The sequence below is a fragment of the Piliocolobus tephrosceles genome, chromosome 7 (assembly GCF_002776525.5).
Source record: "Piliocolobus tephrosceles isolate RC106 chromosome 7, ASM277652v3, whole genome shotgun sequence".
Taxonomy (NCBI): domain Eukaryota; kingdom Metazoa; phylum Chordata; class Mammalia; order Primates; family Cercopithecidae; genus Piliocolobus; species Piliocolobus tephrosceles.
In genome coordinates, this window is record NC_045440.1 from 14,320,560 (window position 1) to 14,464,738 (window position 144,179).

Here is a 144,179-nt window from a genome sequence, read left to right on the forward strand (position 1 = left end):
AGCTTAAGCCCTTCCAAGAGCTTACCAACCAGCCTGTCCTTATTCCATCCCTAATAACACAGCCCCCAGTGGAACAACTACAAAGGTATTCACAAGGCCTTACCTCTTGCAGTTGTTATAGATGTACTTATTCTTGTAGGTAGATTTTAAAAAGTTTGAAGAGGAAAAATTATGAAAATCAAGAGGGAGAAGTTGCTGGAAACAATGAGTTCCTCTTCAAAGGTTACACTTGTCCTGTTTTCAAAGCCTAACTTCCTTGCCTCCTTGCCCCTAGTTAGGATAAACAACCTTCCAGCCATTCCCAATCTGTAACCCACATCCATTAAACCACATCTGTTCCCAATCTGTAACCCACACCCATTCCCAATCTGTAACCCACATCCATTAAACCACATCTGTTCCCAATCTGTAACCCACACCCATTCCCAATCTGTAACCCACATCCATTCATAATCTGTAACAACTCACATCTGTTCCTTATTTGGTACCCTTAGTTCTGAGCCTGCTCTGTAGCGCCCATCCCTGTTCCATTTGAAGTAGTCAATCAGGAACAGCTTAGGTTGCATCGTCCGACCCCAGCCTATGGAGACTGGACACAGTTAGCAGGGACTAACTATGTTAGAGACAAAAATCCTTCCCTTTGTTCTGTGTGCTCTTGCCATTACTCCCTCCACGAGGCCCACCCTTCTATAGAAGTAAATTTGCCTTGCTGAGAAATCCTTTATTTGAGTGTTCGTTTTCTTTGCAACTCCAAGTTCTTATTTCCAACATTTCCCACTGCTTACTAGACCTTATTCTGGTAAAAAAATAAAAGCTACTTTTCAGGCCCTACTACCAGGCTTACTGATGTTCTTAACAGATGGAGCACATGAGAAACTAAAGTTTTCAGAGCACGTTCTTTGGGTATCAGACATCACCTTTTCTTTTGGCAGGATTAGACTCATGGGCTGTATGCCTCCCAGGATGCATTGCACCACTGACAGCTCTCTCCTTACCCACCATTTGCCTACTTGTTTTCTGGAAGCGCCAGTCTTCCTTATTGGGTGAAGTGCACCATTCAAACTGCCTCAAAAAGCACCATTCAGGAAATAGGGAATTTTTTGTAGTCTTTTGAAAGGTTCCCACCATGCTGCAGTTAAGTTTTAATACATGATTATGGATATTAACACATATTTGAGTCCATAAACAACATTGTTTTAAATATTTGAATATTAACATAGATATAAGGAATTATACTGTATGTATCATTTTGGAATTTGCTGTAGTCAGTGCATATTTTGTGAAATTTTTATATGAAGATCTGATTTATTCGTTGCATTTTTATATAGTATTCCATAGTAAAACTGAAACAAGTTGTATTTATCCATTTGCCACTGTAGGATAATTAGGATGTCATTACATTAAAAAAATGACAGTGCCAATGCAAACATGCTTGACAGGATGCCTTACATACATAAGGGGGATTTTTTAAAAAAAGTAGATTTCAGCCAAGCATGGTCGCTCATGCCTGTAATATGAGCACTTTGAGTGGCCATGTTGGGTGGACTGCTTGAGCCCAAGAGTTTGAGACCTACTTGGGTAACATTGTGAAACCCTGTCTCTACAAAAAAATACAAAAATTAGCCAGTGTGGTGGTGTGCATCTGTGGTCCCAGCTATTTAGGAGGCTTAAGTGGGAAGATTGCTTGAGCTTGAGAGGCAAGAGTTTGCAGTAAGCCATGATTGCACCACTGCACTCCAGTCTGGACCACAGAGTGAGACCCTGTCTCAAAAACATAGTAGATTTCAGAAAACAGATTTGCTGGGTTACAGGTTAAGCATATTGTGTAATGTCACTAGATACTAAAATTGTTCTCAAAAGACATGATGCCAGTCTATATTTCCACAAGCAATATGCAAGAGCTCCATACAAATACATAGTTTGTGTTTGTTTTATTTCCTTGCATAAATATGCAGTATCAATAGATTTATTAATTTTTGTTCATCTAATGAGTATAAAAGTGTAGGACAGTATCTCATTTTAATTAGTATTTTCCTAATTATTCACGAGACTAAGCAATTTATTATTTGTCTTTGGATATTTAGGTTTCTCCTTCTGAGAAAACTACTTTTAGAAATTTGTAGAAATTCTTTATGTATGCTGTATACTAATCATCTGATAGTGATAGTTATATACATTAATTTACTGATTTCTTTTTCTGATGATTTAATATAGGTGTATAGAAACAGAACTAACTTTTGCATAATTTTGTGCCCTGCAATTTTGCTGAACTTATTATCTCTAATAAGCCTTCTTGTGAATTCTTTGGGATTTTCTACATAATGTCATCTGAAAATAGAAACAGTTTTATTTCTTCCTTCCTTATTTGGATGCCTATTATTTCCTTTACTTATATAATGATTCTAGCTAGAACTTTCCACAAAATGCTGATTTATCATGGTGAAAGCCTTGTCTTGTTCCTGATCTTTGTAGGAGTAATTTAGTCTTTCATAATGGAATATTATATTAGTTATTTTGTTTCCATAAACGCCTATTATCACGTTAAGAAAGCTCCCTTTGATTTCTAGTTTTCTATTTTGTTGGATTCTCTCAAATGCTTTTCCTGTATTAATTGAAATGATCATGTGCCTTTTTTTGCCTTGGTTTTATTAATGTGGTATATTATATTGATTTTCTTATGTTGCACCACCTTTGCATTCTTGGCAATGTTGTATAATCTTTTTAATATTTTGTTGGATTCAGTTTTCTAGTATTTTGTTAATAATTTGTTTACATTTATATTCATAAAGGATATTGTTGCTGTTCTGTAATTTTCTTTTCTTGCAATGTCTTTATCTGGTTTTGACATCAGGGTAATTTTGGCCCCATATTTTCACTTAGGAAATGTTTCTCCTCTTCAGTTGTTTTTTGTGTGTTTCAAAAGACTTTGAGACTGGTGCAAATTCTTTAAAAGTTTCATAGAATTCACCAGTGAAACCATCTGGCTGTGGGCCTTGCTGGAAAGCTATTGATTACTAATTAAACCTCTTTAGTTGTTATAGGTCTGTTGAGATTTTCTATTTCATGTTGAGTTAATTTAGGTAATTGTATCTTTCTAGGAATTTGTCCCGTTAATTAATGTTATCTAATTTGTTCATCAAAATTTTTAAAATCCGTGTGATTTTTGCAGGGCAGTAGTAATGTCCCCACTGTCATTTCTGATTATTTTGTCTTCTCTCCTGTTTGATTTGTCAATCTACTAAAATTCTGTTAATTTTATTCATCTTTTCAAATAACCAGCTTTTGGTTTTGTTGATTCTCTTTATTGTATTCTTATTCTCTATTTTTATCATATCTGCTCTAATTCCTATTATTTCCTTACTTCCACTAGCTTTAGGTTTACCTTACTCTTCTTTTACTAGTTCTTCGTGTGTAAAGTTAGGTTTTCAATTTGAGGTCTATGTAGGGAAGACTCTCTTTAACTGCATTTCACCTCTACTGTCACTCCAAAACAACGATCACTGATACAGAAGAAGAATTATGTGACCAAGTATGTGGGGGGGCGGGGGGGGGTTCCCTATGCATTAAGCAGCAGCAGCAGACACCAGCTGAGGGCCTTCTAATTCAGTTCTGACACTATCTACCAGGTTGGAGGCTTAGTCACTAAGACTGCCCCCATACCCTCAAACACTAGTTGCAAGTTTCTGAACAAATGGCTTCACGTTGGGGTTCCCACATCTCCTTCTTAAAATTGGATTCATTTAATTTTCTGGAGTAGCTCACAGAACTCAGGGAAACACTTACATTTACCAGTTTCGTATAAATAACACTGCAAAGGATACAGATAAAAAGATGCATAGAGTTAAGTATGGGGGAAGGGGTGTGGAGCATGGGCTCTCCCTGGACATGCCACCCTTCAGGAACCTCTGCATGTTCAGCTATTTGGAAGCTCTGCAAATTCAGCCCTTTTGGGTTTTTATTAAAGCTTCATGATGTCAGCATTCCTTCCCCCAAAGTATAGGTCAGGACTCTTTCTGTTGGAAGGCCTGAAGACCCACAATCAGATAGGTGAGGGAAGACTAGAGTCCTGCCTTGGGGCAGGTGAAAAGAAGGTAGGAAAAGGTCAGCACCTCCCCCTGTGGCCTAACATACCCAACATTATAACAAAAGACTGCAACAAGGCCTAGGGAAGTTATAAACCAGGAGACTTGGGTGAAAATCAACACGTATATCATAACACCAAAAGATCATACTTCTTTTTAATGTACGTATTTACAGCTATAGATTTTCCTTTGAGTACAGCTTATACTGCATTCCCTAAGTGTTGGTGTATTATGTTTTAATTTTCATTCACCTCCTCCAAGTATTTTTAATTTCCCATGTGAGTTAATTTTTGACCCATTGGTTAAGAGTGTGTTAATTTCCACAAATTTATACATTTTCCAGTTTTCCTTGTATAATAATGCAATACTTATGATAATTTCTAGCTTTATTCTACTGTGCCTAGAAAAGATACTTGTACAATTTCAGTCTTTTAAGATTTATTGAGCTTTTTTGGTGGCCATTCAATCACAAATAGGTTGCATGCCAGATAACATTTCATGTGCATTTGAGAAGAATGTGCATTTTACCGCTGTTGGGTAAAATGTTATATGTGTGTGTGTGTGTGTATATGCTTGTTAGGTCTAGTTGTTGTATAGGGTGGTTCAAGTCCTCTATCTCCTTATTGACCTTCTTTCTAGAAGTGTTAAACATTATTGAAAGTATTGAAGTCTTCAACTGCTATTGAACTGTTTATTTCTCCCTTTGTTCTCTCAATGTTTGCTTCAGATATTTTGGGGCTCAGAGTTTTGGTGCATATATGTTTATAATTGTTATATCTTTTTGACGAATTTGTGTCTTCTCTCTTTTATCAATATATAATGTCCTTTAATTGATATATAATGGTCTTTTCATATTTAACAGTTTTTGACTTAAATTATATTTTATCTGATATTAAAAGAACAACATCATTTCTCTTCTGGTTACTATTGGCATGAAATACCTTTTTTCATCACTTCACTTTGAATGTGTTTGTGTCTTTGAATCTAAAGTGAGTCTCATGCAGACAACATATATTTATCATTTTTAAAAAAAATTCATTCTGCCAATTGCTGCCTTAGAGAACCTAATCCATTTGACTTTAATGTAATTCTGAGAACTAATTTTGACATTTTGACATTTTTCTATATGCTTCATACCTTTATGGTTCTCATTTCTTCCATTAATACCTTCTTTTGTATTTGGTTGACTTTTTTGTAGTAAACCATTTTGATTTTCCTCTTATTCCCTTTTGTGAATATATTTTTAGATGTTTTGTTAGTGACTACCATGGTGATTAACATCCTAAATTTATAACATCTATCTTAAATTGATGCCAACATGACTTCAATAACATTTAAAATCTCTGCTTCTAAGTACTCCATATTTCTCACACTTCATGTTGTTGTCCCAAATTACATGTTTATATGTGTATAATACCATAAACATATAGTTATTTTTAACACTTCCATCTTTTAAATCATGCAGGAAATTATAAAATGACATTATAAACATAAAATACAACAATACTAGCTTTTATATTTTCTCAGGTACTTACCATTACTGAGGATCTTTATTTCTTCATATGACTTTAACTTAATGTCTAGTGTTCTTCCATTTCAACCTGAAGGAGTCCCTTTAGCATATCTCAGAGGGCAGGACATAGTGGCAATAAACTTCCTCAGCTTTTGTTTATCTGGGAAAGTCTTAATTTCTCTCTCATTTTTGAAGGACAGTTTCACCAGACATGGTATTCTTGGCTAACAGATTTGGGGGGTTTGTTTCTTCTTTTTCTCTCAGTACTTTAAATATGTCATCCAAATGTCTTCTGGCCTTATAGTTTCTGTTGATGAGAAATCAGCTGTCAATCTTTTTGAAGGTCCATTGTATATGATAAGTTGTTTCTCCCTTGCTACTTTCAAGATTCTCTTTGTGTTTTTCTTTCGGCAGTTTGACCAGTTTGTCTTTATGTGGGTCTCTTGGTGTTGGACATTTTTGAGATTCTTGGACTTGTAGATTTATGTCCACCATCAAATTTGGGAAGTTTTATTTAGTATTTATTTACATATTCTTTCTTCTGCTTTCTCTCTGGGACTCTCATAGTGCATATTTTGGCCCACTTGATGGTGTCCCACATGTCCCTTAAGCTCTTTTTACTTTTCTTCATTATTTTTTTCTATCTGCTTCTCAGACTCAATTTAAATTGTCCTGTTTTCAGATGAACTGATTCTCTTGCTTGTTGAAATCTGCTGTTAAAGCCCTCTAATAACGTTTTCATTTTAGTAATTGTACTTTCAGGTGCCGTTTCTGTTTGGCTCTATTTTTTGTAATTTATGTCTCTTTATTGATATTCTAATATGGCTAAAACATTGTGTTTCTTATTTCATTTAATTGTCCATTACTTTTTAAAGCATATTTAAGACAATTGTTTTAATGTCTTTGTCAAGTAGGTACAACATCTGTACTTCCTCAGTGACCATTCTTTTAATTTCTTTTGCTTATTTTTGTTTTGTGACTATCCTAAATGATTTTTACCAAGACTGTGTTCTTTATTGTTGAGGATCACTGGACTCTGTGTTCCTTACTTTGTGTTAAGCTAGCATTTTTGAATGCCAAGCACTAAAAACAAAAATAAAAGACAAAATACAAAATCTGCAACCAACAAACACAACCAACAACAATCCATCTCCCTCAGTATTGCAGATTGTTTCTGAACCTAGGCACGCCTTCAACATTTAGCCAGATTTGCACTAAGCCTAGAGATCAGCCCAAGGTGAAACCTTAGGCTCTTTTCAAGGCATTTGTTTTGCCCTGGGCATGCAGGGGGCTTTCTAAATTTCCCTACATTCATTTTTTTAAAACACCCTAATTTCCCAAAGGAACTCTCTTCAGTTTTTGCTACCAGGCCTTACGCTCTCTATTTCATGTTTCAACTATAATGTGACCCACGCATTTGAGGGTTGTGACTTCAGCTTACAGTGTTTTTGAACAACAGTCACTGCTTTACCAACCTGAATTCAAAATTAAGTGAAACAGAGATGAATGCTTTGCATCAGTCCTTCAAGGAATGTCTTAGACAGATTAAAACAGACAAACATAACCATTTGTGAAGAAAGTCATCTCTGCTTACTGTGGAACTAGGGACCAAGGGCCCAAGCTACGAATGTAGACTGCCTACCACTGCCTCAAGACAAAAAAACATTGCTGCATCTAGGAGGAGGTAGGTGGAAGGCAGGTAAACCCGTCACAAACTTCATTGTTGTTTCAAAGTTGCCTTTTTCTTGACTCAACATTTGCTTAGTTGCTGTAAAATTTCGACTTTTTTCAGAGTCCTGACAAAGTTGATTCTAATAATTTCTATTTATTTTTTGATATTTCTCTAAAGCAATGAGTTCATGTACCTGCCAACTTCACTATTTTGTTAATATTGCTCTTTGTTTCTGTTTGTTTAAATAAATGTACTCAATAATAACATCTACATAAAATAAGTTTTTGTTAAGATATTGACATTTTAAAAATATAAATTCTAAGAGTTTTAAATATAAATTATTCTGCAAAGGAAAATAGCTGATAAATATCAGAAAGGAATACATATTTCACTATGTTATGTGACCAGAAGATTGGTGTGGTTAAAGAAAACAACATTTAAAAATCTATTACCTAACATTCAATAAAGAAAAAGTGCAAAGAAAATGCATAGTTGAAAAACAAATCAGGCTATATTATCATTATATGTGTGATTGAAAGCCAAAACCACATCTAGGGCCAAAGAGATGTTCCTAAAATTCCTGTATACTGTCTCAAAGAATTAAAAAAAACTCAACATAATTGTCTCCTAATTTTGCTTTTCTGAGGGAACATTATTAATTGTCTACCTGATAAACATTGACTTTTTCCTCCTCTCTGCCAGAATCTTGTTTTTATTTAGTTAACATGGGATCTTGAGCTTCACCAGCCTTGAGCTTCTCCAACTCTGGAGAGTAAATAATGCTTATCACTGTAACCCAAGGATGGTAAATTTATATGTCTTGACTGTGATTGCTTTGGGCATCCTGATCAAACAAATTACTGAGGGTAGAAATATTTCATTTTACCCGTAATATCAAATATTATTACAGTTGACCCTTAAACAATTTGAGTTTGAACTGTGCACTGTTCCACTTATATATGGGTCCTCCACCTCTACGACCCCTGAGAAAGCAAATCCAAATCCTGTCTTTCTCCTTCTCAGCCTATTCAATATGAAAACAACAATAAAGGATGAAGACATTTACGATGGTTCACTTCCACTTGATTAATAGTAAATACATTTCTCTTCCTCATGATTTTCTTAATATTTTCTTTTCTCTATTTTATTGTAATAACACAGTACATCATGCATATAAAATGCATTAACTGACTACATTATTAGTAATACAAAATGTGTTAATTGACTATTTATGTTATTGGTAAGGATTCTGGTCACCAGTGGGCTCTTAGTGGCTAACTTTTGGGGGAGTCAAAAGTTATATGTGAATTTTTCACTGTGTAGGGGGTCAGTGCTTCCAACCTCTGTGTGGTTCAAGGGTCAACTGTATATGATTTGTAATAGGCACATGCTTTAATGTAAAACGTTACTTGAGTACAAACTACGATAGTCTATACATTTTGAAAAAAATGGAAAGTTTGATTCAAAGCTATTTAGATAATTTAGGTGGAATATGTTTGGCCCTTAGATATCAATGGTTATTCTTCATTTTCTACATCCCTTTGCTCTTTCTTTTTTCTTCTTCTTTTATTTAAATATACATTTTGCATTTATTTTATTTTATTTTTTTTTTTTTTGAGACGGCGTCTCGCTTTGTCACCCAGTTTGGAGTGCAGTGGCTGGATCTCAGCTCACTGCAAGCTCCGCCTCCCGGGTTTATACCATTCTCCTGCCTCAGCCTCCCCAGTAGCTGGGACTACAGGCGCCCGCCACTGCGCCCGGCTAGTTTTTGTATTTTTTAGTAGAGACGGGGTTTCACCGGGTTAGCCAGGATGGTCTCGATCTCCTGACTTCATGATCCGCCCACCTAGGCCTCCCAAAGTGCTGGGATTACAGGCTTGAGCCACTGTGCCCGGCCACATTTTGCATTTAATGTGACGCTAGATGGCTCAACAAGTAGAATACATTCATTCTGGTCAGCTGAGCTATTTTTTCAAAAAAACCAAATAGCAAATTTCTGTTTTTTTAATGGAGTGAACGCAATTCAACATTCCAAAGTTAATTAAGTCCTCAATTTGTATTGGTGCTATTAGGTTCTTTTCTAGACTGGACTGAACTTCGTAGATTCTCTCAAATACAGAAAGGATTTTTAGATTAAAGATATAACTATGCATAAGTGGTAAATCAGTACACATATACCAGACAGCAATAAAGTATTAACAACCCATAGGCACTGATCTCAGACATCCCAAGCAGGCTAATAATGCAAATCGTTCTTTCGAAAACTATTGTATTTACCTTTTGAAGAAAATACCTAGATAGTGGAATTGAACACAAAGAATTAATAACTAGCTGAAAGTACAGCCAGGGTTTGAGACAGAAAGTGTGCATTCAGAATTCATTCTCTTAACCACAAAATTATGCTGCCAGAGAAAATCAGCAATGTTAAATAAGTAGAAGAATGTTACATGATAAAAGTGCATTTTCAGTAGGCTGTTTACAATAATTCCAATTCCACGGTAAGGTTTTTGCCTTTTTAAGTTGGAGGGTTGTGAATCTACCACTTGGTTACTATGTGTGGTGAGACTTCAGAATATGAAAGAGTGTTTAAGATTATGCTTTCATTTGCCACTATTAAAGAAAGAACGGTAGAGGAATTCCATAATAATACTAGTTTACAATTACATTTTTTTGTGAATTGGTCATAGGAAACTTGAAGAATTCTGTTATTTTCAGGGCTGAGGTTGAATTCTTTTGGGCTTTAATATCAACTATTGGTCTTTCTGCAGACAGTCACTTTCAGGGTAGAATTACTGTTTTCAGGGTAGCTTTTCACACTTTACACTGTGGCCCTGGGAATGGGTTGACTACCAACAAAAAGTTGCTAAGCTACTTTTGGGGGCATGCTCTGAGTTATTGTCCCTTTAGGACTAAAGAGGCCCTCTCCACCCCCGGTTGTAAATGTTGACTGACTTCATAAAAGACTCCAAAAAACTGAAATTTCTCTTTCTTCTGCACTCAAGATGTTTGCATTCTGTTTGTTAAAATCGAGTAATGAGCTTTACATTTTAAACACCTTGTCCTAGAATTGTAACAAGCTAATTATTTAATTTAAAACACATAACAAACTAAGCTTCCTGTTAACAAGTGGCATTTTTGATTCACCAATTATCTGGACAAATATTATGATGGTCAGTTTTCTCATATGTTCTGCTTTCAATTTACTTCATGATTCAATTAAACAGTTGTCAATGCATGACAAGAAAAATAAGCTCCCTAGTCCATCGTGGCCAAGACATATCATTAACATTGATATCTAATACACAAGTTATTGCACACTGAGATATCTTAATAGTTGGATAACATCCTTCTTTTAAAATAATATGTGTGGATTGGAGATTTTGCAGTCTAGGCACAAAAGATATCTTCTGAATCCTTCTATTATTCAGAAAGTAATTAAAATCAACTACATAGATTACAAAGACAAGAAGAGCAAAAAATTGTAATCTCCTGATGAACGTATTATGAATTGGAGTCAATTATTGTTATGCATTTCTATTACACTTGGCGTTTGTAATCTGGAAGCTATAAACTTCAATATGTTCAATTCAACATATAAGTCATTATATTAGAAAATTCCATTTAAAAACCTATTGAAGTTAAAATGGTTTAAATATAGATGTAAATGGTAAGTATGAAGGTTTTCAATATGTTAATCCTGTAATTTAAAAATATTATTTGGACAATATTCTTAATCTCTTAAATATTCATTAAATGGATTTTACAGGAAGAAGGTAATCATTTTTGAGCAGCGATTTCATAGTTGTGAATGAAAATATGATGTATTATAAAGTGCAAGTGACTCCAGCATCTTCAGAATGTGAACAGGCTCTTGTCCCCCATTGTCGAATTTTACATTCTTCAATAGATGATTCTCTCCCAAAACAATACACTTCATTCAGCCATATTGGACCAGTACCTGCAATAATGAGGTGCAACTGCATTAGTAAATTTAGAGTTTAGTGTTTCTGTTCGTGTGGGGCAAAGCCATTAATTCCTTCACTAATTAAACAAAAAAAATGTTTATTATTTTCTATATGCAAGTTCTGTGCTCTCTAGTAGGAATCAAACATGAATCTCCTGCTTCAGAACACTTTATACTGTTAACATGTAAACTACTAAAATGCAAAGTAACAAGAGCTATAACAAAGGTACCTACACAGTTCTATGAAAGTAGAGATTAAGATTTTTTTAAAGGATTTGACAAATTAGTTTTATTATTAACCTAAAAATAAAGAAGAAAGTTTCAGCCTTAATAATCATGGGTGTATGTAATAACCTGATGATCCAAGTGTATATGTATGTCAAAGGGTCTTGGGGATATATCTGCATGTAAGATAAACTGGAAAAAGGAAAACTTAATCACAGCATCTTCCTCCTTTTCTTATCTTCCCATGTATTTCAATTTATGTCTGCCTGGTTTATCAACTACATTATCTATTTTTAATTAAAGTAGAACTAATCTAATCAGCCAAGGGCCTACAAACCATCCTGTAAGGAAACCATGGATTAAGAATGTTACTAATTGCAAGCACAAACAAACAGCAAGAAAATGATAGAGCAAAGGTTTTCATGAGCTGATCAATTATGAGAGTGGTAATAGTAAGTTGGAGAGCCCAAGTATTTTGTGAGGTGTTTATAACAGTATTGAGCCTTTTTGACTTGAAATTTTAAGGCAGAAGAAGGAAAAGAGTAAAGGAATATGATCTCAAAATCAGAAACCTTGCCAGGGATACTTTTTAGTTTCCAAATTAATCTTACTAGGCATGCCATGTTCCCTTTTGTGTTTGTGATTGTATGTGTGAGCATGTTTGTATATGTATATGTGTTTGTATATCTGTGTTTCCTTTTAAGTATATAAAGCCTATAAAAACTTTTTGAAAGCCTCCAAGGGCTACTTAAAAATACACGCAAATACAAACAATTGCACAAATAGTAAGACTATTCCCATGTTAATACAGGAGGAAGCCAAAGTACTGAGACATTTGTAAATTGTATCTATTATATTTATTGTCATTTATAAATTGTATAAACAAACAGAAATTAAACTTTTGGTGAAAGCCATGGCTCGGTCATAATTTGGAGAGTGTGAGAATGGCTCCATGAATTCTGAACCTGGGCTACTGTGATGCTTTCGCATTATATTTTGTAGGTCTAGTCAGTGAATTTAGATTTCAGCAGTGCAGAATTTGTACAATCCAGGAAAAGGAAATTGAGAGTGGGAATTCTCCAAATGTCTACAACACCAGCAAGGTCATCCCAACATGAACAACAAAGGAAAGACATTATTTAGTTGATTAATGTGCTGACATGTAAGCACATGTTTTTAGAAACTACAGTAAGGGAATTCATGAATGTTAGAATACCAAGGTTGTGGTCATAATAATGAAAATTTAAGTCCACTCTTTAAAGAATTTTACGTGGCAGGAAACACTTACACATTTGATGTATTATTCCATGGAATCCTCAAATAAATTTCAAAAACTGAATGCCATTATTGTGTCATTTTACTGTTTAGGAAACTGAAAATCAGCGAGGATAAGGAACTGTGTGTGCTCAAAGTCACATAGCATTCTCACCCCGTGTCTACCCTGAGCCACTGCCTTTAATCAATGACTTACTGCAACCTCCTTCATTGTTAGACTTACTTATTTAGCAAATCTGCTTTCAGTGCCTACATGAGTGAACAAGACCAAATTCCATACTCTTGTGGACTGACTTCCTGGGAGGGCTTATCTTCTACGTAGATGAAGCAACTGAGATCACATATGCAATCATGCCAGAGCAAATACCGTATCTAGAGCCTCTGATTCTTATTCCGGTTATTTTTCCTCTGAGGACACATGGATATGACAAATGTGTTGTGGAATTTGGTATCTCTGTCTTTTGCTATGTGGAAAAGTTTCAGACACAGTGAAATTTTTTTAAGCGCTTGCGTATAAGGTAATATGCTAGGTCTTTTCACATACATTTCTAAATTTACTTTTTATAATAACCTTGTTAAATAATGGTAATTATCTCCATTTCATAAATGTCATAGGTACATAAACTGAGACTCAGAAAGGGTGTATGACTTTCTCAAAATTACAAAGAATAGATCCAGGCAACAGAACATCATGATACTTAAAGCATAGTGGTATTTATTGGTTACACAGATGTCTAGAGAGAATTATAGAAGTAATTTCCAAAGATTTGTTGTTTTATTTTTACATTAATATATTCAAGACTATTGAGCCCAGGGGAAAAATTTATTTACTACATCTTTTCCATCTCATTCCAAATTGTTTTCTGCATTAAAAAATTAATGCAGAGATAGTATAAAATTCATAAAATTTTATCCTTGTGTAAACCAATGAGATAAAAAACAAATTTGTTTTTATTTCTTTAGATAATAACTGTTACTCAAGGATTTTCATTGTTGGGGCTGTCATTGTTATTATTTTCTTTGTGCCTCTGAACTATTATTTCTAGTCAGTGGAAAGCTGTACAAAAAGTATGTGTGTTTCTTAGATAGGTTTTTAGTCTCTAATCCTCTTCCTCTCTCTCTTTCTCTCTCTCTCATCTTTCCACCTGTAAACCTAGCCATATATACATCTATGATTTCCTTTATAATTTGAGGGTTGTATGGATTGATATTGATTTTATATATATATCGTATATGATATTGATTTTATATATACATAAAAGATATATATATATCTTTTTTTTTTTTTTTTGAGACAGAGCTTCCCTCTGTCGCTCAGGCTGTAGAGCAATGGCGTGATCTTGGCTCACTGCAACCTCCGCCTCCTGGGTTCAAATGATTCTCCTGCCTCAGCCTCCTGAGTAGCTGGGATTACAGGTGTACACCACCACGCCCAGCTAATTCTTGTATTCTTAGTAGAGATGGGGTTTCACCATGTTAGCCAGGATGGTCTTGATCTCTTAACCTTGTGATCCACCCACCTCAGCCTCCCAACGTGCGGGGATTACAGGGGTGAGCCACTGCGCCTGGCCTCCTTTTAACCTCTTTATAAAAAATGAAAGATACTGATATTTATTTGGGGTATTTGGGTATCTTTAACCTTAGCAGCATTTCTATGAAAAATAAAAGATAATCAGTTTCATACATCACCCAGATATATTATAAATGATGAGATTTGAGATCAGCTGCTGAATAGATAAATGGGGTAGCAAATATCATTAATAGTTAAAAGTGTCTGAATGTGTATTTTCATTATATCTAGTCATGGCTGAGCGACATAAATTTCTATCACTTTTAAGCCTAGTTGGGAAGTGTTTTGTGAACACAAATCGTATTGTCAGTTACACATGTGAGGGATGTAGGATGCATTCTCCTTATGAGAGTCTAATGTCTGATGATCTGAGGTGGGGCTGCAGCCGTGATGCTAGACCTGGGGAGTGGCTGCCAATAAAGATTAACATTAGCAGAGAGGTGTGACGGCACAGAGACAATAATAAATCAATTGCTTGCAGACTCATATCAAAACCCTGTCAGTGAGTGGCAAGTGACAAGCTTCATCTGAGGGCAGGCTTTAGAGTGGAAAGTGAGTCAATATACTTCAATTGTACAGCTGCATTTGGTGCCTTTAAAAGTATGTTTGAGACAACTTCAAATCTCCATACCTTCTGGATTAAAGTTTCAAAGCAGAATATCCTGAAACTGCCACAAAAGCACTGAAAAGGCTCCTTCCATTTCCAACATCCTATCTTAGTGAAGCAGGGTTTTCTGCAGTGACAGCAACAAAAATGAGATTATGGAGTAGACTGGACATAAGCAACACACTTCGGGTGTCACTGTCTCCCATAAGCCCCAGATGGGACCGTCTAGTTGCAGGAAAGCAAGCTCAGAGCTCCCACTGATTCCATAGTGAGTGGTATAATCTACATCATAATGACTTGCCATAATCATTTCATTATATATTACAGTATAATAATCACAGAAATAATGTGCACAATTAATGTCATGTGCTTGAATCATCCCCAAACCTTCTCCCATCCCTGGTCCAGAGAAAAATTGTCTTCCATAAATCTGGTCCCTGGTGCCAAAATGGTTGGGAACCACTATCTTAAAGAAACAATGCTAAAGGCAGAGTTGTCAAATCCTGCGTAATGTAAGCATCAAAATAATTCATCCAGACTAGTGGTATTTTAGGGTACTTTTCTTTTTTATACTGAGCTTGTCTGCATTTATTATATTATCTAAATAACTGGCAATTTTTATACTTCATTTGTCAACAAAAGCACATCTTGAGAATCCAAAACATCCACATGCTTTTATTTCTAAAGCTGAAGAATCTTCAGTCATTTACCAGGTGACTAAGAACATGGATAATAATCGTTATGTCCTCTATTAGAACTCTGGGTGTCCCCTTCATAGATAGTAATAGTCACTGGAAATGTTTTATGTGATTGTGTATTTAAAATAAATGGTCTTTCATTCCGTGGATGTTAGTTATCATAGAAGTGGATTCTGTTTCCACAAAACAATTTGGAAACATGGGCTGGGTGTGGTGGCTCACACCTGTCATCCCAGCACTTTGGGAAGCCAAGGTGGGTAGACAGCTTGAGCCAAGGAGTTTGACACCAGCCTGGGCAACATGATGAAACCCCGTAGCTACCAAAAATATAAAAACTAGCCAGGCATGGTGGTGCATGCCGGCAGTCACAGTTTCTCAGGGGCCTGAGGAGGGAGAATCACTTGAACCCAGGAGGCCGAGGTTGCAGTGAGCCGAGACTGCGCCCTGCACTCCAGCCTGGGTGATAGAGGGAGACCTGTCTCCAAAACCAAAAAAACAAAAAACAAAACAAAAAAACAATGTGGAAACTCAGATTGGAAGCTCAGTCTTGTTGAATAACTGAGGGCATCATTCAATTCTCTAGGGATGAAGAGTTGAGGATTTTTTTTTTTTTTAATTTTTCCTCTTCTCTAAAACAACAAAATAGAAAGACAAAACAAAAGCGAATATCTAGCTGCTGACCTTGAAAATATCTTACTGTTTCACTTTTGGAGATAAATTTTATAGGTGCAAGAATGATTTCAAACCCACACTTTTCAACTTGGGAAAAATGTTCTAAATATGGGACAGGGATGGAAAATTTGGAAACTCCAGAGATCTATTTGAAGCTGTTTATTTCCTTTGTTTCTTCTATGTAAACCTTTAGGGTGCAAGTTAAAAACAGGGGCCAGGGGCTGAACCTGGCTACAGAAGTTCTGCACATTACCACTCAGTTTTCTGACATCTCCTCTCTTCATAAAATTAAATCATCCTTCTGGGATCTGAAGACTCTAGAACCTGAGACTTCTGCTTACATCCATCTCTTAAACCTAATATGATAATAATAATATATATATTTTTTGAGACAGAATATCACTCTGTCACCCATGGTGGAGTACAGCTTGGCTCACTGCAACCTCCACCTCCTGGGTTCAAGTGATTCTCCTGCCTCAGCCTCTTGAGTAGCTGGGATTACAGGCGTGCACCACCATGCCTGGCTGATTTTTGTATTTTTAGTAGAGATGGAGTTTCACCATGTTGGTCAGGCTGGTCTCAAATTCCTGACCTCAAGAGATCCACCCACCTCAGCATCCCAAAGTGCTGGGATTACAGGTATGAGCCACCATGCCCGGCCTAATATCAAAACCATTTTAGGTAAAATAGTAAAGGATGTAATTGTGACCTATTATTAATACTATGCAGGTATTTAACACAATGCCTGGCACATAGTCATTACTCAATAAATCATAGTATATTAGCACTTGGTAATATCTTCCAGGCATTTGAGAAGTTCATCTTACCTTTTTCTAGTTTTCTGTAAAAATTTGTTTTTCAGAGACAGGCCTTGCTCTGTCACCGAGGCTGGAGCGCAGCAGCATGACCATAGCTCATGTAACCTGGGACTCCTGAGCCCAAGCGACCCTCCCACGTCAGCCTCTGTAGTAGCTAGGAATGTGGGTGCATGCTATCATGCCTGACTTTTTTTTCTTTTTTTTTTAATTGGTAGCGATAGGATCTTACTATGCTGTCCACGCTGGTCTTGAACTCATTTATTCTAGTGATCTTCCCGCTTCAGCCTCCCAAAGTGCTGGGACTATAAGTGTGAGTCACTGTACCCAGCCTAGACTATGTTCCTGTAACTACTTTGTTCTGTGTCATTAGAGAATGCCTGCATTTCATTTTTTTTTTTTTAAAACAAAACTTTCTGACCAATCATCGGTGGCTCACACCTGTAATCCTGCACTGTAGGTGGCCGAGGCATGCAGATGACGAGGTCAGGAGATCAAGACCATCCTGGCTAATGTGGTGAAACCCCGTCCCTACTAAGAATACAAAAAATAAGCCGGGCGTGGGGGCGCACGGCTGTAGTCCCAGCTTCTAGGGAGGCTGAGGGAGAAGAATCGCTTGAACCCGGGAGGCAGAGGTTGCAGTGAGCCGAGATTGCGCCATTGCACTCCAGCCTGGGCGACAGAATGAGACCACGTCTCAAACAGCAGCAGCAGCAACAACAAACCCCACAAGATTTTCTTTCAATTACCTTGTCCAAAATGAGCTGCCTTGTGCACGGCTTGAACACCTGGGTACCCCAAACTCCTACAGACGACCTGTCCAACACGCACTTCCCAGCGATCATCACAAATTGTACCCCACTGGCCGCTGTGGAGTATCTCCACTCTCCCCTCGTGAGGGCCGCTCCCACCGACCAGACGAACTTTCTTAAATGGAGCTGTTAAAAAAAAAAAAAAAAAAAAAAAAATCAAGGACTAATTATGTACACATTGCTTTATAACACCTTTTTAACACACACAGAAAAACATTTTAGCACATTTTTTCAGTAAGTTAAACTATTGGAATAAATATTAAACTTTCTAGCACCACCTATTGGTAAAGAGTTTAACTGCAAATATTGCAGTTTTTTTTTTTTTTTAAATTTATTTTTTATTATTATACTTTAAGTTCTAGGGTACATGTGCATAACATGCAGGTTTGTTACATATGTATACTTGTGCCATGGTGGTGTGCTGCACCCATCAACTCGTCAGCACCCATCAATTCATCATTTATATCAGGTATAACTCCCAATGCAATCCCTCCCCCCTCCCCCCTCCCCATGATAGGCCCCGATGTGTGATGTTCCCCTTCCCGAGTCCAAGTGAGCTCATTGTTCAGTTCCCACCTATGAGTGAGAACATGCGGTGTTTGGTTTTCTCTTCTTGTGATAGTTTGCTAAGAATGATGGTTTCCAGCTGCATCCATGTCCCTACAAAGGATGCAAACTCATCATTTTTTATGGCTGCATAATATTCCATGGTGTATATGTGCCACATTTTCTTAATCCAGTCTGTCACAGATGGACATTTGGGTTGATTCCAAGATTTTGCTATTGTGAATAGTGCCGCAATAAACATACGTGTGCATGTGTCTTTATAGCAGCATGATTTATAATCCTTTGGGTATAAAGCAACGGCAGCAAAAGCCAAAATTGACAAATGGGATATGATTAAACTAAAGAGCTTCTGCACAGCAAAAGAAACTACCATCAGAGTGAACAGGCAACCTACAGAATGGGAGAAAATTTTTGCAATCTACTCATCTGAAAAAGGGCTAATATCCAGAATCTACAAAGAACTCAAACAAATTTACAAGAAAAAAACAAATATTGCAGTTTTAACAGTTGAAGAGCAAAAGCCAATCTGTCTTACATGTAAGTTATACACATATGAGGACACTTCAAAGATTATATTCCAATGACTTTCAATTTTAACAGATACAAGTTTACTGTCATATAGATCTTTCATACCATTGAAAAATTATAACTAAATGGTTCATTATTTTCTTGACATGCAAACATACAAACTTATGAACATATAATGCAGAGATTTTCAATGGTATAGGAGGTCGGGGAGCAGATATTTTAGAATATCACAAACACAAAAATAGGTGACCAAACTTCATATCTTTTACCAAGGGAAACAAGGGAACTATAGTGACAACATTCGTTTAGAAATAGCGAAGACTTTCCTTGTAGTGAGGTTCCTGGATTCTGTACCAAAGTTTTTTGTGTTTATCTTTTACAGAAAAAAATATTAATGAGATGTAAAATCAGACAAATTTGTGTATTTTGAGGAATGATTCAAATAGTAAAAACAGAAATAAACTTTGTTTACAATTATGAAAGTAATTTTGTTCTATAGTGTCTAATCAAAATGACCATGTGTTCAATAAACTTTTGTAAACTCTTGATCCTGCTACAGAAAGATTTATATAAATATGAAATTGGTCTTTTCTATTTTTAAAAACCAATATGAATACACTTTGACCTACGGACAGATTAAATAAAATAGTACAACAAATATTATAAGAGCAATTCACTTGGTGTATGAAAATTCTTTTAAACAGCCTGTATTATTCTGCTAAGTATTTGTTTACAAAATTATTTGGTTAAAGAACAGAATGAAAGGCAGAGACGAAAAATGTTTTTTAAAATTTAGTTAATACCAAATAAAAATAACAATATTTTCTAATGATCATAAAATAAATTAATGTAAGTCTATTTAAACAAACCGTATCTTTTCAAATATAAGTTTGAGGAATGTTATATTATAAAAAAGCAAGATGTAATTTTTACAACAAAACTGTCTCTCTAATACGAAAACAGAGTTTTAGGGTATGGCTTTTTGGAGCTTAATAAATTGAAGAGCTATTCAGTAACTTTTTTTCTCCAATTTGAATTCATTCTGTTAGAACATCCAACAAATGTTTTTAACTTATGCTTATTACTGTTTTAACAGTAATTTGATAACATTTAAAATTATTAGATTACTGACAATTTCCTGTAATGAAACTGAGTGACCTGAGCCATGCAGAAACATAAAAGGTGGCATGTTACTATATATATAATTATATTTATTCTCTTGATTCTTCCAAAATATAATTCAGTGCTAAATACTGAATTAGTGTAAGCATGCCTGAGTGGATAAGCCCTTCTTCACTTAATAAGCATAAGTTAAAAATGTTTTTAAAAATGAAAATAATTTGTTATTATGGTATCTCAGCTTTCGTTTACTAGTAAAATTCCTGAGTGGCCCGATCATTTCCTGTAATTGCCTAAAGAAAATGAGAAAGAAAAATCCAAGAATGGATTGTGAGAAGTCTTTACATATTAGAGTCATGTTTTATTAACTAGTATGATATCCAAATGTTTATTTTTATACAAGTCAAATACATCTAAACATAATATATTTATTATGCATGCATACTATGAAATTTCAGGCATATTCAAACATTTGATTATATAAGCATCATTGTCCTGTTGTCCAAACAAGTGTATGTAAGCATTCTCACTGCCCAGTGTTTACTTCTTACTCCTTCCAAAATGTCATGAATGAGCCATGCATGTCCTGGAGCAGTGGTTCTCAAACAATAATATGTAGCAGAGCAAGCTCGCAACAGCTAATGCTGTTGGTCCAGGGACCACACTTCGAGAACCACTAACCTAGATGATTGCAGTATATATTTAGAACAGGAGACATATTATATCAGAAACAGATGGTGCTGCTGATACAATCCTTTGATCTCATTTATTGCAAAGAGAATGGCTGACTGTAAATTTCTACCAAATTCCCTATGCTCAAAGGATCCTGAGGGGCAGTAGGTACATGTATTCAAATTCTTCAGGGCCAAATATGTTTGGGTATGCTGATCCATATCTGTCACCTGAAATATTGTTCAATTATAAATCAACTATTAATAGGTGACCACACATTGCTGATCCTTGACCATCTCTGAAGTAATACAGAGGAAAGGTGTCTGAATAAGTCAGTAGACTCATTTGAGAGCTGGCTTCACCTGCCATTCAACTGCTGTGTTTTGGTGATGTAGAAAAGTTCGTTTTGTCATGAACCTTGATCATAGCATTTGCTCTGTAAGACTGAAGGATCGAAACTTCTCTGAAACTAGCTAACTCATTGTCATAGATATGTAAAACATGTCTATGGTTTCTTTGGCATCAAGCTAATATATTTGGTCAGATAGGGCTTTTTTTTTCCATTTGGGTATTTTTATCTTGTATATAAAGATTTCAGAAGACACACATGTGTGTGTGTGTGTGTGTGTGTGTGTGTGTGTGTGTGTGTGTGTGTATGTGTTTCTGGATAGCTGTTTCCTCTTAACTTTATTTGTGTAGACATTTTCTAGATCCAAATCAAATAAACACAGATAAGCATGGACTATGTGCCTAAACAACGAATCCCTGTATTATTACTCTTTAATTGGTGATAAAACAGAAACAGAAACTAAAGTAACTTACACCAAAACCAAAATAATACTGTATTTTAAGGATCATTGGATGTTTCATAGAACCCAAGGATAAGATTATAGTTAGGAATCTGGAATACCCGACCCAAGACCCAAATCCGCTTAGGAGGCTCCAACTTGTACCCAAGCTTCTTTCTGTAGGTTGCTTTCTTCTTCTTTTTGTTGTTGCAAGCTAGATATCTTTGCTCTCCTGTTCACTTGATAGAACATGTCTGTTAACAGCTCCTAAGTTTATGTTTTACAGTTTCTTTCTCGATGACAGTTACTGTCTCTTTCTTAGTGACAGAATGACAGTTCTAACACTCACCTAACTTGATATTTTACAGCCTATTTCTTAGTGATAGATTCTAAAATATCCAGGGAAGTTCTTCAGTGGCCTAGTTTGGGCCAAATGCCCATCTGTGGACTGGACAAACAGGCAGTGTCACTTGCATGAACACGGCATTCCCAGAATGAGAATGGGGAGGCATTTCCTTATTGAAAGAGTTTTGAGCAGACAAAATATATTAAGTCCATTCCATAAAAGATATTTTAATAATCTTGCTGCTATTATGCAAATATTTGCTGTTTCCTTACAGAACAAGTTTGGGAATCCCTGATAGAACTACAAACATAGTGGACTAGAATGATAGAGGACTTCATGAGAATACTCTTGCAAAGTGACTTGTGGAATAAATAAGGTCATGATTAATCTCTGTTCACCTTTCCAATCTAACCCTTGAGAAATTCTGCTCACCTGCATTGCTTTGTCTTTTTACTTTAGTTATAAAACTACTCACATTTTTCAAATAAGTCTCATTCTTCTTTATTCCTGGGGCTTTCATTCCTGTCTGGAATGTTCCTTCTTCCCTTCCCACTTCCCCTCTCATTTCTACACTCTGAATCTCCAAATTTGGATTGGTTACTCTATAGCACTATTACAGATGCTATACCAAACCACAGCAAACTTGTTTGTTTCCCCCCTTAGACTGAAAGAAACCCCTTATGGACATCTTTTCAGCATCCGACAAAACGCAAGTTGTCACTTAGTAGTCACGTGAGGAAGAGTTATGGCATGAATGAGTAAATGAATGAATGGTGAGTTTCTCTTGATACATGAACTGCATTACCCAGTGAGATTAAATTGACAAATGCTTAAAATATCAAATCATAGAAGAAACAGAATTTAATATTTCATAAGTCTTCAGAGGGAATAGAATATAGTTTCTATGTGTAGAAACAGAAAAATCATGAAGGAAAGACTGATTTAACTGGCATAAACATGAGTGTTTTTATGGAAAAAATGCATATGGCTGGCTACCGAGAGCCTCTCCATATATGAGGGTTTGGTGGGAGGCTCTGATCAGAGAAGCCTGAGACATTAGAAAATCTGATTTTGTCAGCTCAGTGAGCAGATCTATCTCTTAGAGGCAGACTAATGTTAAACAGAATCTCAGGACTAAATGTCAATTCAATTTACAATGAGAAATGTAATTGCCTCAAAAACTGGAATATTTGAATTTGCTTGACAAGGCCATTTTCTCCCCTTGGGCAATCTGCGTGGGAAGCCAAATCACAGGCAGTGAACTCTTAGTTTAATTAATTTATTAATTTACAATGAGACCTAGCAGTGAGATTTTGCTTCTGGGACTGGCCAGTGATCTTTGGTTACCACATTTTTCTTTATATATGTTAATACATTCAGTCAGGTTAAATGATGTGACATATCTCTGGGCATTCATTGAATATTCATTCTATAGTTTAACTTTTTAAAGGCAATCTCACTATTCTTACATCCCAGTTCTTTACATCTCTACGACAGTGAGTTATCTAGTTTCAGAGAAGTTTCAATCCTTTCTTTAGGAAAGAACTGGGACATAACAATAGTATATACATATATAGCAAACGCACAAAAACATGAATGGAAGGAAACAAACTCCAGGATGAAGGTTTACCCTGGAAAGGAAGACAGGTAGACATACTGGGACTTCAACTCTGTTCATAACATTATATTTCTTTTAAACATTTTTCAAAATTTGTCTTTAGAGACAAGGTGTCCCTGTGCCTCCCAGATTGAAGTCTGTGGTGCAATGATAGCTCACTGTGGCCTCAAACTCCTGGGCTCAAGTGATCCCCCTGCCTCAGCCGCCCAAGTAGCTGGGATTACAGGCGTATGCCACCACACCCAACTAATTTAAACATTTTTTGTAGAGAAGGGGTCTTACTATGTTGCACAGACTAGTCTCAAACTCCTAAGCTCAAGTGATCTTCCTGCCTTGGCCCCCCAAGGTGATGCCATTACAGGTAGGAGCCCCTGCACCCAGCCAAAATTATATTTCTTAAAAAACAAATACTTGTAGTCAAGACGGTAAATGTGAACATTTCAAAGGTCCAAGTGGTGTACACATGACTATGTATTAGCTATTTATGATAAGTGTTATATCTTTTCTTTATTTTTGAAATATATTTTATTTAAAGAAGGAAACAACACATTCACAGCAATGTTGACAGAGCCATACCGGAACCCTAAACAAATTATTTAAAGTGTTCCATATACAAGTCAACCCTAATCACTGTTAGAAAGACAACATTTAAACTTGAAAAGTCAGGGAACATGTAAGGTCTTCTCTGCATGTGTCAATTGCCACTACTCATTGGAAAGAAATAACTGACGTTAGAAATGACTTTTGAGGAGCATAACAGTTATTATCCTATTGTTTACTCCTAGTCATGATTTCTTTTTTGTATCATTTATTGGAATTAGGATTTAGGTTAAATGTATTACAATGGAAGTTATGATATTTGAGATGCAAATGTAACACAGAAATTTTAAAAAAATCTGCTCGCAGTTTGACCTGGAAGTTCTCACAACATGGCAAAATTCCTTTAAGAAAATAACTGATCCTTTATTTAAGATAATTACCTTACTGAGATACTTAGCAATGAAATGTGCAACCCAAATATCAGATACCTGCAGAAACTGAGTTAAATTTCTTTAGAAAATTTCTCTAGAAAAATAACATAACAGATTGTGTTACTCCTAAAGTCAGAGAGACAAGTATTTTGGAGATCCTGGGACAGAGTCAAGAGGAGATATTTTTGTATTTTTTGAAGAGACGGGAATTCACCATGTAGCCTAGGCTGATCTCCAACTCCTGAGCTCAAGCGATTTGCCTACTTTGGCCTCCCAAAGTACTGGGATTACAGACATAAACCACTGTACCTGGCCATAGGTGTAATTTTGCACAGTTTACTTAATGGTTCTAAATTCTCAAGGGGAAGACATCAGAGTGACAGATTCCTTGTGGGGATTAAGTAAAGGAGGTATAGAAAGTGCTTTTCAGAGTGTCTGGTTCTTTCTACATATTATAGGTATTAGTGATACTATTATTTCTTAGAAATTCAGATTTCTGGCCTAAAGATGGGAAATAGGTGATGGGAGGACAAACGTATCATATATTAAATAACAGTTTCTCAACGACTTCGTGCTTCAGAATCCCAAGGAGAACTTTTGGGAATCACAAGTATCGAGGCCACAGCACAAACTCCCTGAAATCAGAGTATCTGTATGTCATATCCAGGCATCTTTATATGATAAAAGCCTCATGGTCATTCTGATGTTCACCATATCCTGAGCCCAACTTGTAGAACAATACTAGAATACATAGGATCACTTAGAGAGCTACAAATCATTCGCATTATAGAATAATTAAACTAATACATCACTGCCGATAAGCAATCAACAAGACTATTTCTAAACATGATTGAACAAGTTAGTGAGTTTGATCCACTTTTTAGTGCCCTGGACCCTGCATTCTGAGATTCTTAAAGGAAATCTTGCCTTATCCACCATTTGGTATTTATCTCTTCGGGTTAGGCAATGAGTATACCTTATCTCTACACACAACAGCTTGTCAAGGGGAATGCTCAGGATCAAAAGTAGAGACGGAAAAAGTTATTTTGAAGGAAAAAAATGTGGCATTCTTTCTCAGCCATGGCTAGATGTTAAGATAATGTCACACAGCAAGAGCTGACTTTACAACAAATATAACATATCTAACGAGAAAGAGAGAAAGAGCGAGACTGAGTCCAAATGATTTACTTTGAACACCTGGATCCTGCTATTCCTGAAGCCATCTGTTGGAATTGTAATTCTTAAACCAATAGACTCTATTTTGTGATTCAGGATGTTTCTCTTACTTTCTACTTAACAGTTCTTACAAATACTTCAATGGTGACTATTTGTCAAAGAATATTAGAAGTGATTGCCCAGGTCATCCTATTTGTCACTGATCCCATCACCATTGGTTATTGTCTATTCAAACTGCATTATTCTGGTAATTTTTATTATTTTATGAGACATAATGTAAAAGAACATCACTAGAATGTAAATACACAATACTAGCCATAAAGAGAAGTGAAACTGTTCTCATAACTATAAAAACATCAGAATGCATCAAATTTATTTATGGTGCGATCTAGGCCCTCTTTAAGAACAACTTTACAGAAAGATAGACAAAGAAAACTGAATTCATTCTGAAACAATTCCAGCCGTGTGCTGCAGAGATCCTGCCCACAGACACAGGATCAGTTCTGGATGCCTTCCTATCATGTACTGAATTGTGTCACTCCAATATTTGTATGTTGAAGTCCTAAACCCCACCGTGACTGTAGTTAAAGAGAGAGGCTGTATGGAGGTAATGCAGGTTAAATTAGGTCACAAAGGCAGAATCCTAACTTGGTAGGACTGGTGCCTTATAGGAAGAGATAAAGACACTAGGAGCTCAGTGCTCACACAGAAACTGCCTCATGGAGTCACAATGAGGAGGTGGCCATCTGCAAGCCAAAGAGAAGCCTCAGGGAAACCAATCCTGCCCCAGGCTTGATCATGGGCTTTTAATATCCAGAACTGTTAGGAAATAAATGTCTATAATTTAAGCTATGTTATCTGCGGTATTCTGTTCAGACAGCCCAAGCAGACTAATACGTTTTCTTTTTTCACTTATGTTGTGTATTTTTATTTGCAAAGGAGAAATAGCATACTTCAGGGCACATAAACTTAAAAATACAAACTTCTTCTTTAATTTATAGGTGGAGTTAAGCTGCCATACTTGCTATGTTGTGATTTGAACACATTGAAAATCCCTTTTCTGAAAATCACTTTGTCCCTAAAACACCTACTTTAAAGGCTTAGATTTTTATTTAAAAATGACACAAGTATTTACAAAGGGCCTATTAGATGTTTTAATACATTAACAATAATAATAACAGTTCGTTAGCTTATGCTCTGTGATTGATAAAGTACATATCCTTTTGATGCAGAAATAGTATTTCTAGGTGCAGGTAATGTACTGGATAACAAGATTAAGTGAGAATGTAACAGGAAAGAGTTTGAGGTGGAAGATGTTTTATGATAGAACAGATAATCATTTATAGGGGACAAATAAATTTTGTTGTAAATCATGATGTTTTTGGGAAAATATTGTACACAGAAACTGAATATTTGTATGCAAAGAGGTTTACTTGTCTTTTGGGCTTTCTAGGAAATAAAAATGCAGAATTATATAAAACATCATTAGGAAATGGGTCATTTTGCTAAATAATTCACATTAGAATTCCTTTATATAGGTCCTTACAATACCTGAGGGTCAAATATTTTACTTTGGCATGGATTAAGCAGGATGTGAGTAAGAAGTAGAACATGAAATTAACTACAGCATCCAGGAAAGGATTACGAGTGTGTAGGCTAAGCCGTAGTGGCGGGATTTCTTGGAGACACCATGTGAAGCAAGCCGACCGAGTCGTTCTAGGAAATTTGGTCTTAAGATTCACCTCAGGTTGGGTGCCGTGGCTCACATCTGTAACCCCAGGACTTTGGGAGGTCAAGACAGGGAGATCATTTGAGTTTAGCAGTTAGAGACCAGCCTGGGCAAGACAGCAAAACCCTGTTCCCTACAAAAATTTAAAGAAAATAGCTGAGTGTGGTGACATCTGCCTGTAGTTCCAGCTACTTGGAAGACTGAGGCGGGAGGATCACTTGAGCCCAGGAGGCGGAGATTGCAGTGAGCCAAGATCGTGCCACTGCACTCCAGTCTAGGAAACAGAAAGAGACTATCCCCCAACACCCCCTAAAATAGATTTACATTTTAAGGGCAGCACATTTCCAGAGACACTAGGCTGAGGGGGGCAAATAATAGGCTGTGAGCCTATACAAGGAAAGTGCTTTAATTTGAGCAAAACAAATAATCTTGTGTGAGTATCAGGCTAAATTTCTAATATACAATAGGAATCCTGGAGTTATTTCTTCAAAAGGGCAGGAAAGTGACTTGATACCCAGGTTATAGAGGAAAGGGAAGTGGTGTGCAGGGCCTCTGCTTCATCTGCATTCCTGCACATAATTGTATGAATTTGCACTTTTGCTGCTGTGAAAAACGGGGCTGATGTTTTTCCTTCTAATTGGTTCTGGTGAGAGTGAGGCTGTGAGAGTTAGTCGGGATAGGGACTAAGCAGGACAAGTGCTAACTGCTGGATCCATAACTGATTTAAATCTCTATTTCAAACAACAAAACATACAGGCATATCCGGTTTTAATGGTCTTCACTTTATTGCTCTTCGCAGATACTGCATGTTTTACAAATTGAAAGTCTGTGGCAATTCTGTGTCCCGCAAATCTGTCAGTCTCATTTTTCCAACAGCCTGTGCTCACTTTGTGTCTCTATGTCACATTTTGCAAATTCTCACAGTATTTCAAACTTTTCCCTTTGTTTCAAGTGCTTTTTTTTCTGCACCTAGATGATCACTGTTTTTTATCCTTAAGTATATTAACAAGGTGACAAATTGATTTATTTCTTTTTTTAAACTTTTATATTAGGTTCAGGCATACCTGTGCAGGTTGGTTATACAGGTCAATTGTGTGTCATGGCAATTTGGTGAGCATAGATTATTTTGTCATCAAGGTAATAAGCACAGCAGCTGATAGCTTTTCAGTCCTCACTCTCCTCCCACCCTCCAGCCTCAAGTAGACCCCACTGTCTGTTGTTCCCTTCTTTGTGTCCGTATCTACTTAAAGTTTAGTTCCCACTTGTAGGTGAGAACATGAAGTATTTGCTTTTCTGCTTCTCTGTGCATTTGCAAAGGATAATGGCCTCCAGCTCCATCCATATTCCTTCAAAAAACATGACTCATTCTTTTGAATGGCTACATGGTATTCCACGGTGTATATGTACCACATTTTCTTTATCCAGTCTACGAATGATGGGCGTTTAGATTGATTCCATGTCTTTGCTCTTGTGAATAGTGCTGTGATGAACATATGCGAGTATGTGTTTTTATGGTAGAACGATTTATATTCTTCAGGTATGAACTCAGTAATAGGATTGCTGGGTCAAATGGTAATTCTGTTTTAAGTTCTTTGAAACATCACCAAAGTGCTTTTCCATAATGACTGAACTAATTTATATTTCCATGAGCAGACAATAAGCATTCTCTTTTCTCCACAAAGTCGTCAGCACAGCATCTGTAATTTCTTGACTTTTTAATAAACAGCCATTCTGACCGGTATGAGATGGTATCTCATTGTGCTTTTGGTTTGCATTTCTCTAATGATTAGTAATGTTGAACATTTTTGCATATGCTTGTTGGCCATGTGTACGTCTTCCTTTGAAAATTGTCTGTTCTTGTCCTTTGTCCATTTTTTATCGTGTTTATTTTTCACTTGTTAATTTAAGTTCCATATAGATTCTGGATATTTGACTTTTTTTGATACATAGTTTGCAAATATTTCCTCCCATTCCATGTATCTGTTTACTCTGTTGATAGTTTTTTTTTTTTTGTGGCGCAGAAGCTATCTAATTAGGACCCATTTGTCAATTTTTATTTTTGATGCAATTGCTTTTGGCATCTTCATCATGAAATCTTTACCAGGTCCTATGCTCAGAACGGTATTTCATAGGTTATCTTGCATTGTTTTTATAGTTTTAGGCTTTAAAGTCTTTAATCTATCTTGAGTTGATTTTTGTATATTGTGTAAGGAACGAGTTCAGTTTCAGTCTTCTGCATATGGCTAATCAGGGATCCCAGCACCATTTATTAAAAAGGGAGTCCTTTTCCTATTGCTTGTTTTTATTGGCTTTGTGAAAGATCAGATGGTTGTACGTGATTGGCAACGCTTCTGGGTTCTCTATTCTATTCCATTGGTGTATGTGTCTGTTTTTGTACTAGTACCATGCTATTTTTGTTCTGTACCCTGGTAGTATAGTTCGAAGTCAGGTACCATGATATCTCCAGCTTTGTTCTTTTTCCTAAAATTGGCTTGGCTATTTGGCTCCTGTTTGGTTCCATATACAGTTTAAAATAGTTTTTTTTTCCTAATTATGTGAAGAATGTCATTGATAGTTTAAGAGGAATAGCACTGAAGGTATACATTGCTTTGGGCAGTGTGGCCATTTTGATGATACTGATTCTTCCTATCCATGAACATGGAATGTTTTTCTATTTGTTTGTGTCATCTAGGATTTCTTTGAGCAGTGGTTTGTGGTTCTCCTTGTAAAAGTCCTTCACTTCCCTTTTTAGCTGTATTCCTAGGAATTTTATTCTTTTTGTGGCAATTGTGAATGGGATTGCATTCCTGATTTGGCTCTCAGCTTGACTGTTGTTGGTATACAGAAATGCTAGTGATTTTTGTACGCTGATTTTGTATGCTGAAACTTTGTTGAAGTTGTTTATCAGCTGAAAGAGCTTTTGGGTCAAGACTATGGGAATATAGAATCAAGTTGTCTGCAAACAGAGTCTGACTTTTTCTCTTCCTATTTGGATGCCGTATATTTCTTTTATTTCATTGTGTTTTTTTGTTGTTGTTGTTTTGTTTTGTTGTGGTTTTATTGTTTGTTTGTGTTTCTGATACAGAGTCTCATTCTGTCACCCAGGCTGGAGTGCAGTGGCATGATCTTGACTCACTGCAACCCCTGCCTCCCAGGTTCAAGTGATTCTCCTGAATCAGCCTCTCAGGTAGCTGGGACTACAGGCACCCACCACTACACCGGCTAATTTTCGTATTTTTAGTAAAGACGGGGTTTTGCCATTTGGCCAGGCTGGTCTGGAACTCCTCACCCTAGATACTCTTCCCACCCAGCCTCCTAAAGTAGATGTACTATATTTCTTTATCTTGCCTGACTGCTCTGGCCAGGATTTCCAATACCATGCTGAACAGGAGTAGTGGAGAGGGCATCATTATCTTGTGTTGGTTTTCAAGGGGAATGTTTCCAGCTTTTGCCCATTTAATATGATGTCACCTGTGGGTTTTTCATAGATGGCTCTTATTATTTTGAGATATGTTCCTTCAATACCTAGTGTATTGAGAGTTTCTAACATGAAGAGGTGTTGAATTTTATCAGAAGCGTTTGCTGTATCTATTGAGATCATCATGTAGTTTTTGTTTTTAGTTCTATGTGGTGAATCACATTTACTGATTTGCAAACTTTTTCATTATTAGTAAAATATGGGGAGATTAAAACAAAGTTTGTTGAAAAATGCAATCAAAAAGTAAAAAACACAAAAGATAAACTTTATTTCTCAACATAAGCTCCATCAAGTTCAAGACACTTTTATAGGTGATGATACTAGCCATTTAGTCCATCCCTAAAGACCTGAGGATCTGAGAAATTTAACTATATCAATGCTGTCATCTTCTCATTATTAAAAGAAGAAACATTGGTGTACTTTAAAAATATTTTGAGAGTGGGAAGCAAAAAGATGTCAGAAGCAGCCAAATGAAGATTGTAAGATAGATATCCAACGATTTTCCACTGAAACTCTCCCAAAAATTGTCCTAGTTTGATGAGAGCAATGAGCAAGAACACTGTCATGATGGAGACTCTCTGGAGAAGCTTTCCTGTGAGTTTGCTGTTAAAACTTGGGACAACTTTCTCAAAATACTCTCATAGTAAGCCTAAGTTATCATTCTTTGGCCTTCCAGGATGTCAACAAGAAAAATCACTTGAGCATCCCCAAAAACTGTTGTGACAACTTTTGTTCTTGACTGGTCTGCTTTTGCTTTGACTGTAACACTTCCACTTCTTGGTAGCCATTGCTTTGATTATGCATTGTCTTCAGGATTATACTGGTAAATCCATGTTTTACCTTCTCCTGTAATTCTTTAAATAAATGCCTCAGGATCGTGACCCCACTTATTTAAAATTTCCATTGAAAGCTCTGCTCTTGTCTACAGCTGATCTGGACACAACAGTTTTGGTACCCATCTAGAAAAAACTTTACTCAACCTTCATTTCTAAGTCACAGTTGTGCAAGCCAAACCAGTTAGGATGTCTGAGGTGTTGACTGTTGTTCTGCTGTCTCAGTTCTTTTCAATTAAGGCACAGACAAGATGAATTTTTTTTTTCCTTACAAATTGATGTGGCTAGTCAGCTACTGCAGGCTTCATCTTCAACATTTTCTTATCCCTTTGTAAAACTGAGTTCTGTTTTTTGCTAAACTGCTGATTCCTTTGGGACACTGTGCCTATAAACTTTTCATAAAGTATCAGTGATTTCACCATTCTTCCAAACAAGTTTCATCACAAATTTTATGTGTGTTCTTGGTTCCATTTTAGCAATATTTATGTGGCTCTGATAGGGGCTCTTTTAAAACAGATACCTCATTGTTCTTTGTGCATCAAATTAGATTCTATTGAGACATGTTATAATAAGCTAGCTTGTTTTAGTGCAAAATTTTTGAAATCCAAGTATAGTGTTTTCATAGTATATATTTTCCATGATTCTTTTGAAGACGCCTTGAATTTGTTATGGCAATCAGTGATCTTGGAGATTACTATTGTGATGAGTTTGGGGAACCACAAACCATGTCCATAAAAGATGGCAAACTTAGTCAATATATATTGTGGGTATTCTGACTGCTCCACCAACTGGCTGTTCCCCCTTCTGTCTCTCTTCCTCTCCTCAGGCATCCCTATTCCCTGAGACACAACAATATTGAAAGTAGAAAAATAGTAACCTAACAATGGCCTCTAAATGTTCCAGTGAAAGGAAGAGTTGCATATCTCTCATTTAAACCAAAAGCTATGTATGATTAAGCTTAGCGAGAAAGGCATGTTGAAAGTCAAGATAGGCTGAAAGGATGAAAGATATCTAAGTTGTAAATGTGAGAAAAAGTTCTTGAAAGCAAATAAAAGTGCCACTCCAGTGAACACAAAAATAATAAGGAAACAAACCACCTTATTGCCGATATAAAGTTTTAGTTAGTTAGTGGCCTTCATATATGATCAAAACAACCATGATATTCACTTAAGACAAATCCAAGTCCAGAGCAAAGCTCTACCTCTCTTCAACTCTATGGAGGCTGAGAAAGGTAATGAAACTTCAGGAGAAACGTTGGAAGCTAGCAAAGGTTGATTCATAAGGTTTAAGGAAAGAAGGCATCTCCGTAACAAAAGTACCAGATGAATTAGCAAATGTGGATATAGAAGCTTCAGACAATTGTCCAGAAGATGTAGTTAGGAAAATTGGTGAAGGTGACTACACTAAACAACAGATTTTCAATGTAGATGAAACAGCTTGTGTTGAAAAAGATGCCACCAATAACTTTCATACTTAGAGAGGAGAAGTTCATGCTTGATTTCAAAGCTTTAAAGTATAGGCTAATTCCCTTGTTAGGAGCTAATGCAGCTGGTGACTTTAGGTTGAAGGAAATGCTCATTTACTACTCTGAAAAGTTTAGGGCCCTTAAGAGGTAAGCTAAATGTCCTCTCTCTGTGCTCTAGAAATAGGACAACGAGGCCTGGGTGACAGCATGTCTGTTGACAGCATGAATATTTTAATCTCACTGTTGAGACTTATTGCTCAGAAAAAAAAAAAAAAATCCTTTTAAAATATTACTGCTCATTGACAGTGCACCTGCTCACCCAAGAGCTCTGATGGAGATGGACTAAAAGAATGGTGTTGTTTTCATGCCTGCTAACACAGTGCCCATTGTGTAGACCGTGGATCAAGGATTAATTTTTACTTTCAAGTCTTATTATTTAAGAAATACATCTTGTAAGGCTGTAAGTGCCATACAGAGTGATTCCTCTGATGTGTCTGAGCAAAGTAAATTGAAAACTTTTTGGAAAGGTTTCACGATCCTATATGGCATTAAAATAATTTATAATTCATGGGAGAAGGTCAAAGTATTGAGGTTAACTGGAATTTGGAAGAAGTTGATTCCAACCCTCATGAATGACTGTGAGGGGTTCAAGACTTTAATGGAGAAAGTCCCTACAAATGTGGTATAAATAATAAGAGAAGCAGAGAACGAGAATTAGGAGTGGAGCCTGACGATGTGGCTGAATTGTTGCAATCGATAAAACTTGAACCGATTAGGGGTTGCTTCTTATGGATGAGCAAAGAAAGTGGTTTCTTGAGATAAAACCTACTCCTGAGGGGAAGATGCTGTGAACATTGTTGAGATGACAACAAAGGATTTAGAATATTATATAAATTTAGTTGCTAAGGCAGCAGCACAGTATGAGAGGACTGATTTTAATTTTGAAAGAAGTTCTAAAGTGGGTAAATGCTATCAAATAGCATCCATTGCATGCAGCAGAGACATCTCTCATGAACAGAACGCTCAATCAATGTGGCATATTTCATTGTTATCTTAAGAAATTGCCACAGTCACCCCAATCTTCAGCCACCGTCACACTGATCAGTCAGCAGCCATCAACACTGAGGCAAGAGCCTCTACCAGGAAAAGCTTACGACTTCTGGAAGGTTCAAATGATTGTTAGCATTTTTTAGCAACAAAGTATTTTAAAATTAAAGAATGTACATTATATTAAAGACATAATGCTATGCCACACTTAATAGACTCCAGTGTAAATATAACTATTGTAAGCACTGGGAAACCAAAAAAATTGTCTGGCATGTTTCATTATGATAATTGCTTTCTTTTTTTTTTTTTTTTTTTTTTGCCATGGTCTGGAACTAAACCCACAATATGTCCACAGTATGCCTGTATTAGCTATACACTGTATTAAGGAACACATCTATTATGTTAATGGAATGCTGCATTTTTTTTTTTTTTTTTCTTTTGAGAAGGAGTCTTGCTCTCTCTCCAGGCTGGAGTACAGTGGCATGATCTCAGGTCCCCACAACCTCTGCCTCCCAGGTTCAAGCGATTCTCTTGTCTCAGCCTCCCCAAGTATTTGGGACTACAGGGTTTCACCATGTTGGCCAGGATGGTCTCAATCTCTTGACCTTGCGATCTGCCCACCTTGGCCTCCCAAACTACTGGGATTACAGGTGTGAGCCAACACTAATTTGTGAATCCACAGAAACACCATGTAACTGTCAAGGATGAGCAGCATTTACCTAAGAAACCTGGAACCATCCCTACTCAGGTACACTCAGTTCTGCTAACTCATAACTAGTGCTACTAAGAAAGTACATTATGGAGTTAAAAAAAAACACACACACAATAGAAAAGAAAGACATTGTAGAGGCCAAATAATAGTGAAAAATGTTAAGGCTGAGCCCGTTACCAAAATAAAGATAGAATATTAACAGGTAGGTACCTCTTCCCCAGGTGCACATAAGTAGCTCTCATTAGTGATAATGGAAGCTTTGTGAGCTTTCCGGGAAGACTATGTTTCTGAGTAATATCCTTAGGAGGGAGACTAGCGGCAATAGCTGGAGTAGTTATGAAGGTGGAAACATAAACAAAGAATAATTGAGAATGCTTATTTGGAATTTGATCTGCTGTAAGAATTTTTATCTCTTTAGCTCTTCAAATGACTAGGCCCATTCTAGAAAACCAAACCGCTCATTACAAATTTCTTCCTTTTCTGCCTTTCTCTCTCTCTACCTATCTCTTTCTTTCTCTTTGTACACTCTCCACATGACATATCTGTGATATTTATATATAAAAATACATAACACTAGTGTGGGAATACTGAATGGAGTCATAAGGACTTTGGAGATGTAAAGACCTGGCTTTGAGTTTCTGTTCTTCCACTAATTAGCAGTAAGACTCAGCTTATAATTCTAGAAATTGGGATAATAGTCCTTCACTCAAACACTCTTCTGAGGATTACTGTATAATGCACCAAAAACCCTGTTGGATTGGGTGTGGTGGCTCACACCTGTAATCCCAAGATTTTGGGAGGTTGAGGCAGGAGGATCGCTTGAGGCCAATAGTTTGAGATCAGCCTTGGCAATACAGTGAGATCCCATCTCTTTTTTTTTTTCTTTTTTAAATAGCCAAGCATAGTGGTGTCTGCCTGAAGTCCTAGCTACTCAGGAGGCAGAGGTGGGAAGATCATTTAAGCCCAGGAGCTCAAAGCTGCAGTGAGCTATGGAGGTGCCACTGTAGTCCAGCCTGCGCAACAGAGCAAAACTCTGTCTCTTAAAAAAAAGATTAAAAAAGGAAAAAAAAAAAAAAAAAAAAAAAAAAAAAAAAAAAAAAAAAAAAAAAAGCCCTTGCCTCACAGGCTTTACTTTGATCAAAAATGCTTTGTAAAAAGACTAGTGTTCATTTAAGATTGAGCTGAGTCCTCAGTAAAAATCAAATGAAAAACCAATGGATTTTGTCCTATCATTGCTTGAGTTTTAGATAGGATACTCAAAATTCACATCCTAGTTGTAGTCTCTTTGCACATGAGCAAAGAATGATGAGAAATACTACCAAACCACATACTGGTAATTGAGATACTGAGGACAGAGCCTCACACAAGTGTTATGTTTTATGGTAGGAATCATTTTGCTTGACTAAAACATCACTCTTCCAAGCTAAGGTGAGAACACAGCAGACAATTCACTATGACTAGCATTAGAGCTTATTGCAGGCTTCTTTTCTCTTCATTATACATTTTTAAAGTTGATAAAATTTGTGCCACTTGTGCCAATAATTTGAACAGGGCATTCAGCATCCATTATTTATCTAAAGAGAGAAGAGAAGCCTTTCTTCCCTAATTTGAAAAGTTTGGATTAGTTTTTCACACTGAAAAATCTATATTTAGTCTAGGATGTCAGATGACTTTTTAACTGAATCCCTGGAATTGTCTCCCAGCATCTCTGGGACTGAGGCCATCCTGTGCCTGATGTGGACCAAGGTCTGCTGAAGAAAGCTGCTCATACTCTACCTGACTTCCAGTGCAGAATGGGACAGGAGGTCTCATCAAACTAAACCGAGGAAAAAGAGATACAACTTATCTCTAGATGTTTGTGTAAACTGGCTATTCAATGTTGCTAGCCTGCTAATATTCGGGAGTATCTGAACAAGCGGCTAATTCTTCTCTCCCTTTTACTTCTGGAGATTTTAACGTCATGTAGGCACAAAACCAGAGTACCATTGACAACTCTAACTCGTTTCAACCTTTCTCGGAATTTTCTCATCAGCAGTGTCTTGGGCCCATGCTTTGTCCTTCAGAGCCTGGACTCTTGTTTTATTAGCCTGACATTTTGTTCTGACCTCTGGTGACAGCTTCTGGCCTCTGGCGTGTACTCTGTTTAGTCACTTATGTATAACTAATGCTCTTCTGCTCGACTCAGACAAACTCATTGATCTGCGATCTGGTCACACTTGCGTTGCTCTATCTAATAAAAAATCTTCTCTTTTTCTCTAGCATCTCTCTTTTTGCCATGACATTTATTCAGTTTCTTGCATTTTCATTTTGCTTTCACTCCTACTTTGATTACAAATTAAAAATGTCTGCATTATACCAGCGAGGAAAAGCTTTTCCAGTTCAGAGAGATCACTGCGAAGCATACCTTACGTCTTTAAAGCACTTTATGATTTCATAGAGCATCTTCACACACACAGTATGTTACTTGATCCTCACAACAACCCTGTGAGGTAGGTGTTAACATGTTCATTACACAAAGGTGGAAATCAAAATGCTGAGATACACATAGGCATACTATCTAGAGTTCTACTAGCATCTTAATTGTATGAATCTTGGGTCTTAAAGGAAAGAAGAGTTGTGAAAATGTGGTCTGTTGATCAGTAGAGAGAAACCAAAAATGTAACATGGAATCCCATAAGAGCTTTTTACAACAAAAGAATATTGGTATTCTTTTTCATGATCAAAATGTTTTTGTTTGAAATGACCAGGTAATATAAGAAAAGTTTTATTTTTGGTTTAAATGGGTTAGATAAATTGCTCAAGCTCGACTTCACTTCAAAACTTTAATGTATATATAAAATATACATATATTATATATATATGTATATGCACACACACATTGTAATTTGGAAAATAAGAAGATGAGAAAGTAAACTCAGAATCAATTTTTAAAAAATATTCTAAGGAATTAAAAACTCTTTATCTCCTCTGCATACCTATCCAGCCCTATTCTTCCCCCAATATAGCTTAGATGTATTGTAGTTGCTCGTTCATTTGTCTACATCTATCACGGAGAGTTAGCTCTGTAAAACCGGAGACAATATCTCTCTTATTAGCTGTTACGTCCAGCTCATGGAGGTGCACAATGGACATATGAATGAATGAATTAATGAGTGAATGAACGGATTTTCTTCTGACATCCCTATCTCTGGTTGAGAATAATGTTTGAATAGAAACAACTTGCATATTATCAGTACCTGTGACAGTTCTCCTAGAATCCAAAAAATTAAATTGGGTTCTAGACTCTAGGTGAATGGGTGTAGTCCAGACTGTGCAACAGAGCGAGACTCTGTCTCTTAAAAAAAGAAAAAGAAAAAGAAAAAAAACCCTTGACTCACAGGCTTTACTTGGATCAAAAATGCGTTGGAAAAAGACCAGTATTCATTTAAGATTGAGCTGAGTCCTCAGTAAAAATCAAATGAAAAACCAATGGATTTTTCCTATCATTGTATGAGTTTTAGATAGGATTCACTTAAAATTCACACCCTAGTTGTAGTCTCATTGCACATGAGCAAAGCATGATGAGAAATACTACCAAGCTACATATTGGTAATTGAGATATTTAGGACAGAGCCTCACATAAGTGTTACATGGTATGGTAGGAATCATTTTGCTTGACTGAAACATCACTCTTCCAAGTTAGGGTGAGAACACAGCAGTTCTCCTACAACTCAATAAACTAAATTGGGTTCAAGACTCAAGGTGAACGGGTGACAGAGAACTGAGGACTGGTTAGAGCAGCCCTCCAGTCCATGCATGAGAGGTGTCTAGGCTGGGGGTGATAGGGGAGAGGAGTGATGGTGGCGTAACTGGAGTAAATAGAGGTATGAGCGTGGGAGCAGAGACCCAAACAGCACCAGAGAGCAGGAGAGGAGGCCATGTGGAAGTCAGGTACAACACGGGAACCAAGGTCATTTGGAGGAGTCACAAAAGGATCTTGGAAGTCAGTTGTGCAGATGACTTGTCCAGAGGTGAAGGGCCTTTTAATGAGATGGTAGCAGAAGATGTCCCGCCCAACCCACCTGATCTTAAAAGGGCCCCGCCCTCATGTGATCAGTGAGTTGTACTGGTCCTGACACATGTATAAAAGAGGAAATTAATTATTATTTTAAATCATATTTAAAGAAAGCCTGAAAAAAATTTAAAAATGCATATTAAAAAACTCAATATACATGTTCACCTACCAGAATTAACTAAAGATGTGGGGAATCAGGTACTTTCATACAGAATAAGTTGGTACAAGCTTTTAGCAGCCATTTACAAGAATTCATCAAATGGTAAAACGTACATAACCTTTGAACAATTGATTCTACTTCTAGCAAATTCCCTATTAAAAGATATTCCCACAATATTATATATTGGAGTATTGAATATAGCATTGTTTATTAAAGTCTGACCAAAGCAAACAAAAATCATTTAGTGTTCAGGACGAGAGGGGTGAATGCCTATATTATGGTAATTATGATATAGCTGAGTAATAGAATAATGTGTAGCCATTGAGAGAAAAGAGGTAGAGCCATATATAATGATATGGACAGATGACTGACATTAACATCAGCAAAAAGTGGAATATACCACATTAGATGTTTATGTGTATCATTCTTTTTGAAGCTTTATGCAGTTGTTATATACTCTATATGAGGAGGGAGGGTCTGCTGGAGAATTCAGAGGCTGTCTACAAACATCACTCTTACTGCTTCCTCAAAGACAGTATGTACATAAACTCCAAAATAGCCATTAAAATATCTGTAACTGAAAACATTTCTGAACATATCTGAAGAAAATGTTCAAAGCATTTGATAACCTTAGGTGATGGAAGAGAGTGGGGTGCTGTTTGCAGACTAAAAATTAAAAAAAATAGCTCCTTATTTGCAAAGCTTGACTAGAGTCAATGTTAAGAAGCTCAGAGAAAGCCTCAGGAAAAGGAGATAAAGAAAAACAAAAGATAAAATAAAGGCAGAGATAAAGATAAACATAAGGATAAGAAGGAGAACTTTTTAAGAGGAGCTTAGCTGAAAGTAAATGGAGCAAAGAGGAGAAAGAAAGAAGTCAAGTAAAACATACACAGCAGGTGGGCTGGGCACAGTAGCTCATGCCTGTAATCCCAGCACTGTGGGAGGCCGAGGTGGGCAGATCACAAGGTCAGGAGATCGAGACTAGCCTGGCCAACTTGGTGAAACCCCATCTCTACTAAAAATACAAGAATTAGCTGGGCGTGGTGGTGCACACCTGTAGTCCCAGCTACTCAGGAGGCTGAGGCAGGAGAAGAATCATTTGAACCCAGGAGGTGGAGGTTGCAGTGAGCCAAGATGGCGCCACTACACTCCAGCCTGGTGACAGAGTGAGACTCCATCTCAAAACAAACAAAAAACACCAAACAAAAAAACTACACAGCAGGCAAAAGTGACCACTTTAAAGAACAAATGGATACAATGGAGAAAAGACAGACTAATGTTTCTTTGTTTTAATATAATAATAACAATCATACTCATTAAGTAACACTAAAGTACTCAGAAGAAACACAAATCTCTGTTGTACTTTGAAAGCATCATGATTACACTAACGACTACTCTAATGGCTAGTATTTACAAGCATGCCCTACTTTGCCTAAATATGGCATACCTACACAGTACTAGGTTAAAATAATTAGGTTTTGTAAGGCAGAGAAACTGGTACTGTATATTTCTAGATAATGATTACAACTAAAAACTGCTAGATTTTGGTACATAAAAGGATTTGCCATTATCTGTCTGAAACAGACCCCTGATGATTAAATATGATCACCCTGTTTGTATCAGCTATCCATGAACACATAGACACCCACCCATCACATGTAGTTTCTACTGGGAACACAGAACAGGAAGCCTTTTGATTCTGAGACGTTAAGTGGGCGCTCCACATTCCCCTTCATAATCCTTTCATCATATCAGTATACATTGAGCCAAGACACAACAATTGACTTACAGCATGGCAGATAGAAGACACCTCATCTAATACTCAGTTTTTAAGGTCCAATTAGCAGATTGTTTATATTGTAACATGAGGTCAGCATTAGATTGACAAATATTCTTGTGAAATCTATTCTGTTGCAGGTTTAAAGGTTTAGAACATGAAATACCACATTTCAAGTTTTTAGTAAAATAAACAAACAAAAAAAAGCCCCAGCCTCAGAGTGGTAATTTTTCAGGGTTCTTAAAACTGTCCAAATTCTTATATTTAAGGGGTCATTTAGCAAGGAAGGAGGTTGTAATTGTTTCTACTCATAAGCTTGATTTTTCCTCAGTGGATAGAAATTGACTTGAAAATTGAACAATTTTCTATGTGGAGTATTTAGAAAATAGTGTTCATCAGAAAAACAAAAGACAAACGGATAATGAGATTGAAAGAGTTGTATAATAGAACGTATTTGTTTTACCCCAATTACCATGCTTATTTGTAGAAAATTATGTTTGGCTTCCATACAGTCTCTATGGATCTGTGCTGAAGTTCCCAACATTTGCCTCAAGCCCAGATCTCTAGTATCATAGACTTATTTATTACAAGAATTCACACAGAAAACAAAATACTATGTACTTACTTAGTGTGTTTCCACTCCCCTTTTCCCCTTTCTGGCCTTTTGGTCCAGAATTTCCTTGAGAAAAGAAAAAATATATTTGTTGTTAATCAGGGCAATTCACAATGTTTGCTTTAACTGCAGACAGATTGTCACAAGGTAATTAAAATATAAATGTATAAGAACTGACAGATATTGAAATGTGTAATAGCATTGACATTAATAATAATAATAGTTATTACTTAGGAAGCTCCATTCTGAACTCAGTATTGTGATATTTCAAATTGTTTACAAGGCCCTAAATGCCCCATTTTCCTAAATCAAGCAAATTTGAAGAATAAGGAGTTTGTTTTGTACTTATTCATCGTCTTTTTCTCCTCTTCCTTTGACTGGTCTTACTCACACCCCCAGGAAGTCCAGTGCCTTCCATCAGCTCCCACATCCCATTCTTCTATTCACATTACAATTTATGGTTTTCAATTCTTTAGAGTGTACCATCCCCCAAAACTGGGCTGCCAGGGAATTTCTGGGAGTGTTGAGATTCTTAGTCATGGAGAAGGAAGGAAGATCCTTGGAGCATTCTCATCTCTAGGATGATCAACTTTGGTTTGGAGAAATCTCATCCATTTATACAGGGGTGTGGTACAAATATTTTATACGAGGGTCAGGGCTTCAAATGGATGCAGAAACATTGCTAGATCTTGGTCTTTGCCAAGGGGTTGCTACTTCACCCACTGTTGATTTTTAAACGGGTCTGCAGATCTTTCTTTAGTAGCAAGAAGATATTTCATCTCATAAGATTGGCGCTGTTCCTGCCTAGTAATTTTTCTTCCAACAACCATAAGATACAATCAGATCTTGCTAATTATTGTCTTGACACAAACGTAGAACTGATCCGAGTGCTCTGTCTCTAAGTCAAAATCTTTTATATGTTTTTGATTCCCTCCAGCAAAATCGAGAACCTTCGAACTTTTCATCCTAGAGCTCAGAGGATGTAGTTTAACAATCATAGACTTTGAGACAATAATAATAATAATTTAGAAACCCTTCTGTTGAATTATTTTGCTCTGCCACTTACTGGGTATGTGACTTGGGACAAGTCTTTAAATCTTTCGGAGCTAAAGTTTATTCTTCTAGGAAATAAAAAAATAATGCTTTCCATTGTAGAGTTGCCTGTTCATTACACACTTTGCCCATAAAAGATACACATAAAAGATCTAGTTCTTCTTATTTCTATTCTTTACCTCCTAAAGCTTAGCTGGAATCTTCTCTCTGTGATTTTATTCTTAGGGAATGACAGAAAAACTTTGTCATCTCAGTTCATTTTTTATGGTACAATTATATATAATTTTAGTGTTTATATGTTTTTTTGATTTCTCTAGTTTACATTGTCTTCATCTGTGCTTTATTTTGAACATGTGTCATTATGTATTTCTTAGAGAAGATTTTTGGATCCTAATTTACCAACTTAAAAAATACATATAGCCGGGCACGGTGGCTCAAGCCTGTAATCCCAGCACTTTGGGAGGCGGAGACGGGCGGGTCGCGAGGTCGGGAGATCGAGACCATCCTGGCTAACACGGTGAAACCCCGTCTCTACTAAAAATACAAAAACTAGCTGGGCGAGGTGGCGGGCGCCTGTAGTCTCAGCTACTCGGGAGGCTGAGGCAGGAGAATGGCGTAAACCCGGGAGGCGGAGCTTGCAGTGAGCTGAGATCAGGCCACTGCACTCCAGTCGGGGCGACAGAGCAAGACTCCGCCTCAAAAAAAAAAAAAAAATATATATATATATATATATAATATAATGTATATAATTAGTAGCACGAGACTTGAGGCACTTAGAAAGTAAAAATTATTCCCAATTGAAATTGTATTTTGAAGATTTAATGAAATGCCAGCCATTTTATATCAGGGTCATAATACCAAATTTCTAATTCTCTAATTGCTTTGCATAATGTGATTATACTTCATATCATTACATTCATTTCTTAATTGTAATTGAGTTGTTTCAGGTACTGTTAAATTGGCAAAAATCGTTGTTACCACAAAGCACCCAAAACCTTTCCTATTTTTTGACAGCATGCTTTAATAAAATATAGTACCAAATTTTCAGATTGTCCAAGAGGAAAAAGATCTAAGAAACTGTTAAAAATTTGGGAAGGGAGGAGTTAAAGTGTAACTGATCAGTTCTAATTCTTTTCATAAAAGAGAACATAATAAGCCAGCTTAATTTCATTATTTCAACATTATCTTCACAATGAGAAAAGAGAAAGAAACTATGTATTGTTCTTAGAAGCCTTTTCACACAGCAACTTGTCTTAGATATTTCAGAACAGACATGCTTAAGCCAGAGCACTGACCCACAAAAGGCCCTTGTAGTTCTCAGATTCTGTGATAAATACAAAATTAGTTTCATGTTTTTATTTTGCTTTTGTTCTTACACCACTGTGACTTTTCCTCTTAAAGATGGTAAAATGAAATGCCTTATCTCCTTATAAATAAACAAATGTTTTGTATCATTTTAACATGATTCAGAGATTTGCTTACCGATGATACTTGGAAATTTTTTTCACTCTTGAAAATATCAAAAATATCCTTTCTAAAGGAGAGGAATGAACTGGCCCCTCAGAATGATACCTTTGGTAAAAAATGAATGCAAGGGCTTGGTCCAAACCTAGAGTTAACTATCTCCTGTCCTATGTATTACTCTTTTAAAAAAGGTAACTTATATTTCTAAAAGCCATTTAAAAATAAGAACCAGGTCATATGTAAGAGGATAGTCTAACTTGAAAGAATCTAAGAGGAGGTGTCTTCAATAACATCATCATGATGTCAAGCATTTTTAAGTGCCTCTTCTATGAGCCAGATACTAGGTTAGACGTTTTTGCATACATGCCTTAATCATAGTAACCAAATTTTCTGCAGCTGTAGCCCGCCTCTCCACCCCCCGTTTTTTTAAGCTATTTTTAAATGTGATCATCCTCTCTCCTAAGCCTAGTGCATCTTCCTGGTCCCTGAATTCCTCACCTTATACCCTCTCATTAACCCTACACTATCTTTTTGCTTTGCTTTCCTCTGTCTTCAGCCACTCCTCCTCTATCTTATCTTTCCATAAGCATTTAAATGGTACTCAGATCCCTCCTTCAAAGAATAAACAATGAAACAAACAAAACTAATTAAAAGTGCATCTCTTCCTCCTCCTCTGCATAGCAAGGCAGCTCAAGAGTTGGCTGTACCGCATCTCCAACGCTTATCCACCATTCCCTCCTCCACATACCCTAATCTGGTTATCACCCCACCCCACAGAATCTGCTCTGAACAATGGCAGCATCCCTGAAGCAGCAGCTGCAAAGAGCTTTTGGTAGACCTCACCTTGAACACCTTTGAAACTCTCTCTGTCTTTGCCTTTTTTCATGCTCTATTCTCTGGGTTTTCTTCTTCATTTGGGCTACTTCTCTTCCATTTGCTACTTTGTTCATCTCAGCCTGTACTTCTGGAACTACTTAAAGCGTTATGCTAAGCCTCTTCTCTTTGTACCTTCCCACTCTCTACCCATAAAATATTATTAAAATCAGGGGTTCTGAAGAATATTTATATGATCATAGCTAAACTTTGTCTTTTAATCTCTGGCCTCTCCTCAAAACTTCAGACTCATGTGTTCAACCATCTGTAGATAGCTCCATGAATCACACAGAGAAAATGTTCAGTAAATGTGTTGAATTAATAAATGAACTGTGTATGGTCTAATATTTTAGATAATCCTGAAAATCACCATAACTTACCCTGAGGGACACAATCAGGCTTTGAATGAACTTCAAGAAGCAAAATGGACAGAAGCACGTTATTTGCATGCTGAAAGTTCTACTTTGTTGAACAAGGTAGAACAGAGCCTTCTATGGATTTTGAAGATATGCAAGGTTTCACTTCAATTAAATCCTCCAAACTTTCTGAAGTAAATATGTCAGGTCTTATAAATGCACTACTCTGTAGATCTGCTATGCATGGAGAAAATATGAAGTCTTATCTTTCTCTTCTCATGTTTGTGTATCTTTTCAGTTGTAGACTGTCTTATTTACTTTCCATTTCCCTGTTTCTAACACTGTATCCTTATGAACAGTGTGTACTTAATCCATGTAGAAGGAAAGGGCAAGGTGGGAAGAAAAGGAGTGTGGGAGGGAGAAGAGAAGAAAATAGATGGAAGATGTTCTTTTTGAACTTTTTGCTTCAGAATCTGATAGCATTTTCGATGTCATTCACATAGTCCAGGCTGTTAAAAAACTACAGCTCAAGCAATGTGAAGTATCAAAGAGTGTTTATAACATAAATTGGTGTCTTAGCTCTGAAATATATTACTTTATCTATCATGGACCTGTTTTTACATATTTCATTTTTGACAATTATTGGACTTATTTCTAATTTTACCACCTTCTTCAGACTCTTGTAGAGGAGAGACTGTATTGTTCCTTCTTTTAGTCTGCAGTACAACTAGAGCAGCACCCAGCACTGCTGCTCACATCTCTACCAGATTGGTGTCTTTTAATAAGAAGCGATGTCCTAAGTATATGTTTTGTCAAGAGACTTATTACCTCTGACCTTGCTTTTCTTTGTGCTTGATTGCTTTTTCTCCGCTGTCTTTTTCCACCTAAACATAATAGTTTTCAAAACATAGTCCCTGGACCAGTAGCATCACCTTCACCTGGAAACTGGTGAGGATACAAGCCCAATCCCAGACCTACCACATCAGAAACTCTGGGGTGGAGTCCTGTAAGCTGTTTTAACATATCCTCGTGGTGATTCCAATGCCTCCTATAGTTTGAGAAATACAAACCTAAAGAAATTCTAGGCCTCTTTTAGTCTGGCACTAACAAACACTATTTTCTATGTAACACATTTTCTTACGGTATGGAATTACTCACTCCGTACTCTCTACTTCCATACAGCATTTTGTCCAACCTCACCAAGGTGGTTTACTTGCCGCATGGCATTACAGCTAATTGCTTATGCATTTTTTTCTGTCTCCAGCTCCTTAGGAACAGCAGCTGTGCTGTATTTATCTCCAGCACACAGTGACCCCTCATCAAGTTGTGTGGACTGGCTGAATGAATGAAATAATCCTCTCCAAAGCTAAACATATGTTTACCATTTGATCCAGCAATCACACTCCTAGGTAAACTTGTGTCCACACAAAAGCCAGCACATTAATGTTTATAGCTGCTTTATGCATAATATCTAAAACTTCTTTTTTTTTTTTTGAGTCAGGGTCTCACTCTGTCACTCAGACTGGAGTGCAGTGGCATGATCTCGGCTCACTGCAACCTCTGCCTCCCGGGTTCAAGTGATCCTCACACCTCAGCCTCCTGAATAGCTAGGATTACAGGCATGTACCACCATGCCTGGCTAATTTTTGTATTTTCTGGTAGAGACAGGGTTTCAGCATGTTGGCCAGGCTGGTCTCAAACTGCTGATCTCAAGCGATCCACCCACCTCAGTAATCTGCCTGCCTTGGCCTCCAAAAGTTCTAGGATTACAGGTGTGAGTCACCACGCCCAGCCTAAAACTTTGAAGCAACCAAAATGTCTTTTAATAGATGAATGGATAAACAAATTGTGGTAAATCCATCAAATGGAATAGTATTGAGTAATGCAAAGAAATGAGCGATCAGGCACAGTGGCTCATGCCTGTAATCCCAGCACTTTGGGAGGCCGAGGCGGGAGGATCACAAGGTGAGGAGATCGAGACTGTCCTGGCTAATAGGGTGAAACCCTGTCTCTACTAAAAATACAAAAAATTAGCCAGGCATGGTGGTGGGAGCCTGTAGTCCCAGCTACTTGGGAGGCTGAGGCAGGAGAATGGCATGAACTCGGGAGGCGGAGCTTGCAGTGAGCCGAGATGATGCTACTGCACTCCAGCCTGGGTGACAGAGCAAGACTCCATCTTAAAAAAAAAAAAAGAAATGAGCAATCAGACCATGAAAAGATATAGAGAAACCTTACATTCATATTGCTAAGTGAAAGAAGTCCACGTGACAAGGCTACATACTATATGATTCCAACTATATGACATTCTGGAAAAGGCAAAACTATGGAGTCAGTCAAAAGAAGAGTGGCTGCCAAGAGATGGTGGTGGGGAGGAACAGAGTTGGTGGAGCACAGGGGACCTTTCAGGCAGTGAAACTCTTCTGTCTAATACTATAATGATAGATACATGACATTATACCTCTGCTGAAACACATTCAATGTACAACACAAACAGTGGCCACTAATGTACATTACAGATTTTGGTTAATAATGATATATCAGTGTTGGTTTATTAATGGTTACAGATGTACCACACTAATGCAAGATGTTCATAGCAGAGGAAACCATGTGTGCATAGGTGGTTATGGGGACTCGCTGTGCTTTCTGTGCAGTTTTTCTATAAATGTAAAACTGTTCTAAAAATAAAATGTATTTTTAAAATACCTCAGTGATAGGGACCCTATTCCTTTTATTTCTTTTTCTTATTTTTTAGAGACAGGGCCTCACCATGTTGCTCAGGCTCGTCTCAAACTCCTGAGCTAAGCAATCCTCCCGCCTCAGCGTCTCAAATAGCTGGGGCTACAAGTGCTCACCTCTGCACTTGGTCTGACTCTATTCTCTTGATGATTATTCACTTTGAAATTAGGAGACAGTAAGCCTAGCTCTTTCTAAAATTGCTGTTCAAAGTTTGCAATTCAAGCTTAGGCTGCTGGCAGAGCTGATGTAAATAATATCATCATGCGTGTACATTTCAAAATGCTGAACAACCCTGATGATTAAGCACTAGTAGATAATAGCAGACAATTTATTTTGCAGAGGATAGGATTTCAGACTTCTCCGTATTTTGCTAACTGTAACTTCACAAAGTCTGGCAAGTTGTGGTTAAATGGGTATTTATACTTTGCTTCTTTTTTTTTCTTTGCCAGTCTTTCAACTGTCTTTGTTCAAAGATGGATATCATTGTTCGTGATGATTTATTATTGTGAACAGTTTTAAATCCTGTGTGTTTTTTAAAATGATTTTCCTTTGGGATATAGAAACTTTCCTCAGGTGAACAGAAGTCAGTTTCAAAAATGTGATTTCAGAAATCATTTTTAGAACACAAAATAACTGCATGTGAATACTAGTATTCACACAATGACCACTTTTTATCATCCAAGAATTTAAAAATATATATACTACATATATAACATTATGTATATATATATAAATTATTTGGTGTTTCTTCTACATATTCCATAAAGAAAATACACATTATCTTAATACCTGGCCTTCCAGCATATCCTGGGAGTCCTCGACTTCCAGGAAAGCCAATTGCTCCCCGATCACCTTTAAGACCTGGAGGACCTACATTATTAATGAAGAAAAAAAGGAGGTAATAATTCATTTTCATACAGACTTGACAGCATAATGAAAACATCTAGTTTTATAAGTGAATATGAAATTAGAGAATCTCCAAATGAAGGAATAGTATCTTTCCTAAAATTTAATGTTTGACATTGAAAGATAATATAAGCAATAAATATAAACCTTAGTACATTCAGCACATTGCAGCTATTTAAAAAATGACATATTGTTAGTAGAAATAAAAGCACATTAGAAAACATAGATCTTGGAGTTTTAACCAGAAGACTTATGTAGTCAACCAGTAATCATCAAATGGCAGGATTTTGCTGTAGCTGAAATGACAACTTTAAAATGTATAAGCTGAAAATTGAATTCTTAAGATTCGCATTAGAAAAAAATACAACTCAAGCAATGTAAAGAATCAATGAGCGTTTACAAAATAAATTGGTGTATTGGCTCTGAAATATATTACTTTATCTATCATGGACCTCTTCTTACATATTTCATTGTAATCCCAGTGTAAACATACACACACACACACACATACACACACACACACACATGATACACAGATTTACTTACGAGTATGTACTATATACTGAAATAAATCTAGGGTTTTATATGCTTAAATTAAAACTGAAAATGGCTATTTTTTTAACCCAATATTACTATGGTGATCATAACAACTGCATACAAAAGAAAATGTTATATTCCTGTGAAATAAAATATTTTATCCTAGAGTTCAGTGGCTCTTGATAAACTATTGTAACAGTTTTGGCATCTTATTTTCTGTCATTATCACTTCAGAGAGATCCCATTCACCCAGTTTCCCTTGATCCCTTGGGGAGGCACGTTGTAAGAAATTGATTACACATCTTTTCCCAACACCAGCATTTTGGAATATTACTTTTAGTTCATAAGTTCCAGAAGACAGGGTTTATATATATACTACATATATTTTTAAAATCTTTTCTTCAGGTTTATTAATAGAGACACCTAAAACTGGGCTAACTTCCCTCTAAGAAGCGCTCAGTTTAAGAAGTATATTATTCTTAATAGTAAGAAATATTAATTAATCCAGTATAAAACTTTGATTCCAACAGAAATTAAGCAAACTTCCAAAGCAATAAAGTGATAAACTATGTATAGAACTATTAGTAAAGTCAGGACATTTCAACTCAGTTTAATTGCGAAGTAGTATACGTTGGCTGGACTTCATAGCACACAGCCTAACAAAGACCTAACATCTGTTCTCAGTACACGCTGATTAATATTTATACCTTCCTTCACTATGTAAGCAAGGTAGTGAGACTTCTGCACTTGTGGTTACTGAGACCTGTCATTCAAATTTACAAATAAAAACACTGACAGTAAATTCTGCCAATTTAAAAAATTTGAAAACATTCCCCTACTCTTTGTAGAGTGCCATTCAGAAGTAACCTCCACTTTTACTATTTCCTTTATTAATTCAAGAAATATATATTGTGCCAGTCTCAGTACATTCCTGGAGTTAAAAATATCCTTATCCAAACAGATCTTCCAGAGTGGAGAAACAATGAGAGACAGATAGTGAGAAAGGTAGCAAAGAAAGACGGTAATTTGGGGGTTATAATTTTAGAAAAACTGGAGAATGCCATGGTGCCTGCTTTAGACAGGAGCATCAGAGAAGCCCCTCCAATGCTGACTTCTCAAGTACCTGACAGTGATGCTCAGAACATAGCTGTTCAACTAAAAATCAAGGTTGTTCAACTACAAATAAGTACATTTTCAATGGGTGAGCAAATAAATCTGTAAATGAAGCATATGAGATACCTGCATAGAAATCAGGCAGTCATAGAGCTCTGTTCTGGGAGATGGTTAGGCAGAGTCTATATGGCCTATGGAGTTATGTGACTTGTTTGTTTAATGATGTTTGAAAATGTTGTCCCCAAAATATAAGCACCGCTGTTGAGCTTTATTGCATAAGATCAGATTCCCTGAGGCTTTCAGGAGGCAATTAACTAATTTTCTACAATAATCTGTGGCAATGGGAAGGGCCTGGCACCTACTTCTAACTTGTGGATAATATAAGTACAATTACACGGAATCTCAGCCATGGGATGTTCCAAGAGACATTAGACATCATCCAATCAGCATCCATCATTTTACAGAGACAGTTCCATAAGATCCCAGTGATCAAATCACTTACGTAAAGCTGGTCTGATAATTATTCACACATCCTAGGTGTCCTGCTCTGTTCTGGCTCCTTTCTGCAATGTAGCAGACTGGTTAAGGGCATGGACTCTGCACTCATGCCTATTGGGGTTCAAATACCAGCTTTGCCACTTACCAGTTGCTGACTGACCTCGAGCAAGTCATTTAACCTCCCTGTGCATTGCACCTGTAAAATGGGTGTATTATTTGTTTCTGCATCATCAGGCTGATGTGGTAATTAAAAGAAATCATACATGTAAACCACTTAGAAAATTGCCTGACATGTAATGAATACTTTGTAAATGTTAGCTTTTCTTGTTCTCCTCTCCCCTCCTCCTCATCCTCATCATTTTCACCAGCCTGTTGTAAAGGCTTCTAAATTTAGTTTTATTTAATGATATGTACACAGTTAGCAGTGACACTGTTTGATTCATTGGCACCATTTGTTACCTCCAGAAGAAACCCGCTTTCAACACTCAGACGTAGAGCGACAGCCTGGAGCCAGGCAATGTTCCTTACTCAGGTGTATATTTAGGGATCCTGTCCCTGTTGAAGCCTGAGGGAGAGGCCTTCTTGGGCCACAGCCTATAGGAAGGGGTGGGCCAGGGTAAAGATATATGTGGATATAAACATTAATAAAATATGGTTCCTCTCTTCCAATATCCATGGTTAAGATGAGCTTTATTTTCTCTTCCGGAGACACGATTCCTATGGTGGAAAATTCAGACTATGTAAGGAAAGTAAATAGTATTGGCTGATGATGAAAAGTTTGCAGTCAGAGGAGCCTTCAGTTCTCTCCCAGGGCATCTCATGTAGGTAGCCCCTTCCATGCCTACAGGTCAAACTACCTTGTTATTGATCACATGGACATAAACAGCTCCTTAGATGGCCCACACAGAGATTCCTTTAGAAAAGAAAGTTGTTTCTCCTTCGAAACATTGTTGTCACGGGAAAACAACTCTAAAATTGGCCCCTTAAAAGGAATGCACATGAGATCAAAAATCCTTGATCATGACATTTACCTCACTTATATTATTACTTATCATCCTGGAAGCTCTGTGAATTCAGAGATTCTGTATCTGTTTACACATACTCTACAGGGTATTGTAGAACACGAGGCCTGGAGAAAATGCTCAGCACATATTTTTTGAATGAAAAGTGATAGGCCATTCTCCCTAACGTGCTTTCAAGGAAATAGTCCTCTAAAACAAATTTGTTCTTATTTGGGGAATAAAGCATATGTAAACATAATATCCACCGTAGTATATCAGTAATAATTCTACTATATTTAATGTATTAGTTATTTGAGGCTACTAGGACAGCCATTTAGGTTTTGCAGATATTTGCATCATCATGGTGAGTCTAGGTGAGTTTGATTTGGTCAAGCTGAGTTTAGTAGGCTCAAATGGATGTAAAGATGGGGATGTAATAAACCTGTCCAGTTTAGAAACTAGAATTACTATCATTGTCCATCATATACTCTTTGCTTCCTGATTTCAGTATCAGATACAAGGCAGTTAGACAATCTGGTGGAGAAATGAACAGAATGTAGCAAGTAATCAGGGAATAATGCATTAGGAAAGATGCCTGATATTTTGAATACTTTTCTTGCAGTGCACCAAACTAAATGGTAACCTGATACTCTAAAAGAGTCATCTGATTACCCCAGGAACTCAACCTGTCTTTTATGAGGAACTGGGTAATGCCTATGTGTGTAAATGAGCAGTACCAAAAGCAACAAATTATGACATCACTTTTTACCCTGTAAATTTAAACCATGACAAATCGTAAATTTACAATAAAAAAAAAAAAAAATCAAAGACACAAGCTGAAATTTACAAATCCTTCTATTTCATATATTCATAGTTCGGAAACAGCTGCAGAAGATTTTCCCAAGATGAAGCATTGTATGGCAAGCTGTAGCCCAGACTGAACTTTTACGGTTGAGTTATAGAGCTCTGACAATTGCAGTTTGTATGGAGGAGGTAACAGACCCTTGACAACAGTAGTCTGGCAGCAGATTTAATACTCATTATTTCCCCTGCTTATGACATTAATGCAACATTGTTAGTATCTGCTTGGCATTAGTCAAGTAGAAAGGCTTTCCTGAAAAAAGTTCTTTCCTGGCAAGGCATTCAAAAGCACACCAATGCCAGTACCATCTGACCTGGCATATTATATATATGGGGAGGATTGCTATTTTATATACATAATATAAAACGCATGTACCTGGATGTATCATCTATCTTCACATATAATATGCCACATACACACACACACACTATATATATACACACACATATACATATATCTGCTTAGGTAGCTATCAAGTTCATGCTTTTCATTGTCAAAAATTATTTTTCTGATGTGACCAGGGCTAGTCAATATATTGTTCACAAAGAAGAACTTTTTATATCAGGAAAAGACAGAAAAATAAGATGAAGTACGTGGTATTTAGACATTTTTTTGGTAACACAAACCATTCTAGTTATAATTAGACCTTGCAATATACTTCCTATCATCAAACAGCATGCAGGATATTTCATTTCTAGCCAAGGGTAACATGACAATCATGTTATTATCTTTTTTATTTTTTCAAGCAAAGCAAGTTCATGTTCTCTCTTCTGTGTCTTCTGTGGTCGTTTTCTAAAATATTTCTTTCAAGATTACAACTTAGAGGAAAACAATTTGAAACAGTTTTGTTCTTAGTAAAGCACAGAGAATGACTGTCAGCAAAGACAAATGTCATCCCTATTTTAGCCAATATTTACATTCAGATTTCATTAGTTTAAACAGATATATTCCAAATACTACATAAGAAATATAGTCCAATTTGGTTGTGATTCATAACTCACTACTAGTGTGAGTTTTTATGCCTTAAAAATGAGATAGCTTGCAAATGTGAAGATGATTTATTTGATGCAAAGATAATTTTTGTACTCCCCTTCACATATGATCTAAGGTTACGTCTGCCTTATACTGTTTGCTATCTATTATATACATGTCACTCTCTAGACTTATGAACAATTCCATTTGGTTACTCTGGTTGAAGCATTTATTTTCTTCAAAAAGCATGAGTAATGGTTATCATTTAGTATATTATATGATTAGGCTACTAGAACAGTTACTACCCCCCACCAACATTTACACACACACACACACACACACACACACCCTCTGCAGGATATAAATAAAATAGCGATCCTCCCCTATACATGTACCTGGATGTATATCATCTATTTTCACAATATATGATTAGCTATAATTATCATACCTATTGGACCTGGAAATCCTCGTGGGCCACTTTCTCCAGTGGGACCTCGATCTCCTTTTTCACCTGGGGGTCCAGGAGGACCTTTAAAAAAATTACAGTTATTGATCATAGTTATAAAACATAGGAAACATGGGTTAATCATCTGTCAATATACTTATCTAAGGAAATCTAAAGTCTTTTATTTGTTGTACAATAATATAGAAAATGTATAAGACCAAACTTCATGAATGGAGGAGTATTCTGCTATTCAGGAATATAATGCCTTATGCTAACAAGGATGACATTGCCTCAAAACAAACAACCTAACAAGATATTAAATGTGAGTGTGCCTCACACTTTTCTATGTTCTGAGAACCTGGGGGCAGAGAAAAGACAGCAGGCTGGCACAAAGTCGCATTAGCATTGTACGCATCCTAGGCAGTTAGACGTTGAGTTAGATATAATATGCAGTTAACTACCATATGGAAAATCTGTAAGTAAGAACTTAAAAGACATTTGTGATACCCTCAAGGGAAAGGAAAATTCACACACAGTAGACAACCAGAAGCATTTTGTTGGAACTGACCATAAACTCAGATATTTGTCAGTGAGCTGGAGATCGGAGTGCATGGTGATGGCTGAAGTCTTCATTGAGAAAGTAGGATAATGAGGGGTACTTTCAAGAACGAAGAGAAGGGGAAGGAAGATAATTCTTAGGGAGTGGGAAAGGTATGAGGAAAGGCAGGAAGATGAAAATGAGTAGAGGAATTCTTTTTTCAAGTAAAATCCTAAGTCAAATTCCTAGATTGGTATAGATACTATAAACAATATGGAGAAACTGCTAGGAAAACTTCAGTCTAATCATTTTTGTCAGGTGGTTCTCCTGAGAGCTGTGATTAAACATTACCGATTTAGTCATTTGTATTTTCTGTGTCCAGCAAAACAGATACCTGGTCATCATGTCTTTAAAATGATTATACCTAGCATGTCTTTAGAACTCAGAGGTAATCCTGCCTACATACCATGTTCCATATGGAGTACAGAAGGCAAATACTGTCTTCTTTATTTAAAGAAGAACACTTAGTTTCCTTTTCAACAGCAAAAGAAAGAAACAGAAAGGAACATTATTCCATAGATTTACCACAGAATAAGGACATAGTGATATTTTAAAGGAAACATTTTCATTTGCTACTGTTTGGTCACATACATAGTCCAAGGAAAACATACAATTATATACAGCATCCCTGGTTAGAATGCACTTATTTACAAATTTTAATCAGGTGAAGGTATAATACCTGAAGAAATCTAAGAGGGGGCCACATAAATACATAAAGATTATCTCATGAATAAGTATATTTTGTCCATTTTTTTTGTTGCTTATTTTGACATCATTGACTCTACTTCTGTCTATTCCTCTGGTATGTCCTATTTTCAAGGTACAATTTGAGTTGTAGAGGCTCAAGACATCGTTACTCTTCTCAATAGAATGCCCCTTTCTCTTCATATGCAGCATTGGACACACATTTAATTGTATTTTTATAATAAAAGCAACTCTACTTACAGGAAATATAGAAGCCTAGAAAAGCCATGAGGAAAAATGTAATTCATAGTTGTATTATTTTAACTAAAGATCTTTAACACTTCTTTCCTAAATGTGCATGTGTATTTTTTCCCACATAATTGTCATGCAAACAACATACTACCGGGCTTTTAGAAATTAACCAGGGTATTATAAGTTAAGGTATAGCTTAAATGTTGTGAGACATATATTTAAGTGCTGCACAAGAAATACCAGGTTTCGCCGGGCGCGGTGGCTCAAGCCTGTAATCCCAGCACTTTGGGAGGCCGAGACGGGCGGATCACGAGGTCAGGAGATCGAGACCATCCTGGCGAACACGGTGAAACCCCGTCTCTACTGAAAACTACAAAAAAACTAGCCCGACGAGGTGGCGGCGCCTGTAGTCCCAGCTACCCAGGAGGCTGAGGCAGGAGAATGGCGTAAACCCGGGAGGTGGAGCTTGCAGTGAGCTGAGATCCGGCCCCACTGCACTCCAGCCTGGGTGACAGAGCCCGAGACTCCGTCTCAAAAAAAAAAAAAAAAACAGGTTTCTATATCAAGGGGAATTTGTATGTGCTCCCTATTCCCTGCAGAAGAATGTAATACTTCCCAAGAAAAGGGATTTAACCTGCATAACCATGAACACAGCTGCATCCATTCGTCACTACACAGTGATGAATCAGAGGGGAGGGGGGCAAGCAGGACAGACATTCAGTTTGCAACATGAATTTTGTGGAACTAATTGAAGGGAAGCACAGTGATAGTATTCAAGGATGGTGTTTGGAAAAAAGTGCACAAGCAAAGATTTCAGTTTAGTAACTAAGGATCCAAAGCAAGACTCAGACATTCCAGGAAAAACCAGAACATGAAACAAGAAGAAACAAGGGACACAGAGAATAGATCTAGACTCTTAGCCTCTTAGATGGACTTCTCACCACTTCTTTGGTAAGTAAGAGGTAGAAGGAACTCTCCTAATTACTAACTATCCTTTCAATTATACTACATATAATTATGAGAACTGCATACAGCTTTAATTTTGGAGTATTAGTTCAATCACAGCAAATACATCTGTGTTATTTTACAAAATTTAGTGTTAAAGATCCCTCTCTGTATTTTTATATACAAATACTGATACCCGGTATTCGAATTCTAGAATAAGAAAAACAGGTAAAGCTTTTTGTTAGAGTTCTAACTAGGCGTGTTGAATGTACATTTTTATTGTTATTCTATTCTTCATGTAACATTAATCTCACTTATTATGTTTCATTTTTGTACGTTGTTATAGCCCTTTTACTGTTTCTAACAAAATGTTGGAAGGATCTCAATAAATGTTTTAGGTGTCTTTTAGATACATTGGGGAAATAAAATAACATTATATACCACTTTACTCTTAGTTTCTGAGGCAGAACGTTTCAGAACAGTATCCACTACCTTGCCACCTTCCAAAACTAACCTCCCTCCATTCCCATTGCAGCTCACGTCATCACCGTCACACAGCTAGACTATTGCTAGAGCTTTTTTATCTGGTCTGAATGCGTTTTGTCTATTTCACCTCTATTTCCCTCAGTGTTGGCTTTCTTCTTTTTGATAAGAATCTGTTTTGCAATGTCTCCATCAAATTAAGGAAATACAGTAATCTATTCTGCCATATTATGGAAAAAAGAATAAAGACTCAGAGTCTCTTGTAGTCACCTTCTTTGTTTGTAGTTTCCATTCAGTCTTTTCAAAATTTTGTTCCGTATTGACATAATAACTGCCTCGTGGCATCAATAAATGGACAAAATGCTACCTGTCAGCTCCCTTGCTGATATATGTCAAAAAAACTGGGTTAATATTGGCCAAAATATATGATTTACTCTAGTTCAATAAGCCATAGAATTTACATTATTTTTCATCTTTAATATTTTCAATTATAGTTATAGGAATAATTCATAAATACGATCACAAAAATCTGCCATAAAGAATTGCCTTTATAAAACACATACACAAAATCTACTATTTAGCTTCCTCCATGATCATTTCTTAAAAAGGAAAATTAAGATTTCTATATAACCACAAAAAAGTACTGATATATAATATGTGATAATCATCAATATCATAGATCAAAATTACCCAATTTACTAGAAAAGCAAACCCAGGCGTATCATATCATTTAAAATCCTCAGATAACATAGCACTAACAATATCTGACTAAGTTTCCAGAGCTATGCTTCTCTAGTTTTTATTTATTATGAGCATTAATTTTCTACTTTGTTTTCAATCTTGTCTCATATTCAGATCATCATAAAAATCTGCCACATCTTCTAGTCTATTGCTGCCTAAAGCTGCATCTTTTTTTTCTAGTTTTCATTCTCATTGATTTAGATATGTTTAATCTGGAAGACACTTTAAATATTGTTTAACTAAACACATTTATAGAGGGTCAGAGAGTGACTTTCTCAGGGTCTTAAAGCTAGTCGGGTAAAATCAGAACTAGAACATTTATTTCATTTCTTTCCTTACATCCTATGCTACTATATTCTAAATTTAATTGACTTCATTTTCCGTGTCTTTTCTTCCATTATTCCTGAGCTGAGTTTTTCCTTTACACAGTGGTTAGATAAACTCACAATTCAGGTTTTTTCCTTTTGTTAAGTGTTCGGTTTTTGTTGTTGTTGTTGTTGTTGTTGTTGTTGTTGTTGTTGTTTTCAGAGATAGGGTCTTGCTACTTTGCCTAGGCTGGTCTTGAACTCCTGGGCTCAAATGGCCCTCTTGTCTTAGTCTCCCAAAGTGCTGGGATTACATGGTCTCAGCCTCCCAAAGTGCTGGGATTACAGGCATAAGCCTATAGTTCAGCTGTTAAAATCTCAGTAATTAATTGTACAAAACTCCAAATTCAAATGTCCTCAGTTGCTTTTTCATTTTCTCTACTACAAAAATCAATATTTCTTTTTTGGTGCTCTTAAACCCTAGGAAGCCAATATATCTAAAATCTTTCCAAGTAAACAAAATGTTAGCTATTCTCACCACAGAGCCACATTATATTTTATTTCTCTTAAATACCTTTCTCTAGAGTTCATCTTTGCTTCTTTAAATCATGTTATCCCCAACTCTCCACTAAACTCTACTTCACCATTTCCACAATGAAATTGTACGTAGTTCTTTAAGAGTCTAATTATTATTATAACTACTTGAGAAATGTATTAAAAATCTTTGTCTCTTTTAACTGTATAATTATTTAGTGATTATTAATATAAGGGAAGAGAGAACACAGTGTAATTACACTCATCCTACAATCAACACATGATAAAGGATAAAGCACTCATTAATTTCTAAAATATGCTTCTTAAGTTATAATTTAATTAATATATACATTATGGCTAGGTGCTATAAGAGATATAAAGAATAGTTTATAATTGAAGTAACTTGTGTCCAGGAAGAGTTAAAACTGTTCTGGAAGAGAATATGAGATACTTTTAAACATAACTGTCACATTAAGAATTCTCTTGTGAGAGAATACTTAATGTTCTCCATTAAGACAGAAATAAACGTCAGCTGGGCCTTACTATTGGTAGAACCAGCAAAAGCTTCATGCGAGAAGTAGCCTCTTAGATGGACTTTGAATGATAAATAAGATACTTTCAAATACAAATCGAAGAGAAAATATTTCAAATAAAGGAAAAGACATGAGGCAGGATGCACAAGGTACTGGGTACATTAGAATCACAGTCAAATTAGTTGAAATATTTGATATACAAAAAAGACAAGGGAGGGAATGAAGCATTCAAGATTAGTTAAGAGACACACTGAAGAAGACCGTGAGTACTACAGGCAAAATAGTATGTCTAATGAGGGGGCAACAGAGAGTCTTTATGCAATCTAACACTTGCTTTAGGAAGGCTATATTCTACAAGGGTGCAAAAAGTATTACAGTCTGGGCAGGAAACAATTGCAACTCTGGCAAAGAAGTGATAAGAATAATTTATATGAGGATATAAAGAAATGACAAGGGAATAGAGAACACACAACATTGAGAACTAATAGTGGTCTTGGGAGATATAAAATAATTAAAATTGATAGCTTGCAAACCAGGAAGAATGACACCGCTATAACAGAGTGTAACTTGCTAAGAAGAAAGTGTTAGTTTCACTTATTCACTCAACACATATATAATTCCTCTCCCACTATTTTCCAGGCCCTCTGACAGGCATTGGGAATGCAGAGGTAGACAAGAAGCAGAAGACTTAATCTCACAGAGCTCACGTTCTACTGGAGAAGATACAAGCTAAACAAGTAAGCAAAGGTAGAGATGACATAATTTCATATAGTGGTAAATACTATGGGGAGATTAAAGGAAATCATGGTAGAGAGAGATGAGGGAGGTTAGAATGAGAATGGTGGAAGGTGGAGGAGGTAACTTCAAGTGGAGCCAAGAAGGAGAAGGGATGTAGAGAAGAACATTTCAAGAGAAATAGAAAATGTCTAATGTTCATTATGGACAGCATGAAATGAAACAAGCACTTTCTCTTTATTAACTTTTACTTGTTCATAGCACTTAATTCTTCCACATTTCCAAGCAAGGCTGAAGGATGACAGAGGGAAGATTTAGAAAATTAGGGCAGATAAGTAGACAGGTGACAGACCAAGTAGAAGTTTAAATTTTATCCCAAGTCTAATGAGAAGATATTGGAGGATTTAAGCCCGAGAGAGAAAAGACACATGTAGTGTAGAGAGAGAAACCACACAACCACACATATCTAGTAATTTGTGTGTTTTCTTACATAGCATGGTTTTTTGTTTCTTTGTTTTTTGTTTTTTTTTTTCCTCTATTTAGAATGGACTAAGAGCAGAGGCAGGGGAAAGCAACTGAGAAATGGATCCCAGACTGGGATATGGTTGCTTGAATGAGAGTAGTAATAGAGAGGGAGAAGAAGTTTGATTTGAGATATTGTATGAAATAAGAATTAGTAGGATTTACAAATGGATTACATAGAGAATGAGAGCAGGGAAGTCAAAGACGGCTTCCAAGATCATGGAGTGAGCAGGTAGTTGGAAAATGACAAAACCATCAAAAAGACTGAAAATGCAACAGATTTGGGGAAGCGGATGGGGGTGGCCAGTTAAGAAGCGAGGATTTGGTTTTGAATTTGTAAAGCTTTGAACATTTATTTGAAATCCAAAGTGGAGGCATCTAATTGTTAGAGAAAAATCTGATTAATTCAAATTTTTCTTTATCATCTGCTTCACTATGATAAATACTATATGTGATATGTATTCTGTATAAGCAAGTTATAAAATACAACAACAATGAAAATATCCTTGCAACATCACAATGCAAGAAATCAGTATCTACCTAGATGTTCCCCCATCTCATTCATCTATTTCCTTTTCACAGATAAACATTACCCTGAATTTTGTTTTTATCATTTTCTTAAATTTTAAAACAACCATTCTATTACATATTTATGTGTCTGTAAATTTACATTATTTAATTTTACTAACTATAAGCATTAGAAGTAAAAATTATCTATATATCGTTTTCTGGGACTTGTTTTTATTTTTTTTTCATTGTCATCACTTGATTATTAGGCTTCTTAATTTTCTCAAACTAATGTATTTGAAATGAAATCACGTGAAGTTCTTAGTTCTATTTTTCTAGTTGCTAATGATATAAAATGAGACAAAATATTAAAATCATGAAATAGAGCTTAACAGACATGGAAGCTGAAATGAGAACATCCAATATGAATTTTATGTGAGTTACAGAGGAAAGGAGAGAAAGAATTGTGAAGAAGCAACAGTCAAAGTGAATGAAGCTGGTTATATTCACAAACTGATAGACATAAATCTACTAATATAAGAAGTATAACAAATGTTAAATGGATAAATTATCAGTACAAAAACACAGATAAGTAAAACTGCAGATATGAAAGACATAGAGAATGACAAACTGATTGGTGGCAGTCATTTTAAGAACCATAGGAAAAGCTTGAGGCCAGGGGACCAATATTTTCAGCACACTGATGGAAGTAATCAAAATAACTGTCAACCTAAGAAGTGTGTATGTAGTACAACAATTTCAAAGATCAAAACAAAATAGAGAAAATGAAATCAGAAGGTTTCATTATCAATTTACTTTCACTAAATAAACTTCCAAAAGATATACTTCAGGCAGAAGCAAAATAATCCCAGAAGAAATGACTGAGGTGCATTTAGAAGGGACAACAACTGGTAAATTCATGGGCAAATTTAAATAAATATTTGTTGTGGGTGAGTGATGACTATCTGAGTCAGTGGTGCAGAGTTAAATAATTAACCAAGATGGTTGTAGATAAAGAAAGACAGATTTATTAGCAAAAGCAGGAAAATACGTTGTAAGCAGGCAATAAGCAGGCCAGCAGAAGAGAAACTGATTGCCAGGAAAGAAAGGTTTGCTGAAGATTTTATAGAACAGTGTTTATACCATATGCTGAAGAGAGCTTGTGCAGTACTGATAAGCCAAGGTTACAGTGGGTTAACTTGCAGGTATCTGGTGATAAGTTTCATGCAGGAAGGACCTACATGTTCTGGACCATGAAGAAAGGCAGATTTATAGCTTATCTTCTTTCTCTTTTTGCCTTCCCTGGTTCTACCAGCCTGACTACTTTTCCCTAATTAGGGCTCCACAATATTGTCCGTATAAAAAAAGAAAAATAATATTGACTAAGTTCTTAATTAAAAAAATAAAATAGAATGAGCTATACAAAAATATTAGCAGGAAACTAGGAAAGAGGATAATCAAAGCATTTTCAGTTCCTTGTGTATTTTAGGATGAACGTTAAAATACTGATCAACTATAGACTTAAAGATAAATGTTAAGGTCAATAATCAATAAAAATTAGAAATATACTACAAAGTTTCTAAAACCTTTTTGGTAACTTTGGTAGAGAGAAAAATTCACCAAGAGAAAAATCTTTATTGCCAAAATTGGCAATAAAGGAAAGCAAAAGAAACACAAAATAAACTAGAGAAAACCAGAGCACAAAATAAGACAGTGGAAATAAATACAGTCAAAAGGGATGGTCAGATTATATATTTTTTAAAAAGAAAAGGTAAGTGTTCATTGCAAGAGACAAACCTAAAATAAAGGATACCAAAAGGCAAAAGGTTGCAGTGAAATATATAGAAAAATACCTGCAAATCATTGAAATCAAAATATAGAAAAAAATCTATAATGTAAAGCTAAAACTAAAATATCTAAAATGTAAAGCCAAAACTGAAAGTGCATATATATATATATATCTTTGGTAATATTGGTAGAGAGAGAAATTCTTATATATTCTATATACCATATAGAATATATGCCAGCAGGCTAGATTTAGTTCACCTTTTTTCACTAAGAGGTGCTGCAGAAGAAATGGACAAATCCATCATTATTTTGGAGAGTTCAAAGGATCCTTTTAATTAATAATACAGTCAGGTAAGAAGTAAAAAAGACTGAAAGTTTTGAAAAAACAATATTAACAAGCTTGGTTTGTGAACATGTGAAGAAACTTGTAATTACAGAAAACTTGTATTCGGTACTTATGAGGTAGTTTTTAACAATGAGAAAATCATTAGACCTTAAGATATATTTGGCTTATCCCTTTCTATTTAAATGACACCCGGCTACTGGTTATCGTACCCTGTCTTGATCTGATTTTAATATTCTTTCCTCTGGGTATCTGCAGTAAATATATGCTCAAAAACTGTTTATTTCAAACCACAGGATTTCAAATATCAAATCTTTGCATGTATCAGTATATTTTAATATATGTCATTTTCTGGAGGAATGACAAGACATTTTACCTTGAATTAAAGTGATATTTCTCAAGGTCTGAGAATGTTCCCAGTCTTTCAGTCTGAGATCATTGGTGATGTTATTCAGTACTTTCACTTCTCCTTTTATTTCCTGTTCCAAATGCACTTGTTCTTCTTTCATAGCCATAATTTCTGCTGATACATTGTAAACACGCTCCTCTAATTTACTGATTTCCTGTAAGACACAAGTAGGCATTCACAACCTTTGTTACATACATAATAATCAAATATGAAAGTTCAAGAAACCCTCGGAGTTCAGATTTTTAAAAACATATTCACAGGAATTTTATGGAATAAAAATATGGAGATTAGAAAACTGTTTTGAAAGTAGTAATTCTTTAATTGTGAAACGTTTCCTCTTTTGACTGAATGGCTCAATGTTTATTATCACAACTCCTTTCAAAAAATCCATTTAATATATCGATGTTTCTATTCCCATATATATAGATGTCAAAATGCTAACAAAATTAAATAAACATCATAAGGTTTTAATTTATCTGAAGTAAAATGTCTTCATACTGTACTTAGAGTGGCAACATATTCAAATTCCATAAATTTGATAGATTTATATGGGAAATTGTTTTAGTAAGAAGCAGTTTAATGTCATAAGCCTCAGTAGTGATGAACATCGACAATAGATTTTCATACCCAATAAAACCTCAAACTTGCATATTAACAGTGCTTTCCTTTATATTTGCATTACCTCTGTATTTGAGGCATTAGTATTTTGTGTTTTCAAATACATATATATTTTGTGTATATACATATGCATTCATAGACTTAGAGTGTGAAACAGAGAGAGGATCTTCCTATATCCTGGAATATGCTTTTATATTTTACTCAATAATATATTAAGGATATTTATCTATTTAAACACTTTAGAGACTGACATTTTCAGTAATTTAGTGGAATTGAATCTATTTCTCAAAATTTATTTAGGATTCCTATTCATAGTGTTTTGAGCTGTGCACTTTTCTACAACTTTAAACAATGCTGCCATGAACATCATTTTAAGTATATTTATATGCTGATGTAAGTACTTCTATAGAACATCTTCCTGGAAGTGGATTTGACCAAAGGGACTAAACATTAAACAGTATTTTTGTTCAACTATTGCTGTACTGCTCTCCAAATATATGCGATCATTTTCCTCTTACTGCGTGTCAGTGTCTACTTTTTGCAGCTAAACACTGGGTACCATTAATATATTTAAATTTGCATAATAAGAGTAGGTACATAGCAAATCATTATTATTTAACCTGTTTTTCAAATTATAATGAGGTTAAAGCATCCAGTCATTAAATTTCTGACAATTAATATTTATTAATTTTTCTTTTAGATCCTTCGCTTGGTTTTCTCTTTTGGTGTTGGGCTTTCTCTTTTTGATGAACCAAATCTTCTCATGTATTCTGGTAATAATTTTTATCTCCTTGTTCTACTTGTATCCCATTTTCTGTCTTCACTGTATGCTTTATCATTGAATTAAGTACTCCTATGTTCTAAAGTTGATAAATACTCATTTCCCATTTGCACATGGAAATAAGCCCGTGGTGTATTTTTCTGTAATCCAGATGTAAAGAGAAAATTACACTCTCTTGAGCTGGACTGGACTAGACAAGCTGAGGTGAGAGGCTCAAGATGGTCAGGAAGTAAGACCTTTGAAAATAAATGAATGTGCATCTAGATTTGCCTCTTCAATGACACTACACGTAAGCAGAGAGGCTTATCAGCTTTCATTGCTCTAACTGTGCCTTCTTCCAAACGAAACCTTATTCTAGATCAGAATTTCTCTGTCCTGCACCTCCTCCTTCCCTGACCATTTGACATTTTCTGTACATACTATCATCACAATAAAGGTGAAATGGTGAGCATGGATGTTTGTAGAGCACACCACTATGATAAATACACTTGACTTAATTTAGGTGGCTAAAAATTGCTGCAAGTATGTCAGGTAGCTCTAGACGTTCAGCATAAAGTGTTAAGGGACTAGAAAGTGATTTTGCTTCCTAGAAACCAGGAATCACTCAGCTTTTTCATCATACCAAAAAGCTGAGGCTACTTTTTATTTTTATTTTTTTGAGATGGGGTCTCGCACTGTCACCCAGACTGGAGTGCAATCGCATGATCTCGGCTCACTGCAACCTCTGCCTCCTGGGTTCAAGTGGTTCTCCCAAGTAGCTGGGATTACAGGTGCACACCACCACACCGGGTAAATTTTTTGTTTTTGTTTTTGTTTTTGTTTTTTTGGTAGAGATGGGGTTTCACTATGTTGGCCAGACTGGCCTCGAACTCCTGACCTCGGGGTCTGCCCGCCTCAGCCTCCCAAACTGCTGGGATTACAGGCATGAAGCACTGCAGCCAGCCGCTGAGGCTACCTTCTTATTCTCTTCTTTGAAAACTGCATATGTTGCTTACATTTGTCAAATTTCACTGGAAATTATTTTCCTGGGAGGAGGAAAAGTGTGTTTAATTTCAAAAAATCCCGTACAGCATCCAAGCACTCCCTTCACACGCTACCACCAGTGACCCTCCTAGAAACAGGCATTTAATTTTGTAGTCATACAGTCCTTTTGACCTCTATCGATGGAGATGATGGATGCCACCCCTGTCTTTCATTTGCTCCAATGTTCTTCCTTTTCCTTTCAAATTAATGTTTGGTGTGTCCTTAATAAGTGTTATGCTGGTGTCACTTATAAGCCATTTCCTCAAACGACATTTACAAATTCAGGCATTCATTTAATTTATTCCTACATTGAGCTAAAGATTCAAAGATCAACAAAATTATTCAAGCAATGGGGATGAGAGTCCCAACATTGTTTTTCAGTGTACAGGAGTACACACACACACACACACACACACACACACACAAATATTGGCACTGACCTAGTTCTTAAGTCTCTGTGAGTGACTACTGTTTCTAAAGATGTATATTGGTTTCAAAGTTTAACCATTCCCTTGTATTTCCTTTTCTAATGCTGGAATTCCCTCCAAAATGTGTCGTCTATGCAAACTCAAACAGCTCACTGATCACCAGATTTTGATTGTTTCCATTAACTATCACTTCAAACAGGTTCAAAATTTCTACCAACTTCCAAAAAGTTTCCAATTTGCTTTCAATTTCTCACATATGTGGGTTCAAAAGCATACCACAGTCAGCCAGACACAGTGGCTCATGCCGGTAATCCCAGAACTTTGGGAAGCCAAGATGGGTAGATTACCTGAGGCTAGGAGTTTGAGACCAGCCTGGCCAACATGGTACAAACCCCATCTTTACTAAAAACACAAAAATTAGCCAGGTGGGGTGGCACGTGCCTTTGATCCCAGCTACATGGGATGCTGAGGCACGAGAATCACTTGAACCTGGGAGGCAGAGGTTGCAGTGAGCCAAGATCACGCCGTTGCACTCCAGCCTGGGTAACAGAGTGAGACTCCATCTCAAAAACAAAGAAACAAAAACACTCCATGGTCCTCCAGGATTTAATGCACTGCCAGAATCGAACATATCCTTCTTTTTCCATCTCATCCAGCTTCCCTCTCTCCTTACCTCATCTCAGTGCTCTTTTGACCCTATTTTTACATAAATAGTATTTCTTCTCCACTCTTCTTTCCCCCCAACTTAATCAATGTCTATCCCGATAACTAACCTTTTAGCTTCCTCTCTTTCTTGTATCATCAAAACTATGGACAATTTCTTCTTTGTACACTTTCTCTAATCTTTAGATAGCCCAAGACTTTAATATCCCAATACCCTTTGATATACTTACTTATTAACAATGTAGGAAACACTGATAGATTTTAGAAGTGACATGGAATAGAAACAGAATATCAAGGCGTTGGGATGAGGTTCACCAACAGACTCCCCATACACAAACTGTAATACCATTGTCTTCTGACACCTTAAGTTGAGGACCATGTACAAGTTCAAAAGTTCTGAGTGAAACTTACAAGTCAAAAAAATCTAAGTACATCAAATGGGTCTGTTGCGAAATTCACACATACAGAGTGTTCACGTCTCAAGATCTGCTAAGATAATCTAAAAATTATGATCGGTTTAGGCAGTCTAAAAAAACATTTTAACATTATTTATAAAATATGTAAAGGGAGTCTATATTCAATGGGAAAATTTCCCCCTTTTTCTAAGAGTTTGGAGATAGCTCATCCATTTGAAATCCCTTAACATTCATTTAAAATCTTTTGATACGCTCACCACAGAAATCAGTGTAAACAGGATAATGAAACAGGGTTTGCAACTTTTGTTTTCCTGTACTGCCTAAGGAGAAGAGACTTGGACAGATTCAGTTCCAGCACGTGACCTTGCCGTTCCAAACTCTTACCTCTTGTTGTTTGAAGGTTTTCTCTTGGATTTTACCATTCAGCTTTTCTATGTTGAGCTGCAAATCAAGCAATGTGGTATTCAAACTTATTAAGGACTTGGAGATTTCATCTATTGCATTCCCATGTCCCTGGACTGAGGAAAACAAGGTACTTAGCTGGAGAAGAATGTCATTAAATCTTTGATCAGTCGTCATGCTGAAGTTCTGGAAATGCTCTGCATCTATGAGATTGGCTTCCATGTCTGAAATGTGCTGGATTCTCTTCTCCATGTTGCTCATGTGTTCCATAAAGACTTCCTGAAATCTCATTTCCTCTTCACTGTCATTTCCTTTTCCTGTGAGACTTTGAGTTATATCGTCTGCATTAGTTGAACCAACTGAGCAATTCTTCGTTTCCCACTTCAGAAGCTGAGCTGTATATTTAAGTCAAAATAAACCAGTCATGGCCTGATCCTTAAATGCATACACTATCCCATCCCGTATCATTCCATTCCGTTCGTTTTATTCCATTCCATTCCAACATTCTGAATGCTTGGCTAAATCAACTATTTCCTTTTCATCTACAATGTGTGAACCACGCTAAGTATATTGCTGAGAAGCATACATTCTCCCTTTCTCATTTTATGTTAAGATGATTCCAGGATTATATCATGCTTTCTGAATTGCTCCTTATATGAATCTTCTTGGCCACTGATTTTGGTTTTGCCAATTCAAAACAACTCTATAGATTATGAAAGGCAATTTATCTACAGAACTGTTGTTAGAATAAAGTGAACTAATGCTTAATCCAGTTTCTGAAGTAAGCATGTTGAATGAGTTAACAATGATAATGATGATCATGAGGATGACAAAAGCAATATGTGGTAAAATACTGGTATCATGAACAGTATGGATAAATTGTTGGTTTATCTTCTTCATTCTTTCACTTGAGCTGCCAGAAAACTGTCATTTTCAGTTAACACAGACCCAATTCACAGTTGGTAGAGCGGGAAGTTGGGCAAATAATTTTTTTTTCTCTTTATAAAGGTACTATTCTCATAACACTCCATTCTAACTATTATAAAATATATTTTCACAGCAGAAAATTTAGAAAATATAGATAATATGGAAAAATCATTTACCATGAATCTCTCCATCCTAGCTTAAACTCTAGGATTTTGGGGTATGTGTCTCAAACCTTATCATATTGTTAATCTTAAAATGCGACATTTTTAAACAATCTGGACATCACTTTTTAATGTAATGTTCCATCATAAGTACTTTTTCATATTATTAATATTTAATATTGTTCTACAAAAATAATTTAAGAAACTCCATTGTATTATATGCATGGATCTGCCAGATTTATTTTAAAAAACAGCTGCATTTAGTTTGCCTCGGTTTTCAGTAATATAGTCAATGTTTTGATGAACAATCTTGTGAATAATTATTTACCAAATTAAAAAAACTGCATTCCAAAACACTATTTTAGGAATATACCGAGTTGTTGATAGATATCCCCAAATGGGCATATGTTCTCGAAACAAGCTAATTATCATTCTAAAATAATGTAAAGCAATATGTTTTATAGTTTCAAAAAAATAAAAGGCATAAACATTAACTTTTTATACAAAAATAGGCGGGGTGCACTGGCTTATGCCTATAATCCCAGCACTTTGGGAGACTGAAGCAGGTGGATCACAAGGTCAGGACATCAAGACCATCCTGGCCAACATGATGAAACCCCGTCTCTACTAAAAATACAAAAATTAGCTTGGCGTGGTGGCGGGCATCTGCAGTCCCATCTACTCAGGAGGCTGAGGCAGGAGAATCACTTGAACCTGGGAGGCAGAGGTTGCAGTGAGCCGAGATCATGCCACTGCACTCCAGCCTGGGCAACAGAGCAAGACTCCATCTCAAAACAAAACAAAACAAATTCTTAATTTTAGACAATGAAGAAAATGTTAAACACAATCTTATCACTATTCAGTGATGGTTGAGGTTTTCTGTTTTCCTGTATCTTTATATATGTATGTGTTTATACCTTTTACCAACATGTATGTTAGTCATATTCATATTAGATTGGATGTATAAGATTTTCCACATTTGACAATTATGGAACAATAAAAAGAATAATTTCATATTGCTCAAAAATATATGCAGCTCCACCTGAGTCTATCAATTTTCTTAATAAAAGTGATATGATGACAGTACAATTTTTATAGATTTTTGAGAATTAAACAACACAAGAAAAACATTTAGTTCTACCCCTAACTCAAGGGTTTTGTTCCATAAATGAGAGCTTGGTGTTTACATAGAATCTAGTTCCCTTATTCTAGAATCTTCCTACACTACTCCGTTACCAACTAGGCTACTCTGAACAAGTTACTTATCCCTCTCCTTGCTTTGGTTTTCTCAATTTGTAAAAGTAACAGTTACCTCAACAATGTTGCTGAGCACAAATGAAACAGGCATATCTATTCCTCTAAAGTGCCTTATAAATGAGAGATACTATCTATCAGTTATAGAGTCCACCATATTTACTACCTTTGCTTAAAAAGGCTGTGGTTGGATCACCTGAGGTCAGGAGTTTGAGACTAGCCTGGCGAACATGGTGAAACCCCGTCTCTACTAAGAATACAAAAATTAGCTGGGCGTGGTAGCACACACCTATAATCCCATCTACTCTACATGCTGAGGCAGGAGAATTGCTTGAGCCTGGGAGGTGGAGGTTGCAGTGAGCCAAGATCTTGCCACTGCACTCCAGCCTGGCTGACAGAGCAAGACTCCGTATCAAAAAAAAAAAAAAAAACAAGAAGCTATTTGATGAGCATTACTACCGTAGCTATTATTACACTAAGAGTGTCATCCTAAATATGTAAATAAATTCTAATTTTAAAAAAAAATGATACCATATTTTTTCTGGTTTTATTAATTTAATATTAGCTTATTTGAAATAACAAAATGTGTGTGACAATACTTTGATGTGACCTACAATAGAGTTGGTATTGAGTATGTTATTCTATATTTCTTAACATATCAATAACTTGGAAATAAAAGTATATTTCTTAACTGTATCTCATCACATTTACTAAATTCATTGCGGGGAGCAAGTTTTGGGTTGACAGCCTCATCCACGCATTCGTTAATTCTGTGATTTAATTACTATATACTGTGCAGAAAACTCTGCTTGAGTAACTCTGGGAATAAAAGAACAGTCGGGAATGGAATTTGACTGTAACAATCAGAAGCCCAAATAAACAATTTTTTCAAAATCACTTCAAAATTTTCCTCTAGCATTGTCCTTTTTTGATGATTATTTCTTTTGAAGTAGCAGTTACAAATTTAGATTCTAGAATAGAACTGCCTAGACTAGCAATTCTGGCTCTGCACTTTATAAACTATGGCATTGGACAAGTTACTTAATCTGTCATTGCCTCTATTTCACTATCTGTATAAATGGGGGACTAACAGTCAGTGTCCAAATAATTAAATGAACTATATGTAAAATACTTAGATGACTTCCTGACATGTAATAAGCATTTGATAAATTTCAGATTTTGCTATTATTAATATTTGGATTCAAGATGTGTGGTTCAAGTACCTATATGCCCAATATTGATTGACTATGGGGAATCAGCATTGTGTGATAAAAATATTTTGCTGGAGTTGGATGTTCCCTTGAACACAGTTATCTCTATGCTTTATTTTACTATGCACATTGCCCTTATTGCTCAGCCATATAGTTTTACTTTCATTGGAAATACGATTTATTTTGTATCAGTAAAGCTAATATTTTTCACAATATGGAAAGAGAAGCCCCATTTGACTAAGGTCACATGACCAACTATTTTTAATTTGACACAAGTTAAACATGAGTTGACAGTAAATGCTATATTTTATTAACAGATCTAAAAACACAAATTACCTGTTTCATCGAACCCTGAGTGAAAACTAAGTTTTCATTAAAATGCTAACTTTTTGTCGTATATCTAGGTAAAGAATGCCAGGGTTTATATTTCAAAAGTTCACTTATTTTTATTGAAGAGATGGCATTTTGTGACTTTTCTGTTTCACATATGAAAGGAGACAGAATTTTATGGTCTATGCAAAAACCTAAGGACAGGGTTATATTTGATTCTATAGATCATATCTACTCTTTCATATTGGAATTATCTTTTCCTACCCCAAATGGATATTGTTTTCAGCTAAAGAATTTTCAGTGTTTCAGTAATAATTGATACATATATAAACATAAATTCTTCATTTTTTTCTTATTGTTCTGACACAGTATTATGCTGTCACACTCTGATAGTGTTTCAGCAGCTTCTTTAAGAAAAGGTTGTAAATAGAATAAATCTTATAATTAAGAAAATAACCCTCAACATATAATTCACTTCATATTTAGAGTTTTATATATAATATTCTATTTCATCCATCAATTCATAGTTGCCAAACTTCTATCATTTTAGGGATCTATTTTGTCTACATTTGTAATTTTTATGCCAAATAGAGATATATATTGCTTTTCAGTTTCTTTTTGAAAAATATACTGATCTACAATTTAATTAAAGGTGTAAGTGGATGGTCAATGGTTTCTTATTAATACATAATAAACATAGTGAAGCCTTTTCCAAATTCTGGTGAATCTTGCACTGATGTGAACTTATAAAATTTGAATATTTGTAGCATCTAGTCAATTTTAGTAGGTACCTATTGTAGTTTTAGTAAACAGACTACTTCAATCATTGTAAACTCCAGAACAAATGTGTTAACTTGGTAGTATTTTCTAATAGCTCACGGACTTCGAACTTGGTTAGAAACTTGAATTATTTTCCGACTCCTGTCTGCATTCTGCATGAGCTTATCAGAAGCTGCGGTCCCTGGTCTTGGCTCTGTAGGCAGTGATTTGCAAAAAAGTGATGAAAGGTACTCAAATTCCAATTGGCTTATAGGTAATAATCCCTACAATGAAGCATCCTTTAGTTAAGCATTTCAAATTACAGAGAAGCATAGACATAAACAAACATACAGATAACCTTGATTATGAGGAAATTGACTGTTTAATGCCAAACATTAACATGTCCTTTTACTCAGACAACAATAGCTTGGTTGGTTGGTTTGATTGTTATGGTTGGATTTGTTTAGTTTATTTTTAATGGCCAAAAAGACGTTAATTGTTACCTATGAAAAATATTTTCCTGTGGTGACTTTTTTGTTTTTTATTGGCCGACCATATTGTTTTATAAAAACTTTATTAAACTGGGAGACAATAGACCAGAGGTTAGGGTTCAGAAGTCTTGGATGGGAACTCCAGCTCCAATACTGAGCTGTCTGAATTTTCTTATGTGGATAATGAGAATAATTACAGTGTCTATACAGAGGTTAATTGTAACAGTATATTCTTGATTTTATTATTTCTTTCTTAGTGAAATTTTTGCTCTGTCTTAGAATACTTCCTTAGACTGCCCTGTAGCAGAGGCAGTTTGGCCTGGTCTTTAGGAACTTTGTTGTTGTTGTTGTTAAGCTGCTTAGTACGCACATAAAAATGTATCTTATTCCCTGCATATCTCTTATTAGAGCATATGGGCAGACATTTTATCAGTCATATAGAGAAGAGGAGAGCTATAAGGCATATAAATTCAAATGCCAATCAAAATACATCAAATCCATCCAAAATGCTACAAGGGGGATTATATTTACATATGTGCTCAAGGTATATACAAGCTATCTACCCTTGTAGAAACAGTCAAATCCATCTCCAGTTCAAGTCAGCCTCTCCAAAGAAATATGTACCTCCAGAACATCACTTTGAGCCCAAGTAACACGTTCTACATTTTTTATTTGAGAGGATGCTATCAGGTTATGTTTAGAGATATTTTAAATAATATCCCTATGAAAAGTATGGTCATATAAACTGGATTTTACTAAGTTGTACGACATTATTCTACAAGGTCTCCTCTCTTTAAAAACTGACAGAAATATTTTTTCTGCTCTTAGTACTAAGAATAGAAGAGCTTCTCCTGGACAACAGGTTTGTTTTTTATATTACAGCCATTGTTAATGTAAATGATCGTGTTATTTCTTCACATTGGCAAAACGGATACTTTTGAAATTTGTCACGCACATTAGAAAGAGAGGACTCTAGAGGATAATATATTTTTGAAAGAGTTTAGTCCTTTTCATTTTACTTTTACAAATCTGTATTTTTATCTTGCACTTCTTATTTCCATTCTATTTTGGCTTTTTTCTAATTTAAAAACCTTTCTACTTAACTTTGCAGAATCTGTTTTTTAATTTAATAAATTTAAAGGACTCTTTGTAATATAGCATTTTCTTTATGAATGTACCATATATAAAAGACTGAATGCTTCTTTTTTGCTTTGGCAATGAATAATTCATGGATGAGTTACTAAATTTCAAAACTCTGGATCACGTTACCTGCCACTATTCCAATGAGAGGGATGAGAACTGCAAACACAAGGAGGTAAAGGGCAATCAGTGCAGCTTTGAAGGACTTCAGTTTCTCTTGAAGGGGAGGGCTGTTTTTAGGATCTAATAAAACAAAAAAGCCCAGCCTACTGTTAGAAAGCGTTATCTTCTTCCATAATTAAAATTGTTTTAATCTCCAATTACATTGTTACTACCAAGCCTACTGGAATAAAAAGGAAGAAAAAATGGTCCAGATTTATGCAGTAGAAAGGAAAGGGGCAGTCACAGGAAAAGCCACTCCAGGTATCATTATAGACACTTGATTGACTTATCCACTCACTAAACATCCACAAGAAAGTTACCGTGCTCTACAAGTTGTGCTTGTCTGATTTTTTGGAATCAGTTGGTAAATTTTAATATTGACACTTACATATACAAACACAAATTTTATTCAGCATTCACATGGGAAGATATTCTGGATGACAAGATTTTCTAAAGTAACTATGCAATTTTTAATATTTTAAAATCAGGGCAAATATTTATTTTCAAAGACTACAATGTTAAAATAATTTTATTGTCCAGTTCCTTCTCAATAGTTTTGTATTTGGATAACTCTCATGATTTGAATACAATGTAAACAATATTTAAGAAAAATGAAATAAACCAAGTGATTCATATTTTGACTAATCTTTAGAATGGATCAATGAAGCCCACCTTATTCTTAACAGCAATCTTTTATTCGTATGCATTTATATGACACTGTGATTTATATAATGGGATATTAATTGTAGTAGAGAGAAATCAATACAGAGGGGAAATAATAGATGAGGAAGTCCTTTCTCTGATTAGGTGAATACAATGGTCATTAAAAATTTATTTTCTGTGGTCATTGCTTTCATTGATCAATTTAAAAAAGGAAATTTTACTTTCAGGTTGCAACAAACAAGGTTAAGGTATTGAAAAGAAAAGAAGAGAACTTTTTTTTTTTTTTTTTTTTTTTTTTTTTGAGAGGAGTCTCGCTCTGTCCCCAGGCTGGAGTGCAGTGGCTGGATCTCAGCTCACTGCAAGCTCCGCCTCCTGGGTTTACCCATTCTCCTGCCTCAGCCTCCCGCTGGGACTACAGGCGCCTGCCACCGCGCCCGGCTAGGTTTTTGTAGTTTTAGTAGAGTCAGGGTTTCACCGTGTTAGCCAGGATGGTCTCGATCTCAGGATCTCGTGATCTGCCCATCTAGGCTTCCCAAAGTGTTGGGATTACAGGCCTGAGCCACAGCGCCCGGCCGAGAAAGTTTTTAAAAAGTAAAGAAAAGAAAAGAGCTGGATGCAGTGGCTCAAGCCTGTAATCACAGCACTTTAGGAGGCCGAGGCGGGAGGATGGCTTGAGCCTAAGAGTTTGAGACCAGCCTGGGCCACGTGGAGAAACCCTGTCTCTACAAGAAATATAAAAAGTAGCCAGTAGTGGTAGCATGTCCCTGCAATCCAAGCTACTTAGGAGGCTGAGGTGGGAGAATTGCTTGAGCCGAAGAAGTTGAGGCTGCATCGGGGCTGTGATCACACCACTGCACTCCAGCCTAGGTGAAAAAGTGAGATCCTGTCTCAAAAAGAAAAAAAAATAATAATAAATAAATAAAATAAAAGACAGAAAAGGAAAGGAAAGAAAAGATTGAAGGAAAAAAGAAAAAGAACCCATAATAGAAGCAAGTTGAGATATGGTCTACCCACCAGGTTGATTAAGCCTGAAAAGCAGGACTCATTTTCTTCATCTCTAAATTATCATCACAAATGTAAATTCTACCTTTTAAATAGCTCTCAAACATTTTAATTGCTTTTCCTCTGCTCCCAATGACTATCTCCTCCTTCTTCAAACTCTCATTATTTCTGTGCGTAACAGCCCTCACTATCATCTTTACTTGTATGTGTCTCGCTTGTGCCACATCCTCCCATCCATCCTTTACAGAGAAGACAAGATCCACTGACACCCTGGAGTTGACGTCTGTATTTCAGGTTTGCTATGCAAGAACTCATATATGAGCCTTTAACTTTGTATATGCTGCTTCTTCACACTGAAATGTCTTCGCTGTCTTTTCCGCCTCCACCCATCCCCTTAGCGATATGCATTTATACTTTTAGGTTTAGCAGAATTTTAAGTAACTCCTCCTGACATCTTAAATGATCCTGTTGAGACACAGCTGAGTATTGCTACTTTTGAGCTGTTGTCATAACCTGTGCAAACGTGTTTCATCACTGCTATATGGGGTTGAATTATGTGCCCGCAAAAGATATGTTGAAGTTTTAACCACAGGTACCTGTGAAAGTGAGTTTATTTGGAAATAGGGTCTTTGGAGATGTAATCAAGTTAAAATGAAGTGATACTGGATTAGGGTGAACCCTAATCTAAAGACTGATGTCTTTGTAAGAAAAGAACGAATAGCTACACAAAGAAGACCATATGAAGAAGGAGGGAGAAATGAGAGTGGTGCAGCTACAAAGGCAAGGAACACTAAGGACTGCCAGGAGCCCCTAGAAGCTGGGAGGAGGCACAGGAAGATTCTTCCCTAGAATCTTCAAAAAGGCACATTGTCTGACACCTGCATTTTAGACGTCTGGGTCTCAGAACTGTGAGTGAATAAATTTCTGTTGTTTTAAGCCTCCCAATTTGCAGTCATTTGTTACAACAACTCTAGAAAACGAATACAGGCACCTACTATCCACGATTTTCAAATATTAGTTCACGGTGCTAGGATCATATTTATCTGCAGGACCTAATATTGTAGCTGGGAAGTCAGAGGACTCAATCAGTGTTGTAGATTAATTTAATTTCATATACTACTGCCTTACTTTTATTTAAGCTTATTTTTATTCTGTCTCAAGAATACCCCTATTTGTCAAATAAGTGTTATTTTAACATCTACATACATTTAAGGTAAGTCTCAAGACCATAATTTTATATATTGTCAATAACTCTAAGAATGACTTCCATGAGCAGCCCATCCCCCTCCACTTACTCGGAGGAAGCACAGCTGTCATTGAGCGAGCATCAAATTTTACAGATTCAGAGCAGCTATCAACGTCCTCCTGTTGATCATGAAAGCGATCCCACTGCTCCATACTTCTGTGAAACAAAATGGAAAAATATATTAATTCCACATGAAATGGCTAGGGCTCTTTTGCATAGTGTTCTAAATTGAAATTTCAGTTTGAAATGGAATCTACATTCTGTGACACAATCTATAATAAATAACATTTAATTTTAGCAAAAAAACAATTTTGTTAAATTTGTATATCTGTCATATACAGCAATATATTAAACTTACCCATAAGTTTTAACTTGCATGTAAAAAGACAGATGCATGTGGAACCCTCTCATGTATCTTTCTGTGGGCAAATGTGTATCTCTATTTTTAGAGGTGTGTTTTTTGAGTGTAGGAAAAGAGGTAGCTCTTCTTTCTTAGCTGAAAAATTTTTTACAAGTGACAGAAAATAACTTGTAAAATGATTTAATCAGTAATTTAATAGAGTAAAAGGAAGAAAATAAAAGAAATGTCTGGATCTGAATAACCTGATTTGACTTCTCACAAAAATCAGTTTTCCCAGATAATTATTTTAATTTGCCTCTCCCTGAGAAAAGAGAGGATTTGAGCACTATGCCTGCCTTCCTCCATCCTCTTCCTCCATAGTGTTTAAATCCATTAGAGATCATAGTCCTTGTCCATATCAACATAGGATTCAGGAAAACCAGTGATGGTGAGCATTTTTTCATGTGTCTGTTGGCTGCATAAATGTCTTCTTTTGAGAAGTGTCTGTTCATATCCTTCACCCACTTTTTGATGGGGTTGTTTGATTTTTTTTCTTGTAAATTTGTTTAAGTTATTTGTAGATTCTGGATATTAGCCTTTTGTCAGATGGGCACATCATCACTGGTCATCAGAGAAATGCAAATCAAAACCACAATGAGATACCATCTCACTCCAGTTAGAATGGAGATCGTTAAAAATTCAGGAAGCAACAGGTGCTGGAGAGGATATGGAGAAATAGGAACACTTTTACACTGTTGGTGGGACTGTAAACTAGTTCAACCACTGTGGAAGACAGTGTGGCGATTCCTCATGGATCTAGAACTAGAAATACCATTTGACCCAAACATCTCATTACTGCGTATATACCCAAAGGATTATAAATCATGCTGCTATAAAGACACACACACACATATGTTTATTGTGGAACTATTCACAATAGCAAAGACTTGGAACCAACCCAAATGTCCATCAGTGATAGACTGGATTAAGAAAATGTGGCACATATACACCATGGAATACTATGCAGCCATAAAAAAGGATGAGTTCATGTCCTTTGTAGGGACATGGATGAAGCTGGAAACCATCATTCTGAGCAAACTATCGCAAGGATAGAAAACCAAACACCGCATGTTCTCACTCATAGGTGGGAACTGAACAATGAGATCACTTGGACGCAGGATAGGGAACATCACACACTGTGGCCTGTCATGGGGTGGGAGGAGGGGGGCGGAATAGCATTAGGAAGATATACCTAATGTAAATGATGAGTTAATGGGTACAGCACACCAACATGTCACATGTATACATATGTAACAGACTTGTACGTTGTGCACATATAACCTAAAAAAAAAAAAAAAAAAAGGATTCAGGAAAACTAATTCTCAGAAATGATGTACACACAAATTGTCATTGCAAACTGCCAAATAAGGAATTTCCTTAGTATTATTTTACTCTATTCACTGAAAAAACAATTTCCCTTAGAACAAATAGTTTTGCATATTTGGAAAAAACACATATTTCCTGACCGTTTAAAAAAATTATTTATTGGCCAGGCACAGTGGCTCATGCCTGTAATCCCAGCACTTTGGGAGGCTGAAGGGGATGAATCTCCTGAGGTCAGGAGTTCGAGACCAGCCTGGCCTATGTGGTGAAACCCCATCTCCACTAAAAATACAAAAAAATTAGCCAGCTGTGGTGGCAGGCACCTGTAATCCCAGCTATTCGGGAGGCTGAGGCAGGAAAATCGCTTATACTCAGGAGACAGAGCTTCCAGTGAGCTGAGATTGTGCCATTGCACTCCAGCCTGGGCAAGAAGAGAGAAACTCTGTCTCAAAAAAAATTATTTATTTATTTGTTTGTTTGTCTGTTTGTTTTGAGATGGCGTCTCACTCTGTTGCCCAGGCTGGAGTGCAGTGCTACAATTTCAGCTCTCTGCTACCATGTTGGCCACGCTGATCTTGAACTCCTGCCCTCAAGTCAACCTCCCAAAGTGCTGGGATTACAGGTGTGAGCCATTGCATCTGGTCTCTCTCTTCCTCTCTGTCTCTCTCCCTTTGTCCCTCTCCCTCTCCCCTCTCTTTCCTTTCTCTCTCTGTCTCTCTTTCACTTTCCAGGGCTTTTCTCATTTTACATTGGCAGCCATACAAATATGTCCTTGTACCTTTTTCAGCATAATTTAAATTTTATGTGCATACTAAATAGCTTAACAACAACAACAAAAATGTTTCTGTGTCTCTTTAACATGTATCAGAAACATTGGAAAGGTTTGATAAAAAGAGACTGATGGGCCTCATCCCCAGAGTTTCTGATATTTGGGGTGAGGGCTCAAGAATTTACAATTCCAACAAATTCTCAAGAGGTGATGCAATTGGTCTGAGGACCACATTTTAAGAACCTTTTCCATAAAAAGACATTATATGACTTCTTTTGTTGGACACAGTTTAGTTCATGTGATTGATAGATTTAGCCTAAAGCCAACATCTTCTGATCATTTCTTATTTTCTTGAATGCTGAGTTAATGGACTTAGCACAGCACAGTTCTAACTGAGTGCACTGGCAGCGTCAGGACAGCAAACTCAAATCCAGCCCAGGAAATGAAAGGCAATCATTCAGATGCAAGTGTTCATCCCACTGTGGGGAGAGGCAGTGACATGTAAGGATATGACTCAACTCCTGTCAATATATTTTGAAAACACCACTAAGGATATTCTTTATTTGGCAGTTGCAATGACAATCTTTGCATATTCCTCCTTTCTGAGAGTTGGTTTTCATGAATCCTGTGTTGATGTGACCAAAGACTGTGTTCTTTAATGGATCTGACCACTGTGGCAGAAGAGAATGAAGGGAGGTAGGCGTAGAACCCAAATCTCCTTTCTCAGGGAGAGGCAAAGCAAAATAAATAAACAGTTATCTGGCAAAACGAACTATTGTAAGAAGCCAAACTGGATTATTTAGATTCACACTCCTCTCTATTTCCTCCTTTTAAATTTACCCTGTTAGATTTAAATAGCAGTTTTACTCACCAAGCAAAACAAATGAACAAAAAATCCAAATAATTTTTAAAAACTGAGATGACAATAAAACTTAGCAAAATTCACTTTAAAACTATAGTTGAATGATTTATAATCCTTTGGGTATATACCCAGTGATGTGATTGCAGGGTCAAATGGTATTTCTGGTTCTAAATCCTTATATAATATATAATCTATATGATATGTTAATTTATATAATATATAATTGACAAATATATAATATATAAATGTTATATAATATATACTTTAGTAAATAATATATTATTATATTAATATAACATATATTATATATTTGCCAATTATTTTATATGTAATACTATACATTTGCCAATTATATATTATATAATATAAATATATAATATGTATAATTATATGTAATTTATATTATGTTAATATAGTATATATTATATAATTGGCAAATATATTATATATTATATATATCATATAATTGGCAACATATCATATAATAGATTTACATTATTATATAATATATAATATTTAATATAATAAAATATATTATTTATATATATATATAAGGCACAGGCATAGTACAAAAGGGAGCGATTACCCCTTTTGGGGACGTGGGTAATTAAGGTAGGAATACAGAAAAGATGACAATGAATCAGGGTTTTGAAAATGAGCAGAATCTGGGGTAAGGTCATTCCAGGATGGAAAATATCATGTTAAAAAGCATGAAGGTATGAACAACATGGAACTGCAAGCAGTTTTAGTTTTTCATAAAGACATCATTTATTTTTCTCCTTTACATATTTATTTTTAATATGCCTTACTTAGGTTAAGAGAAAACAAAGATTTAAAAAGCCAAGTGTCCCTTTTATTATACTTCCTTTTCACATAACCTTTTCAGCCTAGATTCAGGTAACTTCCTGTCTCTCCCATGAAAGGAGAAGGGTAGTGCACATCACAACAGGCAAAAAAGGCTTTCAGGAAATAAAATGTTTTAATTTGATCTATTACATCTGTTCAATTTTCTTGAGTACCTTGGAAAGTGGGAAAACGGCAAAAGGAGAAAAAAATGGTATTTTAAACAACCAGACTATAATAACCTTAGTTAGGTTGGTAGTACACTCTTTATTCTTTTTCTCTAAATAGGTACAAACGAGGTTCAAAAAGAAGAGGCTGGAGAGGCAAGTAGCTGGTAGCATCTGACTCATCAATTTCTTCCTTTATTTTTCTGATCACATAAATTGATCTGGCTTTCACAACCTACCCAAAATATAACACTGAATCACTATCTATACAAATGAAGTTAAAAAAAAAAAAAAAAGTATTCTTTGCTTTGGCAGTAGTGACCTGGATTATTATTATTAATGACACATTATATATTGTTTATTAAACATTTTGCTTTTCTCCCTTTCACTTTGAACTAGAGATGAAGCTTGATTTTGTTTTTCTTTAAGTCTCTAACTTTTGGGTTATCTTTTTTTAGCATATAGAGGTGATAATAAATATTTTGTGGACTACTGTATTTTAAACTGTGGTTAACTTGGGAAGATTTATTTAAACTCTGAAAAAGGAAAACTCTCTAGTACATGTCTATGAGTGGTTTAGACTAACTGACAATATTTGGTCTATAAAATGTCTCTGACAAGTGTAGTGGACCAGAAGGGAGGTGCACACTAAAGCATACTCAGCGGAATGAGGAACGAACAATATTCCCTATGGCTACATTTGTGCACCATGGGAAGTCTGTTTGCTTTCTGGGGCCAATGTTCAAAAGGGATTAGTTTATCATGAACTGCATGAAATGTTGGTATATATATTTTCCAGAAAAAAAAGATCATGTTCATGAGAGAGAATGCAGTCATAGGATTTGTGGCGTTTTCTGATGTTACTGCCTTTTTTCTTATTCTGTACAGTCTCTCCAAGAATCTCATCTTCTTCCGTGGCTTGAACTACTGCCTGTGTGCTGATCGAGCCAATACAGCCAACCCAGATCTCAGTCTCTGAATCAACTTTTGTTTTACATAATACAACTAGCTAAAAGGTGGATTTTCTATAGCAGCCTGCCTTTTATTTTTCCAGGATTTTCACTGTGGGTATATCATCCATTTACATCATCTATTTATTATCATACCCACTTATTATTATTATCTACTTACTATGTAGTGGAGAATACATGATACAGTTAGGCATATGCCAGCAAAGCACAGTCACTCAAATCTGAAGCCAGAGCTTCTTTTCTAGACCACTCTCATGTGTAAGACCCATATCTGATTGCACAAACACTCCTGCTTTCCTTCCATTCTATTCCAATTTTTGGACTTCAGCTTATTTTTATCTAGCCCAGTCAGGCATCTTGGGTAGCAGCAGTGGTGCAGACAACTAAGAGGATAATCCAAGGGCATTAAAAGAGAAGACAAATTAATAGCAACTAAACCATAATACTTTAGCAAAGAATAGGAGGAAAAAATCAAATAGTAGAAGATACCTTTCTTCAGGAAAAAAACACGAGAGACACAAACTTGGAAAACATGACATTCAATGGGTGAGGAGAGGAAGAAGACTCAGTACAAAAGACAAGGAAGAACTTTTTGACACTGCAGGAGAAAAACAAGAAGCAGTCAGGGTCATGCAAAAGAACAAAGAAGTTCGTGTCCTGCAAGAAATCCATAACCTGCCACATAGAATTTAAGTTGTTTTTTCCTGTGTGGTAGAAGCAGAAATAAAATCTTGCAAGATTGGCAGCGGTAGATGTATAAAAATGAAAGTCCCTGAATGCATACATGAAAGTTGTTCATGCTCATGGTTTTCTGTTGAGAAAAGAGATACTGATGATTTCACTGAGACAGCACATCCAGGGGAGTTTTATTTATTTCTGGATATTCCTCCCCTTCTCCCCAATATCTCAATAGCAGAGTGGGCGAGGGCCCAGTTTCTGTTCCGTTTTCTCTCCTTCTATTTTCACTCCCTTGGTGATCTCACTAGCCTCATTGCTTCAAATATAATCTGGAAGAGTGATGACTCTTAGATCTTTATCTTCTGCCCACACCTCGCCTCTGAATTCCAGACCCACATATGCCACTGCCTAACGACATCTCTGCTTACAATTCTAATATGGTCCAAACCTAGAGGTCTTTCCTGTTCCTTGCCTTTTCTCATCCACTACTTCCAATCTCTCATCTGATCCTGTTGCTTTGTTTTCAAATGCTATGCAGAAACTGAGGACTTCTTGTCACTTCCTCGCTAGCATCCTGTCCAAGACCCATCATTCTTTTCACCTTGACAATTTATTTTTGTTTGAGATAAGGTCTTGATCTCTTCCCCAGGCTGCAGGGCAGCCACGTGATCACATCACTGCAACCTTGACCTTCTGGGTTCAAGCGATTCTTCCACCTCAGCCTCCTGAGTAGCTGGGTCTACAGGTGCATGACACCATGCTCAGTTACCTGTTTATTTTTTTTTTCTAGATATGCAGTCTTGCTATGTTGCCTAGGCTGATCTCAAACTCTTTAGCCTCCAGCAATCTTCCCACCTCAGCCTCCCAAATTTCTGGGATTATAGGCATGACCTATTGAGTGTTGATGTTAATAGCACCCTGACTTTCATTCTTACACTTTTGAATTAATTCTCCATATAGTTTCCAAAAGAATCCTCTTAAAAAGTAAGGCAGATTGAGTCACTCCCATGCTCAAAGCCCCTGAATGCCTTCTTGTCTCACTCAGGCCTTCACTAAAGTCTGACTCAATAAAACAGACTACCCATAATCCCTGCACTTTGGGAGGCCGAGGTGAGTGGATCACCTGAAGTCAGGAGTTTGAGATTATCCTGGTCAACATGATGAAACCCCGTCTCTACTAAAAATACAAAAAATTAGCTGAGTGTGGTGGTGGGCACCTGTAATACCAGCCACCAGGAGGCTGAGAAAGGAGAATCGCTTGAACCTTGGAGGCAGAGGTAGCAGTGAGCCAACATCAGGCCACTGCATTCCAGCCTGGGCAACAACAATAAAACTCTGTCTCAAAAAAAAAAAAAAAAAGAAAGAAAGAAAGAAAGAAAGAAAGAAAGAAAGAAAAAGGAAGCAAGGAAGCAGACTGTTCATGAACATCCAGTTTCAACCTACAACCCCTTGGGGCTTTGTCTTCCCCATCCTGGCTTCATTTTCTTTCCCCTAAAACATATTTTCCTTATTTGTCTTGTCTATCATCTGTCTTCTCTCATCCAAGCCAGATCCATGACGTGGAGTTTTGATCTCTTTGGTTCAGGAATCAGAGAGTTCCTGAAGGTGCTCATTACATACATAATGCAGTATTTAAAATTACATTAATAAATGAAATGAAAGGCAAGATCTTTTTCAAGATGACTGGATTTTATATCTTGGGTTATGCCTCAAGAAAACTTTGTGGTTCACTAAAGTGGGAATTTAAAAAATTCTTCTGTTACACATTGGAAAATAAAATATTTCTCTCTGCACTGCATGTAACTAGCAAACTGAAACAAAAAATATTACCCTCAGTGAAGCCACTTTGCTTCAAAAGCATTTATTATTAAAATTACCAGATTACTTCAGCTCCTTACTCTGGTTATAATCAGTGTAATTTTTTAGTAACGTGAACATACATACATGCATGAGCCTTCATTAGCAGGCACGGAACGACTCACACTGTTCAAGTGTGCCTTTTAATATCAGTTCGAAAGTTAGGAAAAACAGTAGCTTCACATAAAGTGACTTTTCCTATTAAATGTCAATGTACTGATAAAGGATTGTGAAATCTTTGGCGTTTGTGTAATCTATTAAAAGCACGTGCTCACGAGAAGTGAAACACGTTTCTGTAATATCAGCTTTTTATCAAGTGGATGAAAAGTTTACAGGAAATTCATAATGAAAGAATTTCAAGGTTAATTTGTTTGGAACCATATACTTACTTTTTCTTGTTTTTCTTATAAAACATTATCATAATATTATAGATATGTTAGGATAAAAATTCTGTCACCCCATCACCCTAATAAAGGAAAAAAAACTCTTAATTTTTTAAATGAAACTCGAGTCTTTGGATATATGTACATATGCAACATAGTTCATGTTGTCATGCAAATATCATTTGGTATTATGCATTTTCCTTAAAATCATCACATTATTTTAATATTTCAAATTAATTTTTCAAACTTGAAATTTTTTAAATTATTCTTTAAGTTCTGGGATACACGTGTAGAATGTGCAGGTTTGGTACACTGGTATACATGTGCCATGGTGGTTTGCTGCACCCATCAGCCCATCATCTAGGTTTTAAGCCACGAATGCATTTGGTATTTGTCCTAATGCTATCTCTCCCCTTGTCTCCCACCCACTGACAGGCCCCAGTGTGTGATGCTCCCCTCCCTGTGTCCATGTGTTCTCATTGTTCAGCTCTCACTTATGAGTGAGAACATGCAGTGTTTGTTTTTCTGTTACTGTGTTAGTTTGCTGAGAATGATGGTTTCCAGCTTCATCCATGTCCCTGCAAAGAACATGAACTCATCCTTTTTTATGGCTGCATAGTATTCCATGATGTATATGTGCCACATTTTCTTTATTCAGTCTATCACTGAGGGACATTTGGGCTGGTTCCAAGTCTTTGCTACATAATAATTCAACATATATGTGTGAGAGTGTGTGTGTGTGTGTATGTGTGTGTGTATATATAATCTTATTTATATAGTCACTTTTCTAAAATATAATTTTTTTCTTTTAAACTTTTTTTCCTTTTGCCAGGTGGCAATGTTTCACTGATATAAATAATGATGTTATAAATATTTCCTTTTTTTTTTTTCAGATGGATTCTCGCTTTGTTACCCAGACTGGAGTGTAATGGTGCGATCTCAGCTCACTGAAACCCCTGTCTCGTGGGTTCAAGCGATTCTCCTGCCTCAGCCTCCTGAGTAGCTGGGATTATAGGCATTTGCCACCATGTCCAGCTGAGTTTTGTATTTTCCACCATGTTTGTCAGGTGATCCACCCGCCTCGGCCTCCAAAAGTGCTGGGATTACAGGCGTGAGCCACCACACCTGGTCATTATTTTCATAATTTAGCTTTCTTCTTTTAAAACATTTCTTTAGGATAATTCACCATATGTGAAACTCAAAGGTGAAAGGAAAAGTATTTTGAACTTCTTGGGCTCTACTGTCTTAGTGATCTTTAAAAAGACTGCATAAATTTATAAATATTCTAGACTTATATATGAATACGGCAGTTTCAAGCAAAAATCACTACCATTGAATAATAAAGCTTATTTTAGAATCATTTAGATTTTGATAAGTTAAATAATAGCTAAAAGTGGTTTTCATTTTTATTTTTTATTATTAATGTTAAGAGAGACACTTCACTGTAATTGTTTGTCATATATTTTTCTTCTTGGGTTATTATCTATTCATATTCACTGCTTATACATCCCCATAGGTTCCTTTTACCTGTACACGTGAATAAGTTCTTTATGTTTAATACATATTTACCATCTGTCTTTTCATACTTGACATGTATTCATTTTTCCAAGATTTTTCCCTATTTAGTTTTTTCATCATATTCTTATGGTCAACTTTATCTTCAAGATTTGAAATAAATAATAACCTTATGATCCTCTTTATTATATAAAATAAAAATTTTAATTTTTGTAACATCAGTTTAATGTGTATATAAAATGAAAATTAAGTTAAGATTATTTGTGAAATAACAGTTTTATGCTTAAGGAACAGCTTAAGGAACCTGTCTGTAAGAAGGATTTTAGTAAGAAATGGAAATATTCATATTGCACCTGAGGTCACTGATATTCATCCTTGGTAGCAAAGAAGAAAGAGCACCAACTTTTGAATCTGAAGTCTAGATTTGAGTATTGACTGTGACGTCATTTAGCTGTGTGACCTCAGGCAAATATTTTAACTTATTTGAACTGAAGTTTCTTTAGATATGTAAAATATGATCACAATATAAGTTTAAAGAATTATTGTGAGCATTAAAAATAATTTTTGTAAATTGATAACGCAAAAAACCATCAATATATGAATCACTGTTATTTTAAAATGCTGTTTTAAAAAAAATATGAGCTTTTCTTATTTTGTTCTCACAGTGTATTTATGAAGTACACAGTAGTATTTTCTCTATTTTACAGGGTAGGGAACTAAGACTTGAAATGTGTAAGTAACTAGTCAATGTTACTCAGCTAGGGAGCGGGGGAGCTGGAATTTGAACACAGGCAGTCTACTCCCAGAAGATCAGCTCTTACCCACTGCAGAAAACTGCTAATCACTGCATAAAACATTCATAATCTCAGTTCTATGGTTTTTCTATAACTATATTTAGCTGGTCAATGCAAATGCCAACCTCCCATTGCATGCTGTGTGAATCTTACTTATTCTTCAGGATTAATAGGATTTCTAGCATCTCCATGAAGATTTCTTTCTGATAGACTTTTTTCCCATAGAAGTAATTTTGGCCTCGCCTATATTTTCATAATAATTATCTATAGCTCTTTCATACTACTTACGGTGCTCAAATTACATTATGCCTATTTGGGGATGTTTTAAATCATAAGATTCCTGAACACAAAAAGAACTATATTTTATTTTTTGTATCCTTTCCCCACATCTAGTTCAATGAAGTGCATATAGTAGATACTCAGCCAATATTTGCTATATAATCAAGGAAAGATAATAAAAGGCATTAAAGCCAAAAATGTTCCATGAAAAGTTATGAAAGGAGAATAACTGAAATATATCAAATTATACTTTGAATAAAGTCAATATCTTAAACAAAATATGCTTAATTATATGAAAAAAAAAGCACCTTGCCAGTTCAAACTACAAAGCATTTAGTATATTTCATGTGTATTTGTGAACACATATGTTTTTCACTCACAGAAAATTTAGCAGAAATCTCTATTTTTGATTATCAAAAACAAAAAAAGAAAAACAAATTACTGCTGATAGAACAAAGCATTCTACTAGAAATCATTCATCATATATATATTATATATATATATACACACACACAGAAATATATCATATATCACACACACACATGTATATACACATAGAGTAGACACATAAAAATCAATAGAAACAATTCTAGAAAAAAAACATTAAAATAAGCTTTTTTTTTTTTACCTTTGGTCCTAAAGAAAGCAGCACTGATTTATCCACTTTTCTCTCTTTACAATTGAAACCTAAAATCTTTATCTCATAGTATTTCAGCATCTGGTACATGAAGAAAGGAAATGACACATTGGTGTGTTGAAAATCTTTCTTAATGTGTTTCAATAGCACTCTCACCAATGCACAGGTTTGCAAAATCTAAATTTGTCAGATAACTCACTCTTCACCCCATTTAGGCCGCTTAAAAAAAAAAAAAAAAGAGAAGTGAAAAGAAAAAGAAACAAGGGTTGTTGAAACAAGCACATAATTTACGGCAGATTGAGCTTTCTTTTTTTTTTTTTTTTTTTTTGGAGACGGAATCTCGCTCTGTCGCCAGGCTGGAGTGCAGTGGCTCAATCTCAGCTCACTGCAACCTACCCGCCTCGGCCTCCCAAAGTGCTAGGATTACAGGCATGAGCCACTGTGCCTGGCCTGATCTTTCCTTTTTTATAAGTAATCCATGCCTTCTAAAATATTCATTAATTCTCATGATCTCCCCTTTTATGTTACTATAATGTTGAGTAAAGACTCCATGTTTGGCCAGGTGTGGTGGCTCACGCCTGTAATCCCAGCACTTTGGGTGGCCGAGGTGGTTGGATCACTTGAGGTTAGGAGTTCTAGACCACCCTGGCCAACATAGTGAAACCCATCTCTACTAAAAATACAAAAATTAGCCAGGCATGGTGGCATGCGCCTGTAATCCCAGCTACTCAGGAGGCTGAGGCCGAAGAATTGCTTGAACCCAGGAGGCAGAGGCTGCAGTGAGCAGAGATCACACCACTGCACGCCAGCCTGGGCAACAGAGTGAGTGAGAGTCCATCTCAAAAACAAACAAACAAAAAAAATAAAAAACAAAAACAAAAAGAAGAGTCCATGTTTAGTGATTTGGGTTTTTTCTTAAATCCTTTTTCCTGTACCTTTATCCCTAGCCTCAAACACAAAACACACGAAGAAAGAATATGATGTCTTACTAAGTACAAGTAATAACCTAAAAATACTCACTTCTGTTCTCTCTATAATGATAACAGCATTAATTTTTAAAGCACCAGACAAGTTGTTTATTTCCAGTAGTAGAGCAGAGGGAAGGAATGTCAGGCATGGGATCAGATGAAAGGGATGTTCTTTCCCTTCTGCCATCCATCAGGGTTTTATACAATTCAACTCAGTTGTTTACTCACATTCAAGAAGTTCAAGTATGACTCACGTAAAAACGTCCAACACTATATTAATGAGTTAACTTTTACAACTGATAACTTCTGGGAGAATGTGTTTAGTTTATATTCCATAGCCACTTCTTTGTGCCCAAACAGGAGGAATCATGCTTCCTACCAAAAGATGTCCCAAATTGCTGTGCCCATGGACACCATTCTTCAGAAGACCATACATCTGGAAGAAAGTATGCAGGAACAGGGCATGGCCTTTAAGAGATGCAAAGTAACAGTATTCTTCAGTCATTCTTAAGGTAACCACTAAAAGGCTAATAGTAGTAGTAAGACAGGCATCAAAGCAAGCTGCATAATTTCTATCAAGGCAGCTTTAAGACAAGAGGTAGGATCACAATTTGATCCAGCCTGGAGCAGCGTAAATGCTATTGGCTATTCCTCATCAAATTGTTACTGACGTGAAACTGGAGACTACAAAACTCACACTCGTTCCTTTATAATTATTTGTATATGCTTCTTATCTTAAAATATAGTCCTTTTGGGTTTTTATTTTTTTGACAAAATCTGAACTTTAAAATGTAGACATCCCTGACAATACTACATGATTAGAAAAATCAGACTCTGGGAATAGCAAGCGAAGACACCAACTTTCCAGAATTCTATCCTAATGAGGTTTCTTTCTGTCAGTGTGCTTTATTTCTAGTATGTCTCTGTAACATTGTTTGGTATATATCCACAATGCTAATCACTTCCCTACGTGATGATTTCCACACTCTTCAGCCAATCTAATTTTTCATTAAAAATTTTCCCTTTCTATATGTCTAAATAGGTACTATATATTTTTATATAGTTTTATATATAATAATTATAGATTACATAACACAATATTATCTATCAGGTCTTACTCTATGTAAAAACACCTTTAGCAGGGAACCATGTAAAAAATGTTCAGTTCAAGCCAATGATTGGTTGAGAACAGAGGTAACGTGTAAGGAGTTGGGACTTTGCATTCATTCTTTCATTTGGCTTCACAGCAACTTTGTCATATCATTTCCCTAATTGAGAAGTTAACGTTTAGAGATGTTAAGTTTCTCGAGATCATAGAGTTATGAGTCATCAGAGCTGGTATTTAAACCCAGTCTGATTACAAAATTTGGCAAAATATAGTTTTTTCTTAATCTGAAGTAGTATATGTATTATTAGGGGACTATAATATCTTCATAAAAACTGGTATACAGAAAACAAACCCAAATATGGGCAAATTCCAGATAATTACTTTATTAATAATTATTGTGATGGATCCCAATTACTGCATTTTTGTTGCTTATGGATATATGTGTCTAGATTGAGGTATATGTAAGATTATGTCCAGTGACCAAATAGAGATTCATAATCAAATAGTCAAATGGCTCGAAAGAATTGATTCAGATGTCCTAGGGCTCATTGTGGTAGAGGTATACTGAACTCAAAAGAAGATTTAACATTTTACACTCATTAAGAGGTTTTTTTTTTTTTTTTGAGATGGAGTCTTGCTCTGTTACCAAACTAGAATGCAGTGGAGGATCTCAGCTCACTGTAACCTCCACCTCCAGGGTTCAAGTGATAATTCTGCCTCAGCCTCCCAAGTAGCTGGGACTACAGGTGTGCGCTACCAAACCCAGCTAATTCTTGCATTTTTAGTAGAGATGGAGTTTCACCATGCTTGCTAGGATGGTCTCAATCTCTTGACCTCATGATCTCTCCGCCTCGGTCTCCCAAAGTGCTGGGATTACAGGCATGAGCTACTGCACCTGGCTAAGAGGTATTTTTGTATGTCTAAAGTTACAACAGGTTGTTAATCATAATATATAGTTAATATATTATGACATTTATTGTATGATATACATATGATAAAGTTTCAGCGATAAAATTTTTCATGTTCTTAATTCAAAGCAATAAGTAAATAGTGATTTAAATAAAGATTTTAATAATGCTGCAATGGACACATATTGCTTTAGGATTATAAAGCATTTACAGAATTATCAAAACATACTTTATTAAAATTGACATTGAAAAATTGCATATTGGCAGAGCTTTTTGTTTGATAATCATAAGTAGAAAACTGTTAAGTTACCAGTAACATTTTATATAGCCTTATTAAACAGAACTTTCGTATATGAGAATTATTGAAGTCAAAAAACAGAAATAGACCAAGGATAACATCAGAATTAAATAGTATCTTCCTTCTATTAAACATATAATAATATTTTGGCTAACCCACACAATCTTAAATTGGTGCTGTTAGTTAAAATTTTAATATTTTGGTGTCATTTTAAAATTTAACATATGCATTATATTTCAAAAACTTGGTTAAGAACTGTAGGCTCATGGTGTTTAGATCTAAATTTGTGTTTCTCTATTTTAACGTAAAATTATAATAAAATAATATATCAACACTTAATAAGGTATAGAGATCAATATATTCATTTTCTTTTGAGAAACATTACACAATGCCATACTGTCTATTTTTTAAAGAAAGTGCATGGAAGACCTCTAGTTCCAGCTTCAACATCTAAAGAGCTTGGAAGTCATCACTCATATCTCGACACCATGAAAAAAGGTGGAGAAACTAAAAATCAATGACGTCTTGGACCCATCAGAGAAATGAGGTCGCAAGGAAACTACTGGCCTGAAACCGGGAGAGAGAGGAGATTACAGAGCATCACAGCAGAGATCAGATCATCTGCAGCAGATGCCAGTGGAACCACAAACTGGCAGGAACACCTAAGCAGGAATTTGGCAAGAGGCCGAGTATGGACCAGTGTGAGCACTGGAGCCTCCTGGAGGCTGCAGTCTTAGAGGAGCCCCTAAACACTTACAGGCTTTACTTGCAGGAATACCACTTGGTTCTCACAGTATATACCAAAAAACATCACCTGATGTCCCTGGCAGAGAGAGGGGAAATCTATTGATTTTAAAATATGCATAGAGCATTTCCTGTAACAAAGGCCTACTCCCCAGCGAAAAGAGTTTATCAGAGCGTTATCTTAGCTAGGCAGCTGAAGGGCAACCATTCAGCTCTCACTCCCTCTAGTCTTCCAGCTCCAGTTCAACTTGACGGAGAAAAAGGAACCAAAAAAAAAAGGGTTTAGAAATGCTCATGAAGGTCATAGTCCAGAGACAAGGGCCCACTAAAAGACTGAGATTTAATCATAAGACTGTAGAACGCTTCCCCCCACATTCACATCTCTCCCCTCCATCAACAGAGCTCCAGTGTGATAACAGTGGATGACAGATGAAAGAGATGCAAGGATTTTTTTGAAAGGGAAGTCTGTAGGGGAACCTAAATACAGTAGACGCAACAAAGAGACCCTACAGGTAATTTCATCTTCTGACAGCTGCATCTACAGGAAATGTTAGACGCAACCCAGCTCCTAGCTAGATTAATATACAACTTCACACTACAAGGCAAGTAAGCATATCTAAGACCCTAAAAGTCACACTATCCTCAGACAGTTAGGGAAGTAGAATGGATAACATATGCCCAAAATACAAATGACTAATTTCCTTGCAAGATCAGCTGTCTCCTGCAAGCAACATTTGACAATTCACCCTTTCCTCGTGATGATGTCTTAAGTGAGAAGACACAAAAATGCAAGGAAACAAAAGTGAGTATGAGATCACTTTCATGTGCTATTTTAAAAACAGCAATGCACACTGCACTGTGTTTAGGGAAGTATGGCTTCAGAATTTTAGGAAAGATCCATGTCGTTTAAATGAGTTTCAAAGTTGTAAAAGTGTCAATGAATTTAAGCCAGAGCAAAATGCATTAAGCAAATTCTTACCCAGAAGTCTGTGAAATCATGATGGAATGTCAGCCTAGAGGCCCAAATGAGAGAATAGAATTTATGCTGTAGCCAAAAGGATTGTTGCAAGGTGGATAGCATTGACTTTATAGCAATTTCACATGCTCCATTGTCTTTTATTCTCATACCAAATCCTCTTCATTTTGCAATGAGAAAATGTAAAGACTCTTCAATAAATTATCTAGGGTTACCTGGCTAGTGACAGAGCATGAACCAGAATGTATGTTCTGTGATGTTCTAAGCCACATGGCTCACGTTGCCTTCATAAACATACATAATTGCTTATTCTACACACCTTCAGTTCCCCTCAAAATATCTCCATAAACTACTGCTGAAAGCTCCAGGATGGCCTTTGTGAAAGGGAAGTAGGAACTCAGGCACCCAATTAATTTTGACAAAAGAAAAAAGCAATTAAGTTGAAAGCTGAATCGTGCAAGAAAGTGCCGTTCATTTTGTTCCTAAGCAGATAGCTAGAGATAAAAGCTTAAATATCTCCACAGGTAGCTATTTTATGTTCACTTTATCTTATGCAAACTACAGATTTACTGAGCAAGAGAGGAATTTATATGATTGATTATTCCCCTACCTGCTCCATTTCCCTTGCAAGATATGGATTGCTATACCCTCCCTCTTTCTCCTCCAGCCAGCTTTTCCCCTTTAAATACGGAAGCCCTCAAAATCATCTGTGGAGAAAGTCACAGACCAGAGATGGTTTCTGTGACTCTGTGTTCTTTTTTTCCAGGAATATCCTTAACCTTGGCAAAATAAACATCTAAATTAATTGAGACCAGTCTCTGATACTTTTTGGTTTGCACTTCCAAAGCTCAAACCTATCATTTGCTGTTTGATCTTCCTGCGATCAAAGAATACATGTGTTTTTCCCTTTTGCTCCCCAAATCACTTGGAAGCACCACTCATTGGCAGATTCTAACCTGGTGATGAGAACTGTAAAAATGATTGATAGGGACACTCCACTCAAATGCCTGCATCTCTCAGAGATGTCACTGAACTTGTTTTATTTCCTGTTACCTACTCTTCAAGAAGCAATCATCCAACTTAAACATGGCTTCTAACAGCTCAAGGCCGTATCTCTGGGACCACCCAACCCCCTTTTGAGTTCCTGCCTAGGATAGCTCAGGACAGTCACCGAATTTACTGTTTGTTCTAGCCAGTACGTGACAATAAGTCCCTGGCCTCCTTTAATAGAACATTTTCAAAAAAGGGCTTACAATGTCGAATTCTTTCTCTGTCCTTTTCAGATGTACATATGTTTCCTATCACCTAGGAGTCTCTTCTTCAATGACTTGGGAGTATTTTTTTGCAAGGACCTGAAAGCCATTCCTTTGAAAAGTTGTCATTAGGAAGGATAAGATTTCTGTCTCCTGGTCTCTGTTGGGGGATAGAACCTTTCTCATGTATCACTCCAGATCCACTCTTCACCCTTCTGTTTTCTCCAAAAGGATGATCTTTTTGGACAGAATCAAATGACTCCCCTGACCTCTGGCTCCTGATTAGGTTTGGCAGACTGGCAGGCTAGCGGGATATTTGTGAGGCAGAGGAGACTGAACCCTCCATATTAATTATCTAAACATGAAGTAAATATTTATGCTCTAGGAATGTTGGGTGGCCTCTTACTGAGTTACTTGGCTTATATAATCCAAAAATTTTCAAGTCTGCTGAGTAGAAACCCAATTGTCATTATTGTGGAGATTCATAACATCTTAGTTTGAAAACTGTATCAGTTCAAAAATCCACTACTTCTTCAATGATCGGCCCCTAGAGGAGCAGCCCAGCAACTTGGCTATTAGGACTGGGGTAGCGAGGCTAATGCCCTCCTCACAAACGTGTCCATATCTGAACTCCCAGAATAATATTACGTTACAGGGCAAAGGAAAATTAAGATCACACGTGGAATTATGGTTAAGAGCAGCAGAGGGAGGCAGAAGAGATTCAGAGAAAATAATGTGATGACGGAAGAATGACCAGAAAGATGCAAGGTTGTGGACTTTGATGACAGAAGAAAGAAGACCACAGACCAAAGAATGTGGGTGGCCTCTAGAAGCTGGAAAAGGTAGAGAAATAGATTTTCTCCTAGAGTATCCAGAAAGGAATGCAGCCAAGTTGACAACTTCATTTTAGCCCAAGGTGACACATTTGGACATGTAACCTGCAGAAATGTAAGATAACTCATTTGTGTTATTTTAAGCCACTAAGTTAGTGCTGCTTTATTATAGCAGCAGAATTGTATTAATTTGCTTGGGTGCCACAACAAAATACCTCAGGCTGAGTGGCTTAAAAAGCAGAAATTTATATCTCATAATTCTGGAGTCTCAAAGACTGAGAGCAAGGTGTCAGCAGCTCTGGCTTCCCCCTGAGGCCCCTCTCCTCGGTTTGCAAATTCCTACATTCTTTCTGTTTCTTCATGTGGTTGTCACTCTGTGCTGCATGAGTGCCCCTGGTGTGTTTCTTTAATGTGCTCAAATTTCCTCTTCTTATAAGGACACTAGTCAGATTGGATTATGACCCCCCCCACCCCACAATGGCCTCATTTTAGCTTAATTACCTCATTAAAGGTATCATCTCCAAATACAGTAAGTCACATCCCAAGGTATTGAGGGCTACGATTTGGGGGCCATGTTTCAGTTAATAACAAGGGCTATATTATAAAACCTTCCTTGAAGCCAGGTCTAGAGGGCCCCTTGTGGATAAAACAAAGCTATGTACTGCGGCTTATTAACAGAGGCTCAGAACTCTGACCATCCTCAGCACTGTGGAAAGACTTGACCCAACTGCATCTCCTAGTAAGTCCAACAGAACTGTAGACCCAACTGGCGGTTATTTCTACAGATACAACCTGCGAACTAAGAAGATATATATTTAATTATTGGCAGCATCCATATTCGTTTCCTGATCTATGGAGTGAAAACTCTTATGGTAGAAGGGCCAAATAGAAGCCACTGAAATGACCCCTCCTCACCAAGATGGTAATCCAAAAACAATATTGCATCTCCGGGAGAACCGGTGACATCAGGGTCACCATCAATTGTTAATGTTGCAAAATTGTGTTTCTGGGGGAATGATATGTGGCTGAAACTCTTAAAATGGCCAACAATGTGAAAACATCCATTTTCTGTGCCACCGTCCACAAGAGAGCATCCACTATGTAGAGTCAATAATGTGGTGGACAGTTTAAAACCTATCTGATAAAGTCAGTCAGCTTTTGCTGTAGCCATCGCATATGGGAAATGGCCAGGCAGAGAAGACTGAAGTGGTTCATGGGCTGAAAAATGTAGGCTTTTCTCAACAAGCCGATCTGGATACTGGTGCTCCTGAGTTTCCAATATGCAAATAGCAGAGGCTGAAAACTCAGTAAGCTGGTCTGGATACTGGTACTCCTGAGTTTCTAATACGCAAATAGCAGAGACAAATACTGAAAACTCCTGAGATGGCCCAGCCAGTCATCTGGCAGCACACTGATTACACCTGATCTTTTCCAGGGAGGCATGTTTAATCCTCTATGGAAAAACCACTGGTTAAAGATGTGGACTTTCCTTTCCTGCTTCAGTGATTACCCCAGCACCACAATGAGCAGACGCACTGAATATATATTCGACAATGATGCATACCATGCAGTATAGCTTCTGACCAGGAGCACATTTTATAGATGGTTCCAAGTTTAAAAGTTTTAGGAATTAGTTCTGATGGGTCACGTTCGATGAAAGATCCATCATTAGACAAGTCACTTCTTTCTACAGTTGGGGTTTTATAAGAATGTCAACTCCCTCACACAGAAAAATGGGTGGCTGGATTGGGAGAAAGATCCCCAATGCAGGTGAGTACCTCAACATTAATTTTCTGTTCTCCTAATAGTTTCATATTTATCATAGCACTGTTTTATTTTCATCCATTTGTCTTATTTTTCAAACAATGAAAAACAAACGTATATTTTCAATGTATCTGTAAATAAAAATGTTGCTAATACCTCATATTTCACATTTATATATTTCTTAGCAAATAAATAGTTACTATTAACTTCTTTCTTCCTTTTCTTTTTTGTATTTTGCTCACACAGGTAGACTATTACTACATTTTTTGAATGAAAAGAAATGGAAAGAAACTTTGCATAAATTATCTCATTTCACTCTTTACAATGCAATGAGATATTCTGGGCAAAACAATATCATCCCAGTTTAAAATTGAGGACACCCAGGCTTAGAGAAAGTCACACAACGCTAAGAACTGAATTTGAATAGAACCCAGGTTGTTTTTCAGTTAGCTTCTTTCCAGCATTCTATTATCTGTGGATATGACAGTGATGACTGATGTGGGCCATGGTCTTTCGACTAAACAACATTTGGCTGGGCGCAGTGGCTCACGCCTGTAATTCCAGCGCTTTGGGAAACTGAGGCGGGCAGATCACGAGGTCAGGAGATCCAGACCATCCTGGCTAACATGGTGAGACCCCCGTCTCTACAAAAAAAAAAAAAAAAAAAAAAAAAAATTAGCCAGGCACAGTGGCGGGCGCCTGTAGTCCCAGCTACTTGGGAGGCTGAGGCAGGAGAATGGCGGGAACCCAGAGGCGGAGCTTGCGAGATCGCGCCACTGCACTCCAGCCTGGGCGACAGAGCGAGACCCCGTCTCAAAAACAAAAACAAACAAACAAATCAACAAACAAAATCCATTTGAGATCTTTCCAGTTTTAAATCCTTCCTTGCAAATGCCTTCTGGAGAAGCAGGGTCCATTTCGCCATCACAAGGCTGACAGCACCAGGGACTCTCTCTCTGTTCCTCGATAACTGCAGTGTAGGCTGTGACCTAGGTCAAGTCAATTTCTTAATCCTGCTTGGATTTTGAGTCTTGAAAAAAATGATACAAAGATGTTAAAATAGTAACAATTTACAGCAATGACCAGAATGAGAGTCCAGCAGAAGATTGATTATCACACATCCTGTGTTACTTGTGCTATTAGCAGCCTCCTTAACTGGAGGAGGCTCCAGGCTTGTGTGTTTAGCATCCTTTGCTTCCTGCATGCCCTTTTCTGTAGCTGGGCTCTTCAGCCTCCCCATTGATTCTCTAAGGGATCAGATATTCTTCCAGCACATTTCTTTACTGCTTACTTTAGCCAGAGTTCTTACAACTATAATACTAATCATACTTAATGTAACCAAAGAGAAGCCTACAGAGAAACCAGATGATCAAAAGAATACCAATCACTCTTCATTAATTTCCATTGTCCAGGACTGTTTCTGTCTGTCTTTGTTTGTTTCCTTTTTCAATTCAGTTGTTATAGTTCACAATATAGCAGTTTACACTATTCCAACGGTAACTCTATAAATGGCACGCAGTCTCTACCACATCATGGGCTTTACGAATAAACACATTCTTACATGAAAATGTGTCATGCTCTGTTTCTCTTTATCAGATATGTAATGTGGATACGTGATATGTTTTATGATCTTCAGCACTGATCCATTTTAAAGTATTCACTCAATCCTAAGACACTTAGCTGTAAACATCCTCATTTACCAAAGCTATGATAAAAAGAGAAGCTAGAACTTCCTTAATTAGGCTCAGGTACCCGAACAGATTTGATGGAATCCTGCAGCTCTCTGCAGGACAAGGATGACATCCAAAAAGCACACAACTAAAGAGAACAATGAGTGTGGTAATGAGGATGAAGGGAAATGGCAAGTTTTTAATCATCAGCCAAAGTGCAGGATACCCCACAAAGGACAGAAAGAAAACACTACCTTTGGAATAATTGTTCAAAGAAGATGATGATTCAGAAAAATAAAAGAAAATGAAACATAAATGGCCCGATTGCATTTTTCTTTGCACTATAAATGGCAATTAAAGTGCTTAATCTTGAGCCTTTTATGATTTAGATATGAATACAAATTATCTTAAGAAAATTCCTTTGCAAGGCAGAAGCTTTCTTAAAATGTAAATTAGTTCTTTCCCGTCTGTCATAATGCTTACAGCGAATTTACACAGCACTTCACGTGAAACGATCTAAGAGTCTTCTGTGGCTGTTTTTACATCATATGGAAGAGATTTTTGTTTATTTGTTGATTTTATTTTGTTTTTACAGTAGTGGAGACTAGTGTATCAAATATTCCAGGCTGACTTTAAAATCTGTAACAAAAACACCGCATTTTTAAAATTTGTAAAATAACTACTAGCTAACGCAGATAAAGGAGAACTGTCAGAAAACTGGTTACCGACATGATGATATTTACATCTGTAAATAAACTCCTTGCATCCAAATCCCTTGCTATATTCATATAACATGAAACATGAGCAAGGTAGGGCCTCTAAAATCAGCTAGTAAAAAAGTATTTCAATAAAGAAACAGTGTTATTTACGTAAGAAATGCATTGCAGCATTTCACAATTTTCTAGGAACCAAACATTTTTATATTTTATAATTCATTCATTTTTATACACAAAGTTTTTCTATGAATAACAATGAAGAATCTTGCCACTGGAATTTACTAATTGCGTGACATCTGAAAAGTAAAATCAGGATTGGAAAAGAACCTCTTAGAATTGAGTTCATTAATATGTATATATATATATAATCATGCTTGACCTTTAGTATTCCCTCTATAAATGTATTGTGAAATTGTAAACAGTAAATTAAGGTATTGAAATTTAAATTATAACACCAACATTTACTTCTCTTCAGTAGTGTTAAAAAATAAATGAGTTTTAAGGAACTCTCAGAAATGTTTTGAAATGTCTTTAAAATGAAATCAACTTTACGAGATTCATAGACTCTGTGAAAAAGAATACACTTTTGTTCATAAATCACAGAACTCAAGTCATTTTTTTGTTATTTAGTAAAACAAAGTTGTGGAAATGTTATTGGTACATCTATCATAGGACTGAATAAAATAGTTTTATTCTAAAAATACATTTAAGCTTCTCAGAACACCTGAATCAAAGGGTGATAAGAACCACTCTAGAAGAATTATGCCAATTTGCCCTTTCATTAGCAATTCATTGAAGTGAAAAGCTGATTCCTTAAAGCTTTATTGTTCTCAAGTTTGGTCTATTATTTTTGACATTGTCAAATTAATGAGATTTCTTTCTTCATTTTTCTTTTCTTTCTTTAAAAGTATTAAATTATTTTTTATTTGAGACAGGGTCTCACTCTGTTGTCCTGGATAGAGTGCAGTGGCACGATCTTGGCTCACTGCAGCCTCAAACTCCTGGCCTCAAGCAATCCTCCTGCCTCAGCCAGGAGGGTGGCTGGTACTACAGGCAAGTGCCACCACACCTAACTAATTTTTAAAAAAATTTTTTTGTAGAGATAGGGTCTTGCTATTTTGCCTAGTCTCAAACTCCTAATCTCAAGTAACCCTCCTGCCTTGGCTTCCCAAAGTGCTGGGATTACAGGTGTAAGTCACCAGGGCGGTTAATTTTCTTTTATTTTTGATATGTTTTACACATTTATCTGATTGTAAGTACAGTTAATCTTATTTTCTTAGTGCATTTGTCATCTATGTTTATTTTGTGAATAGCTTTCCCATTGTATAATCTCATGAATCAGGCTAGTTTTTCTTTTCCTCATTAATTTTATGAAAATTTGTACACCAAAGATTTTGACTGTTTTTTGTTTTTGTTTTGTTTTTTTTTCATTTGGTTATGTCTATTGTGGTATTTTAATAATACGATTTTTAAAAAAATCCTCGAACTCAGATCTATCAATCTTCTGTGGTTTTATTTCTGTGGTTTTTTTTTTTTTTGGAAAGGATCTTTTCTAACTCAGTATCATATAAACAATGTTTTAGTAAGAAAAATTAAAAGAAAAAAACAGAGTGACAGAAAATACTTATAATATGCCTAATGTGAAAAGGCCTAGTATCCAGACTATAGAAAATATTTCTAAAAATAATTACCTAGTAATAGAAGATATAGTAATTCAGTAATTTTGCTTCTAGGTAAGTACCTCAGAGAAATTTTTGCACATATGCACCAAGAAACATGTACCATAATCTTCAAAGAAATGTTCATTACAACCCTACTGGAAACAACCCAAGTACCACTTAAGAATAAAATTAAAATATATTGTAGTACACTGATTCATACAATGATTGATCTCATTAGGAATTATATACATATTATATATATATATATATGATATATATGGTTGTTGAGACTTGAGAACGTGTGTGTGTGTGTGTGTGTGTGTGTGTGTGTGTGTGTGTATCTCTCTCTCTCTCTAGTTTTTGTTTTGTTTGAGTTGCGGTCTTACTCTATCGCCCAGACTGGAGTGCAGTAGCATGACCATGGCTCACTGTAGCCTCAGCCTCCCCGGACTCAGGGGATCCTTCTGCAACGGCCTCTCAAGTAGCTGGAACTACAGGTATGTATCACCGTGCCTGGTTAATTTTTGTTTTCTTTGTTTGTAGAGACAGGGTTTTGCCATGTTACCTAAACTGGTCTTGAACTCCTGGGCTTAAGTTTTCCAACTGCCTTGACCTCCTAAAGTGCTGAGATTACAGGCAACCGTGAACAATTATTTTAGTAAAAATAGTGTTTCATGAAAAAGTCGTGAGTTTAGTTCACAATTTAAACTATTGCACAGTGGCTACTGTGACAGTTTGTTGCCACTGCATTGATTCATGTTAAATCACAAGCTGTGTTACCTGCTTCTTACTTTGCAACATCCATGCAAATGAAACAAAAAAGTCAAAGAGCATTATAGTATTATAATAAAAACAGTTCTGACCTTGTGGACCCCCTGAAAAAGATTTGAGAACACAAGAGATCAGTAGACCACACTTTGAGGATTACTGTTTTAGTGTATTGTTTTAATGGGGTATTACTCACCAATGAAAATGTGCAAAATAAAGATGTAGAAAACAGTGTAACTCAATCTCCCAGGTATAATTTTGAAAAAAAGAAGCAATGCTTACAAAACACATACCGTTGAAAGTAGAACTGTTTAGGGATGCATAGATGTGATAAAGCCAAAGAAACACTGAGGTACATGCTTATCACAAAAGTCATGCCAGTAGTTACCTCCTGTGAAGGGATGGTTCTGTAACTGGGGAAGAGCAGATGATGGGTTTCTGGGAGAACAACTGTTTCTGCTGATCTATTTCTGGATCTGAGTGATTCCACAGTTGTTTATTTCACAGTAATTTCTTCAACTGTACATACCACTTCATTTACCTTTCTGTATTGATATCACATGTCAAAATTAGGTAACAAAATTGAATTAATATTTATTCTACTGCATTTGTATTTCTTTTCTTATCTTGGTTAGTGCAGAGGAAGGGTCTAGTATTTCTTCCACAAATGATACTCAGATTCTCCGCCATCCCTTATTAAATGTTTTATTTTTTCCCTAGAGATTTGAAAAGCCACATGAGAAGACGTTTATGTTTTTTATAACTCTTCTCTTTTCTATATCCATGTGCAACCCTCACTGTGTGTGGAATAAAATTGCTTCTACTTATGACACTCACTTTATTTGATTTTTTTTTTTTTTTTGCCTGGCAAGTTATTGCTTAATTTGTTTCACCTATTATGAATTCTATGGGTCACCATTCTCCTTGTCTTTTCCAAAGATAGCATAATGAGCTGTCCTTAACCATCTGCCCTGTAATTTGCATGCCTGAGAAAGAAGCTTACTTTTAAACCCTTCTCTAGTGACAGAATCCAAAGATCATGAGAAGGCACATCAGTTCAAGAAAAGTTACTATAGACTGCTGGTATTTGAGGCTTGACTACTTGGAAAAATGACCTGAAGGTTCAGAATATGTACTAATTTGCAATGTAGCTGAGAAAGAAATTTGGATGACATATGCTGTGAAGTTGGTGTATAGGAGCATCACTTAGCTAGAGAGAACCTAATGGATCATACACCATCATCATTGCACCATCATCAATGAGACTCTATTATTCAGCCATACACAGAGAAACTTCTAAATATTTTCTCCATTTTATTGAACAGGAACTCTGAAAAGAATGTAATCCTCAGGAGCTGATAAGGAAAAGGGACTCAGGACACATACAATTAAAAACTTAGATAATAGCACAAAAATTATTTTAATAAATGTTAAATTACAAATGTTAATTAAAGATAAAAGGTAGTACACACTTTGGGAGGCGAAGGTGGGTAGATCACCTGAGGTCAGGAGTTCGAGACCAGCCTGGCCAACATGGTAAAACCCCATCTCTACTTAAAATACAAAAATTAGCCAGGCGTGGTGATGAGTACCTGTAATCCCAGTTACATGGGAGGGTGAGGCAGGAGAACTGTGGAGGTTGCAGTGAGCCGAGATTGAGCCACTGCACTCTAGCCTGGGCAACAAGATTGAAACTCCATCTTAAAAAAAGGAAAAAGATAGTACAGACTGTTTTTGGTATAGATTTTTAAACCTCATGATTTTGGGTAAAAATCCATGTAGGCATTACTGCTAGAAAGGGAAATTTCATTTCAGAGAAGAAAAACAATCTATTTCCCTAATTATGAGAATTCCTAGGTGACTTGGTAGGTTTAAATCCAAGTCTAACACCATGACTTTTCCTCTCATTTGGAAATTGAGGGTAGAGACTGGACCTTGTAATTTTCCTAACACTGTTTTCCTTTTGAACAGTAATAGATTCAGAATGTATTAGGTTGAACTAAACATGATTGGAGCTTACGTTAAAAAAAAGTTTCCTAAATGATTAGCATATATTTATTGCTTTCCAGATATTAATGACATCCATTAGTTAATTTGTTCATGCATGCAGCCATGACTGTGTTCATTCATTTGTGATAATCAAATTAGAAAACATACAAAGGCCCTTAGCAAACTAAAATAGTACACAAATATGTATGCTATTATTATATCTATTTCTACATAATTAATACCTATATGGTTAATGCCAGGTTAGTTGACATAGGAAATGCTATGAAGAGGTGATTGATAATTTGGTCAGAGCAAAACATGGCTAGTTATTGACGCTTACATCACAGGCAGAATTGTTGTAGCTGAGAAGGACAGAATGAAAGCAGGGAAGTAAGCATAGAACAACAGCAAGTTGGAGAACATTTGATTTAGAAATAAGGCTGTGAAAAGAATGCAATAATTAAATCTGAGAAGGCCACTATGAGGATTCAAGAAAGGAATCATTAAAATATCAGGAGGAAAATAAAAGTTTTCAGACATGTGGCGTTTGCTGTGAAAAAGTCACATATTGTGGTTCTGGAGTAAGCCAGGTAAATGTGGGTCTCTGATATTCACTAAAAACATTTTCTTCAAAAAAACATAAAACAAAAAAACCCCCAATACTTTCTGGATACATAAAAAAGGCACTAAATCATTTAATAGTTTGTCACCATAGGATCTACAGTACATGTGAAGAAATACATTCTAAACAAAAAAAGTGAATTATCTTGTTTAAAATTACACAATTTTGAAATAGATTCTGACTAAATAATCATTTGGTAATCTTTTGGCACTAAAATTTTAGATGATGCTGAGAATAAGCTCAGCTAGAACTACAGAGTCTTCAAAATGAGAAAATGTCAATGTTAATAAATCAGGAGGTAAGCAAAAATGGTTATAATTACTATGAGGTAACATCTGTATCAGGGTTGAAGCTAGTAAACTCTTAGTCTTTCCAAAAATAGAATATTCTCAGTATTTTAAGTTTCTGTGGAGATATCAGACACATAATTTTTGAAAACTTTTCTGAGTTGAGCACAAATAGAATCAAACTGTATCCAATTTTAACTCCTATCATAAGCCATGAATGTAGCTTAGAAGCATGAGAATATACTTTGTATTCTTGTTAGATTTTAAAAGAGAGAAATAAGATGTTTAAGGAAAGTATTTTAACGGTTAACTCAGCCTCTGTTCTAGAGGTGAATTTTCTTTTCCTGCCATCCATTTTTTTATATTGATTCCTTCTGTTGTCTGATGAATGCAGTCATCTCAAGTCTTACAAGGGTAGGTTGTAAATCCAACAAACTGAAAAACTGCTGACTTTGAACTGGGGAGCAATAAAGTTAATAGCCGTGTATTCTAAATTTGACATAATGATGTGCATCACTCTCAGAAATAAATATAAAGTTTCTTAAATCAGAGCGTGAGAAGTAACCAGATTTGGCATGCACACCAATCTAAGCAGAGTCATAGACAGGGGAAGAACACAACTGTAGCATCCATAAATAAAAAATATATATAATACTGACATTATAACATACACATTTTATGTCTTTCCAGATGGAATAAGAACTGTTTAACAATGATTTTAAATACAGTAGCATGATTATCAGCATTAAGATATAGAAATTTCAACTTTGGAATGAAAAGAGTGAAAACTTTTCATTATTCAACATAAAATAAATGGTCCTTATCATGATTAGTTATCTTTACCCTCAACTATTCTTTTATATATGTATTTTTTAAACATGATCTTACTGTGTTTCAGTCTGGAGTGCAGTAGTGCTATCTCTGCTCGCTGAAACCTCATCCTCCTGAGCTCAAGTGATTCTCCTGCCTCAGCCTCCTAAATAGGTGGGACCACAGGCGTGTTCCACTCAGTCCAGCTAATTTTTGTAATTTGTAGAGATATGGTCTCTGTATGTTGCCCAGCATGGTCTCAAACCCTGGGGCTCAAGCTTTCTATCGACCTTGGCCTCCCGAATCCTGGGATTAGAAGTGTGAGCCACTGCACCTGGCTCAAATACTCTTAAACCTAAGTAATCCAGCTGTCCTCTTGTTTCAATATCACTTCAAGTAGTCATTTAAGTCTTAAAGGGTTAGAAACTTCTAAATTGCTTCTTTCACATTTCACTGATGCCTTTCAAAAATCTGGGACACCTATGTGCAACTTAACTATATTTGCATATGAATTCCTCTGATTTGGGAATGCTATTCATAAATAATTGTCACGCTGTCATTTTAAAAAACCACCACTCAGGTGTACACATTCTAGACATAAAAGCATGAAGTTTTAAAATGTGGTCCTATAATATTTCAGAGGGTATATCTTCATTTAAAAATGTTTGACAGACAACATGGGACACAGATTAAGATTCAGTTGTTGGAACTGAGAATGAAACAATTTGTCAGAAGTTTACCTAAGACCAATTATAAATTACTTTACCTTGTAGGAAATCCATCACTTGGTCTTCAAATTTTCTCCAAGTGTTGGTTCCTCTTCTTCCTGACAATCCAGGAGACAAAGTTTAACAATTAGAACTACTTGATCACAGGTTCACCACACTTTCCATTATCTTTTGAGTGTGCTGTCCTTCAAATCTCCAATTTTCATCAAACCTGTGATGTAACCTTTTGGTTTCTACTCCAGAGCGGCCAGTGAAGGACATGTGAGATGTTACAGGGTCTGCACTACAAATGTATTATTTCCGATGTGATTAAGGCCCCTTCACAGGCCAATATCTTTACTTGTTATTTAGCCCTTCAGTATCTAATCTAAGCTATTTGGTAATCTCTTCAAGCTCCAACTGAACTTCCCTTTTCCTTTACACTCAGCAAAATATCAAATTTCATGCCTTCCTGAGAAAAGTGAGATGAAAAACTTGACTTTCCTCCAGATACAGACTCAAACATGCACACTTCCCTAGATACGCTTTCGTCAGGCTTGCCACTAACGCCAGAGGGTGACTGTATCCCTACAACCCCTGCTGTTCAGAGATAAAAACACATTCCCTTCTGACCTGAATTCTACCTCTTTCTGTAGTCTCATAAGTCTTTCCGATCAACTGTGCTTTCTTTTTTGATTTTTTTTCCGTTTTCTACTTCTTCCAGCACCTTCTCCTTGGTTTATGAAAATGTCTTCATACAAAGGACTCAAACTCATCCTTTTTTATGGCTGCATAGTATTCCATGGTGTATATGTGCCACATTTTCTTAATCCAGTCTGTCACTGATGGACATATGGGTTGATTCCAAGTCTTTGCGATTGTGAATAGTGCCGCAATAAACATATGTGTGCATGTGTCTTTATAGCAGCATGATTTGTAATCCTTTGGGTATATATGATGCAGCTGGAAACCATCATTCTCAGCAAACTATCACAAGAACAGAAAACCAAACACTGCATGTTCTCACTCCTAAGTGGGAACTGAACAATGACATCACTTGGACTCGGGAAGGCGAACATCATACACCGGGGCCTATCACGGGGAGGGGGGAGGGGGGAGGGATTGCATTGGGAGTTATACCTGATGTAAATGATGAGTTGATGGGTGCTGACGAGTTGATGGGTGCAGCACACCAACATGGCACAAGTATACATATGTAACAAACCTGCCTGTTACGCACATGTACCCTAGAACTTAAAGTATAATAAAAAAAAAAGAAAATGTCTTCATAAAAGCAAATAAATATTTTAAAATTAAAATTTCTTTAGTTGACATTCTCCTGAATCTATTTCATTCCTTTTCCTTTTCATTCTTACCACCACATGATTTCTCTATCAATTGCAATGTGCCTTCATCCTCATTATCAGAGAAAACGTTCTAAAGTCACCACTGAGCCTAAAATCACTTATTAAAAATGTCTCCTCCTTTAACTTGTTTCTCTCCCATACCATTGAATCTTCTTTCTCAGCCAATTTCATTAACCATTTTTTGGTTTATTTTTTGCTTTACTTTTCACAAAATGCTCTCTATGCAAGTTCAGGGATTTCATGATTCTTAAAAGCACTTCTATAAAAGAGGCCTGAATTCATGTCTCTGGGTCCAGAGTTCACACACTACTTCGACCGTATAAGTCGACCGTATAAGTCGAAATTCACATACACATTTTTTTCTAGATATTTTCACCTTTCAATTTCCTGAAAGTATTTTAAATTTAACATTTACAACACTTAGTTTAAGTAGTTCAAATATAAAATGGTGGAACAAGTAAGCTCTCTCCTTTCAAAAATCAAGGGAAAACAACTTCATAAAATGATGACTGCACCTTTGATAAAATAAGAAAACAATCATAACTCCCAATTACAATCTCTAAAGATAGAATTGTGAATTTTAGTAAAATTTTTCCTTGATGGAGAGAAGGCACACACAATTATTAAGTTACCCCAAAATAGACATCATGAGCTCCATCAGAATTCTCTCACTTGGAAAAAAGAATCTGACTGAGTAGTTGTGCCGCTTGCCACATGTCAGATCTTTATTTTGTATTACTAACTTAAAACGTGAGAAACAAAGAGGAATAATTTTTATGCAAAGCAGGCTGCTGGAATAGGATAGTGGAGACTATGGGACCAAAACTATAATATAAACAACACAGTCTCCTCGATCTTGCAAGGAATAAAAATAATAAACAATAACCTGAGTAACATAGCAAGTCCTGATTTCTACTGAAAAAAAAAAAAAAATTGCCAGGTGTGGTGATGTACACCTACAGTTCCACCTACTTGGGAGCCTGAGACAGGAGGATTGCTTAAGCCCAGGAGTGGAAGGCTGCAGTGAGTATGATCATGCGACTGCACTCCAGCCTAGGTGACGTGGAGAGACTTTCTCAATTAAAAGAATAAAATAAATAGAAAATAATATGAGGGATCAGTTAGAGTGGTGGGAAAAACTACAGAGAGACGATGCAAACCTGCTAAAGGTGGGAAGGTTCTGCAAAGCCCCGGGGAAGAATAATTGAAGGCAGCTGTTCTATAACCCGGAGGCAGAGGGCAAGGAGTAGGTACAAGGGAGTATTGTGGGGATTTATCTTAAACAGGCTTGTTAACTTATGTTGACCAGGAACTGACCTTTGATCATCCTGGAGCACAAGCACGTGACATTCCCTGAAAGGGGAACAATGAATGTTAATTACCTACAGGTTGTGGGGACTCCAGGTTTTCGGCATTGTATCTGCACTGAATAAAAAGCAAGCTCCTGTGGCTGCTGCTGTTGGGGCTGCTGCTCTCTGGCCACTGGAGCTCGGCAGTCACCTAGTTGCTCTTACACTGCATACCTATGTCTGAGTACTCATTTCATCCGTCGGCCAGGGTCTGTGGAAGATACCCCGCAAAATAAAAAGAATAAATACAGTGCTGTGATTTGAATGTCTCCTCCAGATCTCATGTTGAAATTTAATTGCCAGTGTACCATTGTTAACAGGTGGAGGCTTTCAGAAGTGATTAGGTCATGAAGGCTCTATCCCCATGAATGAATTAATGCTGTTATCATGGAAGTTTAGCCCCACTTTTCTCTTTGTCTCTCACATGTTCTCTTGCCATGCGATACTTCTGCTGTGGAATGACCCTTGCCAGATGTCAGTACCATAGTCTTGTACTTCCCAGCTCCAGAACCATGAGCCAAATAAACTTCTATTGTTTATAAATTACCCAATTCATGATATTCTCTTATAGCCAAAAAAAAAAAAAGTGTACTAAGACACATGGAAAGACAGAGCTTTAGTTAAAGCCAGGGAGGTTTAGAAAAACTAAACTATTGCAAAGTGATACCTAAAGCTGATTGTTGTTAAATTTAGAGAACACAGAATGAAGCATATGAGATATAAAGGGCACTTCACTCTCCTGACCCCTTCTCCATTCCATCTTTTAATAAATATTTAACATAAAAATCCCCCATTCAATGGTAAGTTATATCTGGAAGTGGTTCAACATGGATGCATGTAAGGACTACAAGAAAAAGCACTGATAGAAACATGGAAACAAATGGCAGATGAATATGAAAAAAATTCATAAGAAAATGGGTGAATATGATGAAGAAGCATTACTCCAACAAATCAAATAAATTAAAGAAAACCTGTTAGCTGAAACAAGAGCTCAAACAAGAGATACAAAACCTCAAAGAAGAGAGTTGTTTTAAACAACAAACCGTAATCTGCCATAAATCAGTGAGAAAATGATTTAAAAATCAAGGCTATTCTAGAAAAGAGGAGAAATATGAACACATTCCACAGATAGCACAGTTAATCACAGGGAGAAGAATTTGGTCAAAATAAATGAATGAAGAGCAAGAAGTTAAAACTACACACAATATAGAGATAATGAGTATTCCTAACAAGTAAAACAACAGAACAAATCAAATGGCCAAAACATTCAGTGTTTTGAAATTAAAAATAGAAATCTATAGTTTGTAATGTTCATTTCCAGAGGAAGTATTGAATAAAAAATGAATGTCAATGAAGATCAATATAGTTAATTACTGGTAATGGTAATTAACTATAAAAGTAGCAATCCTATAGGATACCCAGTTGAAAAATCAAGTCACGTATTAAAGAGGTAAAAAGCAAATTTTCCACTTCCGCTTTAACACTAAAATAATAGTAAAGCAATGTCTTCAGAGTCCTCAGTGAAATTACTGTGACTCAATGATTTTTTTACTCTTCCTAGTTGTTACTGGTTGTAAAGTAGACAGATATTTTCACAAAGGCAGAAATTCAAGAACCCTGAGATATGTATAGTTAGAAAAATACCTGTGCCCCTACAAAATGCCCTAACTGGAGAGGACATAAGGTAAAAGTTGTAAAACTTCTCATAACTAAATAAAACAAAACAAAAAACTATACCACTGACAACATAAATTCTACAGATCACTTATTTCTCTATTTACTTTTACAACATAATAATTCTTTTATTTATTTATTTATTTATTTTGAAATGGAGTCTCGCTCTGTTGCCCAGGCTGGAGTGCACTGGTACGATTTCGGGTCACTGCAAGCTCCACCTCCCGGGTTCACGCCATTCTCTGCCTCAGCCTCCCAAGTAGCTGGGACTACAGGCACCTGTCACCACGCCTGGCTAATTTTTTGTATTTTTAGTAGAGACAGGGTTTCACTGTGTTAGCCAGAAGGTCTTGATCTCCTGACCTCGTGATCCGCCCGCCTGGGCCTCCCAAAGTGCTGGGATTACAGGTGTGAGCCACGACACCCAGAATACAACCATAATAATTCTTTAAAAGCAGTCTTTATAGTCACACTCCAGTTTCTCTTACCATATACTTTTTAAAAACCCATACTTATTACATATAAATTACATACTAGAAAATTCCCATTTAAAATATTTATCTGATTTTTAATAAATTTACTGTATTGTGTAACCATCACCACAATCTAATTTTAGAATATTTCTGTTACCTCTCTGTAATTCTAACTGCTGGTTTACAGTTAATTCCCATTCCCACTCATTCCCAGCAACCAATAATCAATTTTCTGTCTTTATAGATTTGTCCTTTCTGGTTTTTTAAAGTTTTATTTTAAGTTCAGGGATACATGTGCAAGTTTGTTACATAGGTAAACTTGTGTCCTGGGGGTCTGTTGTACAGATCATTTCATTATTCATATATTAAGCCTAATACCTCCTAGTTATCTTTCCTTATCCTCTCTCTCCTCTTATCCTCCACTCTCCAATGGGCCCCAGTGTGTGTTATTTCCCTCTATGTGTCCTTGTGATCTCACCATTTAGCTCCCATTCATAAGTGAGAACATACAGTATTTGGTTTTCTGTTCCTGCATTAGTTTGCTAAGGATAATGTCTTCCAGCTCCATCCATGTCCTTGCAAAGGACATGATCTCGTTCTTTCGTTATAGCTGCATAGTATTCCATGGTGTGTATGTGCCACATTTTCTTTATCCAGTCTATCATTAATGGGCATTTAGGTTGATGTCATGTCTTTGCTACTGGGAACAGTGTTGCAATAAACATACGAGTGCATATGTCTTTATAACTGAACAATTTATATTCCTTTCAGTATATACTCAGTAATGGAATCTTTGGGTTGAATGATATTTCTGTCTCTAGGTCTTTGAGGAACGGCCACAGTGTCTTCTACAATGCTTTAACTAATTTATACTCCCACCAACAGTGTAAAAGTGTTCCTTTTTCTCCAACACCTTGCCAGCATGTTTTTTTTTACTTTTTAGTAATAGCCATTCTCACTGGTGTGACTCATTGTGGTTTTTATTTGTATTTCAAAAGATCAGTTTTTGATTTTGTATTTCAAAAAATCAGTGATGTTGATCTTTTTTTTGTATGATGTTGGCTACACATATGTCTTCTTTTGAGAAGTGTCTGTTCACGTCCTTTGTGCACTCCTTAATGGGATTGTTTGGTTTTTTTCTTGTTTTTTTTTTTTCCTTGTTTAAGTTCCTCATAGATGCTGGATATTAGACCTTTGTCAGATGCATAGTTTGCAAAAATTTTTTTCCCATTCTGTAGGTTGTCTGTTCACTCTGATGATAGTTTATTTTGCTGTGCAGAAGCTCCTTAGTTTAATTAGATCCCATTTGTCAATTTTTGCTTTTTTGGCAATTGGTTTTGGAATCTTCCTCATGAAATCTTTGACCATATCTATGTCCCAAATGGTATTGCCTAGGTTTGTTTCTAGGTTTTTTTTATAGTTTTGAGTTTTACATTTAAGTCTTTAATCCATCTTGATGTAATTTTTGTACATAATGTAAGAAAGGGATCCAGTTTCAATTTTCTACACATGACTTGCCAGTTATCATAGCACCGTTTATTTCCCCGTTGCTTATTTTTTTCAAGTTTCTTGAAGACCAGATAGTTGTAGGTGTGTGGTCGTATTTCTGTGCTCTCTATTCTGTTCCATTGGTGTTTGTTCTTATACCAGTACCATGCTGTTTTGGTTACTGTAGCCCTGTTGAATACTTTAGGTAGGTATTGTGATGTCTCCAACTTTGTTCTTTTTGCTTAGAATTACCTTGAATAAATTTTAAATAAATTTTAAAATGATTTTTTTTCTACTTCTGTGAAGAATGTCAATGGCAGTTTAAAGGGAATAACTTGAATCTATAAATTGCTTGGGGCAATATGGCCATTTTCACAATATTGATTTTCCCTATACATGAGCATGGAATGTTTTTCTATTTGTTTGTGTCATCTATCATTTATCATCTATCAAAGCAGTGGTTTGTAGTTCTCCTTGTAGTAGTCCTTCAGTTCCCTTGTTAGCTGTGTTCCTAGGTATTCTATTCTTTTCGTGGCAACTGTGAATGTGAGTTAATTCATCATTTGGATCTGAATTTGACTGTTGTTGGTTTATAGGAATGCTAGCGAGTTTCTTACATCGATTTTTGTATTCTGAGACTTTGCTGAAGTTGCTTATCAGCTTAAGCAGCTTTGGGGCTGAGATGAGATGATGGGGTTTTCTAGATATAGGATCATGTCATCTGCAAACAAGGATAGTTTGACTTCCTCTCTTCCTATTTGAATACCTTTATTTCTTTCTCTTGTTTGATTGCCCTGGTCAGAACTTCTGATACTGTGTTGAAAGGAGTGGTGAGAAACGGCATCTTTGTCTCATGCCTGTTTTCAAAGGGAATGCTTCCAGCTTTTGCCTATTCAGTATGATATTGGCTATTGGTTTTTCATATATGGCTCTTATTATTTTGAGGTATGTTCCTTTGATACCTAGTTTATTGAAAGTTTTTAACATGAAGGGATGTTGAATTTTATCAAAAGCCCTTTTTTTGCATCCATTGAGATGACAAGTGGTTTTTGTCATTACTTCTGTTGTGTGATGGATCACTTTTATTGATTTCCGTATGTTGAACCAACCTTGCATCCCAGAGATGAAGCCTACTTGTTCATGGTGGAGAAGCTTTTTAGTGTGCTTTTGGATTGGGTTGCCAGTACTTTGTTGAGGATTTTTGTATTTGTATTCAGTAAGGATATTGGCCTGAGGTTGTCTTTTTTTACTGGATCTCTGAAGTTGACTTTTCTTGCTGTATCTCTGAAGTTGTCTTTTTTGTTGTATCTCTACCAGGTTTTGGCATTTAAGATGATGCTGGCCTCATAGAATGAGTTAGGGAGGAATCCCTCCTTTTCAACTTTTTGGAATAGTTTCAGTAAGAATAGTACCAGTTCTTCTTTGTACTTATGGTAGAATTCAGCTGGGAATCCATCTGGCCATGGACTTTTTTTTGGCTGACAGGCTATTTACTACTGCCTCAATTTCAGAACTCATTATTGGTCTGTTCAGCATTTCCATTTCTTCCTGGTTCTGCCTTGGGAGGATATATGTGTCCAGGAATTTATCCATTTCTTCTAAGTTTTCTAGTTTATATGCATAGGAAGTGTTTAAAGTATTTTCTGATTATTGTTTGTATTTCTGTGGGGTGAGTGGTAATATCCCCATTATCATTTCTGATTATTTGAATCTTCTCTCTTTTGCTTAGGCTAGCTAGCAATCTATTTTGTTATTACTTTCTTAAAAAAATCAACTCCTGAATTTGTTGATCTTTGGAATCGTGTTTCATGTCTCCATCTCCTTCACTTCAGCTCTGATTTTGGTTATTTGTTATCTTCTGAAAGCTTTGGGTTTTATTTGCTCTTGGTTCTCCAGTTCTTTTAGTTGTGATGTTGATTGTTAACTTGACGTCTTTCTAGCTTTTTGATGTCGGCATTTAGTACTGTAAATTTTCATCTTCACCCTGCCCTAGCTGTGTCCCAGAGATTCTGGTACATGCCAGCATCCAGGCATCAGACAACCCAAGCTGACCAGGAGCAGAATGGTACCCAGCACAGCACAGTTGCTCTATGAAATTGTGGCTAGATTGCTTGTTTCAGCAGGCCCCCAATCCCATTCCTCCTGACTGTGTGAGACCTTCCAACTTGGGTCTCCAGCCACCTCCTACAAGTATGTTCATGATGGCAACAGGTCCATACCCTGCTAAGATGCAGTTCCCAGAGGAAAGGGCAGGCTGCCATGTTTGATGTTTCACAGGCTTCATTGGTAATACTTCTAGGTACTGAAAAATCCACGGCAAATAGGTTTCTTTGTTCTCATTAGTTTCAAATAACTTCTTGATTTCTGCCTTGATTTCATTATTTACCCAAAAGTCATTTAGGAGTGGGTTGTTCAATTTCCATGTAGTTTTATGGTTTTTAGTGAATTTCTTATTCTTGAGTTCTAATTTGACTGTGCTGTGGTCTGAGAGACTGTTATGATTTCAGTTCTTTTGCATTTGCTTAGGAGTGTTTTACTTTCAATTATGTGATCAATTTTAGAGTATGTCCATCTGGCAATGAAAAGAATGTATATTTTGTTGTTTTGGGTGGAGATTTCTGTAAATATTTATTAGGTCCATATGCTCCAGAGCTGAATTCAGGTCCTGAATATCGTTGGAAATTTTCTGTCTTGACGATTGGTCTAATATTGTCAGTGTGATATTAAAGTCCTCCACTGTTATTATGTGGCAGTCTAAGTCTGTTTGAAGATCTCTAAGGATTTGCTTTATAAGCCTGGGTGCTCCTGTGTTGAGTGCATATTTATTTAGTATAGTTAGGTCTTCTTGTTGAATTGACCCCTTTACCATTATGTAATGCCCTTCTTTGTCTTTCTTAATCTTTTTTGGCTTAATGTCTGTTCTGTCAGAAACTAGGATTGCAATCCCTTTTTTTTGTTTGCCATTTGCTTGGTAAATTTTCCTCCATCCCTTTATTTTGAGTCTATATGTATCTTTGCATGTGAGATGGGTCTCCCAAAGACAGAATACCAATGGGTCTTGATTCTTTTGTTTGTTTGTTTGTTTGAGATAGAGTCTCGCTCTGTCGCCCAGGCTGGAATGCAGTGGCGCAATCTTGACTCACTGTAAGCTCTGCCTCACGGGTTCTGGGTTCACGCCATTCTCCTGCCTCAGCCTCCCGAGTAGCTGGGACTACTGGCACCCACCACCATGCCCGGCTAATTTTTTTGGATTTTTAGTAGAGATGGGGTTTCACCATGTAAGCCAGGATGATCTCAATCTCCTGACCTCGTGATCCGCCCACCTTGGACTCCCAAAGTGCTGGGATTACAGGCGTGAGCCACCATGCCTGGTCTGGGTCTTGATTCTTTATACAGCTTGCAACGCTGTATTTTAATTGGGGCTTTTAGCTCATTTACATTTAAGGTTAGTATTGATATGTGTGGATTTCATCCTGTCATCATGATGCTAGCTGGCTATTTTGTAGACTTGTTCGTGTGGTTTCTTTATAGTATCACTGGTCTGTGTACTTCAGAGTGTTTTTGTAGTGGCTGGTAATACTTTTTCCCTTCCATATTTAGTGCTTCCTTCAGGAGCTTTTATAAGGCAGGTCTGGTGGTGACAAATTCCCTCAGCATTTGCTTGTCTGAAAAAGATCTTTTTTTTCCCTTGCTTATGGGCTTGCTTTTATAGGTGACCTGGCCTTTCTCTCTGACTGCCCTTAACATTTTTTCTTTCATTTTGATTCTGAAGAATTTGATGATTATGTGTCTTGGGGATGATCTTCTCATGGAGTATTTTACTGGGGTTCTCCACATTTCCTGAATTTTGAATGCTGACCTGCACAGCTAGGTTAGGGAAGTTCTTGATGATATCTTGAAATATGTTTTCCAAATTGATTCCATTATCCTCATTTCTTTCAGGTATCCCAGTCTGTTGTAGAGTCAGTCTCTTTGCATAATTTCATATTTCTTGGAGGTTTTGTTCATTTCCTTTCATTCTTTTTTCTCTATTCTTGTCTGCCTGTCTTATTTCAGAAAGTCTTCAAGTTCTGAGATTCTTTCCTCTGCTTGGTCTATCCTGTTGTTGATACTTGTGATTGCATTATGAAGTTCTTATAGTGTGTGTTTAAGTTCCATCAGGTCAGTTATGTCTATATTGGCTATTTTGGCTGTCAGCTTCTGCATTGTTTTATCATAATTTTTAGCTTCCTTTCATTGGGTTTAAATCATTGTGCTCCTTTAGCTCAGCAAAGTTCATTTTTATCCACATTCTGAAGTCTATTTCTGTCATTACAGCCATCTCAGCCTCAGTCCAGTCTCAAACCCTTGCTGGGGAGGTGTTGCAGTCATTTGGAGGAAACAGGGCACTTGGCCTTTTTGAGTTTTTGGCATTTTTGTGCTCATTCTTTCTCGTCTTTGTGACTTATCTACCTTCAATCTTTGAGGTTGCTTTGCTTTGGATAGCATTTTTATTTCTTTTAACAGTCAGGCCACTTTACCATAGGGCTACTGTGGTTTGCTAGTGGTGAACTCCAGACACAATTTGCCTTGGATTTTCCAGTACTTACAGGTATCACCAATGAAGCCTGTGAAACAGCAAAGATGGCAGCCTGCCTTCTTCTTTGGGAACTCCATCCCACCAAGGTATGGACCTATTGCCAGCCCAAACACACCTGTTGGAGGTGGCTGGAGAGCCCAGTTGGGAGGTCTCACCCAGTTAGAAGAAATGGGATTGGGGTTCAGCTGAAAGAAGCAATCTAACCATAATTTCATAGACCAACTCTGTTGTACTGTGTACTGCTCTGCCCTTGGTCAGATTGGGCTCTCTAAAACCAAGAAGCTGGTATGGCTAAATTGCCAAAACAGCAAAGATGGTGGCCCACTCTTCTCTCTAGGAGCTCTGTCCCAGGAAGTTTTAAAATCTCTGTTGGCCACAGAGCATCGACTGGAGTAGCTGGAAGCTCTGATCAGGAAGTCCCTCTCTGGGTATTTTATATAAACAAATTATAAGCTATGTAGTATTTTTCATCTTTCTTTTTCACTTAGCAAAACTAAAAAAAAAATTATTCATGTTGAAACAAATATCCATAATATACTCCTTTTTATTGTTATATAGTGTCCCAGTGTATGAAAATGAGGTAGAAAGAACTCTACTCAGGAGGTAGGACCTAACTCCAGAGATGAGGTTTGGACACTGGACCAGATTAAGTACCAGCTGAAACAGGGCCAGGGAAGGAACAGCTTTCCATAAGACATGCCTACCAGTGTGTCATGTCAGTTTACAATTGCCATGGCAAAACCTGAAAGTTACTGTCCCTTTCCATATCAATAACCCAATGACTAGGAAGTTACCATCCTTTTTATAGAAGTCTCTGCATAATCTACACCTTAATTTGCATATAATTAAAAGTGGGTAGAAATATGACTGCAGAATTGCCTCTGAGATTCTGCTCTGGGCACATTGCCTATGTGGCAGCCCTACTCGGCAAGGAGCAGTGCCTCTGCTGATGCTGTATACTGCTACTACAGTAAAAGTGGCCGTTTAACACTGACCTGCCCTTTAATTCTTTCCTGGGTGAAGCCAGGAACCCTCTCAAGCTAAGGCCCAATATGGGGGTTTGCCTCTCCTGCATCAAATGCACTACATTTTGCTTCTCCATTTACCAGTTATGGGCATTGGGTTGTTTCCTAAACAGACTTTTGTTCTTAAAATTGCACTGAAATTACTCTTACCCTTTTAAGTCCAGTGACTAATTATCACTTTTTTTTTTTTGAGACGCAGCCTTACTCTGTTGCTCAGGCTGGAGTACAGTGGCACAATCCTGGCTCACTGCAAGCTCTGCCTCCTGGGTTCATACCATTCTCCTGCCTCAGCCTCCCGAGTAGCTGGGACTACAGGTGCCTGCCACCAAGCCCATCTACTTTTTTTTTTTTTTTGGTATTTTCAGTGGAGATGGGGTTTCACAGGGTTTCATCGTGTTAGCCAGGATAGTCTCGATCTCCTGACCTCATCATCTGCCCGCCTCGGCCTCCCAAAGTGCTGGAATTACAGGCGTGAGCCACCATGCCCAGCCTAATTAATCACTTTTTAATCCAATTCATCTTTTCCCTTTGACAAAGTTTTAAAATTTTAATGTAACCTCCAGAACATCACATTTTCTTGCTGGTTTGCTCACTTCCCTTTCATTCCTCATTAGCCCACTGTGTTAGCCTGTTTTCATGCTGCTGATAAAGACATACCTGAGACTGGGAAGAAAAAGAGGTCTAATTGGACTTAACAGTTCCACATGGCTGGAAGTTCTCAGAATCATGGCAGGAGGCAAAAGGCACTTCTTACATGGTGGTGGCAAGAGAAATATGTGGAAGAAGCAAAAGTGGAAACCCCTGATAAACCCATCATCTCTCGTGAGACTTAGTCAATATCACAAGAACAGCACAGAAAAGACAACCATGATTAAATGACCCACTCACCCGCTGGGTCCCTCCTACAATGTGGTGGAATTCTAGGAGATACAATTCAAGTTGAGATTTGGGTGGGGACAAAGCCAAATCATATCACCCACTTTGTCGAATAGGTCTTCTTTTGGTTTATAGATCAGTGCTGTCCAATAGAAATTTAATTTGAACCATAAATGTAACATGAAATTATTTTTAGTGCTATATTTTATTTAATTTAATGTATCCAGAATATTACCATTTCAACACGTAGTAAATATACATGTTTTTCATGAGATTATGAACTTAATATTATGTTTTTTATACTAAGTTCTTCTAAATCGAGTGGTTTGTTATTTGCACTTTTAGCACATTTCAGTTCAGACTAACAAATTACAAGTTCTTCATAGCCACATGTAGCTAATGGCTACCATACTGAAAAGCACAGCTTTAGATCCTTGAAAGCCCCAGGGAAAAGCTTTCTAAACATTTTTTTTTCTCTAACTGTGTGTACTTCCTAGAGATATCACTTGGTCCCATGGCTTTAAAAGTCATGCACATCCTGATGACTATCAAAACCATACAGTTAGCTTTGAACTTTTAACTGGACAATGTTGCTTGTATGATTAATATCTTTAATAAAACATTTTCAAAATATATCATTTCTACTCCTCCTTTCAAAATATTCTTATTCTTTTGCATTTTCCCATCTCAGTAAATGTTGTCATTCTTCTCCATTTGTTATAGTTAAACATTGGAAACATCTTTTCATTTCAGAAAGAAAGAAGAAATATGGATGTTTTAGTAGCATGATAACAAATAGCTAGCCATATATGGAAAATAGCAAAGTCAAAACCATAACTCATCACTTAAATCAAAACAAATTTTAGATGAATTAAAATGTAAAGTAAAAAACGTCAACAAAATGTGGTGGAAGGAAATATCAGCATGTATGCATCACGGAATGCTTTTTTTTTTTTTTTTTTGAGATGGAGTTTTGCTCTTGTCACCCATGCTGAAGTGTAATGGCACAATCTGGCTCACTGCAACCTCCGCCTCCCAGGTTCAAGCAATTCTCCTAATTCTCCTGCCTCGGCGTCCGCAGTAGGTTGGATTACAGGTGCCCGCCACCATGCCCAGCTAATTTTTGTATTGTTAGTAGAGACGGGGTTTTCCCATGTTGGCCAGGCTGGTCTCAAACTCCTGGCCTCAAGTAATCCGCTCGCCTCGGACTCCCAAAGTGCTAGGATTACAGGCATGAACCACGGTGCCTTTTTTTCAACAACAACAAAATACAATCAAGAAACCTCAAAAGAAAAAGAAAAATACTCAATGACATTACTGATAAAAATTTTAGGACCAAAATATGCAAAGTCAGTAAATATCTGCTACATGTTTTTCAAATGTATGTTTAAAATATAAGGAAATTTGATATGTTTGTTTTCTCTTACCAATTCTGGAAACTACTTGCAATACATCCTGCCACGTGTTTTAAAACTTTCAAAAATTTGGTCCATATTTGACAGTCACAAGATATTAAAAACATCTAGATATAAATGAGCAACTCAACTGGTGAAAAATGATGAGGAGAAAAACTTCGATAAGGAATTGTCATCAAAAATTTTTTTGCTTCAAGTTGTGTTTTTGTTTATATGCAGTCACATAGTATTACTGGCCTATAGTATATGCTCATAACTACTTAATAATATGAATTTTTTTTAGTTAATCTAATACATATCTGACACTCTGTGGCAATTGATTTAATACTCATAACAGTTTTGAGATAGGTGCTATTATCACTTTCATTGTATAAATCAGTAAACTGAGGCAGAGAGAGATTAATAAAGCTTATTCAAGGTCACTCAGCAATTAGGTGGCAGATATGGGATTCAGGCCCTGTGTGCTCACCTCCAGAGACTGGGCCCTTAGATCAACACCATAGCATCTCTTAGTGATGTTGAACACATGTTTAAATAGGTACATAAATGAACAAATGAATATTAAGACATATGCCTCTCAAAATAATCAGGCTGCAAAATATCCTTTTCATAGATCATGAAAACATTGCTTAAAACAATGATGCAATAGACACCATTCACTTTTGCTAATGAAGTTTCTAATGTACACATTTCTAATATACACATTGTGATTAACTTTAGCTTACTGCTATGGACTGAATAATGTCTCCCCCAAAGCTTTTATGTTACAGCCCTAACTCTAATCCCCAATCTGACAGTATCTGGAGATGGAGACTTTGCGAGGTAATAGGTTTAGATGGGGTCAGGGAATGGGGCCCTCATGTTGGGACTGATACCCTTATAAGAAGAGAGATCAGAGATGTCTCTTCATCTCTCTCTCTCTGCCATGTGAGAATACAGCGAGAATACAGTTGTCTGTAAGCCAGGAAGAGAGTTGTCATTAGAACCTAACCATCCTGGTATCCTGGTCTTGGATTTCTAGCCTCCAAAAAGTGAGGTACAACTTTCTCTTGGTTAAGATATTGAACCTATGGTAATTTGTTATGCTGGCCTGAGCAGACTAGGACATTCATTTTTTTAATCTCACTATAACAGTTATGTTTTCTGCAAAATGTGTTGTTGGTTTTTAAGCACGAGTTGAATATTTTAGTTATTAATACTTTGCTTTTTCATATACATTTTAGAATAAGCTTGTCAATTTTATAAAATGCTTACTGGAACTTTGATTTAGATTTTGTAAAATCTATAGACTTATTTGGGGGAAATAGCATCTTAACAATATTAAGTGTCCTGCTCGATGAGCATGGTATAGCTCACAAATTATATAGGTCTTTTGAAGTTTCTCTCAGCAATGCTTTACAGTTTGCAGTTGAAAGGTTTGGTGCAGCCTTTGTTTAATTTTCCTTTTTAAATTTTTTAACATTTTCCTTTAATTTTTTGTTTCTGATGTACTGTGAAAACTGTTTTTTCTCATTAGTTTCACATCATTCATTGCTAGTATATAGAAATACATTTGATATTTGTATATTGACCTTGACTCTTATAACCTTGCTAACATAAAAGTTCAGTGATTTTTGCACAGATTTCCTAAAGTTTTCTACAAGAAATTATGTATTCTATACATAATCATACTTCTTCTTTCTAATATCCATTTTATCACTTTATTTTTCTACTTGCTACACATGATCTATAGTGTGGTATTTAATAGAAGTTGTGAGAATGAAAAACTTAGCTTGCTAACAAACTTAGGGGTAAAGAATTAAGTGTTCCACTATTAAATCTGGCCTTAGCTATAGGTTTCTTTCTTTTTTGTAATTACCTTTTATAAACAAGGAAATTTTTCCTGTGCATTCCAATTTTGCCTGGAATTCTTATCATAAATCTGTGTTTAGCTTTTTTTCACATTTATTGAAATGAAAATATGGTTTTCACCTTTAATCTGTTAATCATATTGTCTAATTTTGAAATTTAAATCAAGCATGTACTCATAGATAAGTTCCATTGAGTTACGATGTTATTTTTATGTCTAGATTAAATTTGCTAATGTTTTGTTGAGAATTTTTGTAATAAGTTTTACGATGACTATTAACCTGTAGTTTACCTTTTTTGTAATGTATTTGTCTGGTTCTGGTATCAGAATAATGTTGACTTCATTGAATGAGATGGCAATTGTCCTCTCCATTTGTATTTTCGGACATAGTTTGACCTCTATTGGTATATTTCCTCCTAAAATGTTTTGTAGAATTCAATGGTGTAGATACCTGTAATGAATTTACTTTGTGGAAAAGCTTTAACTGGAAATTAAATATTTATGATAGAAATAGAGCCTTTCAGGTTATATGGTTTTAGTGGTATGAATCTTGTTAGTTTGTGTCTTCCATGAAATTTATTGTTTTCTAAGTATTCAAATATATTGGTATGATATTCTCTATTTTTTAAAACCTTTAGAATATTGAGTTATGTCTTCTCTCTCATTGATATTTTATGTTTCCACTTTTTATACAGATTAGTTAGTTTGGCTAGAGTATTGGAACAAGCTTTTGGTTTTATTGATTTCCTCTTGCTATGGCTTGAATCTGTTCTGGAAGTTTTCAGTGTTGGAAACTTAATCCTTACTGCTATAGTGTCGAGAGGTAGGACCTTTAAGAGGTTATTATGTCACGAGGATTCCACCCTCATGGATGGATTAATGTCCTTACTGTGGGAGTGGGTTCATTGCAAGAGTGGGCTTGTTATAAAAGCGAGTTCAGCCCTCTCTTGTTCCCTCTTGCACATGGTATTTTGCCCTTTTGCTTTCCACCATAGGATGACACAGCAAGAAGGCCTCCACCAGGTGTGGCTTTTTGACCTTGGGCTTCCCAGCCTCCAGAACTGTAAGAACGAAACTCTGTTCTTTTAAAATTACTCAGGCTCAGGTACTCTGTTCTAGCAGCACAAAACAGATGTAGGTCGGGATATCATGGGATAATACAGCAAGAAGACTGTGCCAGCTTCTGGCCCCTTGATCTTGAACTTCCTAGACTTCAAAACTGTGACCCAGCAAATTTGTGTTCATTATAAATATAAATTACCCAGTGTCAGGTGTCCCATTATAGCAGCACAACACAAAGGCTCCCCTATTTTTTCTGTTTCCAATTTCATTGATTTCTAGTCTTACCTGTATTATTACTTTTTTCTACATTTTTTGGAGTAAGTTTCTTCTTCCTTTCTAATGTTTAATGCTACACATTTATTTCTAAGGGCAATTTAGCTGCATTCTTCATTTTTTTGATGTTTGTGTTATTATTTTTATTAAATTCAATATATTTTCAAATTTTAGACATAATGTTCTCTTTGACCTATGGATTATGCAAAGTTATGCTGTTTAATTTGTAAATATGTGGGAATTTTAGTGATATCTTTCATTTTTGTTTTTAAATTCAATCTTATTGTTATTAGGAAACATATTTTTATGATTTCAGTACTTTCAAATTTAAAGGTATTGAGACTTCTTTTATGGCCCCACATTTCATATATGTTCTGGGCAAATTTTTAAAAAATGTATATTCTGCTGTCATTGGGTGAAAGTGCTCTATAGATATCAACTAGGTCTAGCTTTTTCATAGTTTGAGTGTTCCTAACAATTTTCTATCTATTTCATTCTGTAATCATTGAAAGAGGATATTGAAATCTCCATGAATATTGGATTTCATTATTTCTTCTTCCAGCTATAACAGGTTTGCTTCGTGCACTTTGTTTCTCTCATTTTAGATTTTTATGTATTTATTATGTTATGTTCTGAATTTATCATATTATTGTGGAAGAGCTCTCTCATTCTTGTTAATATTTTGTGAAATCTTTTTTGATATTAGCCATCGTGAATTTGTATGTGTCCTGATATGGAAAATTGCTTTCTATCCTTAAACTTGTAACCTAATAATGTTCTTGTACCAGTAATCTTCACTTTGAACGAATCTCGTATGAATGGCTGTCATGTATCACCATTTAGTTAAATATTACTTCCTCAACAGCATGGTTTAAATTTCAGTTACCATGGTGTATTCAACTGTAAGTAATTTCATAAGCCACAACTTTGATATAAACTCTTTAGTCCACAGTCACTATATTAAATAACATATGTTCACTTTTTTCAAAGTATTTTGTTGATTGGTCACAGAACGTATGTTGTTAATTTCATGTACAGACAGCAAAGCATGTAGTTATATTTCCTCCTTGCTGTCCAGTGACAAACCCACATGACATTTTACTAAAATGAATACCGAGAGAGGAACCTGCCCAAGAAAGATAAAAATGTAGCCAGGAAACAAAAAGTGACAATGCTAGAAGCAAAGTTCAAACAAAATGCAAACGAAGTTGTAGGAGAAGTAACTGACGATGGGAATATAAAAATTGTCGTATTTCAAGAGACTATAGATATGTAGCTAGAGGACCATAGTGAAGTCAAACATAACAAAAAATTAGCAAAGTGGTTGTAACAAAAAGAATTAAGACATTCGAGAGAAACTGATGCTGACAAAAACCACATTAAAGAAACTCTGAGGGATATTTCACAACTGGAAGGCAAAAGTATACACTGTTTAAAGTAGACTTAGAAAAAGAGTATGACAAATTGCTAAAACATGATAAAAGTCTTCATCTACACTATATATTATACAATGAAAACTTTTTAAGAGCAAGTAAAACATTTAAGTCCTCAGTTTCTAATGTTTTAAATTACAGTATATTAAACTACTATTTTTTAACTTTTGTATAAATTTATAGTGGAGAGTAAAAGGATTTTTAATGTTTGAACAAAACATTTTAAAGCTAATGGGACAATCGTCATTTTTTTAATGACCAAGTTTACTTATCACATGTTCAACTTTCATTATTTTATTGTCCCATACTACCATGCAAAGCGAGGACTACCTATATTTGAAGTAGGTGAGTCTAGAAGGCAGTGAATTGCTTTTTTATCCGGGTAACAGTCTACATACTCTGAAAACACAGCAGTGATTAAGATATAGTAATGAAAATCTACATGAAGAAAAAACATTATCTATAGATAATTTTCTTCTAAAGCAAGACAGAAAAATAGAAAGGAAACTTTAATTAAACATATTGCTCTGACTGATTGAACTCTCCAGCAAGATGGTATCATTTTGTAAGTTATGATCTGAGATAGCATGACCAAGAAACTAAAAAAGACTACATGATTTTTAAAAATCAAACAAATTATAATTAAATTAAAAGATGTAGACTTGATGATAATCTTAGTTAAAGGCATGACAAATAGATATTCACATGGGGCAGTTCTTAAAAATGATTGTAATTGGAATTCTTTGACATAGTGAAGTTGGTTTGCTAGTCTGTTTTTAAATTGTGAGTTCCCTTTTTCCATAGGCTATATCAATATTGACAGTTTCCCATGGTACCACTATAGCATTTGCTCAACATTTTGCAGATGTGTACACATAGGTTAAAAGATAAAAGTCAGGTTTTAATTCCCTAGCTTCTGAAGTTGCATTGTCCCCAGTCTACCTTGATGTCATACAATTGTCAAGCTCCGATTTCTGCTCAGATACGTTTATTACAGACTTTTCCTTCCTTTCTAAGGATGTCTTACATTGTGCCAACTCCTTTATAAAATCAATTCCCTTGCTAGGTAAACATTTAAAGTGGACTCTAGAATTTCGAATCAACTATTTTAATTTATTTTATTTTTATTTCCGGTTGTAAAACCCAAATATTAGTAAAATTGCAACCATAGGAATGGATTCTGCCTCCCTCCCCATCTTAGGTCTTAGTTCATTCAGGTTGTTACAACAAAATACCTTTGATTGGGTAATTTGTAAACAGTGGAAATTTATTGTTCACAGGTCTGGAGGCTGGGAAGATTAAGGTGCCTGAAGATTCAGTGTTTGGTGAGAGCTCTCTGCTTCAGAGACAGAGCCTTCTAGCTATGTCCTCAACATGGTAGAAGAGACAACCAATCTCTTTCAGATCTAAAGGTGCTAATCCCACTCATGAGGGCTCCATCCTCATAACCTGACCACCTCCCAAAGCCCCACCTCCTCATACCACCACCTTACAGAGTGGGTTTTAACATATGAATTTCAAGGGGATATGCCAACATTCAGACCGTAACACTTCACTCACTCCCAGTTCTGGGAGCCTTAAAGTGATGGGAAGTGAAGAGTCTGACTCAAGGAAAAGAACAAATCATAAAAGAAAGAAGGTCAGCAGTTTTTCCTAAATTGTCCCTTTTTGCACTTTCTTGATTTGGAAGTTTTATATTGCATTTTCCTTCATCTAGCAGTAACTTGTAATGCTTAATACTGTATTTTTAAAGAAAATTTTCTATTATTGGTATCACTACTGTATTGCTACACAAGAAAACACATGGATTTTCTTTAGTTATCTATTTACCATTCCCTTCTTATAATGTCTGTATAAAATTTGAAGTCATATCATTTTTAATATAAAAACTAAACAAGTAGAATAAATATAAATATAGTTTATATGAAATTTTACGTACTCTATGTTTTATACCATCTGATTTACATTTTATATGGTATTATCCCTCACACTTGCTTCTTGCATTTTACTCCTTCCCTCCGGATTTACTTTTCTTATTGCTGAAAGCACATTCTCTAAGTGTTTTGGCAAAATACTTTAGTTTTTCTTAAATATTCATAAATGCTTAAATATTCATAAATGAGTAATCACAATGACTCTTGAATGATAATTTTTATGGAAACATTCTAACTTATATTCTGTTACTTCATAGAATAAGCTAATCTCTTGTATTCCAGAAGACTGTGTCATACTAATAAGATATCTTTCAATAATTCAGTTTTTTGGTTTTTGTTTTTTTGGTAAGCTCACTTGTCCTTGAGAGCTTTTAACAGTCTCTCTTTACTCTTGATGTTTCATAGACTATGATATGTCTCAGCGTGATTTTTTTTAATGCTTCTCATTCCTCGGTGAGTTCCTGCAAGACTCCTATCATTCTGGAAATCTTTAACATTAGCTCTTCAAATACTGTTCTCCTTTCCTGAAACTATTCTTAGATGTATATTAGCACTGCTATGTCTATCTTCTGTACAATCTTAATGCTTTCTTTTTTATATTTACCTATCTCCTTAAAAATTATACAGTAAATAAATATATAACACCTGTATTTACTATAATTTTTTCATGTTTTAAAATTTTTACAGATGTTTTTATCTTTCTAAAAATGCAAAGCATATTTATTTTAAACTTAATTGGCATTGTACTTTCAGAAAAAATTCATTTTGAACAAACTTACCTTCTTATTTTTGATATCGTGTCTTCCTTGCTGTCAGTTTTCCTAATATGATTTGTAACTTTAGCTTAAAAGCGTATTTTGATAGCAATGTTAGTCCTCTGTCTTTTTCTACTGATCTCTTTTGTCTAGAAATCTTGTGGTTCTCTCCAAGTCATCGAGAAGTACAGTCTAAACTCAGATCCTATCCTGGTAGTCACAGAATCCCAATTGCAATGACAATGGATTCATTCGCCACCGAGCCAGGGTGGGATTTGACTTTGCTTCTGTTTGAGGTGTTGCTGTTGCTCTCCCATCCACTGTAGCTAAGCATTTCTATGGAGCTACACTCTGGGCAGTAGTTCCCATGTGTTTTACATTTCACGTAAGTGGAGTTCTTCCTCCGCCTTCAGTTTTATGCCGTAGAGAAGCCGGGCTTGCCTGTCCACTATGTAGGTGAACCTTTGGTCCCCACTACTCCTTACCAAACTCCTCAGCCTGTTCCTGTGCTCAAAATACAGCAAACTTCCATGCTAGATTCCTCTCAGTTTTCATACATAACATATGTGTATATATGTATTCATGTCTTTGTGTGTTTCTCCAAGTTCTCGATAAGCAGATACAGAAACAGGATAAATTACACAAGAAATGTAGTAGGAAAATGCCAGTGAGAAAAAATGGGAAGGGAGCCAGAAAAGGTTGGAGGAGGGATCTCAGAGAAGGAGACAGAAAAGGAAGGCTGTATGGGAGCATCTTAGATATCAGTGATATTGTAAATAAAGTTCAGCAAAGCCATTGTGGAAAACATCAGGCAAAAGTTACAGGTCAGAGGTGCCCTGCATCTTTCTGGAGCAGCAAGCCTCCGTGTCACTGTCACTGGCTGGGAGCCCATACGCTGCGTGAATGCAGGTGAATGTGACTAACAGAGAATTTGGACCTCAGTCATTCCACTTCTTGTAGTCACAGATCTGAGAGGGGTGTTTTCACAACCACTACACCTTGCCACTTTTTTAGTTGTGTCTTTTTCGAGGAGCACAGACAACACTTTGAATTCAAGATGGCAGACAGATCACTGCTGAAGTCTCCCCCTCTGACACCAGATACAAATAAGTGCAAACAGAAGTGGGGGAAAAATCAATGACCGCTGTAAGAAAGCTAAGAACTTGGAACATGAAAAACTGAGAGGATACCTTGAATACTGGAAAACAGATGGAGCTTCATTCCAGACTGAAATCAGAGCCCAGAAGACATTCTGCAGAGTATCGCTAAATGGTAGATGCATCATCAATGATTCTCCATCACCAACAGTGTGGGGCACAGGAGGGTGTTTGGGGCAAGCTATAGGATGACTGGATAAGGCAGCAGCAATCCATGTGAGGCATCAGCAGGAAATTCAGGACCTTGGGGAAGAGAGACCTGAACTCTCCCCTACATGGCTTCTGTGAAGACGGGATAGATGAGTTAGATAGCAAGAGGATGTCAGGTACCTGAGGGAAGAAGAAGGGAGAAGTAATTTTACAAGGTCATATACAGATAGCGAAGGAAAATTTTATTATAAAATTTTTCCTAGGCCGTAGCCTATTTGTGAAGTTTTATGTGGGTCTGTCCATGTTAATAGGAAATGAATCTATCCTGAACTTTAATCTCCCTTTTATGCAGTACTTTAAAATAGGATCTTAAAACAACCCCTTAAACCTGTGAGCTCTACAGTGTCTCCATTTCTTCCTTCTTTTCTTCCCCTTTTCATACCCCCAATGGTGGTGAATACAGTGTAGATTCTGTACATTTACATGTGTTTCTGAAGTGAATGTAAGACTCCAGATATTTACCTTTGGCTTTATGTGTCATACAGCATCATCCCTTAGTACCAGGAAATATTAATAGAAAATACACTTTGTAGGTGCTTAATTAGATGATTTTAGGACCATCCTGAATAAGTAAGTTTTTGAGAGATCCTAGTTGAATTTTTGGTTAAGGCCATAAGAAAAAAAAATTCTTCATTCCAGAAAATGTTTGACTACAGCCCTAGTTGGTTATTGCCTTTTCTTTCTGAATGCATATCACAAAAATAAAAGTTTCTAAGAATTATGATTTTTTGAGGTGGAGTCTCACTCAGGCTAGAGTGCAGTGGTGCGATCATGGCTCACTGAAACCTCTGCCTCCTGGGTTCAAGCGATTCTCCTGCCTCAGCCTCTCAAGTAACTGGGATTACAGGCATGCACTACCATGCCTGGCTAATTTTTGCATTTGTAGTAAAGATGGGGTTTCACCATGTTGGCCAGGCTGGTATTGAACTCCTGGCCTCAAGTGATCCACCCACCTGGGCCTCCCAAAGTGCTAGAATTATAGACGTGAGCCACCATGCCCAGCCGAGAATTATTCTTATATGCTACTTATGTGGCACATCATGTGGGCTTAGGGAACAATCGACTTGTTGCATAAAAGAATGCATTCAAAATGCTTGAAGAATTCCTTAATAAAGATGATGTTTCAAGGTTCACATATGTGCACAACAGATTCTATGTTTTATAAAGGGTGTAATTTTTTGAAAAGTGAGCAAGCATGAGAAAATGTTGTTTGCAGCACATTAATATCAAAGTTCGAGAATAAAAAAATACTCTATAAAAATAAGTACCACAAAACACAATTCTGACTACTCATTCTATTTGAGTAATTATGAATGAGTTACGAATGAATTATTCATGCATTAATTCATTTACTTTTTGAATTTTCTTGAAGAACCTATGGTGAGTTAGTTGAATTACTGAGACATTCTGTTGTAGTTCATTCAACAATAGCAATTGCTATGTAGTCTATGTAGTGTTCCATTGTATGAATACAAGTTAATTTGTCCATTTTACTGTAAATTAACTTCTAGGTTGCTTTTCACATTGGGTTAATTTAAAAGATGTTTCTATGAACATTCTTGCATATGTGTTTTAGTGTGTTCCCACTATGTAGAGATGCATATTAATATTCACATTTTTAAGGTGATTATGAAAGAGTGAATTCATAGATAATAAGGCATGCACATTTTCAGGTTTTAGAAAAATAATTTCCCTTCCAAAATGTTGATACCAATTTATACTCACACTAGCAGGGAAATTATTTTTTTTTAGGTACTCCTCGTTCTTACTAATGTGGTGTTTCCTGTCTGTTTCATTTTAGTCAATATGTTACGTATGTGGCTTTAATTCACATTTCCCTGATGACTAATACATTTTACCATCATTTTACATGTTTTTTTGGCTTTTGGATATCATAATTTACAAAATGCTGTTTGGGTTTTTTGTCCATTTTTCTACTGGGTTGACACTTCATCTTTTGCATTTATAGGAGATTATTCTATATTCTGTATGAATCCTTTCTCAAAAATAGATAGTAAATATCTTCTTTTAAGCTGGTAGTTGGCTTTTATCTCTCAACTATCTTTAAGTTTATCCCTTTTGAAGAAATCTTTCCTTCTACCAAGGTCTTGAGGGTATTCTTTTATGTTTTTCCTCCAAAAGCTTTATTATTCACTTTAATGTTAGATCTACAACATTGCTAGAACTGAGTTTTGTGTATTGTACCACAGAGGTTTGATTTGGTCTTTCCTATGCAGATATCTAATTAACCTTGCACCACTTACTAAAAAGACATTCCCATCTCAACAGCACTGCAGTGTAATCTGTGTCAAAAAATCAAATGACCCTGTACACATGGGGCTTTCTCTGGTCTCCTGTTCTGTTTTACCAGCCTTTCTGTTGTATTTGTTAAAATGTTATGCTAATCATGATTTTTCAAAGTGCTGTTTCTAACATCTCAAGGAACCCATTTATAATGCAATTCATTTTTCATAATAATAAATGTAAATGTATATTTCAGGATACTCAATCATTAAATTTTTTTGCAACATCTCATATTCTATTAGATCATCACTATTGCCTGATAATGTGACTGATGAAGGATTCACAGTCTTTATCACATGACAGCTAAATAATTTACTCATCATTCTCTTGTCCTTAATTATCTTCAACATGTGACTTGTCTTGGTAAATGTTTTTTGAACACTTGACCATTCAATGTGCTTAACTCTAGATAATAGAAACTGTAGATCTCCTTATTTAGAAACGTTAGATTACCTGTTATTTATTTATTTATTTATTTATTTATTTATTTATTTATTGGAGATAGAGTTTCACTGTTGTTGCCCAGACTGGAGTACAATGGCATGATCTCGATTCACTGCAACCTCAGCCTCCTGGGTTCAAGCGATTCTCCTGCCTCAGCCTCCTGAGTAGCTGGGATTACAGGCAACTGCAACCACACACAGCTAATTTTGTATTTTTAATAGAGACAGAGTTTCACCATGTTGGCTGGTCTCGAACTCCTGACCTCAGGTGATTCCCCCACCTCGGATTCCCACAGTGCTGGGATTACAAGCATGAGTCACTGTGCCTGGCCAGTTATGTTAACTTTATATATTGAAAGGGAAATGATGTCATTGCCAAATCTCTTGCATTAAGAAACTTAGGCTTTTATCTCAAGATAACTCCTGACACAGCATAGGATGTAAGGAGCAATGGAGATGGCCAGTTTTGATCTGCATATAAAATATCAATAGAAGTCTAAATTTTGTCTGTTTTTAAAATTAGAGTTTTAATAAAATAAACACAACTTTGATTTATAATTATGATGGGGTAATAGAGACTGAATTTACCCTCTTGCCTGAAACAACCATATAACTCGGTAAAATATATGAAAATGATTTTCAAACATCTGCCACAAAGCGGCACCAGCCAGTGATTCCTCACAGAGGGGAACCTAGAAGATGAGCCCCAGGTTTGCCTCTACTTATTGTCTTAAGAGAATTTCAGCCTGAAGTGCAGGGAGAAGCATGGGTGGTTAAAGCAGAGACTATCGTGGAACCCGCAAGTAACTCAGCAGACAGTGGGAGAAACTGGGCTATGGTGGGAGGGCAGGCAGTTGTTAATGGTGTATATTCTTTGTTCTGTTTTCAAATGTTGTGGCTGAGAACTGCTCTTTAACACCAGGTCTTTTACCCGCTAATAATCCCCTCTTTAAAAATGTCCTGGCTGGTTGTGGTGGCTGACACCTACAATCCTGACAATTTGGGAGGCCGAGGCAGGCAGATCACTTGAGGTCAGGAGTTCGAGACCAGTCTGGCCAACATGGTGAAATCCCATCTCTACTAAAAATAGAAAAATTAGCAGGGCGTGGTGGCACGTGCCTGTAATCCCAACTACTTGGGAGGCTGAGGCAGGAGAATCACTTGAACCCAGGAGGTGGAGGTTGCAGTGAGCTGGGATAACACCCAGCTTGGGCAACAGAACAAGACTCCGTCTCAAAAAAAAAAAAAAAAAAAAAAAAAAAAAAAAAAAAAAAAAACCTTATCGTAGAATTGCACAATGCTGCCCTCAACCTTTTTACAATAGTACCTTTCCCTTTTTTGTGTGTGCTTCTATAATTTTGTAAAGATTTCTTAAAAAAAAAAAAAAATCTACAGAAATCTCTTAAGAATTTCATAAACATATTATTCAGACCAAAGTACACCTAAATGTAGTTATTAGACTAGAGTGCCTATTGCCTGTTTGGTTGATTCTGCATGAAAACCATTAGTGTGATGGTCTAAATATGAAGAATCAAATAAAAATAAACAATGTAATATTAATTTATGTTCACAGAAAACAACAATTTTGTGTAGAATTGTATACTTTATATACATTCCCTTCCCATTATCATTAATAACAAATAGTTGGTGATTGAAAGAACTGATCTGAAAGAATGAAGTCATCTGAGGGGGGAGAAGAATGCTGATTTTCTCCTTCAGTCTTTTATTAACATGGAAATTTGCAGCATGATTTACTCTGTTATTTTCTCAATTGAATCAAAATTGGTATTCAGTAATTTTTTTAGTTTTAAGAAAATATAGTGTATGTTAAGAATAAATGAGTAAATCTAAGCAAATCGATATGTTTCCCACATTAAATGAGGCCAGGCAATCAATCCACATTTCCTGCCTATAGAATGCTGAATTTCAACTGGCTCGAAATCAAGATCAGGGACTATTTTAGGTTATATTAATGTAGAAGAAATGAGAAGGTAAGCCTCACTATATTCAACAGAAGATACAGAAGCATTTAAAATAACAAGGACTTCTTTTCAATGACCATCGAGAACCAGTTTTCCAGTAAGTATGATCTTAGTAATTAATTTTTATTTTTTCTGTAGAGACAGGGTCTTGCTATGTTGCCCAGGCTGGCCTCGAACTCCTGGTCTTAAGTGAGCCTCCTGTCTTGGTCAATCTTAGTAATTCTGATTAAAAACTTTGACCACAGTGGCCTTTACAACACTGGAGGAAGATCCATCTGCTTTCCCGATGTATGGGAGTCCATGTTTTGATGCTTGTCAGACTATGAAATGGTCAAACAAAATTGAACAATGGAGTGAGGTGATGGTAAGGGAGTCTGGGTTTCCTGATCACTAGGTTTGTCACTGTGGGACATCTTGGTAAGTAGAGGAGAATCATAATCTTTTTACCTCACTGTATAGTATTTTCTGCCAGTCATCACGCAACCATATCTAAGATGAAAATACTCCTGGGCTGAATCTGCGGCTTCTCCTAATCGACAGGCATTGACTGGAAGAACAGATGGTAGTTACTGGGATTAATACTGGTTGAACGAAGCATGAAGAGTAGTCAATAAGTTCAGACCTCTTACCTCTCTTTTTGTCTAAATTTGTATCATCGAGGCAAATAATTATACCCATCCCTTCTCCTACATACTAATCAAGTAAACTTTTATTAATTCACCTTCAAGTTTGTTCATTGTAATCGAGATATATTTGCTGAGGCAGAAGCTGAAATAAAACAAATGTGTCATAAAATATACCCTATGATCCATCATTCTCTTATGATGATAGTCTTTTTAAATTTTTAACATCTAATTTGGTATTTTGAAGCATCCCTTTTTTCTATTTTAAAGTCTTAACCTCTTGAGGGTTAAGTTTAAAGGCTGAATAAGAATGTGAAACAAAATAGAGACCCTCTATTTATAAGCACCAGTTTCCTCATCTTTAAAACAGAGATACTAACAAATTGGTCACATAGCGTTTCCAAAGGAGTTCATTAGACCCTTTCCTATAGAGTGCTTAGCACAGCTCTTGGGTATAACAAGTCCTTACAAATGTCTGATGTTGGGGGGAAAAGGGTCAGGAAAGAAAGCTGTCATTAAAAACTTGTATGGATTTCTATCAGGAAAGCTAACTTAATTTCATCCCAGTCTCAAAATTATAGTCATGTTTTCCAGAACTCCTTCCTTGGAAGGGTTACAAAAACTTCAGGATTATTCTGCCCTGAAGATCCAGAAATGTGCATGACCACATTGTTTTGACAGTGGTGCCAAGGAACTGTCTGGATGGATGAGTTGCAGAGGGAAACCAAGAGTCAAAGATCTGGACCCACTAGCAAGGGAAGGAAGTGCTCTTGAAAGAGATCTGGGGCGGGCGGTATGGCTCACGCCTGTAATCCCAACATTTTGGGAGGCCGAGGCAGGTGGGTCACTTGAAGTCAGGAGTTTGAGAACAGCCTGGCCAACATGATGAAACCCCGTCTCTACTAAAAATACAAAAAAATTAGGCACGGATGGTGGCACATGCCTGTAATCCCAGCTTCTCAGGAGGGTGAGACAGGATAATCACTTGAACCTGGGAGGAGGAAGTTGAAGCGAGCCGAGATCACGCCACTGCAGTCCAGACTGGGCAACAGAGCGAGACTTCATCTCAAGAAGAAAACACACACACACACACACACACACACACACACACAAAGGAAAGAGATCCGACAGAGACGTAGAAGTGAAGCTTATGGAGAAAGCCAGTGGAGTTCCAGACTTTAGGACTATTTCAGGAGAAAAAAAAAGTACTTTGGATCATAGAATTTTTGCAGGTGAGAGTTGAGCTGTGTCATGGAATCCTTCATCTTGTACTTCCTGAGGGAAGCAGCTTCAATACTGCTAGATCTAATGGGCAGGGATATTTAATGCCTTGGTTTTCTCCCTCCCATAAGACCAGCATACTGACATGACCTAGTGAAATCTGGATTGAGTGTCCAGAGAACAAGCGCTGCTGGAATATATTCTGCATTGATTTAGGGGTCACTGCTGAGACTTGGGAAAAGAGAGTAAGAAAAACTTTTTAAAGTAATACGTATTTAATATAAATTTACTGAATTGATAAGAATGGATCCTACTATATGGTAACATAGTATTACAATGAGCCAATGTGGACTATTAATAAAGCATAGGAGGTGGCACTGTTCTCTCACTTGGAACTAGGGCATGAGAAACTCTTACAATTAAGTATTTTTTTCTTAATGGCCCAAATGATGCTCATGGTCCCTCTTGTACATGACTTGGCTGTGCTCTCTCTGCCAATGTGTGGCTTCCATTACAGTCAAAGTCAATAGAGTACTAGGATTGGGTTCTATCCAGGCTAAATGAATGTAGTTAAGACCAGTTCTACTCATAACTAGGGCTACTACGTGCTAAACAATCCATCTGTCGCAAGGATGTTACATAAGACAACAGGGTCTAAAATCTCTCTGGGTTATTGACTCTTAAACCAGCTCAGAATTTATTTGGCTTCCTAAGGATTTCATGTTTGACTAAACCCAGTTCAACCTGATCCCTTGACTCATTAATTCAAGGCCTAGCATTCTAAGGCAAGCATAATTAATAGACCAACCTAGTTGTGTTCATTAAGATTCTCATCTTCCTTCTTAAAGAAGAGATCATTCTTTAGGAAATTCAGAGTGCATACTTTTGGAATGAGATAAAAGAGACATATCTTAAAGTCCAGAGAAGAACAGGAAACCCAGCATTCTCTTTAAAGTAGGGCCTATGGAATTTATTTTTTTCCTCTTTAAAAACAGTAAGTTTTTACCATCCACTAAATACAAGTTTATGTCTGATTTTTGTTTGTTTGTTTAATCCTCTTAGGTTAATTATTTTTATATAGTATTTCATGCCACATTTATTTAAAGTAAAAAACAAATGAATATTGATGGTTTGGTGGTTACTATTTTACAAAGAAAAATTAACATAAACAGGTGGTATTATCTGATTGAGGCAGGGATAGTAAATGACCAAATAACAAGAAAACTCATAATATTTGTCAAAAAGAGGCAGAATTATTTAAATAGAAATGTAAATCCTGGCATACTCATGGTTAACACATATTTATTGAACAAGTACTATATCCCAGAAATTTTGTTGGACCCTTTAGACGCAAAAAGTAAGGCATAATCCTGACCTCAGGAGTTTACATTTTAGAGTTAAAATATGCATTAGGAGAATATATGCTCGTTAGGAAAAAAGAAAATTAAACCCCACCATTATGTGTGCTATGGCACAGGTGTGCAGTTTTCACCACTGAAGCATATAATGGGACATTATAGAATTATGGAATGTCTGCTATGGAAAAGGGAGAGTCTTGAGTAAAAAGCAGAATTAACTCAATAAAAAAAAGATTACGGGATAGAGGAAGGTTTTCTCCATAGAGCAAAAGATTAAGACAAAATAAGGTGATAATAGAATATATACAAATTTAAGAAACTACAAATAATAATTTAATATGGAAGATGTGAGGACAGGAGAAAAATTATGTACAGATATTTTTGTAATTTTAGGTGGAGACCAATTTTTACAATTCTGCTACCACACCATATTAGGCACCAGAGAATGGAGGGGAAGTACATAGACCTTAGAGCGCAACTGCTGTGGTTCGTATCTCAACTAACAAGTGTAAACTGGACGAATACACTTCTTATGACATCTGCACTTCTATTTCCTTATGTGAAAATTGGTAATAATAAAGCAACTTTTTTTTACCTGCATGAAATGTTGTTTTGAGGATCAAATGTATTAATAATTAAAAGTTATCTAGAACAATATCTCATACATAAGTATTTAATAACTTTACATGTTACTAATATTAAAACTAGAAATCGTTAAAAATGGATATAATTGTGTATAGCACAAAATCAGATTTTATAGACATAAAACTGTACTGGCGTGTATTGATTGCACAGGATGGGATAACGAAAGGTATTCAGGACAACAGAATGAGAACTTGTCTCAAAGCAGATTATTTTTCAGAACAGTTTTAGATTTACAGAATATTGAGCAGAAAGTACTAAAGCCTCTTATCGGCACCCTCCCATTCCAGTTTTCCCTATTGTTAGTATCTTGCTTTATGTGGTACATTTGGTACAACTGATTAGCCAATATTGATGCATTATTGTAAACTAAAGTTTACAATTTAGATTAGGTTTCACTCTGTGCCTTGTGTGAGTTTTCACAATGTCCCATGACATGCACCATCATTATGATATTATGCAGAAGCATTGCACTGCCCTAAAAATTATTTGTAGTCCATTTATTTGTCCCTCCCTTTTCCTTCTAACCCCTTATTAACTTCTGATTTTTAAAATATTCTCCATAGTTTCATCTCTTCTAGAATGTCATAAAATTAAAATAATACAGTGTGTAGACAGATTGGCTTTTCTTACTAAGCAATATGCATTTACAGTTCCCCCATGTCTTTTTGTGACTTGATAGCTCGTTGGCTTTTATCACAAAATAATATTCCATTATATGAGTGACCACAGTTTGTTTATCTAGTCACCTGTTGAAGAAAATTTTGGATGCTTCCCAATTTGGGGCATTATGAATAATAATTTATTTTTTAGGAGTGTTTTGGGCATAAAGATGATTTATTATTAAACTCTATTACATTCATTATAACATAATTATTACATATTTCAAAGTTAACATAATAAAAATAAAATATCCAGTCATTAAAAAGGCAATATATGTCTCTGTGTTCATCTATATCTTTACATATATGTATGTATACATATTATGGATTCTTAAAAATATATAACTATATGTACATGTGTTGTGTGTGTGTGTACATTTATTGGCATGTAACATTTTCTTGGCATATAGTTAGTGAAAAAAGCCTACTTATTACTATAAAAGAGGGTTCATAACCATTATAATTTTTGTAGATACATAGGTAGAGATACAGGTAGATATGTAGCTACAGGATATGTAGCTAATATCTGAAATTATGTTGACCCAAATGTTTATAATATTTGCCTTGCATTGTAGGTTTAAAATAAATCTTAACTGTCTTCTTTCTTATTTTATTCGTAGGATTAATTTTCACCAGTAATTATCCTTTACATTTGTAAATAAAATTTATTATTTTTGTTAAAAATATTGAAACATAAGAGAATAAACTAAGAAAAGAAAGCAGAAAAGATTCCTAAATGGACAAAATATAGAGACCGAAATAATGCCTTTAAATCACAAATTGAATGTTAAATGTTGATGGAGGATGAACCTTCCAGAAAAAAGTTACATATTAAAATAACATATATATGTTAAAATAGCTTATGTATAAAATAACATATTAATATATATTATATGCAGCATGTTATTTTATATAACATATCAAATATATAAATATATAGTATATAAATAATACATAAAATATTAACAATAAAATGAATTGTTTCCATTAGGTTCTTCTGGGAAATAGTTAAAACCTGAAAAGGAGTGTAAGATGACTTGAGGTAAATCCCAATTGCCAGATCTAAAACTGCTGGCTCTGCCTTCTAATAAATTGAAGAACTTTTCTTGGTTTGTGATTAAGAAGACAAAGCGTAACCCTGTCAATTGATTTTTAACGGAATGTGATGTCAAATCTTCACACATTGACTTTGTCACTGATAAGAAAATTTTTATGAGATTTAGTTAATAAATTTTAGTAACTCATGTAGCTAGGAAAGACATTATACGAAAACAAACATGATAACTACAGAAAGAGATAAGGGGCGATGAGGTAAAACTACTTGAGCAAAGGAAAGGACAACTTAATGTCTCCCTGACTCAACTTCTTACGTCACATAGCTTTGATTTCAGAGAACCTTCTTCCTATACAAGACCATTGAGAAAAATCAGTCTGTCAGCAGGAATTTTGTTTCTGTTTCCATACTGAGACTATGTACGAAACAAAACATGAATTAATTATAAACATATTCAAAATAGCATGAACACATTCATCATTTTTAAAAAGTCAGTTGATGTGAAAAATTAGAATTTTGTAATAAGCCAATGTTATGGGTTGAATTGTCCTAACTCCTAGTAACTCAGAATGTCACCTCATTTGGACACAGGGTCTTTACAGAGGTTAGCAAGTTTAAATGAGGTTGGTAGAGTGACCTCTAATCCAATGTAAACTGGTATCTTTATAAAAAGGGACAATTTGGAGACAGACACACATAGTGGGGAGATGAGAAGACAGAGAAGACACCTATCTACAAACTAAGGAGAAGGGTCTGGAAAAGATCCTTCCCTCCCTCACAGCCCTCAGAAGGAAACAACCCGGCTCCAACAGCTTGATTTTTGACTGGTAGCCTGTAGCATTGTGAGGTGATAAATTTTCGTTATATAAGTAACTCAGATTGTGATGCCTCATTTTGACAGCCCTAGCATATTAATATAGCCAATATAAAAATTTACCCGGAAATTTTAAAGGATATAGAGTTTTTTTTTAAAAGGCAAATGAACCCCCCAAATTTTCCACCAGTTCTCAAGCATAATCAGTTTTCAGAAATAACCTACCAAACATTTTGATACTTTTTAGATATATTATTTTACTTTTTAGGCAATTATCTAAAATATAAAGGCCACTATCCAAGAAAAAAAAAGGTTAGAAACACAATTAGATTGGAAGATATGAATTATCTGTAACTAATTCCTTACAAGTAGGCAAAGCATTTTGAGAAAAAAACATAATATTCCATAAGTTGAAGATTACAAACATAAAGAAAAAAAGTACATAACCAAGGGCAACTAACTCCAAAATGTAATATTCTCCTGAGGAAACCAGTAAAACTGTTGTTGCTTTTACAGTCTTAGCACATTATGTGCCTTTGAGTATTTCCACTGCCTCCCCTCAGGATATATCTCCTTAATAAACCATAACAGATAGTATTAAGTGGATACCAGAGATCTTCAGCAGGTTCTCTGCATTTTTGAAGTTAAATAATGGCATTTCAAAGACACATTGAGTTGCACATTAAGTAATCTTTAAATGTCCACTGACACACACACATATATATCCTCAAGTAATTATGAAACGAGCATTTACTAGCTCAAGTCAAAGACAGCAAATCACCTCAACTAAAAGGATAAAAGGAACCCCCAAAATGGGAAAAAACAAAGCTGACTGGGGAATAAAGATCAATTAGAACAGTGTTTTATACTGCTGTACATTCAGTGGTTAGCATAGAACAGGTGCTCAGTATTTGTAAAATGACTAAATGAATGAATTCCTCAATAGCAAGCGGTTTTGTGAAGAATCTGTAGAATTGTATGTTTAAGAATGAGTAGTATTTTTAAGTGTAACAAACCTATACACCTCTATATACATTGCATAAGTACCAGGACATCTTTGGTAATGTAGAGAAGTCATTTGAGCAATGCCAATTAACTCTCCTGTTGGCAAAAATATACAAAAGAAAACAAAAAGGAAAAACAGGAAGAACATGACCAAAATACAACAGCAATGTACAAGCCCTATGAGTCAGAAGGAGCAGCACGTGAATTTTTGAGTGACTATTAAATATCTATGAAATTATGAATTTGCTATGTATGTGTCCCTGGGGATAAAACTTCTCTATTAATGACGATTAAAATAAAAAGCATAATTTATCTCATTAAAATTTAACAATCATTCAGCCCCTAATACTTTTCAGGGACTGTAAAAAGATGACTAAAACCCAGTCCCTATAATCGGCATCTAGCTAAGTTTAGTGACACTTCCAGACCTGGTCACCAGGGGTTCCTTTCCTGTGTTCCAAGTCTTAGAAAGTTCACAAGCTTGGAAACATAAGGACTTAAAAAGATGGTTTTGTGAGACAGTTATGGAACCATTTAGCAACCTGTTGAACCAAAAGAAAACACCGGAGCGTAGAAGTGCACCTCCCCAGGCAGTAGGATGGGGAGGGCTGAGTGAGGGAAATGAAGATGAGTGGGGTGGTGTTAAGAGTGGCCAGATAGAGGATGACCATGTCTTTTACATCCAACCACCCCAAATTCCCCAATGCAGGTATCTAAGCTGGCCATCTCCCAAGATCATCATGTTTCTGCCCTCCTCTCAGACCAGGTGGGGGTTGTTTGGGAGGCATTTAGAATTGCCTTGGAAAACCTGTTTAAAAAGGGAAGTTGGAAAGATGGAAAAAGACCTGGCTCCCAGTCCCACATCCTGGTTCAGGCAGTTCTCACCCTAGACCCAGGACACCTTTGTTCTACTCTGTCCCAGCCAATAAACGGTACCCCTGAGGCTCACAGGCCGCAGGGCTGGAGGGAGATGAGAGGTGGTAGAAGTTGCACTTTTAGCTTTAGCTTGAGCAGGATGAGGGTGATACTGGTGGAGCTGGCTGCAGGGCCTCGGGCTGAACCTTGTCTGGGCATGGGAGATAATTTAGAACTTTAAATATTTCAAATATAAATATATGAATCTCTTTGCACTCACAAACATTCAATGGGCCTACTAAGGCAACTGGAAAAAATGATCTTAATAAAATATAATCAGATGAAACTGCATAAAAAAACTGCACAGGGTGCAGAATATGTCAAAAGTGATGGTGAATCATAGCTGCTCCTCTTAATACAGCTTTTAACTTTTAGAATGCACATTGCTTTTCTGAGTGTCCATTTCTTTCACTGTTTGGTGGCAGAAACAATATCTGCTTCACACAGTGTGGGCCTGAGGGTTAATGCTATCACAAGGCTGATACTGTGTATTAGTCTGTTTTCATGCTGCTGATAAAGACACACCCGAGACTGGGCAATTTACAAAAGAAAGAGATTTATTGGACTTACTGTTCCACATGGCTGGGGAGGCCTCACAATCATGGCAGAAGGCAAAGAGGAGAAATTCACATCTTACGTGGATGGCAGCAGGCAAAGAGAGGGTTTGTGCAGAGAAATTCTCGTTTTTAAAACCATCAGATCTCATGAGACCCCTTCACTGTCACAAGAACAACAGGGGAAAGATCCGCCCCCATGATTCAGTCATCTCCCACTGAGTCCCTCCTACAACACGTGGGAGCTATGGGAGCTAAAAGATGAGATTTGGGTGGGGACACAGAACCAAACCGTATGGTACCACTAGCCCAGATACTGTGCTTGGTGCATATAATACGGCTATGGCCACTAGTGCCACCTTCCCTAATGTTGGTGCTATGGGAAACCATGGGACAGAGATTCATTTTTCCCTGGGGTCTGAAGTCATGGAAGTCTTCAAAGAAAAGAGGTCACTTAATGTTATCTTAAAAAGCTTTAGAGGAGAAATAAAATGAGCAAAACTGTGAAGTATGCAAAACTCATGTGCTTAAACTTAGGGTTGATTGCGGGGCTAGTGGTGGGAGTTAAAAGAATCATTGGTGTGTGAAATGACACTTTTATAACACATAACATATTAAGATAATACCACGTGGGCAACTAGATATTATTAAAACTTGCAAAACAATAGTAATAATTTGAGAAATTATTTTAGA

General features: G+C 36.2%; 1 protein-coding gene and 1 long non-coding RNA gene across 5 annotated transcripts in view; both read right to left on the bottom strand.

The window, feature by feature from the left end:
- Window positions 1–9,519: 9,519 nt before the first annotated feature.
- Window positions 9,520–89,130, bottom strand: MSR1 (macrophage scavenger receptor 1). Of its 4 annotated transcripts, XR_002733125.2 has the most exons (11): window positions 88,900–89,130; window positions 77,480–77,586; window positions 74,487–74,600; window positions 68,067–68,479; window positions 63,721–63,907; window positions 54,378–54,458; window positions 48,830–48,910; window positions 41,571–41,624; window positions 17,843–18,031; window positions 14,933–15,035; window positions 11,089–11,225 (listed from the first exon to the last, which is right to left on the bottom strand). XR_002733125.2 is itself a non-coding variant. In XM_023219167.2 (10 exons), the coding sequence occupies exons 2-10, from the start codon at window positions 77,580–77,582 to the stop codon at window positions 11,092–11,094; spliced, it is 1,356 nt and encodes a 451-aa protein (XP_023074935.2). In that variant the 5' UTR covers window positions 77,583–77,586; window positions 88,900–89,130; the 3' UTR covers window positions 9,520–11,091. The 4 variants fall into 4 exon arrangements, 3 of the variants coding, with proteins under 3 accessions (XP_023074935.2, XP_023074936.2, XP_023074937.2); XM_023219167.2 differs by lacking the exon at window positions 14,933–15,035 and having other exon boundaries at window positions 9,520–11,225; XM_023219168.2 differs by lacking the exons at window positions 14,933–15,035; window positions 74,487–74,600 and having other exon boundaries at window positions 9,520–11,225; window positions 88,900–89,052.
- A 17,919-nt stretch (window positions 89,131–107,049) lies between these two features.
- The window catches only part of LOC113224764, a 240,390-nt gene continuing 203,260 nt past the window's right edge, over window positions 107,050–144,179 (bottom strand). The window contains exons 2-4 of the long non-coding RNA XR_003309363.1: window positions 135,086–135,185; window positions 129,733–130,029; window positions 107,050–107,109 (exon numbers count right to left, since the gene is read on the bottom strand). This is a non-coding gene — a long non-coding RNA (uncharacterized LOC113224764). The remainder of the gene's footprint in view (window positions 107,110–129,732; window positions 130,030–135,085; window positions 135,186–144,179) is intronic.

Bases quoted from the DNA above. Each gene is read 5' to 3' on its own strand.
- MSR1 (XM_023219167.2), bottom strand. From the start codon at position 77,582: ATGGAGCAGTGGGATCGCTTTCATGATCAACAGGAGGACGTTGATAGC. The intron at 41,625-48,829 runs GTATTAAGATAA...TCTTTTCTCAAG, and splicing joins AGGATATGCTGGAAGGCCAG to GAAATTCTGGACCAAAAGGC. The intron at 18,032-41,570 runs GTAAGTACATAG...TTTTTTTAACAG, and splicing joins GGGGAGTGGAAACACACTAA to CTCCATTTAAGAAAGTTCGT.